Source organism: Zootermopsis nevadensis, unplaced genomic scaffold, assembly GCF_977971745.1.
Source record: "Zootermopsis nevadensis isolate Lab colony 2312 unplaced genomic scaffold, Znev_1.0 Znev_ptg000052l, whole genome shotgun sequence".
In the NCBI taxonomy this organism is placed as follows: Eukaryota; Metazoa; Arthropoda; class Insecta; order Blattodea; family Termopsidae; genus Zootermopsis; species Zootermopsis nevadensis.
The window spans coordinates 1-144,179 of record NW_028259184.1 but is presented as its reverse complement, the minus strand read 5'-3'; the positions used below and the strand labels follow the sequence as shown (position 1 = coordinate 144,179).

Here is a 144,179-nt window from a genome sequence, read left to right as displayed (position 1 = left end):
GGCCCAAATAAATCAACGCTGACTAATTCTCCAGCTTTTGTGGGGAGATGTGATCTTACTTCAGCCTCGTACCTCCGGTTCGGGTGTTTTACCTTCTGGCAAACTTCACAGTATGAGAGGGTCTTGCGTATTTTTCTGTCTGGGTTCCTCACATAGAAGGAGTCCGTTATGGCTCTTAACGTTTTATTGGCTCCGGAATGGCCCAAATACTCGTGAACGAACTTGATAAACCTGGTCTCCAGGCTGGTTGGCAAGTAGATTCTCCAGTCTGAACAGCAGTGAGGTTTCCTGCAGTACAGTACTCCTTGGTGAAGCAAGTACCTGCCTTTTATATAGGGGTCGCCGGCTTCCAGCTTTTCCCTTGTTCCTTGTATAAAGTGGTCTTGACTTTGGTGAACTGCGATGTCTCTCAAATCTTTTCTAATCTTTGGGTCCACATTTAACTTGAACAGAGCCACCAGTAATTCAGTAGGCTTTCCGATTTTCGCCACCTGTCCTGGGTCCATACCCACTGGATGCCTACTCAATTGGTCTGCAAAATAATTGCTGGTCCCATTGATGTGTTCAATTCGGTAGTCATACTCCTGGAGTTGAAGTATCCACCTAGATACTCGGTTTGAAGTCAAAATGCAACTCTTTAAGAAAGATAGCGCCTTGTTATCCGAGTACATGGTTATTGTCCTTCCCCATACATAAATCCGGAACTTCTGGAGGGCGTATACAACAGCAAGTAGTTCCTGTTCACAAGTTATATATCTTCTTTCAGTGGCGGATAGGACTCTGGATGCAGTGGAAATGATCCTCTGACTTCCATCACTGCCGGCTTGAGTAAGGATGGCCGCGATGGCATAGCTACTCGCGTCTGTATACGCCGAAAATGGATCACCCTCATTAGGATGCATTAATTGGATACTGTTTGCAAATTGCAGTCTCAATGTCTCAAATGCGACTTGTTTATGTTCATCCCACTTCCATCTGTTCCCCTTTTTCAATGAAGGCAACAAAGGAGCCACGTAGCTTGCATAATTTATGATAAACCGATGGTGATAATTACAGATTCCTAAAAATCGCCTTAGTTCCTTGTGGTTTTTGGGGGCAGGACAGTTTAGCATCGCTGTCATCCTTCCAGGGTCTGGTACGACGCCGTGTTCATTTATTATGTGACCTAGGAATTTGACTTCGGGCTGCCCGAACTTACATTTTGTCACACCTCCTTAAATTGACTTGCCAGGGTCCGCGGCTGATTCCCCGGGCGACGTCTCCTCGCGGGTGCTGGAATCCCTGAATCTCGTTGCTCACTTCGAAGTCGGCAGATTTCTGGAAAGGCGGGTCCTCGTTTGATGCTCTCGTGATACTTGCAGTGTTGTGCCTGTGTTCTTCTGTTTAATCTCGACGCCGATACAGTGCGTTGTGGCCGATCCTCGTAGCCCCACGTCGTTGGGCGCCACTTTTCTATAACTATCCTTCCTCACTACTTTTACCTTCTCTGTTCTTGCAGAAAGAGATAGTTATATCCCGAACTAGAGTCAGTGGGGAACAAGGATCACCTCAGGGTTGACGTGGTAATTTTGATGTATATCAATAAATACAGGAACAACAAATTTAAGACACCGAATAATTTTACTTTTGAAATTAAAGAAAATCTTATACACTATTTCCCTAACTGGTACAAAAGTTTGGTTTAGTGTCTGAAAGCCCGCTGTCGACTATGTCCACTCGAGTAATGCAATGTGTTTTGACCTGCATACCAGATCCCTTGCTGGCGGGGGAGGGGGGCCCTTCACCCCTGATCTTCTGGCCAGTTCAAATTTCAAGTCAAACAGTTACAGGGGTTCTGGACTGGTATACTTTCATACTTCATTTCCATCCCTGTTTTTTCAACATTTTAGTAATTCATATTACAAATACTACCTAATGAGAGCAGCACTTTAGAATAGAATATTTCGCCATCTAGTGTCATTACTGAGAACTTTTAGGTCTCTGTGAGCGCAAAACCTATCCAATTAGTTTTTGTACAGTAAAAATAATCAAAGTCACATGTAATTGATGCTACATTATCACATTGTATTTAATTTCATTTGTCCTAGTTAATGAAGAAGTGGAAGTTTTAATGTGTGTCTTGTTGCATAATCACATGCGGCCTCTCATACATCGGTATTTGTTATTACAGCCTCCAGATCCTTTCATACTAACGTGTTAATGAACATGGGGGAGACTGGAATTAATGCAGAGAATTGAAGGGTAAGTTTTTGTCTTATCTGGATTTGGAGGTTAACAGGATTTAACCGAAGGAGAGTTTACTTCGTGAAGTTATAAATAAATACTGCACTTAACAGAACTCACTGTAAACGGAGGCTGTGTGCCTTAATCCTAATTCATCTCGATCTGCCAAGCTACAAACACAGGTTTCAGATAAATCAGTTATAGGTTTAGGGAGGGTAAGAATTATTTTAACTTAAACACAAAATAAATACCTGTGGAGCAGGCAGAAACCTAAATGAAAGATAGCGGAAGCTCTCACCCTGGTTCGTATTTCGGAGGTCTCGGATTCATATTATGACACGGAGATGGGCAATTTTGACTGATGGTTTCGTGGTTTTACTCTAGAAAAATGATGGTATAATACCTAAAGTTATGCCACCATCGCTCTATACCGTGTCTTGTTAAGTGTACATTGCATTTTTAGATTCAATATCGTCGCTGAATAAACATAGTAAGCAAAACTGAAGAAATAGACCACACATAAATCTACAAGGCGTAGGTGGACATCAGAGTTATAGCTGATCATGAGGTGGGTTACGAGCATGCAGATTGGATTCATGTGGCTTACGAGCATGCAAGGTTCAGTGGCGAACTCTGTGGACACGGTAATGAAACATGTTTTCGGTGATCAGCTTGGCAACTGTCATATTCTCTCTGTCAGGCCTATGGTTCACGGAATTACTGTCTACTCCCTAAGATGAAAGTCTTACGCATTTTGTAATGTTTCCTTAATTTCTCAACTTTGAGCTGTCATTAATGTTATATTTATGATAACGTATTGTAGAGCTTGTCAACAAATTACCAGAAATTGTTTCGAGGTTGCACGCAGTCTTCGAAGCAGAGAAAGATCATCGCTTTTGTAGAATTTGTACGTCAGGCGGAAGTTTGTATGAGATATGTGACAATCTTCCATAGATCTTCTTCTGTTTGAAAGGGAGAATTTTAGCTTTGGTGCTGATGACATAATGGGGTCCTTATAGGTTATTTTGAGTTTGGATTCAATTGAGAATAAGTTCTATTTTACCCGATTCTTACAACCTACAGACCGAAAACCTACAATGATTTTATCTTATCATATGTTTCTGGGTGAACGTCTCTACAAAATATTTACATGCATTTTTTTAAAACACCTTTATTCTCGTAATACTAGGTTACTTACACAAACAAACTAGGCATTCGTACATGCACATGTACGTACACAATGCCTGATTTGCTGTGTTGCCTTTTAAATCATTGTGTTTTGTTTTCATTACTAGAAATAAATTATGTAAGTTGTTAGTCATTAATACGAACATTTTCTCCTTATGCTTCTCTAAAAGTTTGTAACACTTTTTGATTCACATGCCTGTTAAACAAGGAAGGAACATGTCGAATATATTAAATTATTTACAGAATGCGTAAAATATACGTCTTAGAAATTCTAAATCGCAGAGTAAATAGAAAGCAAGTATCTGACTTCTCCATTAAAATACGGAAGTGATAAAATTTAAAATATTATTAAACACGGGGTGCTTAAGAGGAATTCGGATAAGAACCGTATCTTCTAAAATCGCGTGTCTCAGACAAAACATGAAGGATAGAACTTTTTTGAATTGTAGCCATGTTTTGAGGAAGTGCCCGGAGATTTCAAAATTATAAGAACATAGTTGGTCAGCGGCTTAGTTATGTAGGTTAACGTGATTAGGGAGGGTGAGAAAAGGGAGGTACATTGCTCGTTCTGTGTTCCCTCTAACCTGTATGAATCGCCCGATTCCAAGCTGGGTTTGGACCCAGGTTGTCGCGGTAAGTACTGTCCGCTCTCCACAAAAATTCTACTGGGAGTGGGACTCTTTCAAAAAACATCGTTTACCCCTGGAAAACCATTCGTATACAATGTATAAAATGTATAAGCGTTTCCGCTATGGTATAAGAAATTTGCTGGTGAATCGATACATTTCACACCAATCGATACGAGAAATAATATATTGTTCTAATAATAAAAGTGTCCAGTTCAGTTTCGTCACATTGACATCTAGACCAGCGTTCACAATCGGCGTACAGAGACATTTTATAACAAATCGTATATTCACACGTTATGGTTAAAAAATATACCATATCTTTGTAATTAGAATTCGTAATACACACTCACAGACTGGTTTATTAACAGTAGTTTTATTCAACATGTATTATGTTTTGTTTTTATATGTTTATTGTTATATGGCAGAGATTTATATGTAATACATATTTGTGGTCATGAAGAGTTCTGTATCCCCCCTTTCGTGAGGCGATGTGGTGTGACGTCATGTGTCTTACAAATTAGGTTGTGTTGCGGGCGATAAAATTAAGCAGGAATACTGATCTAGATACACACTCCTGGGACCATTTTTTCACAGCCTTAACTCCAGCCAAACTTCCCGCTGAAATGCTGGGCTGTTGAACAAAGAATGATATTAAAAATGCGTGTATTGAATTCAAAATATCTGCCTCTCAGTCTGTCGATCCGTACTTAATAACTGAAGAAATTTTTAAAATTTGTTATTGGGAATCTTGGTTTAGATCGGACAATTACATTTGCGTGTGTTTGTGCGCGGAGAACTGACTGGGAGGGGAATCCCCAAGCTACTTAAGTTACCACGGGTCTTCGGGGAATCCAAAACCAGAAGCGCAGTCACGTGGAGAATTCTCCGAGATGACAATGTCATCCGTCCCGACTAGTGCCAGACACCCCGCCCACTCAAATGGGTCATTGATCTGAGACAGATCTTGACCTCACTGTTATCGTTCTCGACATTCAAATATGAAATACTGGAGGACTCCCCACGATTTTTACGATGTGCGTACATTTTCTGAGTTGTTGAATGTATATTGTCGTTCAGATATTCGTTCTTCATTAGAAGCTGTGCATTATCAACTTCCGCGAAGCTTTGATTTCTTGCTCGAAGCATATTAGGTTTAAGTCACATCGTACGAGGTAAGATGGTTGTGATTTCATCCTAAATGTCCATGAATAACATAACTCGTGACTTATTCACAATTGTAGGTCTACGTGTGTTGCTACGTCGGAAATTAAGACAAAGTGACCAAGCTGTAATCTATACTTAGATTAATTATACTTCTTTAAGGAGGATCTTGCCTGTACAGAGTTCAGTACGCAGTGAGCCAATATTATATATCGATCGGTGGTCTGTAGATTGTCTAAACCCTTAGGTTACTTTGTCTTGCAAGAAGCTGAGTGGGATGCAAAACAGAGGAGGAGGAAGAAGAAGAAGAAGAAGGAGAAGAACGGAATTGGGGCAGAATTTAGTATAAATAAATGATGAGAAACTTTAAGGGCACTAAATATGGACATGACGTAAGGTTGAACGAGGAACTTGTTTGTGAGGGAAAATTTTAGTTTCTAAGTGGTCAGGAGGGATGATGGTGTTGAGGTGGTGGTAAATCAGCAAACTGAAGGTAAGGTCAGAGATGATAAGTTTTCATGTCTGAGAGGAGCATCAGGTTTAATAGAGATTCATGGTAAATAATGCAAACCAAAACAAATATCAGGATGATTCTTGTGGTACCTATCGCTAGTTCTGCTTGTTACCTTTGTTTTCTCAGTTTCTTTGTATTTATATATCTTCCTCTTTTCCTTGTATCTTGCGCCCTTTATTGCCACAGGAATCTCAAAAATACGTACCCCTTGTTCTTAATCACTATTTTCTTCATTAACACTCTCGCGAGGAGAATGCTTACATGTGTATTTGTGTATGTAAAATTATACTTCAGAAAATCCCATCGTAAAGAGACCGAAAATTTGGTGCGGGATAATATTAAAATGAAATGTGAAATGACTGTTGATGCGTTCCAGAGGTAGAAATATTTTATTGGCAGATTTGAACGTCAGGTACTTCGTACCAACAGGAGATTGTTGAATAAAAAGGTATTTATCGATTGGTGGATTTGAAAATGTAATTTAGCCACGATTACTTATTTTATTCGCCTTTCATATACTCTCTGACCTCTCTCGTTCTGCGTTATATGATCTTTGCACCCGGCGTCTTTTTCACAACCAGAACTACTCGCGCGAGATCCCTGTAGCAGAAAACTGAACACAAAGTAGCTTCGACTTCATTATGTATGTACTGATTCGTAATAAAATAATGACACGTCTGTTTCTAAGCACCACGTCTTGAACGCATACATCGACCAGCAGCATATCGATACTCCACACATTCGATATATCGACCAGGATGAAAACGATCAGCATATAGCATAAAGCCCCTACATCGATTGAATAGAAGATTTGTTTCGCCAACGAGAATGGAATATGGCGGCAATCCCGCTGCGAAAACAAAATATAATTCCACAAAGAAACAAATACGTACTAGGGCCAGTCAATCCCACAGAAAAGCTTGACGGAATTTAAAAACTACAGCGAAAAGGGGGTGGGGGTAGAAGGAGTTGTCGAAAGAGACGAAAAGAGAGAGAGAGAGAGAGAGATCTCCGAAGTGTTCAAACTGAGAACTGCGGGTCGCAGGTGAATCGTGAGAAGGGTCTTGTTCTTGAATACTCCCATATTTACAGCCATTTTATCAAGCAAATGGTCACCAAGGATCGAACCTTGTTCTGAACGAGTTTATATTGCTATGATTCACATTAATGTTATCCTCTACCCTTTGGTCTCTCACGTAAATGACTATTTTACCTTTCATCTATTGTCGTTACACATGAATAACTGCAGATACGTAATGTGAGTGAGCAGACAGAAACCTCAGTTTTCGGTTATATGAAACAAGTCAACAAATGTTTGGGTTGTAGGCCTAGTAAGGTACATGCTCAAACCATAGATTTAAGGCATTAAAATCGCATTTAAATTAACGGTGTTTTTAAATAGACGTGTTCTCAAAATGTTATAAAGTTATTACAATATAAATTTTACTGTACGGAAGGACGTATACAATGAAATCTAAGAAATATGGTGGTAATCGACATATGAGAATCGATTACAAAAGAAATTATAGCTTTAGAGAAGAATAAAACTGTTTTGGTATATGCAAGTAATTTGGTACAGAAATCAGTTAACAGATCATATGCAGAAAATAATGGATGAAGGAGGTGACCTAACGTTGGAACAGTCTTGAGCCTAATTTATGGATAAATATATATAAGAATAAGAATACAAGGTGGAGAAACGAAGAAATATGAAACAATAACAAAACGAGGAGGAGGTGAATTAGTTTGAATTAGAACACAGTTTGAAAAGAACTACAAATTATTAGCCGGGTCACTTTAATGCAATGGCGGACCATTGGGGACCCAGAAATAATCTTACAATTCGATATTAGCACAAAATTTAATCTCATTAACAATAACGAAAAGAATATGAAAATATCATAAATTTATTCTAAAATTGTATTGGTTTAAAACTATTCTTCAAAACAGATTACGTGTTTTTTTTTACTCGTACGTATATTTTATACATTAAAACCAGAAAAATGAAGTGTGCCAAACTTACCAAAAAATAACTTTGTATTAAGTTATTTGTATGTTTACTTTCCTGATACGTGAATCGAACTGACAAACATAATCTTGAGATATTCGGAAATAGTTCGGGAAAGTTTAAGCATTTGGCACCGACGCCCGCGGCGAGTCTGTAAAATTGGGGTGGGGGACACTTGACAGATGAGCACATTGTTTGTTTGACAGTGAAGGATCCGTGCTTTGTGATTCAGTTTGGAGAACAGTTTTTCCTGATAGGACGGCAAAACGCGAAGCATTGTAAATTTGACAATAAACACTCGTCCAGCCAAGGTTTATAACCGTATATTTATATGCATACTTTATTCTGTTCTTACATGTTTGTTCGGTGTATAATATGCAACGCTGCAAGAATTGAAACAAAGGCTGGCTTGTCCTCTCGCGTTTGATATACCTTCCAAACCTAGCCCTCGTGCCAAGGTCACCCGAGTTGTCAGGCGAATGTAGTCTAGTGACGAGCAGAACACGTGTTTATTTCGACACGTAACTTCGCAAAACGAAATCCGTTGCTGTTTGTGAAGCATTCAGCGATGCTTATTCTAACAATGTAGAAGTACCGAATAAGACAACAACACACAGAATTGTAACAAAACATCAGGTCATAGGGAGTCTCTGTATGACTTAGAGAAGCTGATGGACGTAAGGTTTTCGCAATAGATTAAAACTAACAAAGAACTCGCTTGTCTTGTTATATTTATGCTACCAAAGCTTATAAATACTGTTATTGTTTGAGTTGCGTTTTAAATGGACTATTCTGTAACTTTTATTGACCATGGGGTTAAACTAACTAACTAACTAGATGGCTTACCGAACCCGAAGGTTCATCACCGAATTAACCAAAGCCCTCCACCGGACCAACAAAATCCAGTCTCCTTCAACTCCTATCTCCCATAGATCCCGCCTGAGATTATCCTCCCTTCTACGTCTAGGTCTCCCCAGCGGTCTCTTCCCTTCAGGCTTCCCAACCAATACCCGGTGCACACCTTGTCCCATCCATGCGCGCTACATGTCCCGCCCATCTCACTCTTCTCGACTTAATCACCCTCACAATACTGGGGGAGCAGTACAGATTTTTAAGCTCGTCATTGTGCAGTTTTCTCCACGCCCCATCGTCTTCCCTCTTAGGCCCAAATATCCTCCTCAACACCCGATTCTCAAACACCTGCAATCTGTGTTCCTCCCTCTGAGTGAGAGACCATGTTTCGCACCCATACAAAACAACAGGCAAGATTATTGTTTTGTATACTTTAATTTTCAGGTTCTTAGAAATCAGACGGGAAGACAAAATATTTTGGACTGAGAAGTAGCAAGCATTTCCGGAATTTAGTCTCCTCCTAACTTCCTCACGAGTATCATTTTGATTTGTTATTGTTGTTCCCAAATATTTGAACTTTGTAACCCTTTCAAAGGATTTATTAGCCACCCTAAGATAATTTTGCCCGCCTGTCTTCTGATGACGAGATACTAACATGAACTTAGTTTTTTCTGAATTTACTTCCAGCCCCACTTGTCTACCAGCCTCTAGTAAAACTTCTGCGTTCCTCTTTATTGTATTAATATCGTCCCCCAATAAATTAACATCATCAGCATATGCCAATAGCTGATGTGTCCCATATTGACCATGGGGTTAATCAGTGCAATCTTAACATGTTACATCATTCTTATAGAGGGTTGCTAGCTGCGAGTAGTTGGGACAGGAGAAAGTAGTCCATCTATCTGTCTCCTAAGCAGTCTGCTGTTATACACAGCTGACAAGGGGCTACGTCTTTGAAGCAGGAATGCAGACAGCGTGTAAGATAATTTAGTAATGGTGCAATCTGTCGATACCTGCTTGAATCGAGAAACAGGGAAAAAGTTATAATTGGCGTTGTGATAAATTACGTACACGCAATGAAGACGAATTGGGGGGAGGGGTTATAAATGTTAAAAGCCTTTGATAAAATAATGTTTGGGAACATGAACGTAAATCAATAATATGGCTTCTGTGGAATTTCTTGTGTAAATTTTGATATGCTGATGATAATTTATGAACCATTGCAATTAGGCATGAGAAATTTTGTATCGAGATAGATCATTGCCATCACGAAGCTTAACATATTAAAAATTACAAGATGGTGCAGAATTTGAGACTAAATAATAGGTCAGCGTGTTCCGTATCTACCTTTGAGGAAATTATGTACAAATCATGTCCTTTTAATTGATGAATATTGTTGTCCCTACCAAATTGAATGATTCTATCTCTCTCTCTCTCTCTCTCTCTCTCTCTATCTCTCTCTCTCTCTGCGTGGCTGTGCAGTCCGTGAAGGACCTTGGCCTACTCAAGACATGTCCCAGACCACGCGGCCACTGTGATCGGCAAATAGACATTCATTTTGAAGGAATGAAGAGTTCATAAGTTTCTTCTTAGTACGTCTATTATGTCATGTTTGTCTCAATGTAACAGGAATTCCTACAAAGTGATTAGTTAATTATTCCAGCATCCGCAAACAAAATTTAGTGGCAGTCTCTACAAGTCCAAGGTAACCTATAATAAATACGCAGAGTCAACTTTTAAAGGAAAATGTATTCAATGGTTTCATTATTAAAAATTATCGTATTTTTCAGTCGAAGTATTAGGGCAAATGAATGTAATTTCAACTATGTGGGCGGATTTGTGTGTATGTGTTGTAGAAAACTAAGCCAGAATGTTTTCTTTTTGTCTAATATTACGTCAGATGATGCATTTGGGCCCCCATTAAGAAGAATAAAGGTCCACTGGGAGACATAAGGAGTATCTGACAGTGAGCTGTATTGGTAATGGATAATGAGAGTTCCTTTACACATCGTAAATATTTTTGTGATTGAGTTAACATGTTATACTATAAGGGACGTCATTTGTGAAAAAAGGGTAAGATTTCTGTCTTCTGGGTTGTTGCGCTGTGTAGTCTGGTCGATGTTAACCAACGTTTCAGAGGTCATACTGCCTCCATCATCAGAGTATGAAGATTTCTGTCTTCTGGGTTGTTGCGCCGTGTAGTCTGGTCGATGTTAACCAACGTTTCAGAGGTCATACTGCCTCCATCATCAGGGCGATGAGTATGAAGATTTCTGTCTTCTGGGTTATTGCGCTGTGTAGTCTGGTCGATGTTAACCAACGTTTCGGAGGTCATACTGCCTCCTTCATCAGAGTATGAAGATTTCCGTCTTCTGGGTTGTTGCGCCGTGTAGTCTGGTCGATGTTAACCAACGTTTCAGAGGTCATACTGCCTCCATCATCAGGGCGATGAGTATGAAGATTTCTGTCTTCTGGGTTATTGCGCTGTGTAGTCTGGTCGATGTTAACCAACGTTTCGGAGGTCATACTGCCTCCTTCATCAGAGTATGAAGATTTCCGTCTTCTGGGTTGTTGCGCCGTGTAGTCTGGTCGATGTTAACCAACGTTTCAGAGGTCATACTGCCTCCATCATCAGGGCGATGAGTATGAAGATTTCTGTCTTCTGGGTTATTGCGCTGTGTAGTCTGGTCGATGTTAACCAACGTTTCGGAGGTCATACTGCCTCCTTCATCAGAGTATGAAGATTTCCGTCTTCTGGGTTGTTGCGCTGTGTAGTCTGGTCGATGTTAACCAACGTTTCAGAGGTCATACTGCCTCCTTCATCAGAGTATGAAGATTTCCGTCTTCTGGGTTGTTGCGCTGTGTAGTCTGGTCGATGTTAACCAACGTTTCAGAGGACATACTGCCTCCACCATCAGGGCGATGAGTATGAAGATTTCTGTCTTCTGGGTTGTTGCGCCGTGTAGTCTGGTCGATGTTTACCAACGTTTCAGAGGTCATACTGCCTCCATCATCAGAGTATGAAGATTTCTGTCTTCTGGGTTCTTGCGCTGTGTAGTCTGTTCGATGTTTACCAACGTTTCAGAGGTCATACTGCCTCCATCATCAGAGTATGAAGATTTCTGTCTTCTGTGTTCTTGTGCTGTGTAGTCTGGTCGATGTTTACCAACGTTTCAGAGGTCATACTGCCTCCATCATCAGAGTATGAAGATTTCTGTCTTCTGGGTTGTTGCGCTGTGTAGTCTGGTCGATGTTTACCAACGTTTCAGAGGTCATACTGCCTCCGTCATCAGAGTATGAAGATTTCTGTCTTCTGGGTTGTTGCGCTGTGTAGTCTGGTCGATGTTAACCAACGTTTCAGAGGTCATACTGCCTCCATCATCAGGGTGATGAGTATGAAGATTTATGTCTTCTGGGTTGTTGTGCTGTGTGGTCTGGTCGATGTTAACCAACGTTTCAGAGGTCATACTGCCTCCTTCATCAGGGCGATGAAGATTTCTGTCTTCTGGGTTGTTGCGCTGTGTAGTCTGGTCGATGTTTACTAACGTTTTAGAGGTCATACTGCCTCCATCATCAGGGTGATGAGTATGAAGATTTATGTCTTCTGGGTTGTTGTGCTGTGTGGTCTGGTCGATGTTAACCAACGTTTCAGAGGTCATACTGCCTCCTTCATCAGGGCGATGAAGATTTCTGTCTTCTGGGTTGTTGCGCTGTGTAGTCTGGTCGATGTTTACTAACGTTTTAGAGGTCATACTGCCTCCGTCATCAGGGTGATGAATATCGCCCTGATGACGGAGGCAGTATGACCTCTGAAACGTTGGCTAACATCAACCAGCCTACACAGCGCAACAACCCAGAAGACGGAAATGTTCATACTCACCGCTGTGAGAACCTCAAGTCTTACAAAAACTATCTTAACTCAAATCTAAAAGATTGTGACGATAGTGCGTTATTTGAATAAAAAGTTTTTTGGATGTTTTCCATCGTATAATAAAACTGAAAGACGTTTCGGAGATGGGAGTCTATCTCCGTCTTCAGGTAACCTACTCTATTGGGCCCAATCGATAGAGGTAATCCCTAACTCGTTCAATTTTATTATCTTATTAGACGATGAAAAGCATCCAAAAACTTTTTATTTTAAAAACTATCTTAAACTTAAGCTTAAAAGTAATAAAAGCAGGCGGTTATAATTTTCCTACCCGTTTGATGCCCCCGAAACGTCTTTTTAAGTGACTTTTAGTAGACACTGAGTTTGATATATCTGACTCGTGGTATGAAGTTGTGTATTAAGTTATTTATTTGTGAATTATATATTTTAAAATCAAGTATATTAAAACACTTCTACCAAAAATATCCAATGTTTTCACGTAAATATTCTGTGTAACGAAAAGTATAGTTTTTATTCCTTTTTATAACCAGTATTGTATGGTTATATCTGGGAGACGCTACGCGTTTGGTTTTGCTGAACTTTCATTTTTAAGTTGTAATTGCGTCGATGGCGCTCTGCAGGGTAATGACGTTTCTGTCTGCGGTTTGTGGTTTATGCGATACTGATCTATCTGCTATAGGAGAATCGTTGCTATTAGGCGACTCAATACTAGGGCGTTCTCATCAGAGGGAATACGTGAACATTCTCTTCTTCGTCTATCGTCACTGAGATCCGGGGAAGGAATTTTGGGCATGTTTGTTTATGTGGAAAATCAATAACCCCACCTCCCATCCCCGTTTTCTTGTTCAGAAAAGTCTGTTGTAGTTTACATACAACTCAAATTATCCCTCAAACATTGGATGGCTACACACGTTAGATACCACTGTCTCAAACAATGCTTTTGTTTTGCGTTGTATGATACTGGAACATAACAGCACGAATTTTATTTCCCAGTTTCAAAATTGGTGACTCAATTATACTCATTCCTTTTCATAACAATTTTACTTTTACGTAGTGCTACTTGACAGTGTACTCGTTAAATCCGGTACAGAGGAAATATAACTTCCTAATTCTACAAAAACCGTGTCGGTGAAGTAACTGTTAGGTCTACATCAGATGGAGAAATTGTCACTAATTTAATCTTTATTTATTTTATTTATTTATTTAGTGTTCTGTCTGACGACAGGTCCATATGAACAGGATCCTTCCATCCTTTTCTCGGACTGGGACCTGTTCATATACGTTCTTGGCAGATTATCCAGAAGTGGTTTGCCATTGCCTTCTTCTGTGTGTGAATGGAGTAATTGTTGGGATGCCACGGAGAAACCGGGGAAGCCCGCGGAGGAAAACTCCGTGTTGCCTAGACCACGGCCTTGCCCAACACAAGTTATAAATTCGGGCACCTCCGGGAATCGAACCCGAGACCCCAGGATTATAATTATAAGGCCAGTGTTCTAACCGCTAGACCGCCGTGGCACGGTTACTTTAATCTAAGAGAATATAATTATGGCAGATATGGAAGATGATGGAGGCAGCAAGGATCTTTAAAAGTTTGGTTAACTAACAGACTCCGCGGCCTTACGACCCATAATAGATCCGTCTTCGTATTCACCCCCGTGAGAAACTCAAATCCTACATAGTTATGTCAGTTTATAGGCTTTTCATTTTTAGTAAAAGATACGCCACTACCTAATTAGAGAAAACTGCATTAAGATTTAAGACGTACTCTTAGTAATTTATTATAAAATAAACGAGAAGTGTCTCAGCAAACATTACATTTATAAAGTAAATTAAATCAAAACTAAAATATCTTTTGTAGGGTCTCGGAGTCGATGTGTTGTGTTTTTTGAAAGATAAATAAGCTGCCTTTCCGGGAATTGATTTCGGGTCGTTCAGTTTAGTTATTACACTGACTGAAATGCTGTACTGAAAAAGAACACTTCGTGATTCCATCATTTCTGAGTTGCATATGATTTGGAAGAAATGCCAACTCTTAATAATCGAATCTACATTAAGCCAGTAACGATTACGTTTTGATTTTGATTTTTCGAGTTAATGAATTCGTTTCATCAAATGTAACCCAACAATTCGTCTGTAAATTCATTCAGTTACTTAATTGTCCATCGAGAGAATTTAAATTTATATTATGGAATTTATTTACAATAAATTGTTCTGTGCTGGGGATTTAAGTAACACATGTTTCCAGCAACTTTACTAGTCCTGAGGGAATTTATTTCGTACGCTACCTGTGCAGGGTGGATGGAGAAACCCTTGGGGTGGGGGGGGGAATCAGTAATGAGTTTGTAAGTGACTTACATGGTGATGGGGTCTAATTGCTAGGGGTCGCACAGAGAATTTCTTAATTATAAAAGTGCAACAACTTTTAACATTATTGTAATCGCATCGCTGTTTGACTTGTAACTTAATCTCTTTTAAATGGATGGAAATTTACCTACAGACCATCTGTACGCGTCCGAATTGTGATGCTTATGCAAAGACAACTTTATCTTTCACTACATATTCCGATTTATTGGCAATTCTCCTTAAACCAGTGAAAGGGGCCATTGGTTACTACGGACATCTGTAGGTTTTTGTTACTTTTGAAACTACGTAAATATTGCTTATTTTTAATCGAATCCCAAACTTCCTCTGTAGTCCGTAGGTAATGTAGGTTTCCTTCTTTACGTTGATTCTATTTTTGTTATATGCCAAATAATAAATAATTTTAATATAATTTATAATGTAATAATTTATGTGGTGGAACAGTAGTGATGTATGTTACATCCGAGAAAGGAAATGGATTAACCTTTAATATTTTGATACTATTACAGTTTCTCATAAGCCGGGAAACCTCAGTCGGTATTGTGTGTAACTAAATACGGATCAGACGGCCGGGATTCGAGGCAGTGAATTTTTATCGTAATGTTTTGAACTCTTCGGTATCTGCATTTGTGAAGGTACTCTGGTTGTACAGACAGGGGAACTTCTCACTTAACCCCTGTTTTTTTCGGGGGGGGGGGGGGGGGGGCTCGGTTCCATCTTGTACAAAGTCCGTATAGGTTACTCTACCCCTCTTTTATATCTTTCTTGGCGAAATATCTCAATATCGAAGGTAGCAACTGAATGATTGTCATTCCTACGTCATGCTCGGGACGCGCTATGTTCAGATTTAAAAACAGAGATCGGATTACTGAAGTTTTTCAAAAATCCTTTTAGATAGTACCAGACTAAAATCTTAAATTATGGCACTTCCTTCCATGTCCTTTCATATTTATTATTCATTAATCATGAAATCTTTCGACACTATATGATCTGAGCTACTGACAGCATCATTATATAAATAATAACATAATAAGTAACTTATATTTAATCCTAAAAATCGTAAGTACAAATTCAGTTTCGACCTTAAAGAACACACATAATTCCCTGTTAAAAATCAGTTCTCTAAAACTGTGGGAAAATTGTAGTTACTTGTTCTGAATATCTTACGAAACGCATAAATATATTCTGTCAAAATGGAGAGTTACTGAATGTTAAAGCAGGTGGTAAATATAGTTACTACTAAGCTTTGAAATACTTAACTCGCTAATTCTGCGTATCAGATTCCTGGTTGAGAGCTGATAATCGTTTAGTTAGGAAATTGTCCTCATATCGTGGAAGTTTCATTATCGTGTTCCTGAGTCAGCTGAGTCTAATCCACATATCTCAGACCTGCTTTTGTAAGAACACCTTTAATGGCATTCTCCGTTTTACGTCATGTCTTCCAAGTTTTGCCCCTTCCATCCACCGCTTCGTTATCCCTCACTACATTTATATACACGACACAAGTGATTTGCATACCTTCGTACTTAAAACGCTGAAGCCATTGGGCTCACGTGCTCCCATAAACTGGTACATGACCCAGCGAATTATTCCGACTCAAAGGCAACACTGTTTGCTACACCCACGACAAAAATGCAAATCAAAAGGATTATTCTGAGACGGGCAAGGACTGATTTACTTTTGATGAATTCTTTTGGTCTGTTTTCGTGTCTGAATTATCGCTTAACTCTTTACAGGGTAGCAATAACCAGTGTATCACAATATTTGATTTAATTTGTTTGTTACAGTGAAAAGCGAATCTATTTTCTAAATCACATACCAAACAACAAACATGAACAAGATCCTAAGGCTTTAAACTTTCTACTTTCAAAATTTAATTCACGATCGTCATATCATATATGCATCTGAAAATCCAGTCTTCGTCTGTTGGTTACGATATATTTGTTACAAATAAGCACTATTAAATCCCTGATTATACGACTTGAATTAGTTTTAAACGGGTAATAGTCCATGAGTCGGGGTTGGGTTGAGGAGGGGTGAGGCGGTACGCCACTCGTTTACTCTTAATCCGGGATTAAATTAAACGAAATCTAGTTAATCAGTGTATGTTCCTCTTCAGACCCCCCACCCCACCCCTCCAAATCTGAACTCGAATCTTGCAAGGGGATGGGTATGATAGTGGATAAAATGGTCCTTCTAGAACCCAGTTTTTGTAAGTTTGGTTACAGTTTAAGAACGGCAATTTTTATTTCTTCACAGAGAATGCCTAATCTTGACTTTCCTTCCAAAATGATCCACCAGGTACTGGAATCTTTGCTTTAGGGTCGAACGTTTTTCCTTGTCGTCTTATTTAAAGAAATCCTCTCCTAAATATAAGGCGATAATATTGAAGTAACGCGTACCCTATCGAATTAGAATAAAAGTATGGCCTCAAATTATTGTTTGTATGGGAGAAAAGTACGTAGTTTTTATTGTAGAACGCATGAAGTACCTGACTACATTGCACACATCACATACATAACCATTATTATCCCATCTCTTCACCACTTTATGGGGTATGTACTTCTATGTACCCGAGACAGACCTTGTCCCTAAGGAACATAGGGCAGCAGCTATTTCCGGGATACATTTTGTTTTTAATATGTATTACATGTATTATATTATTTTATTTTACGACGGCGTCTTTCGAATTATGTATGAAGTTCCCAAAATTGCAGTTTTCTGAAGTTCCCTGACGTCGTGTTCGCCCGGGATGTTGGCCAAATCCATTATTATTTCATTATTATTATTATTATTACTGGTGGTTGCTGACAATTTGCTTTTAAATAATTTTTAGCCCGCTGAGTTAATATTTACAACTATTGGTTTAACTGCATTATATTTTCCATCATTCTTGACCGGTAATTTGCCAATAACGATAATAATAATGAACCAATGTGGGTTATACTAGTGTGTAAAATGGTGTCGTGAAAATCCAAAGTCTGCAATTTTCTATATTTTCATTGAATTACATCTGACGTATTTAAAACACCAAATTTTCTTTTCCACATTTTATGTTTATTGAGAGTGAAATACTTCTTTCCTTGCCTTTGTGTACCAACTTTCATTATCTTCATGTAATTTCTTGTTAATTTGATTATTATTTGGTTGCATGTATTATATTTAAATAGTAATAGTGATGTTATGGAAAACAATTATGAGGCTTACTGGAATAGAACAGTAATTACAGAACACAACAAAACAAATCAATTTATATCTACACCTTACTGACCTGGCTTTCGATTATGCAGACACACCCAGACGGCCTAAACGTAAAATCATTAATGCATATGTGAAATTGACACAAAGAATTAAAACTTGTGTATAATGAAATAAGTGAAAAGTAAGCTAATTGTAACGTAATCCCACACGTCTTAAGGCGTAAATTTGGATAAAATGTCTCACATTCTATACTCGATACAAGCATCAACTTAATACTAATACCATGACTAATGCCAATTTATAGTCTTACATTTTCACTAATCTTGTTTAAATGCAGAATTATTGTAGGCCTGGTTAAAGCCAATGTAAAACTGAAAAATTAAAGATGATACTAACGACGTAATGATAATTCCGAAAATGAAAATTACGGCCCCTTAAATCACTGATATTTAAAAGTAAATTATGGTCAGCCACAAACTTTATTTAATGTCATCTTTTATATTTGAGTCGTCAGTAAAGTTAACTGTTTATATTTGCTTACAGAAAATAACTCCGATACTCGATGAGTCTATAAATCTATACGTTCTTGTTACATCAAGAGTTTGTGCGTTTGGTAGGAAACTCCCTCCCGTACCTTGGACGATGTTTTGTCTGATACAGCTGTCGTGATCTCTCTCTCCAGTCAGAAAACTGGCCCGCTAATATAAACTTGAAAGCCACTGTGCAGGGAATCCCCCAGTCTGTCGACGTCAGACTCTCAAGGCTTTTAAGGGTTGTCACATGTAATGAGTTCCTTTCTGGCACTTAAGTTTTGCAGAGAGCACTTTGATTTCAGCCACAATCCCTATATAAAGTAATAACTACCCCTCCCTCCCCACCTGCCACTCAGTTCTACCAAAATTTTACATGTTGGCGAATAAGTAATTAAAAAGATTCATTAGTCCAAATTTGGAACTCAAATTAGTATCATTAAAAGTTTTTGGTTTCGAATTGATGGAGTGGGAACGCCTATAGTGAAACTTCTCTTCAATTTGTATTCTTGAGGCCAGTTGTGACGTGATGGATACAGATGAATGTTTAATGAAGCACTTTCTCTTACGTATGTCGTGCTAGGTTTGTTTTAGATAATTTTTACGCAGAGAAGATGCTCTTACAAGTATTAAAAACAGCCACAAGATTTTATAACGCATCTTATGTGCTCGGAGCTGTGATAGTTTAGTACTACTGAGTGGGTTAGACGGTCGGAGCCGATTTCTAAGAGTGGCTGTCTCTCTGGCACCGTCCATTGGACATAAAGACGAAGCCTCGAGCTGAAAGGTGACCACATCCATCTAATTTCAAAAACAGGAACATGTGGAGTATTACCTCCGCTCCTCCCATACGCCTTTCTGTTGTATTTCATAAACTAACGGAGTAACTTAAACCTTAAATATTTTTTTTTATTCGAAAGACTTAAAGTTCAAATCTTGGTCCAGAGACCGGTTATTCGGACTAATGTTTGTCTTAGGTTTTCTCAGGCGCTCCAGAGAAATACCGGAACAGTACTTTAATTTAAACCGTGACTCCGCATTTCATGTATTTTCTAACGCATTCCTCAGTCATCGTGTAAGTTAATGATGATGTCGTTAAATAAACAATAAGCCAAACGCAATTATTAAAAGTTGTTAATACGAAATGTTCATTGCAGAGAAATTGGGTCACTGTAATATGTACCTCTTTTAAGATTTCTTTTTAGTTTTGAGAATTATAAAAACTTTCTTCGTACGTTCAATGTGAGTTACATTCGTTTGATTTTAAGTTTAACCCGCAGTTCTGACTATTGCCTGCTGTTACAACTGACACATAATTATTTAATTTAGATAGCGCACTAAACATTGAGCGTGTAGAGAGCTGATTTTTCGTGAATAAAAATAAAAATTAGTTAATTTATTTTTCTGTAAAATCAAGAATGCATGAATTGCAGGGATGCACATAAAATGCGTACTCAGTTGGTAATTAAGGGAAGGGTAATTCACATTTGTCTTTTTCAATGTTCGTGTCAATTTAATCTAGATTATACACATATTACGGTTAATTACAAATGTTTTAAAGTTCTTGTAGAAGCCTAAATTTGAGATGTCTGGCTGGAACGTATTGGATTAGTCCACTGTACCTGAGTTTCGGTCTGATTCGTTTTCTGTGGCGTGATCATGGCCCACCGCTGTTTAAAGCGTCTTTGAACGAGAGAAAATAGAAACTTTACTGACTGTTTCAGAAATAATCCACTTAATTTCCCTACACGCAATTCTATATCCGTATAGTCTGATTTTCGGAAATAAAGTTGTGTTTTAAATAGAAATAAATACAAAAAAAATATTTAATAGGTACGTCAGAGTCATTATTTCATTTTATTCTTTTGTAGAGCCAGATATTCTGTATCTAATCATCGCGAAGTGGTTACTGTTTTTACTCAAGATCAGAGTGTGCTTATTGTTGTCAGAATGGGTCGCGCGATATGAAAGCCGAGACAGGCGAGTTTATTAGTGGAAGGGAAAGGGGGGGAAGGTCGCACGGCCTCAGCTGCGATGACTCACCGATCTGAACACAGCCAGAACTACAAAACCAACTGTTGCTGACACCCCTCTAGCGCGTGATTCGGACGAGTCCATCTCATACGACCAAAAACAAGTCCTTTGCGCAAGCTAATCTTCGAATTTCATCTAGATACTACATGAAATAACGTGCTTGTTTTTATGAACGACAAACCTCAACTCTGCTACTGATGTCTTCCATAACACTTGGTGTCATATAAGTCTTTTTTGGCAAGAAAAGTGTCAAACTCAGATGATCGTAATGTACTTTGTTTCATCAAATTTAATGACGTCTGATGTCCATAATAATAAACGTTTTCTGTTAGTCGTGACGAATAATTGGTTGTCAGCTTACTGGCTTGTACTAATATGCTATTGTAGAAACAGAAATTTTCGCTACGTGTTTTTTGCACAAGAATCACATTTAGTTTAAAATGTGGTAAGTCAACTTTTTCTGACTTGCCTTGTTCTGCTACGCATGTATTTCAGATATGATTCAGCACACGCGGTTGGATAATTTATATGGTCACAAGAAGCTAACCTTGACAGGATATGCGTTCTTTGTTGATTTAACAGCCTTTGCACCACTTTGGAGATTTAGGCGAAGGTGGAAGGATAATACTAAAATGTAATCTCAAATAAACTTGGTGTGATTGCGTTGATTGTTTGAAATACCCAGATACTGTCCAGTGGTGGGTTTTTTGAAGTCGGTTAGGTTAGGTTAGGTTCGCACAAAAGGAAGAATCATCCTTTCAAATTGTGGTGTAATGACAATGTGGAAATTGTTGAGTATTATGGAGCCCTTCCCAAAAAGGAAATTATTGATAAGAAAAATCAAAAGAGTAAATTAGATTTTTACAAATTTTGTTTTCACTAAATTAAATAAGCTCAAAGGGAAGGGCATTGATACTTTTACGTTTACCGACAATGTAATCTATTCACTTACATAATCTAACTACTGTAATTTCTGTTAACACTAACTCAGTTGCAAGCACAGTACAGTACAACCCCTCTATAACGCGGTTCCGGATATAACGCGGGTACCTCATGTCCCCCCATAGTACAGCAAAAAGGAAAAATGTGCATCAATTATCCTTCACACAGAACTCAAAATTATATTAAAATGCAAGCCAAATTAATTATTTATTACTTTTTCCGTAAAAATCAATCGTAACATAGTCAAATAAGTATGTATTATCTTAAATGGCGATAGTCTATCAATACAGTACGTCCAGTACTTAAACCGATTTTTCTGATGCACTCCCTTAATAACGCGGTTTCTCTATAGCGCGGGTTTACCCCTGTCCCCCGCGACCCGCGTTATAGTGCGATTGTACTGTACTAGCAATACGTACTGTAGTCCAGTGAAGGGTTCAAAGTCTCACACCTTCAAACATAAGCCAATCCTCAGTTAGAAGACATTCAGTCAGAAATTCAAAACAACAAAATACTAACTGTAAACATTTCCCATAAAAGCATTGAAGCTAAGTGCATGCACGAACCTGTCCAGCTTACAACAGAAGGGGTGACCAAGTTCCAGGATATAGGGGTGTCCAGGATATAGGGTATTGTGGACATGTAAAATTGTGTGGCCTTGTAATCCTGGGCGTCTCGGGTTCGAATTTATAACTTGTGTTGGGCAAGGCCGTGGTCTAGGCAACACGGAGTTTTCCTCCGGGGGCTTCCCCGGTTTCTCCGTGGCATCCCAACAATTACTCCATTCACACACAGAAGAAGGCAATGGCAAACCACTTCTGGATCATCTACCAAGAACGTATATGAACAGGTCCCAGTCCGAGAAAAGGATGGAAGGATCCTGTTCATATGGACCTGTCGCCAGACAGAACACTAAATAAAATAAATATAGAGGAGGGGTGTCCAGGATATAGGGGTGTCCAACTAGAGGGGTTTTACTGTATTAGTGTTGGAAAGTAATGGAAAATGAAGTACACGAGATATATAGAACACAAGAAGTGCATACAAATTGTTGGTCGAAACGTCTGAAGGGAAGTGACCACTTGGGAGTCTTGGCCAGATAATGTTAAAAAGGATCTTAGAGAAGTAAAATTTGAAGGTGAGACCTGGATGTAACTTGATCGGGATAGAATCCATTTGCTCGCTTTTGTTAACACGGGAGGAAATTTAAAACCATCGGCACTAGCTGAGTGATCGTCCACACACAACGATCACTTTCCACAACGGAGAAATAATCGCCACTGGACAGGAAGACGGCGTGTTGCTCAGATTTGATTCCGATCAGAGAAATCCATCGTTCTCACTTTAATCGAACCCCTGTCATCCGGCCTCTATCCATAATATTATTAGTTGAGCCATCCGAGAATTGGTGTTGTGATTTTTAACTATTAATCGTGGTTTTCTGGGTTAACCACCAACGAGTCCACACGGCGTCACAACTTATAATGACTTGAATGGATTATCACAAATAGCCCGTAGATATGGATGTGTCAGTCAACAACATCTTTTCTCGTGTGTGTTTATGAAACGGCAGTTTCAACACCTGCAAGGTCCCCTGTAACTTTCGTGAATCTGGGGCACTTCTTTTCCGTTCTGTGAATTATTGGTCCTCTGATAGCATTCTCTTAACTTTGCTTGATTCAGATTTCAGGTTCTCACGGCGGGCGAGTATGAAGGTGACTGTTCTTCGAGGTTGCGCCCAAACGGATTTTAAATCCAGAGAAGACAAACGAACTGTAATTGACCGCGGCGGCCGGTCATGTGCTCAGATACGATCACAGGAACACTTTGCCGGGTTCGGTCATACATCTTTAAAGTTATTTTTCAGCTATGTTTCTGATTAAATTAAACATTTTTAAAACTGAAACAAGGTATTCTATCAAAATAAATGGACCTCAGAGGCTTTATAGCTTTTGCAAACCCCCCAAAAAGTAATTAGTTGAACTTAGGTTAGGAATTGTATGGAATTTGATATTTCAAAAGAAAGTTGCTTCTAACTGAAGAATCTCGGCACAGAAAGCTTCAAAGACTGAATATAAACCCTCACTTACAATTTTGTTTGTGAAATAACGCCATATTCCTTTCAAAATATTATGGTTGAAAGATGGAGGTTCAAAGCGTCTCTCCGACCGGAGTGGAGGATTTGAGACACTGCACAGTGACGTATGATATAAAAGTGATAATATGTTATTCTGCCTGAATATAATAGCACACTGATGAGTAGAGAATATAACAAGCTAGTTTGTTCTGTACAGTGCCACGGTCTTTTGTCTGGTACTCGGTCCTGCTAACTGATGAAATACAATTGAACCCAAATGAAACAAGATCATCATCACCATTTCCTTCACATTAACATTTTAATCGGTTTTCTGCTTCCAATACCATCTTTATATTCATTTCATTTTCCTTCGTCTTTATAGCTTACGTTTTCGTCCTGGTTAATAATAATAATAATAATAAAAATTAAATTATTTTATTAGAGTCACTGATGATACAAAAGAACACGTGACACTCAAATTATAATAAATATATGTAAATACATTTAAAAAATGAACTAAATGCACAGCAGTCAATACAAAGACTTGTATCGAAAAAAATAACCTCAAAGGATACAGGTTTTGTTAAAAATATCCCAAAAAATTGCAGATATAATTTGCATCTATGATTAATCTATTTTAAGAACCATGTATTAGCGCACTGGTCTCCCTTTGAATACATTATTATGTTACACTCCTCTGAGAAGGTATTTTAAAACAAACTTCTTACGAAATAAACCAGAAAACGAAATGTTAAGCAAATATCTCGTGATATCCGTTTCCTTTAAAACCGCTTCCATTTAATGAGTGATTTAGTATCGCCTTTCAAAGATTGTAGGATATATTTGTATGGAAATAAACAAATAAAAAAATTCAAATTAGTTGCGTATTGATCCGGAAACGACTCTATTTTGATCCATATATTTTTTTTAAAATTGATAAGTGTTGCAAAATTCTTGGATCGTCCAGACCGTGCATGTACATAAAAATTAACTTTACTGTAACTTTCTTCTGCACAATGGTAAGCATTTCTACCATCGTCGTCATTGTACATTATTATGAATAGAAACACTTTATTTATGTTAAATTCTGCAAGTAATTAATACTGCAGTAACGTAAATCCGTATCTGAGCCGAGTGCCAATGTAAAGTTTCTATTTTTTAGTAGGGGCCTTTGAAGTTTTAAAGATACGTATTGCACTTAATAAAAATGGAAGAAGTTTACACTTTATTTATTATATGACAAGGAAAGCAGACGAATAAACACACATGTAATAGCAGCTGATGTTAAAATAACTTCTAGGTAACAGGCAGTTGGGAAATCTATCAGCATAAATCCTTTCTACTTAAGATGAATTCTTGGCATCTTTAAGGCTTTGATCGGGATGTTCTTTTGTTAAATCTTATGTGGTACCGCCTGATTCGACTTCTAATGGTTAAGTGAAGTGTTTTCTTCGCGGTACGGTCTGGATTCGTAAATATTATGAAGACGAGCTTCGGCTTCGAAGGGTTAACCAGCTGATTTTCGTAATGGTGAGGTGAAGTGTTTTCTTCGCGGTACGGTCTGGATTCATAAATAATATTCAGACGATCTTCGGCTTCAAAGGGTTAATAAGGATAATATGCGCATTCCTTGTTTTATGTAGTTCATTTTGCAAGCAGGTAACATAGAAACACTCTCCTTTACTTTAATGTATAAACGAAGGAACTTAACACCTAGAATCATACGTACGTCATCTGAAATAACAACAAATCACAGATTAATATTTTACCACGGCAGATAAGTACCATGCTGACCAAGAAATTTCCAATCCGGAATCTTTCAGCACGTTCTACTTGTAAACATCAAGTTTGTCTAACTCATTATAGTTTTTTATGGACCAGTATGTATTTAAATTATTTACATGCTTATGATATAAAACGTAGCCTCACTCTGTACATAGACAATATAGCAAGAATTATAAAGTAACGATTTATTTATCTTAAGGATTTATTCGTTCACACAATGGCCTGTAGTGTGCGTTTTTTTTTACACTCTAAAGTTTTCGTTCCATTATAATATTGAGTTTCTATGCAAAGAAATTTTTTCAAAAATGTGTGATTGTGTTCATAATTCATATTCATGACATTTCACATAAAATAAAAGCCAATTGAATAAAAATTTTATTGGATATTATCCATCGTCTAGTAAATATAAAACATAAAACGACGTTTCGGAGATGGGACTCTTATCTCGGTCTTCAGATTCCTACACAGTTGGGCCAAAATATTAGTAGCGGAAGGAGTAATTGACACAAACATGACAGGAAACAATAACAGCCAATTACATCAGATTCAGTGACGTTGCTACACGTATGATTTTTGTGACACATTTGAGTCATGACTTCTGAGCAGAGATGCAATTGATAACAAGCGACATTCAGGTATAATAACCGGAAGAATAACCACGTAACTCACACTTGACGTCTCTAGCACACAGCTAACAAAACGAAGCACACAACTTGAAAAGGAAGCTGCTGAGACTGAACTTGATTAAGTTTCTTCAGTAGCCCAAATTCGGCAACCTTAATAAAATAATTACACTTTAACATATGTGCTCTCGCTTGACGGTATCAGAGAAACAAGATTCGGAAATCAGATACTGGCGTCACTTTAGCTGTTGAAATTATATTCACGTAATCAGCTGTTTTGTATTAAGTCCCCCTTTAACAGCAACACTGAGAAAGGAAAATTTTGCATACCGGTAGCCCCTATACCAACTCAATATTTGCTCTCCAACTTAATGGCTTCTGGAATCTGAAGCCACAATCTTGGGGGGGGGGGGGGGGAAGTTTCAAGGAAATCATCTGATCAAATTCCGGAACCGATTCTCCTGGATAATTAAATTATGCTATTCGGTTGTAGTCGTCCGAACCCACGGTCGATGAGATTTATTTATTTAAATCATCTTATTCATCTTAGTATATTAATCCAATATATATTATTTATTATTTCAGTCTATACACAAACTTAATTTTAATTTTAAATGTTGTTGTTAAAATTAAAATTTAAAATTTAGCGCTTTTCATCGTTATTTCGATGTTACATTTCAGCGCTTATTATTTTACGACATGTTTCGACGCTATTGAAAAAAAAAGCGATGAAATTTAACATCGAAATAACGATGAAAAGCGCTAAATTTTAAATTTTAATTTTAATTTTAACAACAACATTTAAAATTAAAATTAAGTTTGTGTATAGACTGAAATAATAAATAATATATACTGAATTTCAACACAAACATGACGCATCAAAACTACAAATATTAATCCAAGTTTAACGAAATATTGTCAAATAGATATAAAGTTATTTCATTGTATGTTATTCATAAGTTAGTTGATTTATTGGCGACATGTTATTGGAAACATGCCCCTGTAGCACGTCTGTTTGTGAGGAGAAAAGAAGTTACCTTAATGAAGGCCTCTTTTGTTCAATTGTCTAGAAGTGCTACCTACTTTGTGTAGCGTTTTGCTTAATAGCTAAGCCCTACTGTTAAATCTTAAGATGAAACACGTCGGATGGCACAGCCTACTACCTAAAAGTGCTCTTTTGTCAAATCTTCAGGCAGGGCAAAGTAATAATAATAATAATAACCTGTAATAACGGGGTTGACACAGATGGCCTATGAGACTCCTTGTTACAAAAGTTGGGCATTGGTCTCAAAATTAGGGGATCCAATCAAAAGCAAGGATGTGCTGTAGGTACCCCTGGTTTTGGAGAGCCGAGGGTCTTCTTCGTGTGTGCAGACTTTTCTAGGCTCTTCCCTTTTGGACATCAAGTAATTCGGTGGCAAACTGCTCAGCCACAATTCGGCCTATATATTGGAAATTATGCTAAATTCTACAACTATCGAAAATTATAACAAATTTGATAAAATATATTTTAACTGCATACATCGGCAGAGGCGAGGTGGAGAAGTGTTCTTGTGTGATTTAGTAAGTAATATATACAGTGTAAACATTTGTGTACGGTTTAATTTCAATTTATAACAATAAATCTGGGCTTGTTAATAACCTACAATTGTGTCATAAGTCCGGGCGTCCACTGAGTTATTGTGAGTCCGGCCGTTACACTAACCTGAGTGTACAGACGGCGTGTTCTTCTTCTTACAAGTTAAAAATGGCTTAAATAATAGCCACATTTCATTTCGGAGTGAAGTTTTGGCTAGTAAAACCCTAATTAATACCACACAAAAGATTGTACTACAATGTAATGTGATCTTCAGACGGAGTTTTATAATTTGTACAATCTTCATTAAAATTATTAGCATGAACTCTTTTTTAAAAAAAATATATGGGTGGTCAGATAAAGGGAGAATATTTAAGAAAATACGAGGAAAAATATTGGAGGTTGTGTGTGAGAAAAGTATACGATTATTAGCTCTGTGCATGCAGTAAATTAATGAACACGACCAAATGGTGAGATCTGAAGTTCTTACGACGACGAGTCGATGGTTGTGTTTCGAGATATTCCATCATGTAGTCTGGCAGATGGACCACCCAACCGCGCCAACGGTCATTATACGTCTGTTTGTGTTTTATCCGGTTTCTGTAGGACCCTATTATCAAAGCATCGAAACGTGCATATTGAGAGCAAAGTTGCTTACGTATGAAATCGGCCGAACGAGCTAACGCCCAGCTTCGGCAACACACGTATTCAAAATGTTCATATTTCAGTGCCAAAAGAAGTGATGGCCTGCCCGCGAACAAATAAATGTTCTCACATGTGAAAAAATACAAATTCTGGCCCCTCGGTGTGAATGGGATTCCACATCCAGTGTCTTTCACCAAAGACACGATTGGTATCTCACAGTGAACATTTACGATTTTAGAACTAGGTGTAAGGATAAGTATTTACAAGAAACATTTTACAGAAGTGATAATCGACTTTTAAACACAGGGCATAAGCGACTACGTTTGACTTCTGAAACTCATTAACTTCTCTCCATAGTACATGATAGTCTTCTTCAAAACTGTGTTAGTAATGAACTGTCTGTAACCAAGAATCATAGCGTTCATTATAGTGCTCACAAAATGTCTAAAATCAATTATAGTCTAAGCAAATTTAATTCACCGAGTTTAATATTCATTTTGATATTATCCGCACAATTATACACATATAAATGACGTTTTCTAAAAAGAGTTACATGAGACAGTTTTGCATTAATTCCATATTTCCCCAAGCGTGCTATACCGTCTTGTTAGAATTATCCTTATCGAAACTCCTGTCATAAATGGACCGAAAGATAAACGGACGATTCAATAACGAAAATCCCACATCCCTGTCAAGTAAAAATTCATGCCACTCGACGCTACAAGCAACTGCAATGTAGTGGAAGGCTGGAAACCAACTTCTTGCTATAAACTTCATTCAATGACTGCGAACAATGAACTGGAAAGGAAGTGACATATTCAGATTTCGCATGGAGATACTGAATAAAAACACGAACCCCATCGGACATGACAGCTGATAGCCCAGCCTAAATCCAAACAAGATACCTCCAAGAACACACCAGTCCCCAGGGTCTTCGTGCGAAGTTTGTGAAGACTTAAGTTCAATGCGAAGAGAGCCCACAACCCAGTGCCAGGGAATAGGCCAACGTTACAAGGAGAACAAACGCGGAACTACTTCTAATCTCATCAACTTGCTTTCATCTGACAGAACGAGCAACGGGGCTTGTCTACTCGTAATCAAATTTAGGGTCCCGCAAACAGGTCGGGAATTTCTTCGGAGGATGAGCGACAATACGACGTGAGGCTGTAGATTTAGTTGGATGGAATCCAGTGGCAGGCTAGTGTTAGCACGGTAATGAACATTGCATAACCAGCTGCGCGACTACTAGCTTCTGATCACGGGGTGGTTGAATGGGATGTAACTTCGATGTGTAAGATGTTTGTTGGGCTGAACACTCCCATTCATGACGACCGGAGCGTGCTTGTAGCAGGCCTACAAACCGTTTACTAGACAATTTCTTCGCGCCTGTCCTCGAGAGTAAGGACCATGGTCGGAGGAGAGGTCAGCCCCATACCTACTTTGCTCTTCTTGTTTAACATATCGGAGGAATATTTCTGTGGCTGTTTGTTTGTTTGTCATCAGTCTTTCGACTGGTTTAATATGGTCCTCCATTAACGCCTATCTTGCGCTAATCTCTTTATTTCCACAAATGTTTTACAGCCCACATCCTCAAAAATTCCAATCTTTGTCTCCCCTTTAACTGTTCCTTCCATTACCAAATTAACCAATATTGGGTACCTCAGAATGTGTCCCACAATCCTATTTCTTCTTCACGTAAGATTTGGAATATTTATAACACACACAAAACATTATTTTAATGAAACTTTACTGCATACACTCTAGGCTAACATGCCCCCACGACACTGTTCCCATGAATGGGTCTGCTGTACGTACACCTGTCTTTTCCGCTTATATAAAATTGTCGTAGGTTACGTAATGACACCGTTTCAATTGCACTGGTCCACTCTCGAATAAAATTGAAAAATGGTTATGAATGGTGAGTGCTGAAATTTGAAAGGAGGTGATTATGATATATCGAACGATATGCATTCGACTAGTGATACTGAGAAAAGTAAGAAAGAATCTTAGGACAGACGTGATCTACATTCGGACCTGTTCTCACGAAATATGAGTTTAGAGGGTTACAGCTCTACCAACCTTATCGGTAAATTTCAATATGAAAGAATGCTTGAACTTTTGAGAAACCAAACGGAAGTTAAATTGTAGTGAACGTTAACCTCCAGTTACGATCACCATAAAATAGACACCAGAGTACTTAAAAGATGTATTTGATACATTATTTTATTTCGACTTCTCAGAACAGCCGAAAGGCCGACGTCAGCGGGATTTAACTAAATATTTCATTATGATGCCAAGAACTACTTCAGCGCTACCTCCATTTATATTTTACCTTTTACATTCATATACACGATTCCGCTCTGTGGGAGAGAAAAAATGTACTCGTGAGAACATTTTTATGGTCACCCATGGGTCAAATTATATAAAAAGTTCTGCTGAAAAGTTGTTATAAAAAGGACTGAGAGCCTTTCAGTATTTCATTTTGAGTGAACAAGTGGGAGAAACAGAGCGTCAACAGGAGAACATAGAACACGTGATAATGCAGAGTTTAATAATGCGTACTCTTGTCCAAATATTAAGTTAGTTCGGGAAAATGCAATGAGTAGGACATTTACCACTTACAGACAATACGCATATAAAATTTTCAATGGAAAACCTCGAGGGAAGACACTTCTATTGATATGTAAGTATAAACGAGTAGAATTCAATGGCGGGCGAGTGTGTACACTGATGACAGGCCTAAAAATAATTTGTAAAGAGATCTGCACGCAAAGATGTACAATTTTGTTACACTGTTGGTTGCAACAAATTTACTATATTAATATATATAACTATGGCGGCATATATAATACATTAATGGCAAATCATTAATTCAGATTTAAGGACCTTAATTTCATACGTACATTAATAAATTAAATATGTATATTATTTGGGCGATAAAATCAAGTAACATCAGATCGGAGGGACACGGAGGATACAGAAGGAAAGATGAGGATGACGCCAACGGAATATTAGAACATTTATGAAATCCAGCAGTTAATGGGCTGATAATATTAAAAGTAATCTTAAAGACAAAGGAAACAAGGATGTGGACTCGCTCATGGCAGAACCTATGCCGGCTTTTGTGAACACGGTAATTAAATATCGAGTTCCATAAAATCCTGGGTATTTCTTCACGATCTAAAAATATGTTTACCAAAAAATATATATATATTTGCCATCGAAAAACACAATAGGAAACAATCAAAATCCTGCATTCGCTGATTATGAAAAGTTTGGGATGTTATCACCTGTAAACAAATCTAAACTAATTGTGGCAGCCCGAAACAGAACACAAAATGTTTCGACAGCCACAAACAAGGAATGAATTTATCGAAAAAATATGCCTGTCTTTGTCGTCCATACGAAAGAAATTCGAAGAAAAATAAGGTTACATAATTCTACATTCATAAACATTTACTAAATTTAGATCTTTAGTTGCCACAAATAAGGTAGGGGAGAAGATGACAGAAGAGGGTAGGTATCATCTGCTCCCTCACTGAACGACACGTAAGTGGGTACAAATTATTACTGAGCTCTGTTTATGTATTAACGCTACACCGAAGCAGGAGTACCATAGACCTACTGTCGCTGAACATTTAACAATAAAATAGTATTAATTTATAAAGTGAGACTTGCATAGCGCAACACGTTGTTACCAACTTTACGAACAAAGCATGCTTCACAAAAACATGAATGTTTAAATGTTCAGAAGTTCCAGATCCACAGTTCGACATTTCAGTTGAATGCTAATGGAATCGAATTTATTAACTTGCAGTCAGCTTTTTTGTAAAGTAAAATTTCAATTAAAACTGCGCACGAAAGCAATTCATGTTTTATGTAAAACAAGTATGTGTTATTAAAAGTATACTGAATATTATCAGTGCTCACTGAATGACAATTTGCGTATCCCGCATTGTATCAGGACTCACATTCCTAACTATTCTCAGAAAAAATATTTACTACATATGAAATCATAAGTTCTATGCGTGTTTTGTTACAGACAGCTTCCAGACACGGTCTTCCCGATTTAACCATGGCAAACACACCACAGAATTACTTTTCGAAAATCTTTTACAAAATTAATTAACCTGCTATCGATTCTTGGTAGACCTGATAGTGTACTTAAAACACTACTAAATTTAATTCAAAGACAGCTTTCAAGAAGCTGTAAATTGTAACTGGAAACCGATGTAAACAAATTACGGTAATGGGATATTGCACTGCGAAGTCTCTCGTAGTAGCCAACACAAAATTCCATATATGTTACTGCCTCTATCATCAGGGCAATGATGATTGAAGGAGTACACACCTCTGAAACGTCAGTAAACACCTACCAGACTACACAGCACAACATCATTCTCGCTGCCGTGAGAACCTGAAAGCTCATCTGTAATGCGTATTCTTTTATTTAATCTGATGGACACGCCATACACCAGCCATCTCAACCGAAATACCACAGAAAATTACAGATGAATATCCGAACAGGATTCAAATCCTCAATATTTGTTTCAAGTAGTCCAGGAACACAGACCCGGAGGTCAGGTTAACGTTTATTGAAAATGAAATAGAAGTTGTGTTTAGGCATGAGAGAAGCACCTCCACCCCCACCCCCCATATACCAATGTTTTTAAAAATTACTTTCAGAACCTACGTACATCTTTCCGTTCCAATTATGTCCACAGAAACCTCACACAATGAGTAATCCCAGTATTATCCATACTTTTTTAAGCTTGATCGCAAAGCTGCATTCCAACTTTTGTGAGGGATGTCGGGGATGGACTATCGATTTGGAGGCTTACGTTCTCACAGCCTGTAATCTACGTAAGTGAAACGTCTCTTCTTCAAATACAGAAGCAAGTAATCCGGCTAGTAACCAAAGCCCATTCAGATCCAGCTTGGCAGTGTCATTATATGAGCATTACAATCCCGTAAATACGGAATGTTTTTAAAAGAACATTCCGCTCACAACAATACAGGTACTTCCATTACAACATAGACCAAATATTTTTGAAAAAGAGGTTTACGCCTACTTGGTTCTATTTTTCGTGATAATGTTTCGGTGCCGAGTAAAAAATACATTTTTCACATAAATGCGTTAGTTTTAAAGTTACGTCCATCCAGCTCAAATAAAAACACGGTGTCATTTTATTAATGAAACAACGTGAATTATTACCTCGCAGAACGTAAAATAAGAGACCACACAGCCTACAGACGCGACTGAAACAGCCTATGTACCTTGCGGACCGCAAAATCTTTTTTTTAACGAAACTTCGAACACAGAATGACAATTTTCCTTTGTGTTTCCTTCAACACTCACTGTACAATATACTGCAGGCCATTACTAAGCTGGTCTCTTAACTAGCCTCTATCTATAAACAAGTTTAAACCAATTTAACATTACTTGAACGATACGAGCTTCACGTAAAGTGGGAAATCCACAATTCAATTACATATCAATTTAATCTACATACCTTAATTAGCTTTATACAAAACTGAATAATATAAACACATCCAGAATGCTGTGTAAGATTGATACAAACAAAATTTGAATAGTCGCTTTACAAACTTTGCGTACATCACAAATGCCAAATTTCATAATATTTCGTCGAGTGGTTCCACAGATTAAACATGCGGACAGACATAACTTCGCCGTTTCACGATCATTTTACATGCTCAGAGGAAAGCAAATTTTATCTTATGTTATATTTTGGCATTGTTTGATCGTATTTTAATGCGTCTAATAACTTAGGGAGGGAGTGAGGCATAATCCCCTCTGGAAACAGCGAACTGAATAAGTCAGAGGCGGGCAAAATTACCCTTATCAGACACTACTGACAGACATGTAGGTCCAGTGTTCAATAATTTACAAGGTGTGGGCTACACGGAAGACTGCAAACACGGGAAAACTTACTTCCTCGTAACTCAGCTCAATGCACCACTTTGAAGTTAAATAACATTTTCAGGTTAAATAAATGGCACGCGATATAAACGTACATAAACAAATCTCCTTCCCCTCACATTAGAGTGGAGTTCACGGAGGCACCTTCCAAAACCCTGAAATATTTTAACTACAAAATTTGAGATATTTAAACTTTATTTTACCTGAAAAAACATATTCGCTTTTTTTTAGTGTACCGGACAAGTAAGGGAGCGCAATTTCGTCAAACTACAGGCCAGGGTGTGGGGAAGTCAGTAAACACAGACCAACGAGCTGTGCTCTACACCGGTCAGTCGCGCGTCTAGATAACTGTGACGATTACACCACAGCACTACCGTTATAAAGAGGTCGTGGTTTCCATCACTGAAAACTGCATCCCTAAAGCAGAAAGGCTTCGTTTTAAGGGCCGATAAACTGTACCTTCTGAACCAGAAATCTTTTCGTAACTTTAAATACAATGTGAGAAGAATTTGAACCGTGTTGAAGATTCAGGATGGAAGAGTTGCCGCAGATAGCCGACAAAGGGCGGTCCTCCAACTTGGAGATTGCACCAGGGCAAAGGGGCTCTTCGACGTAACGAACTAGAACGTTTTAACATTTTGCACGTAGACCAGTTCTTTTTTTGAAGGGCCTAAAGAATTTGATGGGCGGGGCATGTAACACGCATGACAGGTGAGAAATGAATGGTGTACGAATTTGTTTTTCCTGAAAATCTGAAGGCAAGAGACGATTTTGGAGACCTTGGTAAGGACGGGAGGATAATTTAAAATGGGCCCTAAAAATAATGTGTCTCAGGGCAGACTAAGAGAGAACTCCCGTGAACAAGTTTCATGAAAATTGGAAATTTGGTTACGACCTTCTCAATGACTATTCTCCATGCAGTCAACAATTTCTTTAGTTTTTCATGCTTCTCCACAGTCCCTACTGGGAAATAATGGTACTGTGCTCTAAACAAAAATGACTGATCTTTCCCAACCTCACCAAATTAAAAATTCAGTATCACCACTTCCATCACAAACAAAGCACGAGTCCTCAACATGTTAATAGGAACATGGCATGAGCGGAAACACTCGTAATGCGATGCTGATGACATTAAACGACACCCGAGTATCACATGACTCAAAAATGGCCTTAAACAAAAGTCCTCAGAAATTAAAAAAAAATCAATAATCCAGGGTCTGAGGTTAGCAAAATCATTCCTGCTTCGTATTCGTGAAATCCTGGATCAGATTAGGACCCGCAATTAGGCCACCCGGACCGTGGTATTTAGTGATTATACTCAGTCCCTCCAGCAATATACTAGGCACTGCTTCACGCCAGATAAATGTTCTAATTAGCTCAGAGAATTGTAGCGAACATAATTTTCAAGTCAATAAAAGACAATGTCGGCTCCTGTTGGGTAATTACGAAACGTCATATTCAAAATCGTGATCTACTGAATCCCATAATCACACAGAAATATACAGACCCTTCATGTCGTACAGAGAATTAAGAAATAAACCTTTCGTTCAGTCCTATATAGGAACAGCGGCTCTTCACGAAGACAAGTCACGCAAATGTTTTCTTCAGCACAGATTCCGTGACGCCGTTCAATTGTGCAGCCCCAGTATTCTTTCTTTGGGAGAACAACCCCCGTTGAGACAGACTGACATTAAGAGACCTCTAGGAATAGCGAAGTGGTCTCTCCATCGAGTCACTTAGCTAAGACCCTCATTTTACACATCTTAACTGAAGTTTCGTTTACGGTAATTTGGTGGCGACAGGCTCATCACCGTTATATTTGGAGAACGAGAAAACATGCCTCCACCTAATCGCTGCCAGCATTATTTGCATTGGGTTAAGGTGGTCTTAGCGCGACGCTGGCCATCCTTCTAACAGAGGTTAAGCATTCATGTGACTCTCTCGTGCTTACCCTTTTTATTTCATAAAACGGGTTTTCCTGTGCTGATGTTCTGTAGCCGATGTGTGAAAAAGCACTAGAAAACATCTGAGTACTCATAAAACATTTCTATCTTGACTGTTTCACTGTAGGCCTGTTACTTAAACGAAAATTGAAAAAGGCAAGAATAACGCCAAGGCTCGATTTGCTATTTCTAAAATAGATTTCATCCGCCCGGTGCAGTTCGTAATGTTATTTAGCGTCCTCACTAAAGTTGGTAAAGGTAAAGCTGTCCAAGGTGTTTACTTACGCACTATACAACGTAGATTTACGAGTTAACGTTCGCCTGGTCTGTGCGTAAGCGTGTACTTTTAAATTTAATTAATTAATCTTGTCCGTCTAATCACAATTTAAAATTTAAAATTAAGATAATTAAAATACCATGTGATGCTCCTTATCGAAACATTCGATTTACATTTAGAACATCCCTTTCTCACTACATTGGATGTTCTAAATGTAAATCGAATGATTTGATAAGGAGCATCACATGGTATTTTAACTATCTTAATTTTAAATTTTAAATTGTGATTAGACGGACAAGATTAATTAATTAAATATATATTTTCACAATATGACGCAACTCTATCATCTTGTGTACTTTTAAAATTAAATTGTTTGGACAACTGTTGAAAATATTTATTTGGACTGTGAACGATTCTGTATCAGATTTCAATGCTATCAGACTTACAAGTAAAACGTCATTAGCGCCAAGACATCTTGAACTTTTTGTGCAGCCCTAACATGCCAGAAATATGTCATTATTTGATCATAAACATCTGCGCCCTGAGACGCACTGCCTTCAGCAATTTCTGGGGAAGGGGGAGGGTTCAGGCAGGCTTAACAACTTTCCCCAATGAAGGGAGACGAACGTCTATATAATTTATTGTTCTAGACTCTGGATACTTTAATTCATAAAGTCACTTTTATCTCTTCCGTAGAGTTTTACAACCATTACATAACAACGTACTCACTGAACACGTATTTATCACAATCCTTTCATTCCATTCTGAAACAAGTGAGACTGCACAATGCGTAAAGGCAAAGTCGTCCCTGGTGCTTAATTAAGCACCACTTCATGAAGACTTATGACGAGTGGAGGTATAACTCCACATATTCATAACCTCGGCAAATGAATAGGACGGTCAGCTTCAATCCCCGGCTAATTCACCTCCAGTCACATTCCTCGACGCCACTAGATAGGAGGTTAGGTAAACCCTACGACCAGTCTCGAATCGGTGGCGAGGAGAACGCGTGAGACATTAATTCAACACTGACCGATGACCTTAAATCAACTTAACCCAGTATCTCTCCATGTAAATGAGGTCCAAAGACCGAAATACTTTTCAAAATGTCATACTTGAATTCCAGCCCGTAAAATGCAGTGGGCCAACTTCAGATTTTTCCATTTCAAAATTGTAACACTCCAACTACCAACTTTAGAAAACAACAGACAAATTCAGTTTGAAATATCGGCTAGTTAGAAACCAAAGGAGAAGAACGCAAGGCCTAAAATCAGATTGTTGGCCTAATTTCACACAGAATATTCAGTATCTAATGTTGTGATCTGTAATCCGTTTCCAGTGTGGAACTGTGCGACATGTTTAATTATCCACACGACAGACATTCTATCGGCATTATAACAACATTAAATGGATATCTTGCCCACGGTATAACTCACGATATTACTCATTAAATTGGTATGGAGATTAACCCACAAGATAATTAGATATCGTGTTTGGGTTGGGATTTCGGGTTCACGCGGTGCTGGGTTAAGGAGAACGTGTGTCCCTCCCGGTCACCCTTTGCGTGTGAATTTTCTTGAGGAGTGTCTAATGGTATGTAAAATATTACGTAATGCCTACTAGTAGTTACAGCGGGATCTGTATATGGACAATGTCCAATACCAACACACTAGGAAACGTCTGTCTGTCGGGTTATACACGGACACTAGTCAACGACAGCGACCACTTCCACATTTATGACGACAAAGCGAAACGACATTCCGAAGACGATGGTTTTATAATCACATAAAACCTACCTTAACACTATTAACGCAGAAGCGACGTACACTGGATGGGACTAGCAGTAACAGGTCCGGTGTTCGAATCTCCGCCCGCATGTCGACTGTCATGAGAATCAGAGTAGTTTTACTCAGCTCCGAAGGACAAATGCTGGGATAGTAGCTTAAAATAAGTTCTGATGCCAAACTTCGAGACTCATCTTTTACTAAAGCTATGCTCCCTACATTTTATACCCAAGTAACTGTGAAAGCGACGTTAAGTATAAAATGACACGACCGAATTCTGGGTTTTAGCCTTTCTTACTGCCTGGTGAATGAAACTCAGGCCATTCCAGATTCATTTTAAAATTAATTAACAGTTAATCATTGCTGCATAATGAGGTAGCTCATAATTTGTAAGAAAACATGACAAATACATACATTTTGGGGCGGAAAGCTTCGACGGGAACGACTAACTGGTAGATCTAGGCGCAGATGAAATAATAATATTAAAAGGTACATTGAATAAATAACGTATGAGAGTATGAACTGGATTCATCCAAGTACAGGGACCACTGACTCTTCGGGTTCCATAAAAGATGAGGAATTTGTCGACAATCTGAGCAACTACTAGCTGTACGAGAGATGACTAGACTCTGATGTTTATTCAAAATGCTGAAACTGATTAGTTATCCAGGGCTTCAGCATTTCTCATTCTGTGTGGGCGCTCTTAACCGCGTGCCAAGTACACTTGTACCCCTCACGTCATTTCAAGTGTTAAGTTGAACAGCGACATATGTGCACAGCCGGCGCTAGAACTGACTAACACGTTAGTCCCGATTAACGAACTCCGCTGTGCAGATATTGTTGCTAACACGCTTAAATATGTTATTTTGTACTGATATTATGTCAAAAAGTATACAAGACACACAGCACGGGTGGGGGAATGAGTAATGGTTGTCAAATTTTTACAGGATAACCTAAAGGAAAAATACCTGAAATAAAACTTTCGAGGGCCATAAGATAGAATCTTTTCTTTTTGATCAGCTAAATTGGGCTTAATCATAAACTTTTCAAGAAGGTATCTGTGTCATAGGTCCAGTTAAAATGCTGGATTAATTTCCTTACAGCTACAGAGTTCAAAATCCGGAGCGAGAAATTATTAATGTATTATACAATTTGTGCTTGTGATACGACACACTCTTGTAGCATGAAAATTTTGCACGGGTGTTTCAGTGTTCTTTGTAAAAAGCACTGCCTGCACAATGCCCTTTATATGGCTCTATCCATACGTATACCCACAACTTTGATGCAACACACAGAAAAGTCAGAGGGCTATTCCTGAAACATTCTCGTTTAACATCAAAGTATAACACGGAATATTAGTCCACAGTTTTTCACGTATCACGTATCAAATGTGCAAATTTAATGGCATAATTATAAACTTAAATACGTGTAAGTGGATATATTAACAATTCCTACACACCCCCCATCTCCGAGAAAGTTAAGAAACTGTAAGTGAAGACCTTACCGTGATCTGTCAGAGAAGAACTCAAATTTGGATGGGAGAAACATTTGGCTCGCTGGATCCTGATGCAGGTGGGGAAGAGGACCCAGTGTGACCTCTGACCTCGCCGGCAGCAGAAATCAGCTGTTCCTGTTCGGATGGTCCACTAATTCTGGCGGCGTTGTCTTTCGGACCAAGATCTTGCCCGGCCACATGATTTCAGATAGGTTAGGACCGTCTGCTCCCAAGCATCGAAACATTTCCCCTGTGCATGTACTGCCCAACGTCAGTGCGTCTCTCAGAACATCCAGGTTGATCATGTCTGCTGGAACACAACAGCGCGTTACGTCGGCATCGTAATTCTCGATTGTTTCGGGATCGATACCGAAACCTCGAAATTCATTCCCGTTTCCCCCGGCTCCAGCGGCGCCACCATGACCCCCGCGGCCCCCGCCATGACCCCCGTGATGGTTTCGTCGCGATGCCATATCAACTGATTCTTCTTCAAAAGTAATACATCAAAAATCATAACTACCACTTCAATTTCTTAACATCACTAAGAAAATATTTTGCAATGAAAAACAGTGTATTGTCACAAAGGGGATTTTCAGTTTTTCAACGCTTATAACGACTGAGAAACTGTTTTCACCAAAAAAGTTCCTTCTGTATCTATCTTGAGTCCGTTTCTTATTGCTTGAAATATTCAACAGAAAACCAATGAAACGTTATGCACTCGTTTACCTCTGGAATGGTTCATTTATATAAATGAAATAGCATTAATACATAATATTTACCGTAAAGAGACTTTGAAAGTCTTCAACACTTGTCGTCACATATGGTATACTTCACAGGCGGCATGCAAAGTCAAACTCTCACCAACAAAATAACCTAGACTTTCATCCACAGATAGTTCACAATCATACAATAGCGGTAATATAAATTACCATCAAATGTTTATTACCACATAGTTACGTAACAAAATATCGACGTAGATAACTGTGACACTTTCCAACTCACGGACAAAAAAGGTTTTTTGTCTTTCACAACGTAAAAAAATCTGTCATTGCGTTGCTCCTAGTTTCAGCCATTTTCCATTAGCTAAAAAACGAAAGGAACGTAAATGCCTTTCTTTCAGTTCGTATTAACAATCTAACTGTTCCGTAATTCTAAAGTAATCATCCACCACAACGAAACTTGTAAATAACAGTGACTCCTTTCACGATATTTTGCTTTTAAACTCATCTGTCAGCTGGCTTCTGACATACAAGCAACTAGCTCGCCAGCATCCCGGCATAACACTTCCACAAGCTGCGCGCGCATCAGAGAGACCTGCCCGAACTTCTTATTCTTCTCCTTCTTTTGCAATCAATACTAGAATTGATTGGCAGCTGCTGATACTTGGGAAATCCTGAGGATCTTTAATGAGGTGGATTCCCCTTGCCTTCCGCGTCGTAAGCCGTTGACTCATCCGCCTTTAGGGGTGATTTCTCACCCCAAGGGCATGAGGGTGCCCTGACCTCCACCCTCCGAAGATGCTGTTGGCACTTGGTAGAGGGGGGACCACTTACACAGGTGGTCCTGTTTGAAGGTGGGGAAATACATGACAATAACAAATGCATCACGTGCTTAACCTAGAAAAATTCCCTTTCAATTTCAATAGCACCAACAACTGCAGTAAGAGTCGTCGAAGGGTAATCTATATTTAGACGTGATTCAATGAAGTGAGTGAAAATGTGTTTTCTCGGAATCCCACATTTCTTTAATTATATTGCCGTTAATTCAAATCTGAATAATGAACTAGCGATTTGTATTACCCTAAAAGGGTTCTACGTTCTTGTTCTCTCCCTGCAATCAAGTCCAGTCCTTGAAGCAGGTTACGAATGAGCCATAAGGAAGGCTGTGGAGGTACCTGTCTGGTGTGGTGGCCTTCTACCGGGCTTCTTTCCTGTTCCTCGGGGGTTAAGTAGGCGAAACATGAAGCTGGCCACTTATCTCCATATAGTTCCGAGGTTGTTTGGGATTTTATCTACACTCCCCGTGTTCGTCTGCATTGCACTGAGCTTAGTTCGTTTTCAAGGATTTGACAATTTTTGTATAGGCCCTATGTCCAGTATGTGAGATTTCGAATCAATTATTTTTATTTGCAAATATTCGGTATGGATGACTATAATACTACATAAGTACGTATATTCTATGACGAAGGTAAAGGTGTTTAGATGTGCCTGCAACTATTCCTATAACTTTATGAATTTAGTAACTCTCTTCAAGGTTGCAGGAGGCCTGATGATTCGGCAACAACTCCGGCAGGCTGTTCAGGCGGGTGAGCCTATGTAATTCACGCAGGCGTTTTCTGTGTTTTTGAATGGCATTTAAAAACAGAAAGCAGGAAATGCAGAATACTTTAAACCATGTGTCTATGTTCAAGAGTAGGACTGATGCATTATTCTCATAATTGTAAACGTCAGGCACACACTCTAAAGATAGAAGCGATTCTTCTATATTACGCCGTCACCTTTACAGGAGGTTGCCGACATTATGAACAGGATCCTTCCATCCTTTTCTCGGACTGGGACCTGTTCATATACGTTCTTGGCAGATGATCCAGAAGTGGTTTGCCATTGCCTTCTTCTGTGTGTGAATGGAGTAATTGTTGGGATGCCACGGAGAAACCGGGGAAGCCCCCGGAGGAAAACTCCGTGTTGCCTAGACCACGGCCTTGCCCAACCGCCGGGAATCGAACCCGAGACCCCAGGATTACAAGGCCAGCGTTCTAACCGCTAGACCACCGTGGTCTATGGAAGCGATACATTCCTGTAAAAAGCTGATAGCCACCGACAAGGCTGCCTGGTGTCGCAACCCAGTGTTGAAGAGTGCAAAATATGGAGTTCCCCTTCTCGTCTCTCTTATCATCTTTGTAGGTTTTAGCTACATGATAGGGACAATCCGATGACTTTCGTGTTTTGGAATTAAAGATTTCCAAGTGAAAAAATCTTGCAACTTCTATCTTCCCACTTTTAACAAGACACTCACTTCAGCTGCATTTCAAAAACGCCTACGTCTTCGTCACTTTAGTCGGTCTGTTCGCAAGTAACAGCATCCACATTACATGAATGATTTTGACAAAACTCGGTATGGTATTCAATTTTGTCATTGACTTTACTGGTTCTTGTTAAAGATTGCTTAACCTAACCTAACCTAACCGCGTTTCAAATCCACCGCCACAAGAACCTGAACGTTCAGTGAAGACGTGACAAAACACGAACCTGAAGACAGGGATGCCCATTCCGCAGGCGGACGATTTATTTTTTGAGGCCCACGTAATTTTTCTCTAATAAGTACTGTATAATAAACGGCGTACCCGAAAGAAAGCTTGGATACTGTAGTCAATAACTGGTGGTTGTAAATCTTATCTTCTTCTTATACAGTAAAACCTCTCTAACTTGGACACTTGCGGTTCCACGATAATGTGTCCAACTTACAGAGGTGTCCAAGATAGAGGGAAATGGGAAACTCATCCTTTCAAATTGTGGTGTAATGACAATGTGGTAATTGTAGAGTATTATGGAGCCCTTCCCAAAAAGGAAATTATTGATAAGAAAAATTAAAAAGTTAAATTATTTTTTTACAAATTTTGTTTTGAGTAAATTAAACTTGCATGGATAAGCTCAAAGGGAAGGACACCAATACTTTACGTTTACCGACAATGTAATCTATTTACTTACATAATCTAACCACTGTAGGCTTGCTTGGATTAAGAATTAATGACAATAATAATAATGTTTTGAAACCCACTCTCATGGTTGCACATTACATCCCAGACTCAATGAAATTTTAAATGTTCAGAATGTATTTTTTTAAGCTCAACATAAGATGTCACTTATTTGTTGTAAAAAAACCCGTTACAAGACACTACTTTTTTGCTTTTATCTTGGAATTTGCCATCCTCTTACTAATTTTTGCCGTAATTAATTGGAATAAAGTTTCAACCATTCCTTGTTGGTTATGAGCGAAAGCATACCGTTCCAATTTATGTTAACACTGTTTAATTCAGTTGCAAGCATTGTACTGACAAAGTTAAACTCCAGTGAGGGGTTTAACAAAGGAATAACTATACACTTCCACTGCATTCCGATGATGTGTTCAATGTCTCACACCCTCAACCATAAGCTAATCCTCAGGTAGAATGCATTCATCAGTCAGAAATTCAAAAGAACAAAATACTAACTGTAAACGTTTCCCATAAAGGCATTGAAGCTAAGTGCATGCTTGCACCTGTCCAACTTAAAACAAAAGCGGTGACCAAGTTCCAGGATAATGGAGTGTCCAAGATATAGGGTGTTGTGGACATGTAAAATTATGGGATATTCGCCGGTTCCAATTAAAAGTGTCCAATATAGAGGGGTGTCCAGGATATAGGGGTGTCCAACTAGAGGGGTTTTACTGTATTACTATAAAAATTTCTGATTCCTCGTTGTCGTCAAGAAATGACGTCATCAAAACAGCGTTATCCATAGCCGAGTCACCTTCAAATGTTCATTCCTCAAGAATGGTAAGAGTAAGAGTAACGTAACCTACATGTAAAATGATCAGTAAATAAAGACCTTTAAGAATCTGTAATGTATTTTGTTGTAATTATAATTGTTTATACATTTATTGTAATTTTAATAAACCAATGTGACAATTTTCAATGCATCTGGCGGCGTTAAGCGCCCGCCTCTCGAAAACCGTAAGAGATGGATCTGGACATATTGCGTACGAAATACGTATTACCTCTTGAGCTTTCCATATCTGTTTTCAGATTTTACATATCACAAATGGTTTAGGTTCTACAAACATTTCTTTAGCGCAATCCACTCGCGTCATTTCTTTACTTGGCAACTTGATCACGATATAGTTTAAATTGTACTACGTTTTTTAGTATAAAATATCGAAACGTCGTATTATTTTCCCCACACTGTTTATGTTCTCTGACACAATTTAAGACTGCGTTTTAATAACAGTTAAATATGCGGGAAAATATTTTTTATATTCACATTTCAACTAAAAGAGACCATCAAGGATTTCTGGTGGCACACGTGTACTGAATAGTGTGCTATGAAAATGGTTATTGTGAGAACTCTGGCGTTTGGTACCAATTGTAGTTGCACGTGGCATCCTAGCAGTGGCCATCTGTGGTCGGTTTTCGTCTGTGCAGCAGCATGAGACATGATAGGGCTAAGAAAAGTATTCCTGGTAACTTAGCGCATTCTATTAATGCAAGGCGTTACAAAAAAAATGTGTAAATATATAATTTATTTACAAGATGAACCGGTCTTGATAAATTAAAAATGTTGACCTGAACTACATACAAGAGTTTTAGTGTCAGAAATTTCAAATACGAAACACAGCGACGTGCTGGCATGACTCCACACTGAGCATTAATTTCATGAACCTCGAGTAACCATCCCACCCCAAAGCACTACACCTTTAACATTACAAGTCGTATAAATGACAAATATCTCACGAGCTGATTCTATGCACTCAAGTATGGGCGCCCCCGAACACAACTTGTTTCGGATCCCAAATGAATGAAGAAATTCAATTAGAGGAGTAAAATTTGCTTGAATAAATACCGTCTAGCCATTCCACCTGACTGCCAACAATTTGCTTTCGTGGCAGCAGGATCCCCACATGTGGGTGAAGGGTGATACGCTCTATTTACCTTTTTCCAGGATTCTTGACCTTTGTTAATCAATTGAAAGCGACGCTGGATGCTGAATTAGGGCACCACGGGGACGCACTCGTACAGTTCATTTGTGAGTAGCCAAGTACCAAGATAAATAGGGAATAGAATTTTGATAAACGACAAGACACGTGTCTTGCGAAAATATTTACTAACCTGAAACAAGTCAACGTGGGACTGTGAGCAAATTCAGTGGTTTCCAGTAACTGCAACATTTCTCACACTACTACTAGCCAGGAAAAGAACATTTAGGGGCACGGCAGACAGTCTCATGAACAACGAGAGAATCTAAATTGAATAAAATATTAATATTATTTTTCGTGTTCTTGGAATATTCTTATTTGTTCGTCTTACTCTTTTTAATTGTTTTGGTGTTTTTCTACTACATTTTCCTATCCTCAAATTTATGTTACAGAACATGTATTTGTTATGAAATACAGAAAAAAAAGCATTGTAAATATGTAGATGGATTAACTTTTCTCTCAAAGGAAAACAATTGATCCAATGAACTTCACCATTTTTAACGTGGTGACTGATTCTTAGGTTATTTAACTGTAATGTTTCAACTGCAAATTTTATAAAGCATTAACTATGAATATGAGCATGAATGATGAGTATGTTAAAAGCATGACAGAATGCTACTGCGTCTAGTTTGCAGGTAATAAGTCATTCCTTTGGAGAGACTTAAGAAAACCGCGAATCCTCGTGGCAGCGTGATAAGTGGCCGACACTGAAACAGAGCATACGAGGTGCGATCGGATAGGTTCCAGACTGTGTCAATAGAGGGCGAACCGGATGTAGTACGAGCTTCTGCCGCTAGGAGGTGCGCCCTACACAGCGCAGTGAATTCCTTGAAAACTAGAATCTTGTTTTGTTCCATTATACCTTTCTTATTTGTGTTATTTTGTATCTCAGGTTACGTTATTTATATCAAGAAAATATTCCTGTCAAGCGAATGAATACAAAAGCTAAAGATCCAAGTTTGCAGTATTCATGGTCCCAAGTTCGTTAAATAAAACAAAAACGTTGCCATAGTAATATTGTGTACACGTGACTACAATGCAACATCGATACAAGATCATACATGCTGCTTTGTTACACTTTTCAATAAAAACGTGTTTAGTAGTACTTCAGATTTTGCGGTTATTCTTGACGGTCAATTTTCTAGTATAAATACAGTCTAGAAATTAAGTGCTTGAACCAGATTGTAAGAGTATGGAACTTATGACTACAAAACGACGCATAGGAAGTCCTTCTTGAAAGCCTGTAGTTTCTCAAGGGAAGGAGAAAGATTGATTTATTAACATACACTTTCCATCTTGGTGCGGGGAGATATACAAATTTTCAATCCTAGCAAACAAACTGAGAGAAACAAGAAAAATACAGGTCTGCATGAATCCGCATACAATTGATGTGTTGTTGAGTGGTAAACACGCTTGGCGAAACTCGGAAACTTAATTGAACGGGGAAACTTTTAGGTTCGCGGGAACACAAACATAGTTCATGACTATGCAAAACCGAATATAGCATGCAGCGCTTGAGAGTCAATTTGTTTCGGTGCGTACTGTAGAGTACACACTGCGTAATGTTTAGATAATTAATACTCCTCCCTGCATCGTAACAAATTCAGCTTATAATTTTCGCCATTCTTAAATTTCACTTTATAACTTCATATTTTCACGTTGAATATTGGAAAATCCAGGATTTCCTTACCATGTAACTGTGTAAACTCCGATTTCATTGTAGCTATCTGAAATGTTTCCATTAGTGAGTCGGCCTATAAATTATAGAAAATATCAATCAATCACGCGTAGACCAAATTACATGGAGGGACAGATCTCGCCCACGGCGTTCAATTGAAATCTTTGGATTGCGTATCAAAAGGTAATAATTTAATATTAATAATTAATATTAATAACGTTTCATAGAAAATTTGTATGTTTCTGTTCCTGAACATTTGAGACTATCCAAATTGTTTTATTTACGTATGTGTTTTAGGCCAACACAAGATGTGTTAATCTGTTTTGAAAAATCTCTACTGCACAGGCTTCTCCATTTCCACCTTAATTACAACACACATAATGACAATTGAAATTATTTAATTACATTTTACTTTTTTTACCTGTAAGCGAATGGCATTCTGGTGTTCTAGAGCCTTTTGTCTCTTCCTCTCACTTTCTAGTAATACTTCTGTTTCTAGCGGTCCATTTTGGCCTCATATGAATGTTCTGCTAATAATAATGATCAAATATCAGAAAATACATATTTTTTAACAAGGAGGTAAGTTAAATATATGCATAGCATAAAACTTCCAGCATGTTTGTGAACCATTCTATGGTTCAAGTGTCTGTTAGCGACCTCTGTGGGCCAGCGTTTGAACTGTGTTTGCTCGGCCACGTGATGAATTTTTTTTTCATCACGTGGCCGAGCAAACACAGTTCAAACGCTGGCCCACAGAGGTCGCTAACAGACACTTGAACCATAGAACGGTTCATTTGTCATAATTTGACCTTTAATATTTGTGTTACAATGATGAAATATTATTACAAACCATTAGAATACAATCTCACCTATTACACGTGCTTTGTGATGGAGTACTGATAGTATCACAACTATCAGCAAGCTCTCTGCTAAGAAGACTATGTGTTGGACTGCAATGGTTCATCACTAACACTCGAGTGGACGAATCAATTGAAGACACACAGTTCGTGATTAAACTGAGGCCCTACCACTACCTTGCACCTAAAATAGGGAATTCTTCTTGAGAAGGTTACTTTTGATGTTCACAAAAGCCAACCACTGGTTCTTATCATGAGCTAGATGCTGAAGTCATCTTACTCGTAGGTCAATATCTACCAGACTACACGGTGCTATATGATAGAATACAGCCGCCTTCAAGTCATGTGACGTCCTCTAAATTTGAAATTCCCACAAAAATCGTATGGAGAACGGAAAAATACAGTAACTTCTTTAAATATCCAATAGATGTCAGCCAACTTCAGGTTTTAAATTTATTTTTAGCAAGCGAAAGCGGCTAATCGATATCACAAACGTCCACATCTACTTATAGTACGAGTTTAAGCACTAGATGTCACACTATTTCAGATTTGTGAGAACTTCTATAGCAAAATCATTGCATTTTGCACGAGCTCTAATTTGATATATTGTTTTTTTTGTATGGAAAAATTCATGCACATTGCTAAAAATATAGAAGAAGTGTCTGAATTGCTAATTACTTCTAGCTTAGAAGTTTGAATTTATTCTGAATCCGATTTCCGGTTCCATACAGTTCATACAGACAAGAGAATGTTTCAGAGAGGGTTAGTGTAATGTTCATGTTCGGTACTGGTTTTCAGTTTGTAATCGCATAGATTAGTTGTTTATACATACTGGGCAAGAGTTTTAAATCCCAGCAGACAAACTGGTGTAGAACTTCTGTGATTAAAAAAGACATTTTGTTTAGTTCTATTATTATATTATAATTTGCGTCATAATATATGTTCTGTTATGAGAAACGTTACCTGGAAATGTACTCACAAGTAGAGTTTAGAAAAAATCCTAAGTTAACAGAATATGAGAGTGTAGTTGGATCTGTGACAGCCTCAGGTCTAAATATTCGAAGCGACATACAGAAATAGATTTCCCTCAAAAACATGTAAATCTTCAGTTGTGTTCGTGCTGCAAGATGTATTAAGACGTCCCAGTTTCAACAAATTTACGAAGTTAGTGGGCGTAATAAGAGAATTTAGAGCATTGAATTTGCATTTAATAAACCATAACACTTTAAATTTCAGGGGTTTCATGTTTAATTAATCCACATTCAGAGTCCTTGTATTTTAATCTAATGTGTCATTTTAGGGTGTGTGTCTTGATCGCTTGGATATGGTGTTCGTGGTTTCAAATTCCACTCCAGACTTAAATGTTCTTCCTAGTCCCTATATTGTGCTGTTGTGTTGGTATTAAAAAATAAAACATGTCGCTCGCGCGTAGAAGTAAATGACAAATAGATTCGTTGGTGAATGAATGTTGCTCATTATCTGTTTTTGAGAATTGTAGGAGTTAAAACTGTAAGCAGAAAAATGTGCTAATAATGTAAAATCGTTAAAAAGTGCGGTGATGTAATATACAGCTCAGTATAATAACATCGTGTTTGATTTTTTGACTAGCAATATTATTGGTTATGTTGGCCATGTTTCGCGTTAAATTACATAATATAAATGATAAGCTGATTTTGACGGTAATTAAATCTAGTTATATTCAGCATTTTACGCATAATTTAATAGAGCACAAATAAGTGTGGTGACGAGCTAACAGTATCGTGATCGTGTGTGGCATGCCACACGTGCCATGCGCATGATAGTACTCAAATTACAATATAACAGTTAACTGTGCTGGTGAAGCTAACGTTTCATCAGATGGATCACTGTCTTTTGGGGAAATTCAACAGACAGTAATAAAGTTTTTTACATGCAAAAGAAAATAATTAGAATAATGGCTGGTGTCAAAAGCAGGGTATCTTGTAGAAAATTATTTCGTAAATTTAATATACTTCCACTTGCAAGTGAATTTATACTCTGCTTGCTATCATTTGTGGTTGAAAACATGGATAAATTTAAAAGAAATACAGATGTACATAATTTAAATACAAGACGTAAACATGATCTATATGTGCCAAATGCTAACTTTACTAAATATCAGAAAGGAGTGTACTATACAGGTATCAAGTTGTTTAATAATCTTCCACCAACAATTAAAAGTCTAAATTATGATATACAGGTATTCAAGCCTGCATTGAAATATTACCTCTTTACTCACTCCTTCTATTCTGTAGATGATTTCATCTCTGCTGAAAATGTTTAAGCTTTATATCCATAATCTACATATATGTAAAGCAAGTTTTGTATTTATATTTAAAATTCTGAGGTTTATGTATATTAATTTGTAAAATTATTTTTCATTCTTGTATTGCAGAATCTGAAATTTATGTACATTGATATGTGAAATACGTTCTTGTACTTGTGTTGAAAGTTGTGAAGTGTATGTATATTGTATGAAATGACAAGTCCTACATCCTTTGGTTGAGTCCTAAGAAGGATCTATGGAATGTAAATAAACTCTAAACTCTCTATGGAAACTACGCCAGATAGAAGCGGACTATGGGTATTATGTGGTAAGTCTTAATAGGAATAATAACATTGGATTACCATAGGAATAGTCTGTCCCTTATAGTACTTGACTACCCATTTAATGGCACTTCTCACACTGCATTCTGACCACCAGCCCACTCTGTAGTTTCACCAATAGTTCCTTGCATTGTGATACTGTAGTTGCCTTTGTACATAAGTGTTTGAGTATGAAAGCACCAGGCCAGACCAACAAAACTTTCACTGCAGTTTCTATCCTGTTCGCCTTGTACACATCCCAGATTAAGTTCTTTGAATGTTTCTGAAAGTTATATTTAATTTTCTCAACAGAATTTGGTTATTATCTTGTACAAACTCTTTGTACTACTGAGAAGCATAATTAATTATGTAAGATTTGAGGTTTTCACAGAGGTGAATATGAAGATTTCTGTCTTCTGGGTTGTTGCGCTGTGTAGTCTGGTTGATGTTAACCATGGACCAAGCCAGATGGATATCAGTAAGACACAAATTACTTCAGGTATGTTCTTTAACATTTGATAGTTTTTGGTTCTGTAATTGGGTGTTCTGGAACTTGGTCTGATTCTAATGAAGTTTGATGTTGGTAATGCATTTTTCTAGCATTATACACTGGTATGCAATATTGACACTTTTTTTCATAAAACAATAAATGTACCTTCCAAAACTTTCCCAAATGTGATTAATTTTTATAATACTGGTTTTTGTTATTATATTTACATTTTTAAAAGTATATCATTTAACAAAGCTTTAAAAGTATTTTTGTATTTTGTTATAGAGATTTGGACTGGAATTGATGCCATTTCTGTAAATATCATTACACTGAGGAATTCTTTGAAGTTTAGATAAGGTTGAACAAGTTTTTTCTGAGTCACATACAGATATTGTTTCCGTACATGAAATTTTTATTTTTAAGTGCTATATATATATATATTCTGTGCCTTGCTTCTGTCAAATGGCACTGCTTCACAAGACAAAACTTAAGGAAACCATAACTAACTACCTAACTAGATGGCTTACCGAACCCGAAGGTTCATCACTGAATTAACCAAAGCCCTCCACCAGACCCTGTCCTGGGCCAACAAAATCCGGTCTCCTTCGACTCCTATCTCCCATAGATCCCGCCTGATATTATCCTCCCATCTACGTCTAGGTCTCCCCAGCGGTCTCGTCCCCTCAGGTTTCCCAACTAATACCCGGTGCACACCTCTTGTCCCATCCATGCGCGCTACATGCCCCACCCATCTCATTCTTCTCGACTTAATCACCCTGACAATACTGGGGGAGGAGTACAGATTTTTAAGTTCGTCATTATGTAGTTTCCTCCAGAACCCATCGTCTTCTCTCCTAGGCCCAAATATCCTCCTCAACACCCTATTCTCAAACACCTGCAATCTACGTTCCTCCCTTTGAGTGAAAGACCATGTTTCGCACCCATACAAAACAACTGGCAAAATTATTGTTTTGTATACTTTAATTTTCAGGTTCTTAGAAATCAGACGGGAAGACAAAATATTTTGAACTGAGAAGTAGCAAGCATTTCCGGAATTTAATCTCCTCCTAACTTCCTCATGAGTGTCATTTTGATTTGTTATTGTTGTTTCCAGATATTTGAACTTTGTAACCCTTTCAAAGGACTTATTAAAGACCCTAAAATAATTTTGCCAGCCTGTCTGCTGACGACGAGATACCAACATGTACTAAGGAAACCATTCTTTTATAAACTTACAAAGCCTTTGTGGAGAGTGGTACTAACACTGTGGGAATGTGATGTCCTATTTTATGTATAGCCTTCTTTGTATATGTAATTTTACTGTACACATACAATTCTGTTTTATTTTGCTCAGTTATTCCATGCTAACTTTGATTTTATAAAAGAATATATTAGTTAGGAAATAATGGTTATCCTCCTATGTGTATTGTATCTTTCTGTTTGTATGTGATTTCATGTATTAGATATTTTTCTATGCCTACATGCCCAATATCCTTATAACTACCAATTTAATTTTAAACCCCATGCCTGTCATTGCTGTAACCTGTATCTTTGTTCCTTACAGAAATTAATTATGAAACTAATGTCCTCTATTTTCAGGACTAAATGATGCTATTATCATATGAACTCTAAGTAAATATTTTGTATCTAATTTTATATTTGTAAATATATGTGTAAATGTGATTTTAACCAGACTTGCTTGTCATGTGTTTTGTAATATTTTGCATGTGTGGTGAATAAGGTGATAAATTGAGTAAAAGTCATTTAATTGCTATTGCTTTGTGTGTGAAAAATTATAGAACACAAATCCATTAAGGAACCACTGTTTTATTCAAATTTCAGATCTGATGATATTTTGAAATTGTCAGGTTATTTTTATTTTAACCTGTTGTTCAGTTATGTTACGAAAACAGATGTTTCTCTTTATTTGCCCATTTTCATTGTTGATAAGCCATGAATTATTGGGCTGGACTGTCAGCAGATGACAGAAGAGCTTATGCACACTTACATAATCACATATAGAAGCTGTATGATATTTTAGGTTGTAACAACAGTATGGTCTTCTAGGTTGTAATGCTATATGGACTTCTAGGTAGATTCTAGTGTTCTTTGGGCTGAAGATGGAGGAAGTATGTTTCTGTGAAATATTGGTATCCACCTGTAAGTCCATATGGCATTATAACAGAAGATCAACACTGAGAGATGCAGAAGCTTTTCAGACAGAAGAAACCAGGATTTCTTAACAAGATATTGTGTTCTTAGCTCAGGAAGAAATTATAGATAGAAGAAAGTACTCAGATATTGATATTCTGTCTTATAAAGCATGAACGAGATGTTTTGGAGGCAAAATTCAGCGCTCATTTCTCACCTAAGTCTCTGTCGGTTCACTGCTAAATGGTTCTAGCAGTCAAATCAGGATTGAATAGAAATTGTGCAGATTTAGTGGACTTGTCACTCACTACTAATAAATGCACAATTCAGAGACAAAGAAACCTCCCACATCGGAGGAGGCCAAGGCTTGACTTTGGGCTGTTGTGCTATAAGAAGAAGAAGAAGAATTAAGCTTGCAGCAGTGTAATAAGTACATACCAGAGTCATCAATTAACATGTCAACAAGTGAAATTTGCAAAAATATTCCTGCTAGCTTGTATGTTTGTTTGTGTTAGTTGGCTGTCTGTCCATCCACATTGAAGAACCCGGGATTGGATTTTCATCATATTTGTTAACAATGCTCACACATTTGCTGAGGTCATCAACGTCAAATATAAATATAGTATGATTTTGTAATATTAAATGAAAAGTTAAGTTAAGAGAGTGACTAATGAATAAAAATTTTCAAGGAAAACCATAGAAAAGTCAGCATAGTTTGTCTGGTTACAATACCTGTCATCTTGATTTATGAAGAAAGGAACTGTTTGTTCTTAGAAATGTTTAATTTAAAATCGAATGCAAAAATAAAGAACTCTGTTTGTTCGTATCCTAAATTTTTCTGTTTCTGGTGGCTGTTGTGAGTGTCTGTGAGGAAGGTGTGAAGAAATGAAAGTGACTGATTGCAGCTGTTGTTCTAATTTGGATTGTTTCAGACAGCTGATTGGTGGAGCCTTGCTGTTTTGATGCTTGAGATGTTGAGAGCTACTCCTTTTGAAGCAGAAGGAGAAAACAACCAGCAGATGATATTTGAGTGAGTCTCAGCGTTTGGAGAGAGATTGGAAATTTATGTTTCATAAAAGTGACAAAAATGAGAAACCTTCTTTGAAATCTAATTTGAGATGTATCTTTCTAATGGGGAAGAGAGAAATTAAATCTTCTTTTGCAGTTAAATTCTGAAAACAAATGTGATTTTGCTCGAACACCTCTTACCAGGAGTGGCGAATCTCGTAATGAGTGACACCAAAATACGTTCAGGTGATGTAAGAATGAGTTCCAAGGAAAATGAGGCATCCATTTTACACTGTTTTGTTTTCTTCTGCCCACAACTGTTACCATAAAATATAAATGTTTAAGTTCTAAACTACTTTGTTTATGGTCCCGATTATCGAATCTAAACAGGATGTAAGGAAGATCAGATAATTAAAAATGTCTGATAATTCAGAGAACTGAAGAAAGAGATGAGGGTAGCACTCATATTCTTTCTAAAACCAATAATGTTGGCATTCTGAAGAAACTGATTTCACAAATGGAGAAGGGCTCGGTCAGGAAGTGTAATTCATTCTGCTGCATACTGAGTTGACAGCTGATAAAATGAAGCATTCTGAGATATCACGCTTATGAAATGGATTGTCAGATAACCGAAAGTCAGATAATTGGGACCCTACTGTATTAATAAGAAAACTCAGTGCACAGTTTTAAGGCTTTCAGTAAAGTTTCTAGATATTATTCTTTAACATAAGTAAATAAATGAATAGAGTGTGGTTTACGTTCCTAGCAGAGGACTATCTGTAGGGTGGGGTGAGTGTTCAGAAGCCCACATTTTGACATTATGAAGCATGATATATATCATGCTGAACAAATTAAGCATCCTATAGATAGAAAATAAATGCATAGCATATTAGTTTAATTGTAATCGTGGGATAGAGACAAGAAAACATGCGTAGTGTAATGTGACCAATCTTACAGAATGGACCCACATAGACTGCTTTACTCAGGCCCTGTGCCCCTCTGGGAATGGCTTCTCCTAATGAAACATCTCATGTGCAATAAATCTGGAAGCACTGGCAGTAGTTACATAGTAGAAATTCACTTACAGTGTTAGGAAGACACTGGAAAACTTGCTGGGAGGTCAGAATTTCAGAAGACCATGACCGGACAACTTGAAATGTCCCGTCCACTAAATGTGACATAGCAAAACACTTACAGAGAGCTCTACAGTTATATTTACACAGAAGACTTTATTTCATGATCCTTGTACATATTCTCTTGAAAATTGAAGGGTCTTTTGAACCCAGGGGTTTTTGTGTCAAGCTTCATTCTGCACTAAGCTCTCTGTTCCATACCATTAATGCTTCTAATTTATACTACAGGACACCGGGGTACTTCTGCCATACTTCCTGCTTCTCGATGACAGCATTGTCGATGATGATGAAGACCATTTTGGTGTGGATGCTCGCCCTCAGTTACCAGGCACTCAGCCTCACAAGACTGGTGGCACTTTCAAGGTCAGTACAAAAATTTGCAATATTATGTGTTGGATGAGAATAAGGTCTATCTCTGGACGTTCTATTACTTTTAGAAACGGTGCTGAACCTGAGGGCCATGTTGTTTAAAAGTTACATAATAAGGTAAATGTTGGTGTTCTGATTGGCTGATATTTGTGCACTGTAACTCTGGTATGGTGCACAAGGTAAGATTCAACATTCACATTTGGTTCATGCATATAATAATTTTCGTGACTGTGAATTGCAGACAGTGATATCAATAACATAATGGGTTGTTAACACCTTGTAAGTACAGTCTTTTGTAGAAACTGAGAATTTGCTCAGCTGCTAAAGAAATTAGACATGTCTAACATTTTTTAACATATTAGAACTTTTCCAGTGAGGTGCTTGTAGCACCCCACCTGCCGTCCAATATATCTGTAGCTATTCTATATCTGGACGTCCTCTCATTCCGCAGGATATTGGCCGTGACATGGGATCCACTTAACATGTTGAAAATGTTTAAACATACCTTTTAAGAAGGTAGCTGTCCTGTGGGTTGTAATGCCATCATGTGGTAGAACATTACAGACGTTTCAGAGGTGTTTGCTACCTCCGTCATGAGGGAGATGATGATGGATGAAATGTGTGTAAACTTCTACTAGACTACATGGCACAGCAAACCACAAGAAACACATTTTCATACTCATTGCTGTGTGGACCTGGAATTATATGTTGACACATCTATGTTCATATTGTGAATTACACGGGTGAGTGAGGTTGGATGATGAACTCTGAGATAGACTGTATTGAACATTCAGAGTTAAACACAACACAGAGAGTTGTTTAATTTTCATGAGCTTAGTCTTTGTTTTACAGTGAAGATAAAATTTTATCGTCATGTTTTCAGAGACATGACATTTTTCTTGTCTTATAAACACTTGAGTAAGGACATTTCAGTACGTATTAATGTGACTTGTATTATATGTATTGCAGATTTTCTCATTTTGTCACCTTCTCTGGATAAAATCCACTAGCAGCACCCATGCACAATCCTACATTAGTTTTTAAGCTTGGATCTGATATATGCATTGCAAATTATAATGTTGGGGAATGGTGCTTATTATTTTTCCCCACACAGTCAGTTATATATTTTATTACTTATGTTTGATAAAATACAAGAAAGTAACAAGTTACTTATTATATAAATGGCTGCAGGCTTCGACCATATTTAACCATTCTCAGGCTTTACCAAGAAGTATTAAGGAAAGGATTATGTGTTAGCTAGTGTAATTTTGCTTGTCTGCCACGGTAATATACATCAGTGATCAAAATAATGTGATATGTGATAACTACTGTCCACAGACCAGGAGAAAAGCCCTGCGGGGGGGATGTCGTTTCTGGTGCGGTGCGGGGGGAATGTTTACTGCCTGCTGGACTAGAGGGCTGCTATTGGTGGGAAGTGCGATACATCAGAGTTTAAGGCTACTACACACAGACTGAAAACATCAAGCAGTTAAGAGTAGAGTGTAGTGAGCGCACCTCTAATATGTTCTGCGGTGTTGCGATAATATTCTAGATTAAATCACTGTGCCACTGTGAGGTAATCTTAAAGCTGTACCCATTAGAACACATGAAAGCCTGTCGTCTGTTGTTCGTTCAGTGGTTGTGGAACGAATGCTTTTAGGATGGGTTGTCACTCGCCACGAAATCTTGCGCATGTGCGTTTAACGAATTCCTAGCAGGGATTTTCTCCTGGTTTGCGGACTGTATATTACACAGAACAGATTAAGATTGAAGATACATTTAGTTTATATTTGCAACCTTGAGGGTCCCTGGAATATACTGTTTTCCCTGTAAATGCGGCAGAGTGTGTGTTGGACAAACTGACAAAAAATTGGGGCTTAACACCAATGGAGAGCAGGACCAAAAAGCACAAACTTCTGACTCTGCCCACCAGCTGTGATTGGCCAGGGTCCAACCATGAGCACTGGCCGGGCAGGTGTATATATGAGAGACAACCACAAACCAGATAATCTGGTTACATCAGAATACTCATGATGGGAACAGAGATGGTCCCTGAGACATCAGTTTCGTTTAACCACCTGATGTGGCAGATCATCTGAATTTTTTTTTATTGAATTCTCAATTTATTCCCAAAAGCATAATTCCATCATGGCAGGCTGTATTCATCAACTGACCTAAGACAAAGTTCACAGCTGCTTGGTTCATGCCAGAGCTCGTGGTTAGTAATTGAATTCTCAATGTGGGAGCCTGGGTTGAAACCCAAGGCAGTCCATGTGGGATTTATGGTGGACAAAATGACACTGGGACACACTTATCTCAGAGATATTTGGTTCACTCAGACACTAGATTAATATTGTGTGTTGCTTCGCATTATTTGTGGGCTGTAATATCAGGTTTCTATCAGATGCATTTCCAGACAGGCAGTTTCTTCCCTCACAATAATAGTAATGCAGAATGTTGCAATATTAAAATCAAAACATTACGCAATTAAAATCAATAATTTAAAATATAGAATGGCCTGTGTGTTGTATAAAATCTATTATTGCCATGTGTAATGTAGCTCTGATGTTTCTACTTTATCAATCCTAAAGAAAACTTGGGACCAGCTTTACATGGAGAGTTAAACATGGATTCTTATCAGATGACCATTTATTATTATCATAAATTATTTTTCGTGTCTGTTTGTATACAGTTGTTCCGTTGGCCCAGTGTGTTATTATCAGCAGTGTACCGATGTTCTAGTTCTGTGTTAGCTGCAGTGATATACTGCGATAATGGGCTATTTCCTGGTGTCCTGACTCGTTTTCTACCTTAATCATTTTAATTATTGCAATAATAATTTGACAGTGCCCATAACAGATATACTAACCAGCCATGTGGACGGTCACACTCATTGTCATTCTGCAAACCCTATCTCACTAGGAGAGCATGCAGTTCAAATGCAGCCGGGAAGAAGTCAAGCAGTTTACCCAAAGTCTTACTAAGTATTGTCTCAAACTACAGTGAACAACTAATTGAGTAAATAAAGGACCAGGGAAGAGCTAAATTGCCATGTATATTTTGCTTTATTCTTGTGCTCCATTTTCTTACTTGAAAGTCACTTGTGTTTGGTGTTTAGTATTTAGGGATGCAATTGAAACGCAACCAAAACAGGTCACACCGGACTTGAAATTTCCTGGTAGTCTTACTGAACCAACTCTGGTTGCTGTGTTCATCATTAAATTATATTCCAGATAGACTATTCCTACTGAAGCAGGTGAAATGTCCACAGGTAAACAAGCAACTGTCAACTGAGGTCAAGGTGTGACTAGCAGTGAGTTGAAAAAGATTAGTTACAGGACTTAACAGCAGGTGGCATCTAAGTCAACCGGAATGGACTGGATATTTCTGTTGAATGTGAAATGCAGATTGCAAGAACAGTTGCTTGAAACTTGAGTTGTCATTATAGTGTGAACACTCCATAAGAAGTGTGAAGTGTTTTTTGAGCAAACAACTGCAAGGAACTGACTGCTGTTTTTTTCTTTTTGTGAACAGAATCAAGTGACCCACTTAATGTGAACCTCTTGCTGCACCATTCAAAGACCAGGTGAGATATCTTATTTAATTTTAGAAGCAATCTACAGTGTAAGACTAATGTTGAGACTAGTGGGGTGAAGGAGGAAGGAGAAAAGATAGCGTCTGCCTTTAATGCTTCAGACTTCCTGCATTCCTTGCAAGTCTCAAGATTACAGTTGCATACTATACTTACATCATCCGTTAACCAACATTTCTACAATTTCATATGTGACCAGTCAGTGGAACTCGGTATTGATATTCTAGATTGTCACATCATGTAAATGTGCAAGTAAATGCTTACATTTGAGAGTTACATACTGCCTATATCATAAGCTGTGTTGATGGAGTAAATGCTTCTTAGAAGCTTGTATCTCCCTACAAGTTTGCACAGCATTTTCTCCAAAAAGATTGGCTTCGTCCTCAAAATGCTGAGACCCCCTCAAATTTATCATAGTGAAAGTCCCTCTATTTTCTGTACATCATTTGAAACTAATGCACCTTCAAGGTGTTGCATAAAAGTGTACTGCAGTCTGGAATCTCACATTTACAAATATGAAATGTCATTCCAGTCTCTTCCTGTGTCAGATGTCCTTCCAAGGACATCTTGGCTGTTTCAGTTCCAGTAGTTATCTTAAAAATTTCTTTGGCTTTTTATTAGTTTTGTTAAAACCATCAGTTCTTAATATTTTTCATTCTCCGTTAATTTCAACTGCCTGTATCACTACTTACAGTTACCTCAACAAACACAGTTGCAATATTTATGGTTACAGCAGTCTCAAATCATATTTATCTTCTCTTAGTTTCAGTTTGTGAATATAGTGACTGAAATCACAACGTTCATATAGTTGTGTGTCATGCGCCGGAATGACAGAGAAGAGTGGGCTATTTATTTCAGAGTGCCCTGAGTTTTTACCCAGTAATGTTATTTTGTGTTACATTGCTTAATCTGTTGGTTTGCCCCATTCAGCGTTATGGTTTATTTACAACAATATCAGTAACTCGGGATTATGTGGCTTCTTGTGATAAGACGATCAGTGAATGATGCACTGTAAATGGTGTACAAGGAAGAAGATTTTACATCACTTAGGACAATATCCAATATTTTCATTGACTGAGGAAAACCAGGAACGATCCGTACGAGTATAGCTGTTGTCTGGACTGAGATTTCTTCAGTGTAGTATTCAGACACATTTAGTATAAATGAGATTTTAATATTGACGTTCCTTGCATTGTTATGATGCAGCTATGAGTTGGGCTGTGAACTATATAAGAAAATTGGCATGAAGGACACATATCTAATGTGAGTACCTGCACTAATAAATGTATTAACTTCCCAGAAAGGTGCTTACTGAGCAGGTTTACTTTAATATTTTGGCACTCAATGTTTTCTCACTATCTCTCAGCCTTTGCCCTTAAGATTTTACTTATAGAATTGGTTTATCTGTTCACAGAATTTATTGTTTCAGGTTACTTAATTAAGTAGGATTTGAGGTTTACACAGCAATCAAGGTTTTGTGAATTAAGGTACAATTTGACATAAATGTAGTTTATTTATTCATAAATAATGAGAAATGTATTTCTTTTCACTGTAAAGATTTGCGTTCAGATATTTTGTCCACACTGAATTTCTTAATGCAAGTTTGAGTATTCTCATTTATAAAACTGTGCATGAAATATCTGGTGCTGTCTTCCATCACTAGTGCCATAACTTGTCCAGGTGTTTAAGAAACGCCACATACACTTCTAGCTTATTGTATACAAAATTCTTATGTGTTGAAATTCATTTCATTTATTTAAGTGCTTGACAACAGCCAAAAAGGCCATTAACAGTCAAGCACTAACAACAATACAAAAACAAACAAACAGTGAACTAAAATGTACAATATTAATAATGATAATAATTCATTAATTTATTGCAAAATAATTAACAAGTAAATTAGCTAAATAATGTGCCTAAGTAAAATAATAATTAAATTAAAATCACGTCAGTTTTAAACAAAACATAGACAACATACATAATAATAATAATAATAATATATTTATATTCCATGGATCCATACCACAGTCAGAAGACAATTAGGATGTGGAAAAAGTCATAATAATAAGATATACTAATTAAACAATAAAAAAGAACAATGATTATTGTTTAAAACGATAACTGACATCAATAAGCTTAATATGATCTTCGTTAATGATGTTGATGCTCCTACAGACTGCATTGGCAGCAGAAACACATCTGGCTTTAAAATTACGTTGTGCCTTAAAGGTAGAGTAGTCTCTGATAGACCTAGTGGGTATGCAGAGACTAACTGTATCAAAAACTGACGAGCAACTAATTTTGCCTTTAAGGACATTAACAAGGAAAAGTGCATCCAGAAGCCTCCTTCTTAAATGCAACGATATGTATTCTAATCTGACTAAAATATCGTCATAATTATATGCACAAATGCCAATAAAAATCTACTATAACATAAAGCTACAAATTTTCTTTGTATCCTTTCCAACTGAAAGGAGTTAGTATTAGTAATAGAGTTCCAAGCAACAGACGCATACTCAATTTTAGAACGAACTAAAGTACTGTACAAAACCAAAAGGCTATCAAGGGTGGAGAAGGAAGCAATGTACCGAATTAAACAAAGCATTTTGAAGCTTTGTGAGAATATATAGTTGATAAGCTGTTAAAATGTTTACAGTCCAGTAGAATGCCAAGATCTTTAACATACTGGAAGTGTGCCACCAGGTTGTTACACAATTTGTAATTAAAGTAAATACTGTTTGTCTTTCGGGTGCATGATATAACAGTCGTTTTACTTAAATTTAAGTTGCATACATTAACAAGACACCAGTTTTGTATGGACCAGATGTCTTGCTGTAACAGTTTGCAGTCATCAACATCACTTATACTACGAAATATCTTTAATAAGTCATCAGCAAGTAAAAAGCAGTGAGAATTATGTATGGAGTCGCAAATATCATTGATAAATATATTAACAGGAAAGGGGCCTAGGGTGGAACCATGAGGCACTCCACACTTAACACGATATGGAAACGAAAGAGTTCCAGAAATACGAACAAGGGATTGTCTGTCAGAAAGATAACTATGGAACCAATCAACATAGCTAGGGGATAGTCCCAAGTTACTAAGTTTCCGAAGAAGAATATTGTGAGGAACCAAGTACTGTACCACAGGTCCACAAAGCGAAATCTGCCAGTTGGCAGCACTGATCACCGCCTTCTGAATACCGACTCAGTCTCCGCCTATTCACTAAAGTCCGCTACATAACCTCACTTAAACGCTATGTATTCACTCAAATTTCTTATAATATTACTCCAAATAACTCGTCACGAACAGCTCACCTTAGAACCTGTAATATATCACACACTGAAACATGGATCAGCCCTAAAAAACAGAATTCAACATCCGTAGATACGATTGGTGTCGTAATCCGGTCATGAAAAAACAGCCTAGAGACTAGCTGCTCTAACTGATGTTTTCTGTGCATTTCTGTATTCTCCTGAGAAAAGTAATGGGGCAGAAACTTAAGAAGGGTGATGGCCGTTTCTATCCAGATTCTTACCTATTAATTGATGAACCATCTACCATTTGGTATAGGTGCATAATATTTTTTTTAACTCCAACATTTTGTGTGCAGCAAGATCCGCCAATGTGGACTACCGGTCAGAACGCTAGCCTTGTAAACCTAGGGTCCCGGTTTCAATTCCCGGTGGTGCTCAGATTTATAACTTATGTTGGTCTAGGCATCACGGAGTTTTCCTCCGGGGGCTCCCCCGGTTTCTCCGTGGCATCCCAACAATTACTCCATTCACACACACAGAAGAAGGCAATGGCAAAACACTTCTGGGTCATCTGCCAAGAACGTATATGAACAGGGCCCAGTCCGAGAAAAGGATGGAAGGATCCTGTTCATATGGACCTGTCGTCAGACAGAACACTAATAATAAATAAAAATCTTTTTAATATTTGTCACCCTGTTTCACATGTATCACAAGTAATGTTTTAGGTGTGATATTCTGTTAATGTGACTTGTTTAGGGAACTGGATGGAATGCGGTACCGTGGGGTGCATAAGGTTGACATGTGTTTGAACAAGATATCACAATGTTATCCTGGAATGCAGAGATAGTACACATGTGATAATCTTGTAATGTTTAAGCAATTGATGTATCAGTAAAACTATTTCTCTGTGATGTGATATATTATTATAGGTCAAATGCTTTTAGATGGAAAATAAGGGCTAGGATTGGTCAAATTAAAATACAGTATTGGTATTTTTGGTTGCAGTCTCATTTTTATTCTTCTCATGTGTGTGCCTAAATTGTATTGAAATTGGTTTTTATTAACCTTCTTGCCAGTCACTTATATTAGTACACACAGAGGGACACTGAGTTCATAAATCTGTGATCCTGATTCATTACTGTAAGGTTTTGATCTCATTCTTTTAATTATTTTTCTCCTTACTGATGAAAAGGACTCATAGAACTATGGTTCACAGGTTTATAAGAAGATAAGATAACATGTAATATACCAGCCAAAATTATTACCACTTTATGTAAAATGATTTGTAATGTAATAAAGCCAATGCTTTTATTATAACACCATATAAGAACAGCAGCTGACATTAGGTGGCTTAAATTAAGGATTGTAGAATGATTGGGTGGCAGGGTAGCTCAGTCAGAATAGTGAGTAGCTACAGACTGGATGATCAGGGTTTGATCTCTGACTGGGGCACAGGGTTTTTTTCTAGTCTCTATGTCCAGACTGGCTCTGGGGCCCACTCAGCCTTTTATTCAGTGGGTATCATGGTCGTTTCCTAGGGGTAAAGCTCGGCTGGGCTGTGATGCTGACCATTCACCACATCTAGTGCTGATGTTGAGAAAGAATGAGTATGAGGTTTATTTACTCTCCCCTCAAGCACGTGTATGGTGTGTAGTGGGATAGTTTTACTTTATTTACTTTTTATTGTAGAATGATTATTAATTGTGTTTAATGAGGGAGGGTAAGAAAAACAATTATGACCAATTATAACAAATTTTCTGCCAAACACAAGTTTATAGTTTTGTTTATTGCATTTACCAACTATTCTAGATTTTGTTTGTAAATATTTACCATTTTTATTTTCTCTGCTAGAAAACTATGTAATGGAATTACATATCAAACGAAGGTAAAAGAAATGTTAAACTATTAATTTTTGCATTAATCTTTGTTGAAATAAAAGTTTTTGCAGTTCTGATTTTAGTCCAAAACAGAAGTGTATGCACAGAAGATAATCTGAGGTTATTAGTTGGATTTTTTAGTGAATTATCATTTGTTTTTGGTCATTGATGAGCTTTGAAGTAAATTAATTATGTATATGTTTAGTATCTTCCTTTTTATATTTAAAGGATTATAACTTTGTTTTTAAGGCATAACATACCCTCCCATTTAACAGAGGCACTTGAGATGAGGAGTTCTCAATTAATATTGTATGGCAGGAAATCTGAGTTTTCACAGTTATGTACATAGCCACATGATCCAACATGTACAAACTCATTAGTATTGCCAATTTCTTAAAAAAATGTATATGTGTGTTTGCATGCATGTCCATGAAAGTATGATTCAACAGTCATATGCCAAACAGTTCTTGGGATTCTAACAGGGACAATAAATTGTTAACATGTGGCAGAACTATTTGATTGTTCTGTCATAATACTAAAATGTCTAAGTTTTTGGTTTTATAGGCACTATGAATTTTCCTTTAAAAGGAAATTTTGACAATTTTAAGTGTAATAAGTGTCTAGTGGAATCTCTTCATAATATTACAAGTTGTACTCATTAATTCCATTGTGCAGATTCAGTTGTTCAAAGTATAAGCACTGAGGTAAATGCCTGATTGACATAAACACTTTAGTTGATGTTTTATAGTATATCAGAACATCTTAAAAGACTGAGATTTGTTGAGCTCACAATATTCTGGAAATTAGGGAATGTATCTTTGTATTCACTAAATGCTCGCATCTGCTGTCATGTCTGTATGCTCATCTGTACTTATACTCTGCATTTTCATTATTGTCTTCAGCTTCATGTAATTTCATTTCTAATAAATAGTTAATTTTGATACTAGAAAAATCAGTTTTGAATTCTGTGTTGCCTCTTATTAGAATTTTATATTTGAGCGTAATTTAGTAAGTTTCTAAGAGTCACGTCTAATATTTGTGGGGTTCATGTCACCACCTCCTTTGTGCTGTTAGGCTATGCCTCTAATGATTGTTCGAATAGCATCAGTTCTAAAATTTTGTCGAACTTGAAATAAATATGTTTCAATTTTACAAAGTGTTAACAGCAAATTTATTAAAAGCAGTTGTGAGAATACTGGCTTTTGTGTGGGTTGAATTATTTCAAGGCAAAAGGGATGATGTTGCAGATGATGAAAGGTGTGGTGGCCTTAAAAAAACTTTCTTAAATTTGGAAGAAAGTAACAAATACTGAGAAATGTTTGTCACTATACTTTTGATGAGGCATGATCTTTCTGTATGGCTTGAAATAAAATGCCAAAGTTTTCAGTGGAGAAATACACAGTCTGGAATAGGGCTGTGGAGTCGGTACTAAAACCTCTGAATCCTTCATAAAACCTCCATATGTATTAATAATGATAAACCTACTTAAATGGTAAATTTGTACCATAAGAGATTTCATCACCACCACGTGAATCATCAGGCTACTTTTTAGACTTATAACCTATATTTAAATATAAGTCGAATGGTTATTGCAGAAATCGGTTGATTTGTAGACAGTTTATATTATTAAGGTACCAGAGCCAATGTTACAAAGAATTATTCCCACACCATGTGACTCAACACGTCATTGAATCTCCATAAGTGAGGCCACCAGCGGCTCACACGGTAGCAAAAGCGTTAAAATAATATTTTCTTAAGATTTTATATCGAAGTTGGAGTCAGTACATTTTTACCGACTCCAACTCCACCTAAAATTGTTTCCGACTCTGACTCCACAGCCCTGGTCTGGAAGACCAGAAGAAGGGCTCAGTGCTCAAAATCAGAGGTTGAAGTCATATTTGCTTTTTTAATATCAAAGTAGTTTTTCGTTTTGGATTAGTTCCTTCAGAACAGTCTGCCAGTATACCTACAAGTTTTGAAAAGTTTATGGCAATATATTCATTGAAAAAAACTAAACCTATAGCTGGAGAGGGGGATTTTGAGTTAATAAGAGTGTATTCAGATAGAGCACTTGAGAAAACTGATTTTTGGTGAGTCATCTGATTTGACCCTGGTGACCTTTTAATGTTCATATTTCTAAAATTAAACATATTGAAAGGGTATCATTTGAAATTATTATAAGATGTAAAGACATTTAGGAATTGATTTCTAGCAGTGCTTTTGGGCATGTCAGAGGCTGAATGTGTGTGTGAAGGTAGAGGCAAATATTTTGAAAGTGACCACACTCACTAATCCACCAATCCTGTCATTTAGTTTTCATGTCTTGTCTTGTCTTTTGGAATATGAGATCTTATTTTTGAGATAAGATTTCTGTTGTGATCAACAAGGAGATAAACTTGTCATTACTTAGCCTTTATATTTTAAGTTGTTAATAACAAATTATGTAAGTGAAAGCAGAGCAGCAGGCTATTTAAATGTCAACAAGAAGTGTTAAAGTACTATTCCAGCATTCAATGTCTACCATACTACCTTATGCTGCATTTTATGAGATGACTACCATCATATTTATCACCATGTGAATCTCAAGTAGTATAGCTGTTACTCCAGCCGTGATTTAAATTAGATCCCTCCTGAATACACATCAGACAGTTAATACATTGCTATCCTGTTCATATGGTCTCAGGAAGTTGGAATGTAGTCTTGTGTTTATTTTACGAAGGAGCATATTAAGGACATGATACAATATTTATCAGTGGTTGTAATTTGTTTTCAGGGACCAACAGAAGCTGAATGAAAAATCGAGGAGTTCACTCGTCATCTGGTAAGCTTATGCCATTAAATTTTGTTTACTATAAAAGTTAATGTTTTATAGCACAGTATTTTGGTTCACATGTATTAGCTGAGTATTCACAAATGTTTCTTTCTGCAATTGTGAGTTAGCTTAAAAAGTGTGAAATGGTAGCATACATGTATTTTCCACTGTTCCCTACTATGTTATATGCCTACTTGTATTGATTTTACTTTATTGCAGATAGAGATGTATTTTTGCAAAGCTAATTGCACTACACACATCACGCTGCACCCATTGAGAAATAATGTGTCTGTATTTTGTAAAATATTCACCATATTAACATACTTCTTGTGTAGAAAATGTAGATCTTAATGAGATCTATATTTTGCATCATGTACTAATTTTTTGCACGTACTGATTGAATAAGAGGCTGCGCTGGCCTTGTAGTTAATCAGGATGTGGTGATGTAGAAATATAGCCCTGCCTTTCCTGGGAATCGAACACAAGTGATCCTGCTGACTTATGCCATCTCAAATAGGCTAATGTGCAAATCAGTGCAATGTGTAACATACCCTGATTATTTTCAGTAACATTCTTTGCTGTACTTGCTTATGTAGCACACTTATTTGCATCCCAGTATTTGTTACTGACATTGCTCATGCACAAGTAGCATCATGAATAATTGAGAGTGGCTTGGTATGAGTGTGAAAGTATTTATCTTCTCTAGTCTAACACAAACATGCCTAGCAGGTGTTAAAGAGGTGGTGTGATGTAGCTGAGTAGAATGAGTGAAGCAGTTGCTAATGCGGATCATGGGTTTACGTTACATAGCACAAAGTAAGTTTGAGTTTATAGTATTTGCAGATTAGTAGTGTTAAAAATTGCTAGGTGCTTGGGTTTTTCCGAAGAAAGAGTACGCTTTTAAAATAATTTTGTGAACAAATTACTGTAAATGCTCTTCAAAAAGTCTGCTGGGAAGCAGGAGTGGTAGAATGGGTGATCTTACTTGCATGTGCTCTCTGCATATTTCTGCTTTCGTGCAGTATATTGTGTTTCATGTGTGGACACATATTTTATTAAAGAGTATAGCATAACCACTTATGTCCACCTCACTCCCAGCAGACTTCTCATGGTGCACTAGCAGTATTGTCTTCTTGAATTTAAATTAGCTCCAGATTTGATACATTTCAGAACGTTTTATTTCCTGAGTTGGAAAATGCATTAGTTCAAGAAGGTTGATAAGTGGTTTCTGAAAGATTGATTGACCATAAAGCTCAGAACCATTGCTCCCTAGATCTTTGAATCTCACTTCTGGTGTATTTTTGTATATGACTGCAATGTCAGTCAGAACCACTGCATCAGTAGAACACACAAGAAAACTTTCAAAAAGTTTGGGACACAATCTTTGGATACTGTTGGAATTATCTACCAAGGTCATATTGAGCATCTGAGAAGGGGCTAATTCATACTGATACTAATTTAACTTCTGTGGGTGTATTTCTTTAAGATTTGAGGTTCTCTTGGCAGTGAAGATGTTGACTGTATTGGTTTTGATGCTGTGTGGTCTTCTAGGTGGTTGTGACACCTTGTGGTCTTGCTGACCACAGTTGATGTGTATTATTTTGTTCATAATTTGGTTTTAAATTTGTATATTTTGCTTGTAAGAGAACTCTGTATGGTCACTGGATTGTCATTGGTAAGTAACCAAAACGTGGTCACTAAATTTACATTTATTTAAACTGACCATCTGGAAATAATGGAGTAATGTTAAGGTGAAACGCCAAGTGTCCAAAGTTAACTTGTGTAATATGTAGAAAACTTCTTTTTCAAAACAGGTAGCACATACAGTAAAATAGCATTTGCATTTCTCAACACTTACATTTCTACTTCTATAGAAGAATTATAGATTAATGTTGTTGACAGTAAGGTATTGTTAAACACATCAGGTGTTGCAGTAATCCTTGACGCTACATTTCTGAAATGTCAGAAGGTATCAACTTCCTTTACAGGAAACTCAAAATACTCAGCTGACAAAAACTTAAACTTGTTGCTTCCTTGACAAGTTGAAATGCCTTGATTTTATGGAACCTGAAAGTTAATTGCAGTGTTGATTTAAAATTTTCTGTTGAATGCTGTTGTCTTCCGGTGAGTGGAATGTGGTCAACACCTTCACACACTTTTTTCAAATCCATTTTAATATTATCCTCCCATATAGGTCTTTTCAGTAGCAAGCATTTGGCATAAACCCACACTGAAACCAGTTATTTTCATTGAGGCTTTTATTGAAGAATGAATGGAAGAATGGTGTGTAGAAGTGAACGTTTTTTTTAACAGAGTGTTGAAGCAGATTAATTGAAAGTTTAATGGTGTAATACATTGTCATTTGGTTTTAAGCCTTGCAGTTGATGTGGATGCATTCCGGCTCTGGGACTGGTATAACATGTGTTCAGTCTAATAGTTAGTATTGAACCAACGTTTGTGGGTAAGCTCACTTTCCTGTTTCCTGATGGTCATTTTCATTTATATCTCAACTATTTTCGGTTAGCGTGCTTGCAATGAAAGTTAAAAAAATGATCCTGTTAACTTCGCCATGTTTGTCCGACCATTCGTTTGTCAGCGTGTAACAACTAGAGAAACACTGTACGGATTTTAATGGTCATTTGATTTTGGTCTCTGGAGCAATAAGGGTTAGCATTGAATTGTTTTGAAGGAAAATTACTTAAAATATTTATGGTGTAAATATTGAATTCTCAGCAGACTCAAAGTATTGACTGACATGCAGCTTTTGGTATCAGATAGTGTTTTTTTTATTCACATTATCAAACATCTAGGTCTAGTGGTACCTTGAATGAGGTTTCTTGCCGCCTTTGCATGCGAATGCTACGGCTGGCCCATTCCAACAGTCGTCTGTATTCATGCCATCTGTCTCATTCGGTTCTGTAGAACCTGTGAATTTGAAACTGCATCGTTACGTAACCAGACAACAATTAAGAGCAGCTTGAGTATTTATGTGGCGTCAGAGGATGATAATTTATGAGTGGGAAGGGGTTTCAAAGTAGTTCATCGCTCATCCCTGGCCTACTACGTACATGTACTAATATACAACGTAGGAAAATAGACGTTTCGCTACATTAGTCGTACTATATTCTTTAATTAAGCGGATAGATAATGATTTTAATTTTTATATGCTGCTTTGTTAGACTATTAAATAAAAATCCGTTTTAAGAACTACTTATATTTTCTCGTTATTTTTGACGCTCATATTCAATTAACACCACGAACATCGAATTAAAGGTTTATTTGCACATTATCTATTTCGCATTTGGCTTGTTCTGCGCAGACAGAAGCTTCTAGCTCCTCGGAGACTAAATTCTCAGCGCCTGGCCCCACGCTCTTCGTTGCATTGTACCCGTGAATACCATGCCACTACTAGGCCGCACTGCCGTCGGACGCATGCGCGAATTGTAAATAAAAAAAATAAATTTTGAGCAATTTTTTCGCACCCTTGCACAGCGTATCAGCAGCTGGAATTTTGTGCACAATCATTACTAGATGGGCTCTGTTGATGAGCAAAATTTCAGGTGAGGTTTCGACATGACCAACCGGACTACGCCCTTGTCAGATACACAGTACACACTCTTACCACCTTCGATACTAACCTGGCACATTTGTCGCAAGAGTTATTCAGTAATGTCCGGTGTGAGAAATGTGGTCCAACTCAGCCCTAAAACTAGGTGTGACATATATTAGTTTTATTAGTAGAATTTGTGCTTCGCACGGTCTTCTGGGTTGTAACGCCTTGCAGTCCTAACGCTACACCCCAGAACTGTAATAGTCTTACGTTGGTAACGCCATCAGATGGAATGGCGGCGTTTGCTTAGTGGGAAGAGGCGGGAAGCAGCAGTTTCTCAAGAAGAATTGTAATGGTGGGAAGGCTAAAGTCATTACACTCAAGAGTCTGTTGTAAGGATAATTTTATATTCTACTGTCTTAATCACAGTAAGCAAATTTTTATGTAAATTACAGCAGTGGTAGTGTAGTAATCTGTGTGTTTTGTGGAGTATTGGTTTTTGTTATTCGATAACTTTACACTGTTCACTTTCTATACACGTGATCGACATCAGGTTGAGTTGCTTTTGTCTTTACTGTATTGTATTTTCTCCTTTCGATGTTAAGAAATGAAGACAACTGTATATGTTAAAACTTTTCGAACTGGTTAAAAAGTTTATGCTAAAGGTTTAATTGAAAATGGTTTTGCAGAGATTGGTCGTTGCTGGTGTGTTTTTCATCTGTAAACAGAAAATTTTTACATTTATATGTGTATATGGTGTGTATTAGTAAGAGTGTTGCATTATCTGAGTTGTTTGTGTTGTGGTCCTTTGTTCCAGAATGATGTGAGGTATGACGCATCTGTCTATTTTATTAGCAAAATTTCTGAACAGTGTGGAAAAATGCTGCACACACAACATAGTAAACCGCCTTCACTCCTAATAAGATAAATGCATCATTGTACAATGACTTACCACAACTCAGGTAAGGTAATACTTGACTACTCCACATCATATGCACATATGTACATATCACATTTACTAATTTAAACATTTTTGTTTACAGATCAAAAACACAATGGACTTGAAGATTGCTGTCTTCTGGGCTGTAGAGGCGTATAGTCTGGTAGAAGATTACCAATGTTTCAGAGGTCCTTGCTCCCTGCATGATCAGTATTCATCATCACTGTACTAAGTAAGTGGAAACGTTTTAAACTTATTATTCTATCATTAGTTTTTGACATCAGAAGGAGACAATATGATCACCAGTGCAATGACATATTTATTTATAGTTTATTCAGTGACGCAGGTTCTGTAGCTCATACCATGTAATGTTGAATGAGAGGATGACAATGAATAATGAATTGTAAATGAAGGAAACATTGACCTGGAATTAAGATAGATTTTTTGAAGTTATATGTTTGGAGCATAGTGCTATAAGAAAGCAAAACATGGTCAGTGGGAAAGCCAGAAAGAAGAAGGATAGAAGCTTTTGAAATGTGGTGCTATAGAAGGGTGTTGAAAATTAAGTGGACTGTTAAAGTACGAAATGAGCAGGTTTTAAATAGGATAGGCGAAGGAAATGTTACTAGAAGAAGAGGTAGGATGGTGGGACACATTTTGAGACACCTAGGATTGGTTAATTTGGTAATGGAAGGAACAGTTGAAGGGGAGACAAAGATTGGAATATGTGACGCAGATTTTTGAGGATGTGGGCTGTAAAAAAATATGTGGAAATGAAGAGGCTGGCACAAGATAGATGAAAATGGAGGACCTCATCAAAGCACTCGGAAGACTGATGACAAAGAGAGAGAAATGAAGGAAGCGGTCATGCATAATTTAAGGTAGTATCTCAGCATTTACCTTGAAGGACTGAGAAAAACTGCAAACACTTCAGTCAGGATAGGCAATCTCCAGGCTGTGATTTCAACCCAGGGCTTCCCACATACGAAGCAGGAGTCTAACCACTCAAAAATGACTTTTGGTAGCAATGACATAAAAGCAGGAATTTGAATGTAATGGTGGCCACAGACTGAAACATGTTGCTCTAGTGAATGGACAATGAGCTGAGTGTGCAAGTGACAAGCAAGAAAAACCAAGAATTAGCGTAGAGGGTTATGTAAGTTCCAACATTTTTACCACGGAGCTTATGTTACCTGAAAACAAATACTGAATAAGATGTTGCACCCCTTTGTTTTATGGAATAAATATAGGACAATTTTGCTAACAAACTGTGAAATGAGTTTGTATGCTGAGTAGCAATCCAGTATCATGCACTTCTGTTCTAAGCAGCGGTTAGATGGTTTGATAGTTCATATTCATTGTGTTCAAAACGGTTTGCAGTTACACACAGTGTTATTCTCTACCCACGTGAGAATGAAAGGCGGTAAAATCAGTGACAGTGACCCAGACTATGAGCACAGGCGTGTTTCTGACTTTTCTGATTCGGGTGGTGTTGTTGGTTTAAAAGAATTACAAGTACAGTAAAACCTCTCTAACTTGGACACTTGCGGTTCCACGATAATGTGTCCTACTTACAGAGGTGTCCAGGATAGAGGGAAAGGGGAAAATCAGCCTTTCAAATTGTGGTGTACTGACAATGTGGTAATTGTAGAGTATTATGGAGCCCTTTCCAAAAGGGAAATTATTTATAAGAAAAATCAAAAGGGTAAATTAAATTTTTACAAATTTTGTTTTCAGTAAACTAAAATTGCATGGATAAACTCAACGGGAAGGGCACCAATACTTTAAGTTTACCGACAATGCAATCTATTTACTTACATAATCTAACTACTGTAGGCTTGCTTGAATTAAGAATTAATGACAATAATAATAATCTTTTGAAACCCATTCTCATGGTTGCACATTATACCCCAGCCTCAGTGAAATTTTAAATATTCAGAATGTATTTTGTTTAATTGTACTTATGGCAGTAGCTCAACATATGATGTCACTTATTCCTTGTAAAAAGGTCCGTCACAAGACACTGCTCTTTTGCTTTTATCTTGGAATTTGCCATCCTCTTTCTAATTTTTGCCGCAATCCGAATAAGGTTTCAACCATTCCTGGTTGATTATGAGCGAAAGCATACCTTTCCAATTTCTGTTAACACTGTTTAACTCAGTTGAAAGCACAGTACTGACAAAGTTAAAACTCAAGTGAGGGGTTTAACAAAAGAATAACTATTCACTTTCACTGCATTCCAATGATGTGTTCAATGTCTCACACCCTCAGGTAGAAGGCATTCATCAGTCAGAAATTCAAAACAACAAAATATTAACTGTAAACAGTTCCCATAAAAGCATTGAAACTAAGTGCATGCATGCACCTGTCCAACTTACAACAAAAGGGGTGACAAGTTCCAGGATAAAGGGGTGTCCAAGATATAGGATGTGGACACGTAAAATTATAGGATATTCGCTGGTTCCAATTAAAAGTGTCCAATATAGAGGGGTGTCCAACCAGAGGGGTTTTACTGTATCTTCCACTGCTGATAACAGTTTGGTAGGAATTATGATACTCCTCTTGCTACTGTAAGCAAGCATACACTCTGTTCACACAGATGACAATTTTCAAGCCAGAAAATCTAATCCATTATTCATGCAAACATTTAAATCAGTGCTTATCAGAATTAGAGACATTCCTCAGAGTGTTTCCCAGTAGTTTATGCTCATATCACAGTGCACTATTGAAAGGTTGGACATCATGAAGGAGTCTACTGGAAAGAAGAAATTATTTTGGCAGATTTTAAAATGACCAGCGTGCTTGACACATTTCCTTATCCAGCTGTTAGAATCTGCATGAGAACAAGGAAACATGTTGCAGAGTTTCCAGAAATCTATAAAAGAGAACACTTTATGTTCTTGGTAAATGAATCAGGTACAGTGGCCATGAAATGGTAAGGTACTAAGGAAGTAATTGTTATAAGTAACTGCCACACAAGTGATTTAGAAATAGCAAAGTGCAAGTTGAGGGATGGCAGCAAAATACCTTGTCCAAAGGCAGTTTTGTTTAATAGTGATTATATGGGAGGTTTGGATGTAGGTGATCACATGACAGAAAATTTGCTAAATGGTGGAAGAAAGTATTTTACAGATTTCTCATGCCATCCGTTGTAAATGCATGAATGAGTTCTGTCTGGAGAGATAAGATGAGAAGGGAGACTACTCCTTTAGTTTCATGTTGTTGTGACTTAATTATTTGTAGATCCTGGAAGAAATGGAATGCCACTAAAAATGCATAAATCCAGTGGTTAGCCTTCAGAGGGCTGTGCAAAAATATGCAATGTTGGTGATCATCTCCCTTTATAAGGTAACGCCAGGAGATGCTTTGACTCCTCTCAGTTTAAGAAGCACGCACATTAATCTAGGCAAAGTTGAAAAGGTGATAACTACACATTTTAAATTAGTTACTGGCGTCTGTTTTTGTATAAAATTTAATTTAAATGAATAGTTAATTCTTGCAGTTAATATAGTTTAATTTGCACGATTTAATATTGTTCTGCTGTTGTTTGTATTAATGAGTCAACAGAATAATTAATACTCTACCTTAAAGTAAGGTGTCACAATTAAAATTTAGGCCTTTTTATTACTTGTTATAAAACCATTAGAATGAGATTTATTGGTAGTTCATTCATTGAAATCACCATTTTAAGATGCAATAAAGTAGTCTCAAATATCTTTGGAATAACAGAATGGAATGACTGATACATGTTCCTGTGTGGGTCTGGTCTGAACATATGAAGGAATGAAGTAGACCAGTAGAAGCTGCAGTGTTTCAAGTTTTAGTGCGAAAGTTAATTTGATTTTACTGCGACGGATTACAAGTCAATAAAAAAAATTCTTTTGGCCTGCACTTAACAAGTGTGTACATGGGATTTTGGGAATGCAAACATTTAAATGCTGCAATAATGTACAGGGGACTCAGGTGTGCAAAGTCAAGTAACTAAATTATAAATTAATATATATATACTGCTTTGACATTTGTTTATGAATAAACTTTGTAATATAATAAAAAATCTCACCAGAAATTTAAGTATTAAATTAAAATTTCAATGGAAATTTGGACTTTGTAAATGAAATACTTTAATGGCAGTTATTAAAACAGAATATTAACACAAATTTAGGCATTGAACTCTGTCATGTCAGATACAGCATGAGCAGGAATTATCAATTTAACTTTCTAAACAGAAGTGGAATTTTTTGTGCTACTACAGGATATCTGGCAGACTGTATATAATAATTTTTTTTAGATTATGCAGATTATTATTTTACTTTATTTTCACACATATAATTGAATCTGTATTGGAGGAAAGCTTGCTGTACAGGCACTTGCATATCATACTAAATAGATATTGGTGTACAGCATTTGTTTTGTGTTATATGACATAGTTTGTGTCACAAAAATTCATATTGGAGTTCTTAAAATAAATCCATAAAAGTCTTGTATTAAGAGAGATTACCTGTCTTGCAGAAGTCATCAGTAACATTTCTTGAAATGTTTGTTTTACTGTACAAGCACCTGGCAATTCATTGTGAATCAGATCGTTCAGTCAGAATAGTGACTGGCTACAGGCCAGACAATCGAAGTTCAATCCCCAACAGGGGCAGAGGATTTTCTCCTAGCCTCTGTGTACAGACTGGTTCCTGTTTAATGAGTAATGGGGTTCTTTTCTGTGGATTAAATGCTGCTGTGGAATGGTGCAGACCACTCACCCCTTCCAGTGTCAAGGTTGAGAATGAGTAGGAGCTATACCTCCTCTCCCCTAAGTGCCAACATTGGCTTGTAACCTGATTACTTTACATTTACCCACCATTTCATCATCATCCAATTCTAAAGGGTTCTGAGGGCAGTAGTTTACACTTAAAATTATTTGTAATCAGGACTTTTTCCATCATCTGTTTTTTAAAATTCGCGACGTTTCACATCTTCAGGTGAGAGGTACTTACTCTGTTGAGTCCCTTAGAAAGAGCTAGTCTCTGTCACTGGACAATTTAATTTGTGCAGTTATATGAACTTATCCGCCCAAGTATGGGTTCTGTCAGTGAAATATAATACTTAAAAGATAAAATAAAAATTATAAGAGCAGTTCTGAAACCACATAAAAATTGACATCAAAACAATGCAAAAAAGGTGTTGGCATCCAAGTCATCAAAGGACATTGAAACCCAAACACCATAAAACACCTGAGAATACACTACTGTCGTCCTCTGTACGGGAGGATATGAACCTACTACCGGCGTCCTATAAGCAGGAAAGAACCTGTCACTAGTGTCCTCCTTGAGAGATAAGAGACTACCGGGTAACTTAGGACAAGTGTTGCACACAGTTATCGGTATCTATTAAACCATATTACTGCTGATTTCCTTGTTGATCAACGGAATCCATATGGGCGAAATTTATAAGTACCGTTTCTTTTGATTTGAAGAATGCTGCCGTTCCAACTTATCCGATGGTCCTCCTCGTAAGCGTGCTCATCATCATGCTTTCCTTCATGACAAATTAATGAAAAATTCCTTCCAAACAGTTTCATCACTTTATTTTCCTCCCATTGTCTCATACTTTATCAAACATGTTTTAATGCCAAAAGAGTAATGGTAAGGTGTTTACAACAGTTTGGTTGTTACTATATCTGGGATCAAACTGAATTTATTGTCTGCATCACTGTCTTGCATGTATAAGGAAAACAAATTCATATAGTACATAATCCAAACACTTACTGACCCAGGAGGTGAGTCAGCGAGCTACAAAGTACTGTTGCCAGGAAATAATTTTTATAGTATGGGCAGTATATGCTTTCTTAGCTGCCACCCTTTCCCACTCATCTGGTTCCCTTGCCTTTTACTTTTAATAGATATGGAATGCAGAGATTCACCCCGGCTACTGTACTAGGTTCAAATCTTGGCCCAGGGATTGACTTTCCTGGTTGAAGTTTCTTATGGTTTTCCACAGTGCTTGTGAACAAATACCAAGATAGTACCTTTCCAATTAATTATTTGCTAATCATCCTAATATTCAATGCTGTGTAATCTGACTTGTTAGAAGCATAATTTAATAAACCCTAAATAAATAATTTATTCTCTAATTGTTATTAATGAATGATGTTTTTATTACTCTGATCCTGAAATATGTTAAGTGGGGTTGCTTGTGCAGATGCGCCACACACAGTGGGGAACATAAAGCTGGTGGTGTCCGCAGTTGGAGGGGCTGTTCCAACAGCCATCACAGAGACCGTTGAATGTGAAATGGTCTTACATAGTATCAGGCATCGCAGCACACAAGCTGACTCAGCTGTACCATTTGACATGAGTAGAGGATGTGTACCCAACATTTCTGGAGTTCAAACTGGTAAGTACACATTACAAATTACACCAATCTCTGGTCCATCTGGGAACATAACGTAACATTCTTGCATGGTAGTTTATAACTAATGAACTACTGCAGAAAGTAATCCTTGAGCTTTATAACGTACCATTTGTATTATGATGAAATTAGTTCTATGTCTATATTAGCAACTGACACTTTGGTACCAAAATGAAAGGACTCATTATTACAAATTCCAAAGGCTACCATTGGACATGATTTTGAACGAATTCAAACAACCTCAAATTTTTAGTACTGCTTACCTGATATCCAGTTTAACATCCTACCTTCCAGTTCTTCATCAAACAAGTTATCGTTTTTCATCACATATCCCATCCTAACTTATTCTTTCTCCTATGATGTGTCTGCTTGCTTTATGGGTCATTATACAAAACCTCCTCCCGAGGCTTTGCTTTGTGTTGAAACCAGTTTCAATCCACTACTGGTTTGCTGGACCTATCGCAGCTTCGCGAGAACACCATTTGCCATCCTTCTGGGCTTTCATATCTACATTAGATGTGTCAGGGACTAATTCCCCACTTTGCATCACCCCAGTTGGCACTTCCCTACTTGTTGAAAATAAAACTGTAATGGGTCAACAGTAAACAGACAATTTTGTTGTAACCATTTTATAAACATAATTTATGTTGGGATTCAACATATTCAAAAGTAATTGATATAAAATTTGTAGGAGAAAGTAGTTAATTTGGTGATGTACCTTAAGGTCTCCTAAGCCATGCACTTGGAAGTAATTTAGACAGCCAAATAGACTGTATTTTAAGTTCACAACAGTTGATTTTATAACCAACTGTTTTTGAGAAAATTATTAATATGATAATTCTGGTTATGTACAGAAAATTATATGGTGATTGATCCAAAAAAATATTTAGTTTGACGTCAGCTTCATGCACATTGGGGTACTAATTCTGACGAAAATTAAAATCGCTCAGAAGTTTTAGAAAAACCTCAAATACGAAATCATTGAAATTTTGCAAAGTATAGTCAGCTTTTGGAGAACAAACGTGAACAGGTGGATGGTCACAAACTGAGCATTTTATACATTGTGCAAGGAATGCATATAAAAGTGATGTGCAACCTTTACAGATTTGACAGAATTTAGTTATTGTAAGGATTGTATGAATGTCAGATATGTGGTAATTGTGACAATGTGGCAAGTTGCATCTCCACAAAATTTTGTACCTGTGAAGGAGTATAATATTTGTTGATTTTTTATCATTCTGAAGAAACGAGTTTGAAGCCCTTTTTTCAAGTGGCATGTATCAATCTTCTACAAGTTTCAATTACAGGCATCTTCAGTAAATCTGGTGATTCAGAAAGACACTGTCATCATGTGGTGATTCTTTGGTCATGACTGTAACATATGTCTTATGGTGACAACCCATGAACATAACACCCTTTCCTTTATTGCGTACTTATTACATTATAATTTATGCATTGATGAATGTATTGAATGGAAGAGTATGAGTTCTTCCAGGATCATGTTTCTTTCTGTTTGTTACTCATTTTTCTGCGATATTATTGGATATTTTTATATAGGATTATAAAGTGTAAACATTGCACAGAGTTGGGAAATAAGGACACAGTTGCGAACTCATTGCATGCAAGTTGGACCTGCCATTTGATTCAACTGTGACAGACTGGCTAAACTATACTTAAAGGAAAATGGATTAAGGCAAAAGTGCAGGGCTTTCCTTGATTTCAACAGTCAAAAGTGTACATTGTGAGAAGCCAGCCTATCAGAGATGTTCTCTGAGGGGTGAAGCCTCATAAGTAGAAGGGACTGACTGAAATCTTCCAGTGAGTTGTGAGGAATTTTAAATCAAATCAGAAACTGAGAAGGGTGTTTTAGAAGCTGTGGTCATCCAAGATTTTTAAACATACACATGTTTGGATACCAGTTATTAAACAGAACAGGTGTCTCTTCATAAATCAATCAAATTTATGACTATAAAAGAATTTTGGAACCAACTTTAAGAAATTATATTATATGAATAGTTCATAAATAAACTGAGGCGAGCAGTTTAAAATTTGGGTTAATTTGAGGTGTTTGAGGTTGCAGTACATTAAGCATTGTGAACATTTATTTGTATTTGACAAATTATGACTGAGTGTGTTGTATGAATTATAGTTCTGATAGTTAACAGGCAAGTGTATCCAGTTTTAAGAGGCATTCTGTTTATAATAGAAAAGGGACAAGTCATGAAGATATCTTACTCCTCATCAAAACCACATTCAACCCTGATTTAGCACATACATCATTGACATTAACTAACCTATTCCTGTAATATTAAAGGTAGGAAGACTGTATACAAGGTTGCATATCATTTATATGAGGTTGAAATTGGCATCAACAACCAAGGAAATATGAGTCCAATTGTTTTTTATTCGTAAGAAAATAGTAAAGAAAAGTACTTCTGTATATTGAACAACTAAAATACTCCATAGGGCACAATCATTGAGAAGCTGGTAATAGGCTCGGCTAGTCAAGGTATTATCTTCTATTTATGGAAATGATTGTCAAGTTTGCTTTAGCTCACAGCCAGTCCCTACCCTGCACCAGATCAGTCCAATGCAGGTTTTAATTCCCTAAAATATGTTTTAATATTGGCCTATACTACCACTGTGCCAAGATCGAAAAGGCCTCAAAAGCTTTATAACCAATTTTTTGTGAGCACTTATTATGTCCCCCATGCATTCTATGTGACCCACCAACCTTAACCTGGATTACATCATCCTGATAATACTGGAAGGGAACGAACTGTGGAGATTTTCATTAAAAAAACCCTGAATCTGACAGACCACATTTCACTCCCATACCAAGCAGCAGTTAAGATTGTGTTGTTTCATATTTTAATCTTTGTATCTTTAGATGGAAAAATGAGTTTATGGGGTAGGACTGTCTGAAAAGATACACGAGCACGTACGTCATATCAACATCTTCAGTTTGTGATATACAGCCAGGTTCACCAACTTCCAGTTTGTTGCACCTCTTTTGTTAGCTGAGCGTCACTCGTTTGTGAAGGCTTACAATGCATGAAATTAGTAGATTGAAGATCGTTTTTAAGAATTATTTCACGATTCGTTTACAATGTACACTTCTGAAAAAATAAGAAGTAATCTATTGAGTACAGAAAGTAAATTAATTTAAGGCAGATATTTTAAATATGTACATTTGGCTCTCTTTGGTTGGCACGATGCTCTTTGTTCCTAGTAGCTGCAAAGTTACTTCCGTAAATACTGTGACTTTGGTAGCGTGGCGTTGGAGAATAGTTATGTCGTAATAAAATATGGATTTTGTTTGGTGTCGATGATTTTCAGGGTAATAGATTGTGGCAGCTGTTATACAGATTACTGTGGCTATGTGTAATTATTGTCTTGGCTTCTATTTTATGAACGCTTAACAATGTCGGTTGAGAATTGGGTAAATATGAATTGTGTGTGTGCAATCACGTGCTGCATAAAATTAATTCTCCATGTCTTGTGGAGTAGAAGATTCCAGAGTGTTGCAGTGTGCATTATGTTAAACAATATGAAACGTGTTATTATGAAGGGTTATTTCTGCTGTTAAACATTGAGTCATGGATTAAAATATAAAGATGCACACAATATTCTTGAATAGAAGATACAGTGAAGACATGGAGACGAATAATACAGTTCTGCACTGGTGTCGACATGATGGAATTTAGTTACATTGGCATGCCTGAATCTCGTCATATTAATACAATATTGCTCATATGCATTATTCAGAGAACAACTATCTTCCTCGATTTTTGAGATAGTTAACACAATTTTATAATTAATTTTTTATTTTACAGCAGAACATGGGTATAATCAAAATGGAGAATGATGTTGATGTTGAAAGTGAAAGAGATCCCATTGGCATGGTATCTGATGAGGTTCATGTACAATCAGCACTTTCAATAAAAAAAGATGAAACTGAGGTAAGCCTTCCTTTCAGATGAGATTTTTTTCTGTCCATTTATACACATGCCTGAGTGTTTTTTTTAGTGTATGAGTTGTTGTTATCTGTGAAACAGGTATAAACAAAGAACATTACTGTACGTTTATAACCTAACTCTGATTTGCTCCTGTAGTGCTCCAGGCCTGTAAGAATAATAGCAAATTGCACTCTGAATTGGGTAGTGTGAATATATTCATTATCTTAATTTATAATACAAAGTAACAAAGACACTCTTTCAGGCTTGTTTCAGTGGTTGAACCATTTTAAAGATGGAAACAAAAGGGTGGTTGGCAACACTCGAAGCGGGAAAGTTCAATCCTTGCGGCAAAGGAAACAGTCTATCATCATCATCCTAAAGTACATCCTATGGGTAGGATATCAAATAGTTTATATGACAGATGACAGCACATATAGTTCATATGGCAACTGGTAGATGGCAGTGTGATCTTTTAATCTGAAAGATGTGATGGACAGCCCTTGGCCACAAAGTGTTCTTTGCGCCATTTCTCTATCAAATTAACGTATTATTCCGATATTATTGAATTTATGTGATAAATGTTTTGCGTTCTGTCCAGTTTTTCAGATAATGAATTTTGATGTAACTTGCTTTCATAAATATCATTATTTAAAAAATATAATAAGTTGTAAGGAACAATAATTTAAAAAATAAACGGCTTCAAGGATATTTAATAATATTCTTTTTGTGAACAATGATTATGTGGCATTGGAATTGAATTAATTATAATCTGACTTTTTTTCTGTGTTCTTAACATGCTCACACAGCTAAGCCATTTTTAACAAAATTCTAACATTTTGAAGTATTACATTTGAGAAGTGATTGGCAGTCGATCAGTGATTCAAGGACTTTCGAAAGGTACCTGCATACACTATCTAGTTACAGGATGTGAAACTGTGTTCTCAGTTTTCTGAGAAAGGTGCTTTTTGTCTTATCAGGGCATATTTCTATCATCGCTGTATGATCCTGGTCAAAGAGCAGCATGCCTTTAGAAGTCAAAACATAACGCTTTCAGAACACACTTTGAGCATGTAGTTTTATTCTGTCACTGCATGCAGTTACCTTAATGGAATTCATTGAAATTTGTAGGTCATTTGTCATTCATGTCTGTAGAACATGAAGTACTACTGAAAATTGACTTGAGAGGTAAACCAGCAGCCAAGTACCTGGGAGTGAATGTGTTAAACATCTGACATAAAAATTATAGAATTTTGTGATGAGAATGCTGTATGTAGTCTGAGCCTGTCTCATAATTGACTCATACCATAACATTGAATGTTGCCAATCCTTTGTTTAAATGTCTGTTGGTATGCTTCCACAGCAATAAGACAAGCATTTCTTGCCACGACAGAGGCACAGCTACGTGAGAAGCTGCCAGTGCTATCCTGTGAACACTGTCCAAAGGTGTGGTACCACAAGCTCTGTGCCGAAGCAGAAGGTGAGTGTGTAATGAGATAATGTTCGTAATATATATCGTAAAATCTTTTACTTGAAACAAAAATGTCGACTGCCTCATGTGAGGGTTATTTTTATGAGTCCAGTGTCTGTTCCTTTATCGATCAATGACGTACTGTCAGCAATGTTTGTACTGAACAGATTGTTTTCAAACTAGGTATGAACATCATTACATTGAATGTCGCTCCAGACATATTTCTTATATTCCTGTCTCTTCAGTGGTTCCAGACTTGCAGACATAGCAGTTGTTTCCTAGAAGGACCAGTTACTAGTACAGTTCTATCTTTTTCTATTTTAATTTAGGCAAGGACACGAAACCTCTTTGAGACTGAGTGCCATAAATTCTAAAAATGTACAATAAAAGCTTGTCATGTGATCACACCATGTGCCCCCCCCCAGTAACATTTTTTAATAACATATATTATTATTTTGTACACATAGTACATTATAAGTAGCAATAAAAATTAGAAACTGTAACAATAGTACAAACAACTTTATTTATAAATTTAAAAATTTCCAGAATAACATATTTCTCACTGTCAGTGAGGTTTTTGTTGCTGGATTTTAAATAATTTTAATTCAAGTCATGCTGTTGTGTGGTGACTTAATCAGTGACACTAAAATCTGTTGCTACACGTGGTATCACACTCTCTAAGTCTACTAATGATATTATATAACATTTGTCTCCTTTTTAATTTGCAAAATATATTTTTTTTGTCTTCAGACAGTGCAGAACTTCTTCCATGAGCCCAGGCATTTAATATAAGCCTGCATTTAAATTCCCAATAGTGAATGTGATAAGACAGCATACATTTTCTCTTTCTTGATTAGCTTTGTGTATCTTAAGGTGCACCAATTGACATCAATAGTAAAACGTAAAGGTAAAGTTTGTCCCACTATACGCCATGTAGGCGTTTGGGGTGAGTGGAGGTATAGCTCCTCTCTTCCTTGACCTCGGCACTAGATGGGGGTGAGTGGTCAGCATCACGCCCCGGCCGGCTTTACCCCCGGGAAAGGACCCCGGTACCCATTGTAGAGGAGGCTGGGTGGGCCCCAGAGGCTAGAGGAAAAATCCACTGCCCCCGTCGGAGATCGAACCCCGGTCGTAGCTAGTCACTATACTGACTGAGCTATCCCGGCTCATTGACATCAATAGTACTGCCTTTAATATTATCTTGGAGTAGAAAAGAGAATTGTCCTCTCTACATCTTATTTAGTGTCCTGTAAAATACAGAGTATCCCAAAAATATGTATGCACATTATAATATGGATTATTAGCCTTGTTATTGATCTTTGTGTGTTATGTTTATGAGGGGAGTCTAGTGTGGTCTACACTTAACAGATGATACCATGATTCATATACACAAATGGTGGAGGGTTGATTGAGTTTCAAGCAATGAAAATTCATTGATTGTCTGTATATATCTTTTTGGGACAGCCTGTATCATGAACTGATGTAAGCAATACTCCTGAAGTATCTGCAGTTTTCTTTGCTGGATCAAAGATATTTTGAATTCTTCCTAGATCATCAGACCTAAAGTAGTCATAAAAATTCTTTACAGTTGATTTACTTTGTCTTCGCCATATTACGCTTGTATCTAACACATGCACACTTTATTTTAGTGAGCGCACAACTTCTGAGAAACAATTTGTTGATTCTCTTTCAGGTTTGAATGACAAGCGCACACAAGCCGCCATCTTCCGTCGCCTGGATTTGTTACCAGAAGAAGAGCAGTCTGTGATATTAACTAAATTCCGAGGAGTAGAGACCTCAAGTCTCCGTGAGCAGAATGAGTTTCTCATGATGCTGCTAAGAGCACACTATGAAGGAAAGCAAGCTTGCCACACTCAGCGAGTTCCTTAATCAGTACCTGGGAGGGAGTACCATCTTCATGAAGGCCAAACGTTCCTTCAGCTGCTGAAGCGCAAGGGCTCACGAGATGATTTTGGACCAGTTGTGAAGGAATTGAGTCTGCCAATGAATGCTGCACTGTGTAAGGTAAAATAGCATGTTACTGGATCAGTACCTGAAACTTAAAATTCTGCCGTATTGCTTCTTTCAAGTACTTCAAAATAATTTTGCTCATGTTTCGTCATGCTGCCACTATCGTAGTCTCTTCTTATGATGGGGTGAGACTTTGTCTCTGTGGAACTGTGGCTGCTAATGGGCCCATTCTCCATCCCCCAGATGATACAAGGAGTGAATATGGAACTTGATTAAAGTGAAGGACTTAGACGGAAACTTGTCTCAGTGCCACTTTGTGCATCACAAATTCCACACGGACTGCCCTGACATAACCCAAGACATCCAAGGTGAGATGCTGTTGCAATAAAAAACTACAGTGAGAAATGAGAGCTGCACTCTGTGTTGAGAACAAACTTAACGTCCCATTTTACAAATGTTAATGAATGAAATTCTATTTTTACGCAATTAAAAATCAGTATCACTTTTTCAGTTTGTGTAATGATTTTTTATTACACAGAAGCACATGACAAGAAGTAACATACAACATAATTTCCACCCCTGATCACCATTACTCCCACCTTGCATGTAGCCAAGTTCCTCCTTTGTGCTTAGTCATTTTTGAGAGTCTCATCTCACATGATCTTATTATTTGCATCTCCATTAATTTATAATTAATTGCTGTTCGTTATTATAAACATTTGTGAACTGTATACTTATCTTCCTTGACTCTCGTGTGTGAGTGCGCACATGAGACAGAGAGAGATATATATAACTTTCTTTGAATGTAAGTTAATACTAATAAGTTTATTTTTGTGTTCACTTTAAAGGGACTTCCAATGAATATTTCTCTTCTATAAATTGAGTAGTTGGTGTACATTGTATATTGACTTTATTTGTTGTTGTTATTATGTGAACAGCCACGGTGGTCTAGCGGTTAGAACGCTGGCCTTGTAATCCTGGGGTCTCGGGTTCGATTCCCGGCGGTGCTCGAATTTATAACTTGTGTTGGGCAAGGCCGTGGTATAGCCAACACGGAGTTTTCCTCCGTGGCATCCCAACAATTACTCCATTCACACACAGAAGCAGGCAATGGCAAACCACTTGTGGATCATCTGCCAAGAACGTATATGAACAGGTCCCAGTCCGAGAAAAGGAGGGAAGGATCCTGTTCATATGGACCTGTCGTCACACAGAACACTTAATAAATAAAATAAAATAATTATGTGAACAGGAAAAGTGGTTTTTCATTTTGAAAGAATAAAAAATCTTTAAGGGTGTTCAGCAGCAAAGAATTGAAGAGAATATTTGTGACTAAGAGAAATTAATGCAGAATTGAAGAGAATTACATTGAACTCCATAAGATGTACATTTAATGTAGTAGTATGATTAATGAAGGATTATAATATGGTCATCATGATTTAAACAGTAAAACAGATGACTTCGTTTCAAACACTTCATGGTAGAATCAGACATGAATAGTATTTTCGAAATGGATCTTAAGAAACTAGCATGTGAGCATATAAATTGTACTGAACTAATTATGGATTGTGTCCAGTGGTGGTTTTTTTTGATGAACCTACAAGTTCTGCGCACGTGGGATTGGCTGAATAACTGTCAACTCCTGCACCACGGAATTAGCAAATCACTGAATTGTAATTCTGTATTGCAGCCTTTAATGGGTTAGTCTAGTGTTACTCAGACTGTACTTTACAGAACACTGGCAATATATCGAGTAATCTCAAGGGTTCTAAGAGAGAATTTTGTCAAATGGTGGACTGACTCAGTTGTCAAATACCTTTGCTGTTATGGCAATATAGTTAACTTGATACACTGCGTCATTACACTTTTAAGTCACACTGTAACAATTTAGGGAAACAAGGTTATCAGTCATTGTTGTGTGCATTTTTAATGCCCTCAGCATGCATATTTAGGATGTGTGCAGCAGTACTTTATTGAAAACGGTGCAAATTAGAGATGAACTTCACATCTCCCAATACATTTTACTAGTTTTTATAAAGTTAGGACTGGCAGAAGAGTGGTGATGACTGTCATTCATAGTGACATGAAATCTGAGTGTCAGTATATGTGTAACATTATTTGGATGACCAACAACAAACAGTCTGTGTGATGCTGTGTGACTCCAGAGGGTAGCGTACCTAGCGGACGTTCTTACGAAGATACGTGAACAAAATTTTAAGGTGTGACTATCACAGTTATCTTGGCATGTGAACAAATTTATATATAAATAAAATAGAATTTTGGAGGACGTGTACTGGTTGAAAAAAAATGTTTCTGGCTGTTTTCAACCATTGGATGACTTTTCCAATGAACTTGAGAGCTGGATAAGTGATGATTTTTTTTCAGATACAATTGAACGTGTATGAGACCTACAAGTTGCAGTGAACGTTTTCAGTGGTTATGAAACCTTTGTACGTTCTCTGTCACAGAGAAAGGTTTGTTATTAGAAACAGATATAAGAAATATGACACTTCAGCAGGCCGTGGTTTTGAAAGATACATTAATAAACATTCCTCTTGGTAACTTTTGTGTCAGTTTGAAGGAAGATTGTCCACAAATTCCAAGTGTAGCTGTGAAGAAGCTACTTCCATTTCTATGTACATATATATGTGAAACAACATTCCCAAGATAAGATCATGAACAAACTCCACCCTGCAAGGATTATTTTCAAAAGTTTATAATCAGCTATCCAGTACATTTCCTGCTTTTACGTAGTGCAAAGGATCTCTGTTACGTTCATAAATCCAACCACTGGAGCCTAACCTGAGTCATTGAATCCATTACATGCCCTTCATGTTTTCTGAGCACAATTCTAATGTGAATTTCTCATATCCTTTGTGCACATTACGTGTCTGACCCATTTTATCCTCCTTGATTTAATCACCCAAACAGTACTAAGTTTTGAAGCTCTTTATTATGCATTTCTTTAGAACACTCTTACATAATCTTCCCAAGGTTCAGATATCTTGTCTGAAAGATAGTGCATTTTACTCATATACAGAAAACATATTGTTTTCCCAGGATCCCCCATCCTCTTCAGGGCACGCTAGCCCAACTACCCGTTCATCACCAGCTCCAACACTGGAAGTACCTGAGAACAACATAACAGACAGTGGTACCAGTGGTCTGCGACCACGTTCTTCTACAGTGGGCGCTGCAGAAGGCGAGACAATGAAACGGGAACTACAAAAAAAGCAGTCAAATGGCAGCCTTTCTGCCAGCAACTCCCAGCAACAGTTGAATTCCGTCACTCCTCCCAATGGACAGCAGAAGACCAGTCCCATGATGAATATGTGAGTTCCTTTTGTGGTGTTGTCAGTTGGTTGATAGAATTTCTTTTTTAAGTCTGTTCTCAAGTGTTATGTTTATATGGAACTCTTAGCTTATAAACAGTCAAACCTAATGCCTGATGAATTTAAACTACATAAATCTACATTTTGTTAATAAAATTTCTTCCACGTTATCATTAATGTGTATACCGTCATGTTAGTATTCTTCTAGAATTAGAGATGGACATTTACTTTGTTACAAATGTAATGATTGTACTCTCATGACCTGTTTGCAAGAGCCTCTTCTGTGAAAATTGGATAAAACCTTTTCTTTGAAGGATTGTTTCATCGCCACTTCCTCCCTAATCTTAAATGTTTACTGATGTCACTATGCAGGAAATACAGTTATTTATATGTAATATTTGTACAGATGGAGCATCAGCAAAGATACAGTCCGTACTATAACATCTTTCTGAACCCTCATATACAAGACAGATTTTTGTATTCTGAGATCTCTCCATTTCAGTGACAAATATTAACCTTATAATACACAAGATGAAAACTGTAACACAGTTTGGAAAATGAGAGTAATTATGTCGGTGATTCTCATGCTAAATATTAAAGTCTCATTTTCAGATAATAAATATGAAAGGATCAGTAAACAATTTGGGATACAGATCTACAAAGTGTGTGACTGAAATGGATATTTGTGTGATATGACAATTACAAATGCAGTGATGGACATGATTTGTGTAGTACAGGGGTCGTCAACCTTTTTATACCTACAGCCCACTTTTGTATCTTTGTTGATGGTAAAATTTCCTTACTGCCCACCGGTGCCGCACATACTGCCCACCACCATGAAAGAGGTACAGCTCGAAGACTGAATGATGGCCGTTATGCGCACTAAACTCATGCCTTTGATACGGAGCTCATTTGTTGCTCCTTCATCCACGAGTTTACTTCGAGAAGTGCCCGGTGAATTATTATCTATATTCAAAATTTTAGAGATGGAATTCAAAAGTAAATTGCAAAAGCATATTTTAAAAAGTCAAACTCGCGAAGTTGTTAGCAGTGTATTCGTTATATGAAGGAAGAACCAAATTTGTAACAACGGACAAAAACCCACACCGCCCACCATGAAAGCTTGAATCGCCCGCTAGTGGGCGGTACGGACCAGGTTGACGACCCCTGGTGTAGTATAATGTCTTCCTCTGATTTATGAGACAATTTGCATATTATGAGAATACATTGCTCTTGTCCTGTGAGGACGAGAATGCTGCAGGAACTGACTAAAACAGAGTTACATTTTGACGGGGTGAGGGGTGATCTGATTGAAGTGTATGTATGTATGTATGAGAATAAGATTGCAAGGGGTTGTAACACATGTCTGGAAAGAGAAATTAACTGTTGCATGGTCTATAGGTTTGCGTTATGATAAAACATTTGCAAATTCTGAAAGGGGTTAGATTCTTTCTCAGTAAAAAATACAACAGTTTCATAAGTTAGTGGATATTTTAAGCAAAGCTGGAAATTAAAATTTGTTCCTTTGATTATCTATCACCAGAAACTTCATGTTTTTTTAAGCATATTTAGATATTTTTATCTAGTTTTGGCATTCTGTGGTAGAATAAGAGAAGAACAGCTTCTTTCAGAGGACTGTTTGAAATATTCCAAAATTTTTGCAGAATTAACTGTGGGAAAATCTCAAGCATACTGAACAGACAGCACATTGATAGTAGTAACTTACGTGATTTTTATATTCTAAGAATCCAGAAACTGTCAACTAAATCGACATAGAAACAAACGTGCACTAACCCCAATCATTCAATGCTGGAGTTCACTCAAACATCAGTATATCAGATGCTTCGAGAGACATAAATTTAACCTCAAATGTTCTTCAGGACCAAACTATCTTAAGCAAAAACTGTAATAAAGAGTTTCAGGTTGGGGATGGAACAGTACTTAATGATGAAAACAGAACTAAACTATAATATGTGAATAAAAATTATGAGTATAAAGCCATGAAAAACAGTCTGGCTAGTATAAAGTTTTAAGAATTCGTATATTCTATATTTTTATGACACTTTTAAAGAAGGAAATTGTAACATATTTTGTAATTAATGTGTACATAATGAGAAGTAATAACAGATGAAGAAGTTACAGTTGTATGTTTACTAACTCTGTACCATTACTTAAGTAAAATACATAACTGTAGGTCACCTGAAGATCTTATAAATACAGCAAAATGTGGAGTATCATCTTCATCATGGACGCTACAAACCAGGGTGGGGGTGTTAGCCCCATGCCCAACCCCCCCAACCTGGAAGACCAGGCCTCCGTATTTACATCACCTGGAAGCAAGGTGGTCCAGCTATACCCCCAGAATATCATACAAAAACAAAATAGATCACGTCTGTTGAAATATTTTTGTTAATAGTATTGAAAAATTAAATAATAAATGAATCTAAAAGAATGTGAAATATCTAGGTAATAACATTGTGGGTGTACACTGTCTGAAAATAAGCTTGTCAGTGTCGTTTGATTTGTTGATTCAGGAATTGCATAACTGTTATTTCGTAGAGCAATCGCCCACATAAATGTAGGGCAGTAGTTTAACATTTTAGAGACAGACACATGTTTAGGGTTTTAAATTCTGTTATACCTTCAAAAATTTTGCAGTATTTAACAAGCTGAAACATGGGAGATAGGAGAGAATTTTCACAGTGTATTCAACTGAAAACTGTAATTTCTCCAGATTACTTTTACACCAAGCATTGAAACAAAACATTGATTTTGTGAACAGATTCCTGAAAGTTGGTCACACCTCAAAGACATCACCAACACAGGAGCTGAATCAGGATGTGGCAAGGCAATCTGGATCATGGCGCCAAGCCATCTTCAATCGGATGCTGACGCCTAACAAGAACCTGTCTGGTAAACTTTAGTTTACTTTTGTTTGGAACCATCACTGACAAATTTTTATGGCTTAAAGTATAATTTGCTTCATAACTTTTAATGAAGATTAACTGCTGGATTTTGTCAGGACCAGACAGATTTGTTATCAGTTTCAACAAGTGATTTTGTCCTCTTATTTCTTGAGTAGTTGTTGCTAGTAGTGGAGTACTGTATGAGGCTCAGAATGATTCAGTCTCCTGAAATTAGACATTTCCTTCACTAAAGATGCAGTGGTTATATGGAATAAATATAAATATAATACAGTAAAGTAAAGCCATCCCACTGCACGCCATATAGCTCCTCTCTCTCTTGTCAGCATCACGCCCAGGAAATGTATTAGACTAAGAGGCTCTGTGATTATCTGTTGTGATTCTCTCATCCGTTTGTTGTGTTCAAGCAGAGAGGGGCCTGGGGTTAATCAGTATAAAGCAGCACCCACTGAAGCGAGACAGAGAAGAACTGCGTGCTCTGTGGAAAAAAGCTATCAACCAGCAACTGCTGCTCTTATACGGATGGAGAAGGAGAATGCGAGGCTGCGAGGTATCTGTCAGAAATATTATAATGCTTGTTTTAGAACAGAACTGTATAATAAACAGTCACAAAGGAAACAGGAAATGTGGTCAGCTGTCAATACAGTGAAACCTCTATCTATCGTTCCCGGAACTATCGTTTCCCGGATGCATCGTCCGTTTTGTTCGGTCCCGAATACATCCCATATAAAATAATGTTACATTTTCCCGCTTCTATCGTTCCTCGAACTATCGTTTTATCGCATCGATCGTTCAAAAATCTTAGTCCCGGCCAACAATTTTCCCGCAATGATCGTTTCTGAGAAATTAAAATGCTGGGTTTTGAGATAAATTAATACCGAAAGACGCACAATGTTTTTGGAATACACAGTAGCGGTAACCTGTTATGTCGCCCAACCAGCACAGATCCTTTTGGAATGAGGGGTCAGCGGTGCAGGGGTGATAGTTGGAGTGAATGGCGGTGCTCATTGTCAGAAATTTTACGATTTTAATTAGGGTGCACTCATATTTCGTTCCAGCGATGCCAAATGGCATGTGCAGTGTGAATTTCTTTACAAATGCTTTTATTACAAGTACAAAGGAAAGGCTGGCAGCACTTTTCATTCTTCTGGTTCATCTCGTTTCCAGTGGTTCAGTGTCTTCTACGGCTACGTTTCGTCGTGTTCGGCAGTAACAGTACTTCCATTCTTCCTGTTATAGTTCCAGTCTATACTTTTGTTGTTGTTCCCGTAAATATTTTGTTATTCCTCTTACTCCTGTTAATTATTTTGTTATTATTCCTGTACCATGTCTCGCCCACTAAAGCAAGTCAGAACTCTTCAAGAAAGATTAAAAATCGTAGAAGAAGTGGAGAAGAATCCATTTGAAAAAAGAATCGACATTGCTAAACGCCTTGGATTAGCACCATCTACTTTAAATTCAATAGTTGCAAAGAAGAAAGAAATCCGAAAACAAACTGACAAGTGCGGTAATTCATGCAAAAAAAGGAAATCCGGAAGAAAATCAACTTTCAGTGAGCTAGAAAGTGTCCTCTTCACTTGGTACCAGCAATCGCGGGCCTCAGGAATTCCTGTTGATGGCAACATCTTGCGGGAAAAAGCCAAGACGATAGCCGCAAGACTGAATATTGAAAATTTTGCAGCGTCGAATGGCTGGATTAGTAGGTTTAAAGAACGACATGGTATGGTCTACAAGAAGTTAGCCGGCGAAAGTGCTGCTGTGGATGTGGAAATAACGGAGCTGTGGCTCGAGAGACTGCCAACACTGCTGGAGGGATATGAGCCGCGGGACATTTATAATGCGGATGAGACCGGACTTTTCTACAACGCCCTCCCGGATAGGACTCTGGCATTGAAAGGTGAATCTTGCCACGGGGGAATACGTGCAAAACACCGAATTACTGTTCTTCTGTGTGTTAACAGTGACGGTAGTGACAAACGGGTTCCGATTGTAGTTGGAAAATCACGAAAACCGCGTTGTTTCAAAAACATGAAAAAACTTCCGGTGAAATATCACGCCAACAAAAAGGCTTGGATGACAACAGACATCTTTACGGCGTTTTTAAGTTCTCTGGATGCCTCCATGGGCGCACAAGGCAGAAAGATTTTGCTGTTTGTTGATAATTGTGCCGCTCATCCGAAGGACACGACATTTCTACGAAATGTGAAAGTCGTGCAGTATCCAGCAAATTGCACGAGCGTCTTGCAACCGCTTGATTTGGGCATCATAAAATCTTTCAAGCAGTTGTATAGAAAGCGCCTTGTGCAAACAGCTGTATGTGCAATGGATGCTGGGAAGGATGTCAACATGAAAATTGACGTGCTACAAGCAATTCATTTCACAGTGGCAGCTTGGCGGCATGTCTCCCAACCAACTGTTCTGAATTGTTTTCACAAAGGTGGCTACGGGTGTGAACTTCGCACAGAAGCAGACTCTAACGTCAGTGTGGATGAGCATGATGGCTTTCACGAAGACTGGAATAGATTTGGCGCCGTGAAAGACGTGGTTAAATTTGGTGACTACGCGGCAGTAGACAGCGAGCTTGCTACATGCGGAGTCGACACGATTGATAAGTTGTGTGACGATCGCGAAGGGGGTGGGAGCAGTGAGGAAGACGACGAATGCGAGCCCGAAGCTGTGCCGAGTTTTGCCGAAGCACACGCTGTATTGGCAAAAGTGAAGTCGTTCTTTTATGCCCATAATATAAGCGAACGTGACGAGGAAAACATTTTGAACGTGGAAAGTACTCTGTTTGGTCTAAAACGTAAAGTTTCGACAAACCAGTTGTCCATTAAAGACTTTTTTGGTAAAAAGAAGTAACTTTGAAAGAGAAACATTGTTTTTTTTTTAAAATTTTTAATGCTTTCCCGCATCTATCGTTTTTATTTCCCACCCCCGCCGAAAACGATGCATCGAGGTTTCACTGTATTCACAAATTTGTTCTTCTGCCTGTTTGTAATTGAGCTTCATGCAGTATACACCGTGTTTCAAAAGTAGCTTTACAACTTCGCAGGAGAATATAAATTTATTTAAAGGACGTGCGCAATATTTTTAAATGCACAAATTTAGCCAAACACATCGAGTTTCACGCACGTAAACTGTAGTACGGAAATGTTGCGGCGGGTTTGAAGACGACGAAGGATTTCTGGACTCGGTAATTTTCAGTGACGAAAGCACGTTCCATGTCACTGGTAAGGTCAACGCCCACAACTGCAGGATTTGGGGTAGTGAAAATCCACGTACCTTCCTGGAACATGTTCATGACAGTCCAAAAGTTAATGTTTTGGGCCCTCAGCAAAGATAAAGTGTACAGCCCCTTCTTTTTCATGGAGAAGACTATTACCGGCATTGTGTATCTGGACATGCTCCAATAGTTCCTCATTCCTCAACTTGACGAAGATGACCAGGAAGGACGCATTCACTTCCAGCAAGATGGTGCACCCCCTCATTACCTCGGAGAAGTGCGCGAGTACCTCAACAACCGTTTCCCAGGTCAGTGGATTGGTCAGGCCGCACCAATAGCATGGCCACCTCGTTCCCCGGATCTAACACCTTTAGATTTTTTTTTGTGGGGATTTGTTAAAGATCGAGTGTACGTGCCACCCTTACCTGCAGATGTGGCCGAACTCCGAACTCGAATTACCACCGCAGTTGCTGAAGTGACACCAGAGATGCTACACCGCGTGTGGCAAGAAATTGACTACATAACAAATGGAAGTCACATTGAACCATAAAAATCTGATGGACATAAAACTTGAAGTGTTTGACTACATTTCTATGTTCTGAAATTATATGTTTCTCCTATCAGTTCACCAATATCTCACCCTCAAGTTGTAAAGCTACTTTTGAAACACGCTGTATTATCATCAACATTACTTGAAAAATTTATTGTGATGCTTTATTTATTTTTTTTAAAATCTTGGTTAAAACAAATTTTTTATGAACTGACAAATTATATTTATAATAATTAAATTTAATGATGGTGTAAGGCAATATAAACATATTAATAACTTCGGATTAATTGTTTCTACAGACATCAATGCATTTTGCCAAATAATTGGCACTAGGAGGCCAAGGCCCAATATGGGCTCTAGAGCCATTGGATGGATGGAGGAAGTGGCACATTGTGTGTTTGTAATTATATTCTCAATCATTCATTCTGCAATCCAAACATAAACAAGAGTGATCTAGCATTTACATGATTATGTATATTATCTTTTATCATCTGTGCACCAAGTTTTATGCTTGGTCTAGCTGATCATGTGTTGCAGTAGCATAGTGGTAAACTATTTCACGCTAAAGTTAAAATCCAGCTTACAGCCCCACATGATGGGAGTTTAAATCCCCTGTGATAAAGGTTATTATGCTTTCTTTGCACACATGCGTATACACAAAATATTTTGGTGATGTTTTGAACATCATGCCATTTGGGGAGATGAATCAGATATTTTCATTTGCTGTTCCATATCACATCTTGCCGTGACAACTGATTCTGCTTGCTCATCACTTTTTTTCTCTGTCTGATGAGTCACTTTTGTGATCAAATTCATGATTATCACCAATTTCATTTTGAGTATAACCAGATTCTACTTCTGAAATATTGTCACATGCACAATCCAGAATTGGCACAATATCATCACTTGCATCATCATTTTGCACCATATTGTGCATTTGCTACAAGGGAAATTAAAAAAAAATATATTTTCATCATCATCATCTAACTATCAAGGAGTTTGGGCCTAATGACCCATTCTGGCCTCAATTGTCCAGGAATTCTTTAAAGGGCGTCCTTTATTTCTTCTTCCTATTGGTTTGTGTTTCAAAATTAGATGTGGAAATCTGTTTTGCAATGTGTAAAAATTGTCATCAGACTATTTTAATCTTGTATTGATGTCCAGATTATGGTATGTACAGAGATTTGTATGCTTGTGACATCTGGTGAATATTTTACATGCTATTTAAAATAAACAGCAGTGTTTCTAATCCTGTAATGCCATTTGTCGTTGCTGCTACTTGGACATTTTAACACATTTTCAAACAGCAATGGGGTTTGGCTGCATTACACTGATATTTTATTATATCATTATTCATTATTATAAAATATTTTTCAATTCTTTTGCAGGAGATGAACATTATTTTTGTTATTCTGAAATTTTGGTTTGCAGGCATTTGTTTCCATAATTTTTTTTCGTATCTTCCACACACTCGTGCTTTTATAAAGAAAGATAAGTAATGTTAGTAGTTTAAGTGTAAAAGTTGTGAAAAGTGGAAAGTAATACATAGTTTTTGTTTATCAGAGTTTATAACCTTATTTGCAATGATCTAATCACCTTGTGAATATGAAGGTATACCAGCATACACAAAGAAACAGCTATTGATTAATCTAATTTCTTCTTCTGAACACCAAACTCTCTGGTATTAGAATCGAAAGGTAACACTAAAATATGATTTTAGAATCTGTCCTCAATCCAATCCACCTCTAACAACAAATTTAAACTCTGATAATAGGACCTAGTGATTAGGAAGTGCTCCCACTACGTCCGGAATCCAATGAAGTCCGTATTTAATGCGTTCACTCTCAGGTAGCAGAACCTAGAGGTTTAATACTGCTAACAAAAATTCCACCATTTTATCCTGTTATGTTCCAGTACGAGGCCAGGAAATAACATTTTTTCTTTGCACAGTATATTTTTAAGTTGGAATAAATGTGCAATTATTATGTTGATATTGAAATTAGAGTAGAGCACTGATTGTTCATGGTAGTTGTGGGAGGCAAGGGCCCAGATAATCTAAAACACAGTTAATGCAGATTATATTTAATTAGCATTATCATCATCATCCGTGTAAGCAAAATAGGAACTTTCACAAATTTGTACATATTAACATACATATTCCTATTGCAAAACATACTAAACATTCTTTTTTGAAGTCATTTTGTAAGCAAGTCCATAGATTTTGTTTTGATATTTCTGTTGGCCTTTTTTTTATATACTCACAAATTTGTAAAAAGGTCATCGTAATCAAAGTCATTTTCATTTCCCATGAAGTAAAGTGAAGATAAGGAAAATGTAATTACGCAGTCTGAGACCTTGGATAAATTGGGCCCCAGATAATCAGAGCTGTGCTGTAGTTTACTAATTTTGTATTTTATTGAATTACGAATAATAATTAACAACCACAGGATTGGTTACATCATCAGACACTGTAAAGTAACCCATTGTTTTGGCAGCCCGACAGGAGGAAGCGACAGTGAAGCGCATCAAGTTGGAATATGATGAGATAGGTTCATGTGTGCGAGAAGTAATGGAGGTGTGGGATCTCTTGGTGAGCAAGGAGAGTCGCGTCTCAACTCAGTGTGACTCCAAAATGCTGCTCCAAGCCATCAGGCAAGGTGAAGACATGAGATAATAGCAGATAATGGAGAAATAGTTCAGTGACAGGATTAAAATAATTTAATCTCAGAAATAATAAAGTTAAATCTGGGGTTATACTCATTTGAAGAGGGTTGGGAAGGATTGTTATCCTACCCCTTACATAACTATGAACAGAGAGGGAACTTCACTGACAAATATGTGGCATTTGGTAAAGTACACTAATAAAGCCAAATTTCATCATTTTATACTTAAGCATCTGTAGACTTAACATTATATTGTGTTGTATTTCTTAATACTGCTGCTTTGTATTTGAGGAGTTACTGGTTTCAATACCAGCCTGTTATTTTTAATGTTTTTTTCCTTGTACTGTTGAAGGAGACATCACATTGGTGTTTTAAAATAAGCCATGACCAATTCGTTCATGTAACATACCATTCGTAATCACCTTATTTCACAATACAAGATGATTATAAATATTCTTTTCACTTTGAAAAATGTTTTTAAAAAGGTAAGCTATGCACAATAATGAAATTTGTAGGGCATGAATAAAAACTCGTTTTGAAGTCAGTTACCTAATTTCAATGTGAGCCCAGCTGGTGATTCTACATGTGTCAAAATGATTGTCATTCTCATTCCAAAGATTGCACATTTGCACATACATCATCATCTCAGATGTGAATTTTGATGTCATTTTGGTTTTGAATTATTGGTGCAGGGGTAGACAGTCTGTCAAACAACCCCCCTTCCGACACAAAAAGAAATTGCAGGGACCTAGGGGCAAACAGCTGTTCAGAAATTGTCACACTGCAATGAAAATGAAATGTGTTACCATGGGCAATATATGAATGCATTTCACATTCTGTTCACAGTTATTTTAGAAACAGGCTTGTATGAAGCATAAGTGGATGGTTTGGCAGGTGAGGTTAGCCCAGACTCTCTTCAAAACCATCTCTGCATTGCCTTCATTGATGGGATTTCATGAAACCACAACATACAGTTATCTCTCTGCATACAGTTCATACTTAAGGTATACATCCTGAAAATGTTATTATTGAGCGTAGATTTTTTTTAGAATAAAATGTCTAGAAGTGCAAAGATAATTCATAATCACTCTTTGTATCACCTCTGCATAATAAATTTGTTAGGAGCTTTCTTACTAAAGTGTTTAATTTCACAAGATTGTTGGATGTTTTTGCAGGAGTTCCACGCAGCAAGCGTGGGGATGTTTGGCACTTCCTGGCAGAGCAGTACTGTCTGAAAGTTGCTCCAATAGATACAAGCAAGTTCCCTAACTATCACGTCCCGTACGAGAACCTGCTACGACAACTCACCTCCCATCAGCATGCCATCCTTATAGACTTAGGTGAGACAGTTTGTACTTCATCCATGCTTGACATCCATTAATTTATGTGCCTCATTTGCAGCCATTGCCCTTTCATTACTCACCTCAAGTCTCTGACTGAGCAGTGATAATGTTTCATTAATGGATTCATAGTCAACTGAACTGTGTTGGTAATTTTCAGCTATTGAAATCCAAAATTTAAAACTAAACTTTAACTGGACCTAAAGTATGGTAGTTGAGTTTCCTGTGCACTAGATATAATACACTTATTCCACTAGTGACATCAATTATTACCTGTGCTTTTTTAATAAAATGTATACTATATAAAATAGTTCTAATAAGAGGTGTAGAACTTAGTGGAAAGTACGTATTACATCGTGCATAAACTTCTTATATGATAAGCTACTAGGAAAATTTAATTTTTGTTTTGTGTAAAGTAGAAATAATATTAAAATGATTGATAACCAGAATTACATTCTGAAGACAACTTTTGCTGGAAACTCCAAACATTGGAATTCAGCCATCAGAATCTTCCAAGCAGTTTTTGACATAAAGCATTTGAATGGACATATTGACAGATAACATAATCTCCACATGACATATTTATTTTATGAATCAAAAAAGATACATGACAAAGAACACGTGATAGTGTAAGCAACTTCTATAGACATTTTCAAGTTACGCGTCTTATGTTTTTATGTATTTGATAATTTACCAGAAAATTAAATTTACATAAAAATGTGTATCCAATTATTTCTTACAAGTCTTTTCCAGAATGTTTTTTGTTCAGAGGAATAATTAGTGAGATTCTTGTCAATTATGTTTCATAATGTATATTGGTGTTTATATGAAATGGTTGTTATTATTGTCAGCTGGTAATGAAAATTAGAATTAGTAGATGGATCTAATGAAACTTCAAATATAATAGTTTGTCAAAATACATCCACTTTTTATAGACTTCAAATATACAAATAAGTGGCTAGGACAGACATACACACCTCCCTTTTGTAAATTAACTTTATTTTCTCTGTGCAAAGAGTACATACTATTAAACTATTTGCTGATGTCACAAGCGTCATAATTTCAAATAAAAATTTTGATGATTTCTGTTCAACATTAAACAGTTCTGTCTCATAATGAGTAGATGGTTTACTGCTAACAAACTGGCCCTAAATCTAATAAAATTTATAACAAATAACTCTCCACAATTTGCTTTAAGTATTGGTTATAGTGGGAAGTATATACAAGAGTCAATAAACACAAAATTCTTTGGTTTGCAAATTGATAATCACCTAAATTGGACTAATCATATTGATAAACTGATACCTAAGTTAGATCTCTGTTGCATGTCAGCAACACTGACACACTCAGATCAGTATATTTTGCATATTTCCACGCTTTAATGAAATATGGAATAATTTTGGGGGGAAATTCATCAAACATCAAAAAGATATTCACTTTACAAAAGAAAATTGTTAGGTTATTGGCTGGTGTAAGACCTAGGAATTCATGTAGAAGTCTATTTAAGAGATTAGAGATCTTAGCTCTTCCATGTGAATACATATTCTTGTTAATGAACTTTATTGTAAATAACCAAGAACTCTTTCAAACTATACACCACGTCAACACAAGGAATAAAAATCTGCTTCATAGACCAATTTTCAACAGTCTATCATCAAATCTCACAAGTCTTGTAAATAAAAAGGCACAATTTAAATCAGCATTGAAAAGATACTTAATTACACAATCCTTTTACTCTGTCGATGAATCCCTAATGTCTAAAAGTAAGTCGTAATTTATCCTTTGTTTGTATTTTTGTGACATTTATATGACTTGTATTTGTATAACATGTATTGTATTATTATTACGACTTATTCCACATCCTATTGTCATCTGACTAAGTTATGGATCCATGGAATGTAATAAAGATGTATGTATGTATGCAAGAGTCTTTCTGCCTGTTGTTTTTTGGGGTGTGAAACTTGGTCTCTCATAAAAGAGAAGAGAGTTTGAGAGTACAGGTCTTGGAATATGTTTGAGATTTTAGAAGAGATCCGGTAACAGAATACTGGGAACAATTACATAATAAGAAGCTTCTTAATTTATTTTGTAATTAAAACTTTTAGTGCAGTTGAATTAAGAAGGATGTGATAGGCGATCATGGAACATATATGCGGCATATGAGAAATACAAAGTTCTGATCCAGAAATGTAAAGGAAGGAGACAGTTTGGGAAACCTATTAAGAAACTACTGGCATACATATATTACAGTACGTGAGGTATTGCAGGCAGCATTTCACACAGCAGGTCAACGGAGTGTGCTTCGACGTAGATCTACTTCAGATCCGTGGTCGGTAGATGGCAGCAGAGTCTGTTACAGTGCGCAAAGAATGATAATCGAATATCCCTCATTCTCCCGCGATGGCGGGATGTGTCCGCTGCTTTTCAGATGTTGCCATCCCTGTGTACGAGAAAATGGCGTAACTATTCTGTATCGTTTCTGTCCACTGCATTTCTTCTGTCATATATTGCGAGGTCGTGCAAGTTAATGTGACGTTATTTGAGCATTTGTTGAATTTATGTGTGTTATCTTTCCCTTGTGTGGAGGACTTAAAGTAAGAACTATTTCGAACATTTCATGCAATATACATGCACTTCAAAACTTTCGACACAAGTACAAGAACATGTGGTGGCATAAAGGAGTAATTATATTGATATTTATTTCTTTAAATGACTTCTGTTTTGAAGTGACTCAGAATATATAACAGGATTTTGTGATCACAGTGATGAGTCTTCAACTCTCATAAGAATAATCAAATTTACGATCAGCTGAACAAGTTTCTGTTACTGAAGGAAGAGGCTGTATTACAGAGAGAAGAATGTTGGTGATTTCTATCCTACACCCTTATAAATTAATTATTGTAGCTGTGAATTTTATAACAGAATAGTAAGACAAAAACAGAAAATACAGTGGAGTCTGTATAAATTTTATACAGGCTCTCCAAGATGATATTGAAACACTGCAGCCAAATGATAACAACACAGAAACTGCTGAACAATGCTGACCGAAACTTTGCAGCAGAGCTACAATTACAAGTTGAGATACTGGTTGGGAAGTGGAAGAAGTTGGTAGAAGGAGCAAAACATTTGTTTGAAAGATGCTTTTAGAGGGAAGTAAGATGGTAAGTTGGATATTCCCACACCTGGTTTAAAACCTGGCCGTAATGTTGGAATAAAACCTGTAATTGTCTCATTCTTGCCATTTTAAAGCGAACAGCTAAAGAAAATGACCTGTCTGTGGTGAACGCATCTTTTCACGTGTCTCACTGGTCTGTGCAACCGTATGGAACTGGTATCAGCAGGATGAAGTATGTAGGTATGTATACAGCACTTCAGCTCACTAGAGAGTAATTATAATCAGGCATACTATAAAGTATAGATAGAAGATGATGGTGTTGTTCTTCCAAGTTGTGGTGCTCTGTGGACTCAGGTAGATAACAGTGATTTGGAGAAACATACTGTGTTTGAAATTTGGTGTCTTCCTATGAGTCTTCTTGATGTCACAACCCAAAAAAACAACAACATTGTCACTTTAAAATCTATAGTTGCAACAAATGCTTCGTTTTACTGCCAGTTTTAAATTTTATACTTCAAATTGATCGCTTCATTTAAGTTGGTAAATGTGATTTCAATGACAATATAGAAGTTGTTACCTCAGTAGATCAATGCCAAAAATAACTTTGAAGTCTGATTCTTAACTTGAAGAGATTCTGCTTTATGATATTATGAACCTCCATTAAAATATAGTTGTATTATATTGTGGACATGACAACTGTTATATATGTATGTGTGTGTGTGTGTGGGGGGGGGGGGATGCATGCATGTAGTTACACAAAACTGACTGCTCAGCATATACATTTAGATGATATTATTATAGGTTGTATTTGTTAACGGAAACTGAATGGTTTAGTGCTATCTGAAGCAAGATGCGTAACTGAAACAATGCACATTTATATTTCAGGTTATGTCTTTGGTGGTGATGTGTTAAGGTTCTTCCATGGGGGGTGATGAATGCCTCACCATTCCATCTACTTGGACCGATCAACCTGGACAAAAGTAAGATTTGTGTTATTGGAAGGGATGAAATACAGTTATGAGGTGTGGTCCTTTATATGTTTAGAAAGGGATTGTTTTTAAAGAAGATGGCTATCTGCTGGGATGTGGCGTCGTGTAGTCTTGCAGATATAGACGTGCATTTCGGAGGAGCTTACCATCTCCGTCATCAGAGTGATGATGCAGGCAATAAGCTCCTCTGAAATGTTGGTTGATATATACCATATTACATGGTGCTATATCCAAGAAACAACCATCTTCATACTCATCTTGAAATTATCAGATCTCACTGGAATATTTTTAATTTTTATAATTAAATTTTTTCATTCTAATTGTGTTAGCTCGATGTCAAGGAAGAAGGAAGGAAGAAGTATGTGCCTGCTTCATCGACTGGAAGAAGGCTTTCGATCGAGTAAAATGGAAGAAATTAATGAGGATCCTACAGAGAATTGGAATTGATTGGAGAGATAGAAGACTAATCGAAAACCTGTACACGCAGCAACAGGTAGAGAGTATGGAATGGAAATCAACATTGAAAAATCAAAGGTAATGAGGATAGCACCGAGAGCAGAACCATTGAACGTTGTAATTGGAAACCAACAGATGGAGAATGTGGAGCATTTCAAGTACTTGGGAAGCATAGTCACGACGGACGCCGTATGCACCAAGGAAGTAAAAGGAAGGATAGCCATGGCCAAGGCAGCTTTCGCCAAGAAGAGGATACTTCTCACTAGCAAGTTGGGCTCGGAGATGAAGAAGAAACTAGTGAAGTGTTACGTATGGAGCAGAGACTTGGACACTCAGGAAGAAGGAACAGAAATACCTGGAGAGTTTTGAAATGTGATGTTGGAGAAGAATAGAGAAGATCAGGTGGACGGATCGAGTGACCAACGAAGAAGTATTGAGGAGAGTCAACGAGCAAAGAAGCATTCTGCAGGCGATTACACGAAGGAAAGCTAACTGGCTGGGACATATTATGAGAAGGAATGGATTACTGAGTGATATCATCGAAGGCCAGGTTGAAGGAAAGCGAGGACTGGGAAGAAGACTGATACAGCTAACCGACGATCTGAAACAAGGAAAGAAGATGACGTTCCAGGAATTAAAACGAGAAGCCGAGAATAGGGACAACTGGAGAGCTCTTTTTGAGCAGAGCAATGGACCTGTCGTAAGACAGAACACTTAATAATAAATAATTGTGTTAGAAATTGATTATTTAGGAAAACGGGATTTACCCTTCATGTCCAAAGTGTTAGGTTTGTGATGGTCAATTTAAATTTTTAAACAGCTGGTATGGTAATTCTGTGTAGCCAGTACAAGTCTGTAACAGAAATCTGGGGTATGAAGACAAAGAGTGGCCACGTGATAGTCACTCCGTTGGCAGACACACGTGGAAATGAACACAGAAATTGTTTTTTTTTGTGTGTTATGTACTTAGAAACATGCTTCAACCTGAATTGAAACCTGTGATTCCAGTCTGAATGGTCCAAAACCACACATATCATAGAACGCACAGCCATGGCGATCTGTTGTATGCAATTAATTGTTAATTTTTTTCAGCATTGTTGTTCATGGGGGCGGCAGTGTAATGAGTCAAGCTAGATCGCTGTGGCGACTGGAATTGGCAAGAACCAAATGGGCAGGCGGCTTCATCAACTGGTATCATCCGATGAGGATCCGCCACCTCACTACTGTTCGATACTTGGGAGTTAATGAGAACAATGAGCTCTACCTAGTAAGAAAGTATGTTAACTATGGAAGATAAATAGCATAACCATAGAATAAGAGAAGTATGGATTTTACAGAAATACGTTGTGAAGTTGGAACTGGCTCAGGGTTGTATCCAGTGGTTGACATTTGCATTAGCAGTGTTGAACCATTGGATTCTACTGCCAGTAGAGATGGCTGGCAACTGAGAAGTCACATAACCCATATTAAAATATTTGCTGATGGTTGCAGTTCAATACAATTTAACTGGATTAATAAAAACACAATACTGCTGTGGGTGTACAAGGCCCACACATGGCACGTCATGTTTTAACCTCCTCGCACTAGTCCGTCAGTTGCCTTACAGCATAAGATATTGTAGATGCGTCATTGTGATTTATATAGTATTAAAAATATATTAAAATTAGCCGTCAATCACAAATATAATATTATTAAAAGATTAAAATATCATTTTAAGTTCCCTATCGAGTACTCGATTTACATGTGGAACTTACACGACATGTTTCGGCTATATATAGCCATCATCATGTGTTATGTATATAAACTTTTCACTGAATTACTGATTTTTAATGATTTTTCTTATGATGTTCTTGTCCTTTATATTGTTTCTTCATTCGTTGTAGTATCACAGGTCACTAATATGTTTGTATTTCGTATTTCGTAGTGATGTCAATGTTTTGTATATGGACCAAGAAGTAATATCGTATCAGTATTATGAGAGATCGGAGATGTACTGTACTGTATTGGATCATGGCTGGTTACCGAAATACGAAAAACTACAAACATATTAGTGACCTGTGATACTACAACGAATGAAGAAACAATATAAAGGACAAGAACATCATAAGAAAATAAAGACTAAAAATCATTAAAATCAGTAAAAAAATCAGTAATTCAGTGATAAGTTTAAATACATAACACCTGATGATGGCTATATATGGCCGAAACATGTCGTGTAAGTTCCACATGTAAATCGAGTACTCGATAGGGAACTTAAAATGATATTTTAATCTTTTAATAATATTATATTTGTGATTGATGGCTAATTTTAATATATTTTTAATGCCTTACAGCAGTTGAAGTGCAAGGATAATTTCTTCAGAAGTGCAGAAAGTGTTCGACCATTTCGTTCTTACTTAACATGGCCAGCATGAGTTTATGATTAGATTTCCAGATTCTCCTGTGCCGAAGAAATTGACAATTTCTTGTTTTTGGTGAACTGTTTTTTCTGTAACAGGAACTCTACACTGTAGTTCATTAAATTTGAGCGAAAGCCTGAGTGCGTGCATCACCGAACACAATGGACATTAGCAACATATAATATAAAATATATTTTTCTTTGTTTTCTGATTTCAGCTTAAATTTTTTTTTTTTAGAATAGAATGTGTGTCAGGAATGGGTTGCATGACTTTACAGTCGTTCTGTGCATATGCTCATATAAACAGAACTTGGGCAGAGGTGGTAATGATGTTTTAGTTTTTGTTCCTCAGAATCTGAAGCAGTTTCATTTCTACATTACATGAGATTGAGGCCTACATGCATTATATACAACGCCTGACCCATCAGTAATTATAAACCTTATAACATTTAACTAGAAGGACCCCAAGAGTAAACAGTCTTGCAAAGATTTACTACAACTCAAGTATAAAATATCCTTACTATTATAGGTTTATGACTTACAGTTTTTTCTCCAATTTCTCTCAATTAGAAAACAAATGATTTTAATGAGTTTACACGTATTGTAATATCGTACACTCTTGAACAGAACAGCTGGGCAACTGGTGTTAAATAGCTTTTGCTTTGAAAGTTAGGATGAGAGTATATTCATCTCTGTTTTGGAAAAATGCATGTAACATTTTTGCACGCAGAGATGATGCTACACTTGCCACGTCCACTTTCTGCTTGCGACAAGAGAAGGATGACCTAAAAGTGGTCCTGGAAGAAAAGGATCTAGAAGTGATCGGAGCTCCCATCATCAAATATGGTGACAGTACTGTCATTGTGCAGCACTCAGATTCAGGGCTGTGGCTCTTGTACAAGGTCAGTATACGTATCGTCCGTCAACTAAATTGGGTCATAAGGTGTTTACTTTTCAAGTTACCAGATTTGTAACATAAGAATTTGAAATTATTATATTATATTAAATAAGTGTTGACAAAGAGAGTTGTAGTTTTACCTGACAGTCATTGCACAATGAATAATAATGTGGCATTGTAACATGCAGTTATGGAGAAACCAAATACTATCTTACTGAAACTGTTCAGAAGCAAAATTTAAAATGTTTCTTCAAAGAAAAAATCTTGTTAAGGACACCATAGAATCATTGCACTAATATGAAGTTTAATAAAATAAGCTGTAAAATATTTATAGCAGATTCTGTCACAGCCTAGCATTCACACTAAGATAAATTAATTTTTATAAAATATTTATTCCAATACTGCACTTTCTTTCTTTCAGTCATACGAGACAAAAAAAGAAAGGAGTTGGTAAAGTTGAGGAAAAGCAAGCTGTACTCCATGAGGAAGGAAAGATGGATGATGGTTTAGACTTCAGCCGTAGTCAAGAAGAAGAGTCTAGAATGGCCCGTGTGATTCGGAAGTGCGGTTCTCTCTTCACCGACTTCATCACGTATGTGTCTTCTGATGTACTGCAACAAGGAAAATGAATGAGTGAGGGAGAGTCTTAACCTTTATTGTCCTTGCATCATGGCTTACGCACAATTCATTTGGCCGTGCATTGCAGTAGTACGATCATTGCTGAATCATCAAGCCAGTAATCTGATAATGCAACATTTAAATTCTGTATTCGTGTATGATAAAAGTTAATTGTAGCTTTGAGATAGCTTTAAAATTATATTTAATCGTATAATCTATATGTTGTTACCTTCTTGTATTTATTATTGTGCTGTATCTGTAATAGGCCTTTTGGATGTTGAAGCAGCACACTAATAATAAAGAACTTAATTAAAATGAGACCAAAGGGCCGTATTTCATATTTAATTTTTATAGGATAGTCTGAACTTATATTGTACGTAAATGTCTGAATTAATGTCATCTTTATTCGATCAATAATTATTTATAAAAATTTGAAAGGAAATTTAAAAATGTACAAGCATTAATTTGCTGTGGTAAACTTCTGATTATCCAGGCTAATGAAGATAAGATGCATGAATAATTAAAATACATGGATACTCAAAAATATTTCTTACTGCATTCACAACTCCGCCACGGTGGTCTAGCGGTTAGAAAGCTGGCCTTGTAATCCTGGGGTCTCGGGTTCGAATTTATAACTTGTGTTGGGCAAGGCCGTGGTCTAGGCAACACGGAGTTTTCCTCCGTGGCATCCCAACAATTACTCCATTCACACACAGAAGAAGGCAATGGCAAACCACTTCTGGATCATCTGCCAAGAACGTATATGAACAGGTCCCAGTCCGAGAAAAGGATTGAAGGATCCTGTTCATATGGACCTGTCGTCAGACAGAACACTAAATAAAAAAATAACAACATCCCATGGATCAAAAAGTTAGACTTATGATTCCACATAAAATGTAATTCCTTATAAAATGTTTAATAATTGATAATTTTATGTTAAGGTTATGATACATAATTGAAACCTTTTGTACCTCCAGTGTGAGGAGACCAAACATCTTTGTGGGAAGAGTGAAAGGATCTTCAATGTACCAGAAGTGGTATTTTGAAGTAACAGTGGACCATGTTGAACAGACAACCCATATGATGCCACGTCTTAGGATTGGCTGGGCAAACTCTGCCGGGTAAGAGTGAATATTACTGTACGTGTTCTGTGCATTCTTAATACACATTGAAAATATAGATATCGTGTATTAGTCCATGAATTGACGTTCATCTGTGTGATGTTTGTGCCTTAATGTACGTTTCCTTCTGCGTATTTATATGTGTGTGGGAGATGGTCAGAACATTCATATACTGTTTCCCATGTGAGCTTCCTAGTTATCATGGTCACACATTCAAAATAGTGAGTGACTGTGTCACTGCTGGAAGAATTCCTGTGACCTGATGTGCCACCTCCTGTGCTTGATAGAACTTACATGTCTTCAAGAGGGTTTCATTCTTGAAAACAGTAACTTGCAGGGACTAGATCTGGAGAATAATGATGTTATGGAAAAAGAAAAAAGAAAATGTTCAGAAACTCCATATGAAGGCAGACTGATGAATTGGTCCGATGTTATTGTGAGGCAGTAGTTCCCAGATTCCAACGTGGGGGTGTTCGTGGTGGATGGTTGCTACAGACAGTAGAGAATATGTCCGCATATGGTATTGATGAAAAACCATCGTAGATACGTAGACGCGCGCAGCATCGCCTTCATCTCTAGCAAGCTGCTCCCTGGGTGATAAGAGTTTCTTGCAGTTTCGGACTTGACATTTGGGTTGCGGACCACATTACATTACATTTATTGTTCATTATCATAACTCTGTTCAGAACACTTGGAGCAGTACCAGGTCTGTTAGAAGTCACATTTCCTGTAATGAGGCTCATTATTTTTGCTGATAATATATTATAAGTTCAAATGATACGTAGAAATATAAATATAAAGTTATTACTTACTTATTTTCACTACACTTGCTTTGTATTTGAACTTATTATGTGACAGCGGTTATGCGTTTTGTACATGTTAATAAATAATTGAAACTAAATTCCATTGTATCTACAACAATTTGAAGGTCTCAGATGCATTTTGGTTCTTTAAATATTTAATTACGACTGTGGATTTTTTTTATATACAGGTATATACCCTACCCAGGTGGCGGTGAGAAATGGGGTGGCAATGGTACTGGTGATGACTTGTATTCCTATGGATTTGATGGAGGAAGCCTTTGGATGGGTAAGAACACATAAATCATATTCCAGATTTCATACATCATGTTACATGAGGTCCACATACGTAAAGTAATGTGCATGTAGGTGAGATGGATTAATGGCTTGGTTTTGATAAAAATTAATATGAAAAGGCCAAAATGTAAGTTCTCGAAAGGATTTCTCGCATGTAGTTAAAGGGAAATTGAAAACAGCATTGAAACATTTTCTTTGTTCAGAGAATCCTGAGAGGAGGTAGACTCATTCAGGGACTTCAGTTTATCATGAGACCAAGAGCTTTGATAGGCTATCTGTTTCTTCCCAGAAAAATTACCACAAATTGAGAACGATGTACTACCGTTTTTTGAAATATGGATTCGTCTGTGCATATGATAAGAATGTAGTGTGATGAAATACAATGTTGAACAAACTGTATTCATATAGAGTACCTTTTTTAAAGCATGAGCCAGAATGTTAAAGAAGGTTTCATAGAAATTTCTTTGGAGGTACAGTGCCTTCCACACCTATAATTTGCATGATAATGGCAAAGTTTCATGTAATAGGATCAGTGTTGGACAAAACAAAAACCTCAAAAAGACATGTAACAACCAAAGAAACTCTTGATAATATTGTGCTGAATTATGAGCAAGCCCAGAAATGTCTTATCTCTTGGCTTTTAAATGTGAAATGTCAAGAAGTACGCTCCGTGTGGCAACAGATCTGTTAAACTTTGGACCCCACAGAACAACAACTACACACATTCTGCTTCCAGACTACGAAGCAAAAATTTGATACTGCAGGTTGTTTCAGGAATCGTCTTCATGACCTAGAACTTGCATTTTATTTTAATGAAGCAGTTATTCTGACTGTTACGTTACATTAATACTGACACCATTTTTTGATCAATTGACTGAAAACAAAATAAAATGTATAGGTATGTTATGTAGGACAGCACTATGGCCTACATAGCTGCATAGAAGCAGCTCTTCAGGACTCTAATCTGAAATATACGCGGAAGATTGATGGTAAATAATCAGCTTCTCGTGCTCCAATATATGGAGAACTTGCCATAACATTATGAACTTGAACTCATGATAGACTAGGATGCTGTATTAACCATCTCACATAAAAGAATGTGCATATTTTGTTAGTCATGAAACTCCTAATATGATAGTAAATTCTGACAGCAGAAACATGTTATTTTGAAATTTAGAAACACTCAAAATGAATGTTGTGTGTGTGTGCGCATGCATGCGTGCATGTGCCCCCCCCCCCAAAGATTTCAATTTCCTTTCTGTAATCAAATTTCAAATTCTTGCAACTGAACTATATCCTTCTATAAACCTGAAATGTACAGTACTGGTTGACAGTTAATTTTTACATCATATTTCAAACCTATGTTAACAGCTGTCTGGCATATGGCCAGAATGTGCAATTAACGTTCTCTGGGATTGCATACGCACCTTTACTCTCTTACAGACAAAGACCATTTATTATTGTCACTATAAAATATTCATAATTGTATACCAACAATTCTAACAAATATTTGTTCTGTACAGGTGGCCGAAATACTGTTGTGATACCAGAAGCAACAGAACCTTACATCAGGAAAGGTGATGATGTGATTGGCTGTGCACTGGATTTGACAGTTCCAGTCATAACATTCACATTCAATGGACGCGTTGTGAAAGGGTCATTCGGGAATTTTAACTTGGATGATGGCATGTTCTTTCCAGTAATTAGCTGCTCTATCCAAACTTAGGTATATTTAATCTCAAAGTGTTGGACATTACTCTGTCACTGGTGTATTTCAAACATTCACAGTCTCCTTGGTACTTACTTAACTCCACTCTTTTCTTGCCTTCAGCACTAGATGGAGGGGAGCGGTCAGCTTCGCGCTCTGGTGACTTTACCCCTAGGGAAAGGGCTGCAGGTACCAGAGTCTTGTCTGGAAATGGAGACTAAGAGAAAATATCTTTTTCCCCTGCTGGAAATTGAACCCTGTTCATTCAGCTCGTAGTCAGTCACTACACTGACTAAGCTACCCCAGTTCTTTTAGAAGTGCAATGTTTTTGTAGTGCAGTCCAGGAGAAGGTTGAGAGCCTAGTTGACGTGTGTCTTCGTTTACGGAAAAAGTGCAAAGTAATGCGTAGATAATCTGCACGTGGATATTTGGGATTTTACTGTATTCTCATTTCTGTAATAGGAAATCTTTCTGCTCTTTATACAGAGAAAAGTATTTGCCCATATCTTCACATTAGTCTTAATGATCTTTCATTTGTGACTTGTCTATTTAATACCATGTCTGTGCTGTACAGTATTCAGTATTTATAAATATGTTTATAGAAATTATTTACATATTAATCATTGTAGTTTTTATGTTACTGTGAATTTTCCATGCAATTTACCTTTCCATATTTTTAATGTCTAATTTAACTTCAATGGAATTTTAATCTGTGTTTCTGTTACATACTAAATTTTAAATTTGTGTTTTACAGAAAGAGATACGCACATTTATTACTATTAATGTGATAGACTCTATCAGAACTGTAAATTCATCTTTTAAATTGGGTTTATTCTTGAAATAAAAGTAATCCATTATGTGAAGAACAAAGATTAACACAAGCCCCAAGTCCCATACGCCAGAAAATAGGAAAATGTACATACTGTATTGTAAGTATTGTTGTGTTTTTAGGGCATACCACACAATAAATATAGGAATTATATCATTTTCCTTCCATTTGTAAGATGGATTCATACCTTTTATGTAACAATAATGCAGAACAGCGTATCTTTATTACCCATTGTTAAAGATATTTGTCTTCAAGAACAGATCTTGGTAGTTGCACCATTTTTTCTCAATTTTTAGCTGCCGATTTCTTCTCGGTGGTGACCACGGCCGCTCGAAGTACTTTCCTCCTGAGGAATTCTCGCCACTGGTTGAAAGTTTACTGCCCCAGCAAGTGTTGTCAATTGATCCATGCTTTTACTTTGGAAACCTTAATAAGGTTGTTCTTTCTGGACCTTGGCCTGTGGAAGATGATACTGCCTTTGTACCAACACCCGTTGACACTACAGCTGTAAGTGAACTGCTAGTTAATTACTAGATATTCAAATATTTCTGTGGTACATTTTCTGATTTCAGGTGTATTTTATTTTGAACTATTAGTACTTTAACATATATGATTTACAATATACACATTTTGGTACATGAGCTATCAACAGTGCTTAATTATTTGTGTATTAGAAGAGGTTGTTGTTAGTACATTTCTCAATCTGTTACTTCACATGTCTTGTATGTAATAATTATTAATAATGTAAGATTGCAGTTAAAAGTAGTAAAATATTCTATTGGCCATTCTCATAATTATATTTTTAAGACGCAGACAAACATCGATGCCTTGAGTGGGACTTGAACTCATGGTTGCAGCGGCCAGGCGCACGAGGTCCATGCCTCAGACCGCGTGGCCACTGCGCCGGCATGTGTTTTACCTTCTGATAAGAAGAAAAGGATATATTTTGTCTGGTTTTTCAAATGCTGTGAAGGAAGCTTTATTTTCTTTGTACAGAGAAATATTACAGGAACATTTAAAAACGTTACAATAGGCTGCATTTTAGAAGAATATTTAAATACCCATAAGAGTAGATTCTTCTGCGGGACATAGCATCATCCGTTATGTCCTGCTTTTCTGTCATATAAGACGACACACACTGTGCTGGGAATTTTTATTCTGTAGATAAATTTAGTATTCTAAAACATTACATTATATAGCTAAGGTGTGGACGCAGGCTAGAACAGATTGTAAGTGAACTCTGTGTTGCAGTATACACAAGAAACTACTTCCCCTATTCATCCGTCAAATAAAATAAAGCTCTTTGTACTGTGCAGAAAGCTTGAAGTGTTTATACAGCTACATGTGATGGTAATTTGCATGACGATTTGTTATAGCGATTAAATTTTATTAGATACAATTTTATGCATCTTTTTCTGGTTGTCTTTTTGTAAAACAATTTCCTTTCTGTTTTAGGTAACACTTCCAACTTACGTGGAGAGTATAAGAGACCGTCTAGCAGAAAACATTCATGAAATGTGGGCTACGAACAACATTGAAGCTGGCTGGCAATATGGCGAAAGACGAGATGGCGTGAGAAAGATCCATCCGTGTCTCATTCAGTTTGAGAGGTTGCCACCAGCTGAGAAACGTTATGACTCCCAACTTGCTGTACAGACACTGAAGTAAGTTATCAAAAACTTATATTGATTTTACATTATACAGTACAATTTAGCTAGTTTAAAATTTAGGAGTTAAATTTTCCATTCAGGCCTGTAATTTAAAACTAAGCAAGTTTGTAAAATAAGTCAATCCTGTTTATTATGATTTGCTCTCATAATGAATACATTCAGCAACCTAATAAGGGATACTGGAATATGTGCGTAACAAAACATTCATGAGATTATTGAGTTTTGTGGTCATATACCAGGAGAACATGCTGCTGCCTCCATCTTTAGGGTTAAAATATAAGGAAGTCATTGTGTTATATTGAGGTAAGTGCAGGATTAGGCCAGAGAGAAAAGTACTTTTTGGGCAGTCAGAGTTGTTTGATCGATGGAGAGGTGGAGGAGGTTCCAGAACTTTAGGAGTGGCGAACAAGAAGAGGGAATGGCCAGGTCAAAATGTTGCATGTTTCTTATCCATAGATAGAACCTTGAAGATGCCTGTCTTCTGGGTTGTAGCATTGTGTAGTCTGGTAGAAGATTACCGACGTTTCAGAAGTCCTTGCCACCTCCATCATCAGGGTGATCACCCCGACATGTGGCAGATCAGGGTGATTGCCCCGATGATGGACGGCAATCTTCATCCACAAACATATAACTCCTTTTTCTGATTCTCACACATTTAATTTTTGAGAATCTGACAATACAAGGGTTTCTGTGAACATAAATATGATAATTTATGGCAATGTACTTAATGAAAGTTGAAGTGTATTTGCAACAAATACATATGAATGTGTAAACACTATTATTATTTTAGAACTGTAATGGCTTTGGGCTACTACTTAACGATGGATAAGCCTCCATCTCGCATCAAGTCTGTTCGTCTTCCAAATGAACCATTTCTACAGTCAAATGGCTACAAGCCAGCTCCATTGGATCTTAGTGCTATAGCTCTCACTCCTAAGATGGAGGAATTGGTGGATCAACTGGCAGAAAATACCCGTAATCTGTGGGCAAAGGAACGAATTCTGCAGGGGTGGACGTATGGCTTGAATGAGGTAATTATGCATCTTAACCTTTAAAATACAGCTATTTAAATCCCCCCCCCCACATTTAGGTGTTTTAAATATTTGTATTTTTTGCGATGTCACTGAAAGAAACCCATGCCTCAAAGTTGATTATTCAATTACAAATAAATCTCTGACAGTCTTAGAAGCTCATAAAAGCATTTCAGACAAAAGAGTATCTTATTTTATATGTATATAAAGCATTTAATAATGTCATGAAATGGGGCAGCAGTGTCCCATTTTCCCATTTGGATATTCCTACTGGGCCACATGTCCCATTCGGACTTCAGAGGTTAAGTTTGCCTACTTATTGCAGTGGGTTTATGAATTTTTATTTTGTTGTGTTTTCTGAAAACATGATTCTCTCATTAAATCTAATTTTGAATTCAGAGCGACACACTTATGTAAGATGCTGCACTGACGTACGTACATATTTTATTACATTCCATGGATCCATAAGATAGTCAGATGACAATAGGATGTGGAAAAGGTCATAATAATAATACAATACATATTATAAAGTACAATTCATACTATTATATAAATGTCACATAATACACAACAAAGTATTCACCTAAAGAAATGATAAGTTACAAATAGATCTACCCATCACACACAGAATAAAATTTATCACTTATTTGTAAACATTAGAAATTCATCGACAGAGTAAAAGGAGTGTGTAATTAAGTATCTTTTTAATGTTACCTTAAATTGCTCCTTCGTATTTATAAGACTGACTGGACTGAGACATAAAGAGTAATTTTAGTTTGAAGGTATTGAATTTTTATAAGTGTAATTTCAGTCGGGGTCACTAAATTCTTGGACTATGTCCATCACCTGTGTTTTTAAAAAGAACACCTACTCAGTTGGGTCTCACTGAAAGAGCTAACCTCAACAACTGTTTCTATTGGATCCAACTGAGTAAGTGTCCCTCCCCACTTTTTAACCTGAGGACAGAAGATTCAGCTTCTGAAATGTAGTGAGTTTTTTTTTTAAAAAAAAAAAAACATGATGGACATAGTCCGAGAATTCATTGTTCTCGATTGTAAAACACCATCGTCAGTACCCTTTAAAATTGACTTGTAATTTCAGTGTAGATCAATATTTAGCATACAGTGTGATCCAAAGTATTTTCTTTGTACAGTTTAAATAAAACAAAGTTTATCTGCTTTGAAGATATCCGTCTTCTGGGTTATTGCGCTGTGTAGTCTGGTCGATGTTAACCAACATCTGAAACGTTGGTTAAAATCGACCAGACTACACAGCGCAATAACCCAGAAGACAGAAATCTTCATCGCCCTGATGACGGAAGCAGTATGACCTCTGAAACGTTGGTTAACATCGACCAGACTACACAGCGCAATAACCCAGAAGACAGAAATCTTCATACTCTGATGACGGAGGCAGTATGACCTCTGAAACGTTGGTTAACATCGACCAGACTACACAGCGCAATAACCCAGAAGACAGAAATCTTCATACTCTGATGACGGAGGCAGTATGACCTCTGAAACGTTGGTTAACATCGACCAGACTACACAGCGCAACAACCCAGAAGACGGATATCTTCATACTCACCGCTGTGAGAACCTCAAGTCTTATCTGCTTTGTTCATTAAAATATATAAATGTGAAAATTATACCAATACATAAAGTATAATCATTCTGCCTACATTACATGACTGATACAGTGTAAATGGCAGCTAGTTTTTTGCGTATGTGACCATAAATTTTTTTTAAAAAAAATGTAATACCTTTCAGGATTCTGATATGAAGAGGAGTCCACATTTGGTTCCTTACAGTAAAGTGGATGATGCTATCAAGAAAGCAAATCGGTATGTATTAAATTGTAGCTGTGGCATTTGTGTTTTCTGTGTATGTAGTATGGCTGTAGCCCATTGTATTCTAATACTAAGCCTTACATCTCATATGAAGAGGCCAGAAAGGAACCACCATTACAGTGAATCATTGAATTTTGATTGTAATCTTAGCCACTTAACCTTAATGCCGCAGCATTCGACTATAGTTGATGTCTGTGAATTACCATAATCTGTGAAAGACAACAAATAATAATTTTCTCTCAGTACCGTGATATTTTACTTTGCTCCTTGAGTTATAAAAATGCATTTTTGTTGGTGTGCATAGACATGCCATCTAATTTGAGAAATTTCAAATTGTGCATGTCACATGGCTGTAACCTAAACCACCTAAAGATTTTCAGATTTTATCTTAAAATTACATTGTTTTAGGAAAGCATTGAAACAATAATTTTTTAGCAAAAGGATGTTTGGAAACTTTCAAATCTATTGGCATTCTTGACCACGGTTTTTACATTTATTATTGGGTTTTTTTCATTCTCTCTGTTCGTCCTTTGGAAACATTTGCCTTGCATAATACTTTCTAAATTTCTGTCTATGTTGTCATAATATGAGGTTACAGTGTGTCTTAATTTGGTTGGTAGAAGTTTCGATATGGCGGCAAAAGATTGAACTGATATTTATATTCCCACCAGTGAACGTGTTAGAAGGTAAGCTATGAAGCTCAGAAAATTTCCTGAATGTTGTGGGTGTACATAACTTCGCTATTTTGTATTATCAGGGACACAGCAAGTGAGACTGTTCGAACATTGCTGGCCTACGGATACAACCTTGATCCTCCAACTGGAGAGCAACTTGAAGGTATGTTTTAAGGAATTGGTCGTTCAGAGGTGTGTTGGAAACAAAAATTTTAATTCTGTGTTGATTTCCAACATGTGCACTGTTCAACAGACTTTATATTTGGTTTATTCTCTGTTCTTAATTATGCAAGATTTTTTTTCATATAGCTTTGGAACAACGGCTAAGTGGCACTGAATTTAACGCCTTAAAGCCTTGACATTAAAATGTTCTAATTATGCTTTGTAACAGTCAAATGTTCAAAGATTATCCTGCACCATGGAGTGTGTGATGTTTCGAATTAGAAATATAGGCAGAGGAAGGAGGTTTAGAAAAGTTTAATTTGCGAGTTAGGAGAACAGAAAATGTAACAGCATCATTCTGTATCAGCCTTACTTGCTGAAGCAGCAAAAAGTAAGCATATGGCATTCAGAACATACAGAGTACAGAAGAATTATGCAGTCAGTACAGGAAAATGGTAAGTTACTGTATAGCAACTGAAAAGCATGAGTGAATCAAAATATAACATGTTATATTTTTGAGGATATCAAAATAACATGTATAGACAATTTTGACTCATGTCAATTTTATACAATATATTCATGATGACAGTAAAAGTAGATGATTCTAAAATGGTTATCAACACACAGAAGTTTTCTTTTTTTGATAATATTGTTTAGTTGCAAAAAAAACTGCTGCTGTTGATGGAATGAAAAAAAAGTGGTAACTTTTTAAATGGCATTTCTTGTTCCCTATAGAAATTTTTTTTGATTTATAAGAATTGGTACTAAATATTATTACCCTTTCTACACAATTTTTACATGTAGTTTTGTCCTGTAAAATTCACAGTATGTTTCATTCACATTGGTGTATTCAGTACATTTTTATATGATTTGGCAATAAAATATCCAATACAAATTATACGTATGCTAGTTCTATCAGTGGGCACACTGTGCTCTGTTATCATATGTGTTTATCCCGATTTTATAAATTATTACAAAATCTAATATCTGCTGCACAGCTGTTATAGTTTTATTCCAAATAGTTCTTGCTTTTTTGGGATGTTCTACTATAAATTATAAATTATTCATGGCCAAATTTTGTGTAGGGTGGTGGCCTCAAATGGCTCGTCATAATCTGAATTACTCTACCCCTGTTTCCCCTTTTGTGTTGTGTCATGCTTTGTGTCACAACAGTATCATCACTTTGTTCTGAGGTTGCTTGCATTCTATATCAGAGACATTGTTTTTCAGAATCAGAATTAAATACCAACTCTTCAGTGCTGTTCAACATTTTAGCTTTCCCAATATGGAAATTCATTCTCAGTTCCACTGTGTTCCTGTAGTTGTATTTTACACATAATCCATTACTTTTGTGTGGTCGTTAATCCGGCAGGTACTTTGAATTTGAGATTATGACTGCAGGCCCAATGCGCGTTGGTTGGGCACATGCTGATTGCAGCCCTGGATGTCAGCTTGGCAGTGATGAATACACTTGGGCATTTGATGGCTATAATGTAAGTACCTCGTTGTCCAATTTTTCTCAAGTTACATTAATAATTATTTTGAGACCCCAAGATTCTCACAGCTTTGAAACATTGGTATTTATCTAAGATCCGACATAATGTGACAACCCAGAAGAACTACACTATCAATAATCATTGTGTTGCTAGATCTGTTACTGATACCACAGTAATCAGTGACATCTGATCTATAAATCTGGACTCATTTTAGTGAAGCTGCATTCAGTGTAATAGAAAAATAACGTGTCACATACAATATTGCATAAAAGTCACTGATCTAAAAAATATCAGTAATATAACAGTTGTACCTGTTAAGTGTACAATGTCAAAAGCATTGTCCAACTTTCTGCTATCACTCTGCCATGTAGCTTATATGTGCTCAGTTTATGATGCATTGCACATAATTATCCAGCAGACAGATGTCTTGCAAAAATAAAATACTCGTAGCGGCAACACAAAGGTGCACTTTGCGCACTAAATTCTGGCATAATACTGTTGTTCTAATTAGTTTGACTATTCTTTTGGATAAACAGTTGGAATTATTAGTGTCCTTATCATATGTCTATGTAAATCAATTTTTAGGATACTCATTCTTTTATTCATATAAAAATATGGTGGTATCAATTACTTAACATTTAATTGGTAAAATTATCTTCAGCATTCTAAATATTGTCTGTGATAGGCTTCTTAAAAAGATGCCTTTAAATTGGAGATAATCTGTTTCATGGATAGAATGCTTAATAAAGTCTGGTTGTATGTACAATAAGCTCCCACTTATCCAGGCTAATAAAAGGGAGAAACACAAATAATTGAGAAAGACAGGTAATGCAAAATATTTTGTTTGTTGCGTTCACTAAGCTTCACTATTTACTTTCATATATATATATATATATATATATATATTACACAAGTGATATTAATTTTGAGAAATGGTTTGTAATGGCTGCCTGTTACTGTGAACGGTTAGACTCCTCCTCACAGCCAGCAGTTTGGATTTTCCTGGCAGCTGTAGTATCACCGTATGTGAACGCTCTCTGACCCACGTAGTCTAGCAAAGTGTCCACGCACTGTAGCACCATGTTACGACTGTCACATTCATTACTTTCTCCCTCTTCACTCTTATTTTCCTTCTCATCTTCTCCCTTTTGTTTCATGGCAGTGTTGACAGATGCCCATTTCTGACATGTGCTTGAAGGTCAGTTCACATGCTTGACTTCATAGCCGTTCTTTGTTGTATTGTAAACATTTTCAAAACTCCTTATAGCACACACCATGTCAAGAATTTCAGACTTGCTAATGTCATTATTAGGAAAGCCTTGAATATTATCTTCTTCTAGACCTGAAAGAAGTTTCCTCTGTGATCAAACCAATTCACAGAAGACCATACCTGAGATGTGGCATCATTGACACTATATCTCTCTCCCTGTACTGCAGTTTTATGAACAAAGTATTGTTGCTTGTATCTGGTCAGCCAACTGGTGGATGCATTGAACTCGTCCAATCCCGAAGCTTCATAAAAAAAAAACTTGGTGTTCTATGCGCTGATGTGGCCAAAATCTGATGTTCCTTCTGCTCATTACTGGTTTAACCACTGAAGGAATGCAACATTCACCTACTGATATGATAGAAACACCACTATCAAAGTTCCTTACAAATTCCATTAAGTTAATTTTATTGTTCGTTATGTCACGTATGGTTTGTATCGCTATCCCAAAATCTATGGCTAATTTTATCGCTGATTTTCTAGTCTAAAATTTGTCAGGTAACTCAAGCTTTGTTTTACTGTCAGTACAATTTACTTCAGCCATTATACGTAGGATTCACAAGTGTTAACTCTCATTTTGACGGAACTGTCAATGATATTTGATGAGAAACAGTCAATCAGTTGTGGCCATTGGAACAAACCTCCTCTTCCCGCCGCTGATACCAACTATAAGTAACCATAAGCAAGATTGTTCGTTCATATCTTCTGTAGACCCTCCTAAAACCAACCTCCACCCTGAATTGAATAGTGTGACGCAGAAAGATGTCGAAAGCCTAATTTACATGTGTCCATATTTATGCAAAAAGAAATTCTTGTATGAAGTCATGAACAAGTAATCAACACATGGATATTTGGGAGTTTAGTGTTTATTAAACCTAATTTAAGCCTTGAAGCAGGATTTAAGTATTAAGTACCAGTGCACTTATATTGATAAAAAGGCTGAAGTTGTATGCCTGTACTTAAGTACCATGAGGATAAAGAGTTATGCATTCATTACAACTGTTAAATGTGATCAGATTAAGTTTGCATGGCAGTGGATTTTATGAAGATGACTGTCTTCTGGGATGTTATAACGTGCAGAACTTGACTGATGTTTCAAAGGTACTGACTGCAAACTGTTATCATCACCATCCATTGCATTACCTGGTGATGCAATATCTTAGTAGACAATCATCTTCACTATTATACTTTTCAATTCACGTTTTCTATAAAGTACCAAAATGTTTCATTCACTGGGCAACAAAATGACTATATACAAAAATTTTCAAGTGTTCAAGCACGGAGGATCAGTTATTCATATTCAGATTTATAAATCTGCGCTGAAAAATCAATATTATATTCCAATGTTACGATGTATGATGAAAGTATTGAATGACAGTGAAACTTTAATTTGACATCACTTAAACTGTGGTGACAATTTTTCACATGCAGTGTCTATGTTTTTTTTGTTTTTTTTGTTTCTTGGCGTCACTTGGTGATTATGTAGGCCATCAAGATACACTTTGGTGCTAGTGATCCATTTGGCAGGCAATATCAAGTAGGAGATGTAGTGGGCTGTTTCCTAGACTTGTTCGATAGAACTATCAGTAAGTAAATAAATGTCTTGTGTTAGGGACCCGATGTGGTGTGTGGGTTGCACGCAGCCCATATGAATCATTTAACATTATTAACTAGGTAACTGCATTTCTAATAGAATGTGACTTTCATGGATAATTCAAGGTATATTAGAGGTGATCCGTATGGATATAAATATGTATGCTTGCAATGTGAATTTTTTGTTATTATAATAACAAACGTAAGTATCTGCGTAATTGAGCTAAACGGTGCCTGAGTTTTGAATATGCCTTGTTTCATGTTTTAGTTTATATTATAATTTCTATTTTAGTATGCATTGCTGTTCGCCACGGTGGTCTAGCGGATAGAACGCTGGCCTTGTAATCCTGGGGTCCCGGGTTCGATTCCCGACGGTGCCCGAATTTATAATTTGTGTTGGGCAAGGCCGTGGTCTAGGCAACACGGAGTTTTCCTCCGGGGGCTTCCCCGGTTTCTCTGTGGCATCCCAACAATTACTCCATACTCCATACACACAGAAGAAGGCAATGGCAAACCACTTCTGGATCATCTGCCAAGAACGTATATGAACAGGTCCCAGTCCGAGAAAAGGATGGAAGGATTCTGTTCATATGGACCTGTCGTCAGACAGAACACTAAATAAATAATAAAATGCATTGCTGCCACCTTGAACCTAAGTAAATGAGCCTTTCAACTTGTGTGTAGTTCATTTATTTTGACATTATTTCTTTATTTTTACAGTTGTCTATCTTTGATTTATTTAGAAGTAAATCTTAGATTGCAGACAAAAAATTATGATTTCTGAGAAACTGTAGAGTTTCACAAGTAATGTCACAAAATTATGAACCTCATTCTTAAACATCTTTCTTAATGATTTTATTTTGTGGTTATTCAGTTTTAAAGTGTAGGTCAGTGGCATTCAGTTCAGGCACACGAGCGCATGACCTAATTTATGTTTATACATCCACTGTTTGAGTGATGTGTTTAACACCACAACAGTTATCTTATTGTGAAACAATGTAAACAGTCGTGAAGTCCCTGTAAGAGAAAGCTCGTGCAGCCCACCACCCATAGCAGTTTTGAGTAGCCCCAGTACATGTAATCAACTATGCACCTCAAGGATTACCTGCATATGTGTCACAGTTTTTCTTCCGCCATTTGTTATAGAATTTGTTTGCCTATATGGATGCATATTTTAAGACGTTTATCCCTCCATGTCCTTGCGAATTTGTTGTAATCAAATCTGTTTGTTGTGGCCTTTCTAAAGGGATATTTTATTTTAATATCACCGCAGTTAAATATTAAGTAGTTGAATGATTAAGAACAATTATAAATAAAATAGCAAACATTTAAGCACAGTTATTTAACATTTAAGTCTAGAAACATACAAAAGATTGATTTTGAAACATGGCAGATGATTGCTGATATTCTGCAAATGATTTATTTAAACATGCTGTCATTGGCTCTGACTACGTAGCATTGAGTGATTGGATGATTAATGAATAATGAATTGGAAATGATATGGAAGTGATCCTGGTCTAATTTAAGTTACTATCCTCGCAATTCCTGGAAGGACCTCGCTCGTGATTGTTTGGTCACCGGGCTGAGATTTAAACCTGGAACCTCCAAAATACAAATCAGGATTGTTATCCACTTGGCTGTAACATTCAGCAAATATTTCGTACAGGCAAAAGTATTTATTTTTATTATGAAATTCCTTTCTTACTGAGAAGGTATGCGAAAAAGGATTATAAGTTTAACCCAGAACATGTAACAACTTTTTTCATTTACATAAAAGCGAAATTGAATGAAATGAAAACATTTTAAAATTGATATTTCTGACAGTTTTCTCATTGTTTAACTTTCTAAAATGAGTATATCAAACAGAATATTGACATATTGTAATTGAATGCCAGGTTGGTTCTTTAGTACGATTCATATATTTCCAATTCTTGTTCACTATTATCAGTTCTGTCATCCCTTAAGTGCCAGATCATATAAAAAACTTAAAAGGCCCCAAAATCTTAGAAAAATGACATGAAACATCATCATCAGTATCATGCAATGCCTTCAACGATTGATCATTTTACACACAAATTACAAATGGTCATGGGGTTTGGGGGGGGGGGGGGTGCAGTGGGAGTACAAAGTTTGTTAACTGAGGATGCAGGTTTTCTTAAGGCTGGTCCTGATTACACTACTGTGCATTCTGAATGTCGGAGCATTGCGGCGTAAGAGTAATGCTGTGTTAATTGTTCAGGTCACTATAAAATTATCTGTGGCCATTAGTGAATATAATAGCAACTTATAAGAATGGCTTCCTTTACTGCACATAAAGGCAAATTTCAGTATGATAATTAGAAGATGTTAGTTTAGACGTGATTTGATATTCTCTTTGATTTAAAGGAAGAAAAGATTTGTTGTGGGGCAGCTGAGTCATTTGGCAAACAATGGCAAGTGGGAGATGTGGTCGGAGTATTCCTCGACTTAATTGATCGTACGATAAGTAAGTCAGGAAAATAAAATAATTTGCCACGTGTGCCGTCGTCAAGTAGTAATTCAGTTCATTTGAGTACAAATTATTTGAGTTTATTAGGGTTTTAATATCTGAAAACTTATAATTTGCACTCACAGGAATGCTATCTTTGGTTGACCATGCATTTGCTCATGAAGGTGGACGCAGTTTGTAAATTGTGGGCTGATGAATGCAGTAGTGCAGGTCACACTTGCTCCTGGTGCAGCCCACCAATGGATGTACGGTCAACTGGATAGAGGTGTTGGATTGAGATCAATTGAAGTGTCAGAAATATTTATTGAAAGTTGTCAACACAGTTGCGAAGGTCATGCTACACATGAGAATAACATGGTATTACAAGTTACTGCCATGGTCAGCATCAAAGTGCAAGTGTAGATTGGGAATAAAATGCTGAAAACAGTTAAAGCAAATCCTTTAAGAGCATTTAATAAAAGCAACAGTGAGACATGGCTCCAACCCAAAGTTGAATTTTACTTTGTATTTACAAATGCGTCGCATGTTTTGTGGATAGCATAACCAGGTTTCTTCCATGCAGAGAAACATACAAGCAGACTCTTACATGATATCCAGCCTGCCTTATGTAATTTTTATACTGCTGAAGGAAGATGATGTCCCGCGTCGTAGCCGCGCAGTCCGAGGCATCATGCTTCGGACTGGTGATACAGAACGCGTGCTGGTTCGAGTCTCGGGGGAGAAGAAATTTTCTCGTGAGCTTTCGGCCAGCGTATGGGACCGGTGCCAACCCAGCATCCTGAGGAAATTGGGGAGCTACAATGAGTAGCGTACTCCAGTCAGGAAAGCTAGCAATGGCTGGGGGTTCGTCGTGCTGACCACACGTCACCCTATATCTGGTCGGATGATCGTTCACCTCTGCTTAGGCATGTGGACGTGAGACCAGCAGTCAAGTTAGTCGGCTTTGGCTCTCTGGAGCTGTTACTCCACGGATTATTATTATTATTATGAAGGAAGAAGATGAACATATTTTGTTGTTCTGTCAGCAATGATTAACACAGCAAAATATTTACTTGGCAGAGCGAGTTTCACTGTCTTTGGATCTCTGTGACCAGTCCAGGAAACAAGTGTAATCAAGGCTCTTTCATCAATATTTTCTCCGCAGATGCGTTCATAAAATTGTTGCAAATGACTTTTTGTCATTTAATAGCTTGCGCTGGCTTTGATAAAAATATTTTTAAGCTGGATTCATGGGTCATATGATCAGTGTTTTTCTCTGGATGATCTCTTCTAAACTTTCATGTTCTTGGAAGTAAATATATACTTTCTGGTGCAGTTTTTCTGCTATAGATGTAGCCATGTCAATGGCATATGGATGCATTAAACTGGTGGACGTGTGGGCAGTCCTCGATTTACTTGCATAGTTAAAGTTCCCTATTTTTGAATCAGCTTTGGCACCTTCTCATGATACACATATATTACTTCCATCGCATGGTCTGTAGAAGGCGTGACTGTGCCCTGGCAGGGAAAAGGCTGTCACCACTGCACTCAGCAACCCACAATTTGTCAAATGCACACGCTTTTGTGTGAAAGTACATGGTTGACTGAAGATACTGCCCTCGTCAGTAAAGGAGTAAAAAAAGCATATAGTGCTATACTAGAGATTATGTGATCTGCTCATTTTTGTAGAGTTGAATTAATTAGCTATTCTAGACACATTAATTTCTATCTGTTTTGAAGGTAGTTAACTGTAGAAAGTACGCAGCTGAATAACACCATTACGTAGAGCATCTGCAAAATATTAATTTCTGGATCACAATCCCATTTAAGAAGTAGTGATATGAAGGCACTGGTTTGATGTTAAAATTTGAGCTATTATACTATTGTGTTATAATATGAGACCCTCCTAAATATAAAACATAAAAATGTATCTGTTTTACAAAACTTTACACTTGACTTCCATTTTTTAGAATTTTTATTTAAAAGAAAAACCAAAGTGTCTGCTTTGTTAGTATTTACTTGGATTTAGCGACACTTGTTTATAGCACACACTTAAAATTAAAAATTTATTTGCCTATATCACCACCTCTTTAACTGGTTCTCATGCATGAATTATGCAGCTATTGACCACTAAATCCAGACTGGTTTAGGGAGAATCTGAGTTATTATTATTATTAAGTGTTCTGTCTTACGACAGGTCCATTGCTCTGCCCAAAAAGAGCTCTCCAGTTTTCCCTATTCTCAGCTTCTCGTTTTAACTCCTGGAACGTCATCTTCTTTCCTTGTTTAAGGTCGTCGGTTAGCTGTATCAATCTTCTTCCCAGTCCTCGCTTTCCTTCAACCTGGCCTTCGATGATATCACTCAGTAACCCATTCCTTCTCATAATATGTCCCAGCCAGTTAGCTTTCCTTCGTGTAATCGCCTGCAGAATGTTTCTTTGCTCGTTGACTCTCCTCAATACTTCTTCGTTGGTCACTCGATCCGTCCACCTGATCTTCTCTATTCTTCTCCAACACCACATTTCGAAACTCTCCAGGTATTTCTGTTCCTTCTTCCTGAGTGTCCAAGTCTCTGCTCCATACGTAACACTTCACTAGTTTCTTCTTCATCTCCAAGCCCAACTTGCTAGTGAGAAGTATCCTCTTCTTGACGAAAGCTGCCTTGGCCATGGCTATCCTTGCTTTTACTTCCTTGGTGCATAGGGCGTCCGTCGTGACTATGCTTCCCAAGTACTTGAAATGCTCCACATTCTCCAGCGGTTGGTTTCCAATTACAACGTTCAATGGTTCTGCTCTCGGTACAACTTGTTAATTGCATTTTTTCTGAGAAGAGGTAAAAATTGTCTTATAATTACTTGTATATTCTTGAAGCAAGTATCCATGCAGCCTGCAGTCTACTGTTCTGAAGTATATTCAAATGAAGGTGTCTCTGAAAATGTAGAATTTCCTTACCCACTGTTTCATCGCAAATAAAGTGGATGGTATATGTAATGCATGTGCACATATATGCAGTACATATACACAAAATAATGTGTATGAATAACATGGACAGTCCATGACAATTCCAGGCTGAAGCTTATTTAGCAGTTGTAGTTCTCGTGTGAGTTTTTATTTAGTGCGGATACTCGTTGTAAGTAGTCTCATGGATGGGACATGGACTAGGACAGCTTGGTCGTAGGACAAAAATACTGATCAGAAATATAAATTGATGTAAAATATATAATAAAATTCAGGTCAATACACAAAACTTGATTTAGATGTTAAAATTTAAAATTTAAATTTGCGCCATTCATCACTAAGGATGTTACATTAGAGCGCTTTCATTCAACATCCTTATAGTGATGAATGGCGCAAATTTAAATTTTAAATTTTAACATTTAAATTTTAAATTTTAACATCTAAATCAAGTTTTGTGTATTGACCTGAATTTTATTATATATTTTAATCAAAAAACACAAACATGACGCATGTAAACCTTAAACTTGATGTATTTACTCTGATTTGTGACTGTAAGGAAAGTTAATGAAAAGTATCTTGTGGCATCTGTCAATCGTGAAACATCTTGTCAAGTAAAAAATAATTGGTTTGAGTACTTTTTATATATCTTGTATAAATTGTCGTATTATGTAATTTAGTCACAACAGACAAAATGTATATTTACATGATTTTGATAGGTTCTGTTTATGTGGTTTATCGGTACAGAATGGGATGCAGCATGCCAAGGGAAGTGTTTATTACTACATTAAATTTTCAGTATAATGAACTCCACTGTAACAAAATATCAGTATAATGAAAATATTGGTCATTCCCTACGCAAGATGAACAATTATTTTTCCATTTGCGGATATTGTTACAAATACATGATGTGCCACTCATTTGAACAAAACTCATTGACCTTTGTGTATTAAAATGTGATGTTATTAATTTATTTATTGCATTTCACTACAACAGAACTTTATTATTATGAATATAGTAAATTAATCCAACAAGATTATAGTAGGGTTTTCCTCACCAATCACTCAGATTTTAGAATGCGAAGGATACTAACATCTGTTACTTACAATTCAGTATTATAATACAAAACATTAAGTACATATCTGTGTAAGCGTATTCAACGCTACTGCTGTTTGTTTTTGTGTGTGTCAAATCTTTTGAAAGTACTGTGTTTTCAGTAGAAGTTTTCCTTTTTATGATTTTTATAAAAAGTAAAAAATACATTTGAAAATTAATCAATATCTATTCAACGTTTATCTCGTCTACAGTCTCCGTTGTAGGTAAAATGCATCGGTCCACAAGTGATGCAGACTTAAATCGATATAATGGTGTACAGGGAATGGTTAATAACCAGGATTCACTAAAAGACGACGAGTCTTAAAAATTTTGTGTTCATGTGTTTGACCTAATTTGATTGTATATTCATAAGTTACTGTAGTATATGTTAATTAAATTTTGAGTTTTAGGTAATCATCTGAAGTAATGATTTTGTCTTTCAGGGAGGTTGAATATATCGTTCCGTTGGGTCCAGAGTTAAAGGAATTATATGAAGATCCTGCGCTGCCTAAAAACAGAATCAGTAAGACCACAGATGAATATGACAGACGTACATTTTTAAATTATTGTAAGAAGAATAGAAAATATTATTAGAATTCTGTTTTGCTAATAAAATGTTGTTAAACTTGTTGTACTCTGTGAAAAAGGAGAAAATATGTACACACACGTGCACGTAAAAACTTTATAATGCTGAATCAGGATTACATTTTTTTTGATATTGGGAACCTGTAGGCTACCTTCCTGATTCAAATTTATTGAAGTCTGTGATGTGATTGGTTCTTATTCTTGCAGTTACAGTTCAATCCTGTTTGGATTAAAGCAACAAATTGGATTAAATATTTCTTAAACTGCATGTTTGAATACAAGTACAGTGATCCCTTGGTTCCACAGGGTCCCATTTTTATATTAATGATAAAAAATTTAATAAATGATATGTTTGTATCATATGGCCAGTCAGATTGCTTCTAAGTCGAATATTTACGTATTCAATAAATTCAATTAAAGATAAAGATTTCCGTCTTCTGGGTTGTTGCGCCGTGTAGTCTGGTCGATGTTAACCAACGTTTCGGAGGTCAGACTGCCTCCGTCATCAGGGCGATGAGTATGAAGATTGCCATCTTCTGGGTTGTTGCACTACATAGTCTGGTCGATGTTAACCAACGTTTCGGAGGTCATACTGCCTCCGTCATCAGGGCGATTAAAGATAGTTTTTGTGGGTCCAGTTACAAGAGACTACTGCGTATAAATTGTATAAACTTGGGCATTTGTGGAATGGTTTGGTTTGATTTATTCTTTATAAAGAGCTGTGCGTGTACTGATGAAAATGTTCGATGTTTTTTCAGGCCCTCGCTGAAATTGGTGGACCGTTCGTTCCTGGTTGAAGATGTTGTTAAGTCGCTGATCATGATTGATCCAGGGACTTGGGATGAATCATTTCAGAAAGGTAATTTTTGTACGTGTATAATAATTTGAGATAAAAGCTGGGAAGAGAGAGCATTTAAATATTAACCTTTCTTGGCCTTGCATTATGGCTTATGTGCATTCAAGCTGGCCACTAGCATACAACTAAACCATTAATGTTTTAGGTACGACATCTAAATTCCCGTGGTCTACGCACATGTATATAAAGTGGTCCTTGTTACAAAATACAGTGTATTTATTGCATTTTTAAGCTTAGAATGTCAAATGAAAGCTCTGTTCTTGAGAATGAACCCATTTACCTGAACGTAAAGTTTTTGTAAAAATCTGTCTTTATATACGTAACTACTTTACATTTATTTTCAGTTATTTCAGGTTTCTTTAGGCCCGAACCCTCAGTTTTGTAGTCGTGTCGTACGACCCGACTGTTCTTGCCTCGACACAGGGTCTGTGAAGTTATTTCTAGACTGAGTTAGCTGTATGAATAACTTTTAATCTTTTCCTGTCAATTCACGATACAAAATTGCCCACATTTTCCATGATGATTTGATATCTGAAATGAACTCTTATCACATTGGAGGGAGTGAAATTAAATTTATTACTTCTTCTTACATTCAGAGTTTGTTGTCCTGCTGCTGACCATATGACTGCACCTTGACAATTTATTGGTAAAAATTGTCTACATGATAAGTAAGTCACTGCGAAGCATAACAGTAAACAGAATTACTGTGTCACAACTGTTTAATATGGTCTTAAATAAATAAAAGAAAACCTACTTTAGCGGTACACTAGGCCAGAATTTATCTGGATGGATTGCTTGTAAGAATTTTGACAAAATTTAATTGTCTGTATTTACCTGCCTGTCCCAAATTTCAGTAAAAAATATGCTCATATATAAACTGTGCCTTGCAGATGGTAAGGATGAGCATAAGAAGGGCTTGTTACAAATGAAGATGGCTGAAGGAGCTAAACTTCAGATGTGTTACTTGCTTCATCACCTTTGTGATATTCAGCTTCGGCACAGAGTGGAATCCACCATCGCCTTCAGTCACGATTTTATTAGTGATCTTCAGACTGTAAGTTCTACTTCTAGACAGTAATAGCCAGAAAACTATAATTTATTCTAATTACATGCCATAGTTTGCAGGTTCAAATTTCTATTTAAAGCAAGAAATTTGCAAGATTTGTCAAGTCTTTTATGAACCTAGGGTATAAATTACAAACTACTACATTTTCTAAATAATTGTCTAAACTTTGTACACAAAATATTGTTATTAGTACTTGGAATTTAGAGTGAAAGAATGTTTCAAGTTTATATTGAAATTAAGTTTTAAAATTATCATAGAAACACTGACTTACATTACACACTAACTAAACTGAAGTAATTTATCTTTCCGACTGATTAAGTAACTGCTTACAAGTTATCAAGATTACTGAAACCGTGTAGTTTTTAAGGGGGCCTTTCGTGAAAATGTCACAGAACGTTAAATATATTTTTCAGTGGGAAGAAAAATACTGAAATAATTATTTCTTCATTACTAGTTTGTTCATTGTATAGTTTTTAATATTATCCTGTTGTCGTTAAGCTTTAGAATGATATTGAAGTTTCGTAGTTAAACAGAATAAGATGCAACTTGTTTGACGTAAGTGAGTGAGCCTTCAAGAAATTCTTTAAGAGAATCAAATATTAGAATTATAATAAGAAACCTAACTGTCTATTTCATCATATAGCTCACTCTAAGAAGGGATGTTACTGTGGTTCTTACATAAGATTGGTCATAGCAAATCTTATGAGTAATGTGCTAGTTTCATGTTATTGTTTCCTATAATGTTTTTTATTATAGGATCAACTGAGAAGGAACGTTGAAATCAAGCAGTCTGACATGCCATCAGCTGTTGCAGCTAAGAAGACCAGAGAATTCAGATGCCCACCTCGAGAGCAAGTAAGTGCTTTCGTACTTTCAGTTTTTGCTGGATTTCTTTCTCTCTAACAATTCAGCATGAATTGTATAAAACAAGCTAGAACTGTTGGTCACTATGGATGCTGTTCGGAAGTTAAACAAATCTCGTCTTGCAGTATACTTTTTTTTTCAGGACTCTGACATTATTCTGAAGGTTTGTTTTAATTCATGCCTTGTTTTAATTTTACATCCATTACTGATGGAAAGGTATGAACTTCAGTTGAATATACATAGCTGAAGTCTGTGAATTATAATTGCTACGTAAAACATTTATACGTGACGCTAAACAGCGTATAGGACATGTTTCAACATCTGAGCTCATATTAATAAATAAAATATATGATTACAATATAGTGCCATTCATCCACTCACACATATCCCTTTCAACCTTTGAAGGTTAATCATAAAACTGGAGAACATAACTTGTACAAAAATCATTGTTAAAAAGATTCTTCATTTGACAGAATTCTAAATTTGTGGAAAAATTGCAGAATAATTGTTTTATATTGATATTTTGCAGATGAATGCAATTCTTGGCTTTAAGAACTTGGAGGGAGAAGAGAGGGAGAATTGCCCCTGTGGAGAAGAGCAAGGCCGAGCGTCTGGCTAAGTTCCACGACAGGCTTATGTCCTACGTTTCACTAAGTGCTCTGCAGGAGCCTGAAGAAACTGAGGTGAGGTGAAGATGGTGTATTGTTTTGCTGTAAGGGAAGTCCATATTGCTGTGATAAGCTGTCAAGAGTGGTCAACAGTTAAGAATTTTCATGTTTTCTTCAGGAACCCGCAGCAGATGTGGCGAAGTCTCACCCATTCAAGCGTTTATTTAATTTTATCAACGCTGTGAAAGAACTGGAAATAGAAGTAGAAGAATAGAAGTAGAAGAACCTTTAAAGAAATCACCAGAAGGTAAGCTGTTAGTCCTAAGTCTTATTACATAATCCCAGCAATGTGTTAGGGACAGTTTTACTGCTTATCATGAGCTGTGATTGTTTTGGTATTTATCATTATTTATTATCGTGTTTAGGTGTGTTTGCAACTTTGAGGAACACCTTCTAAAATCATTTCAGTCCATTTGCCCATATTCATGAAACAACTCAAGAACGGAATAAGTGAATTTTGATTAAATTTGATAATTTCCACATTATGTAGCATCTTGAGATTAAATTTTTCCATATCAAATATGGTTATTACGAAGGATGGGAAGGTTCAAGAATACTGATATGTGAAAGGGATTGGAAATGAATACAAGTAAAAGAAGGAAAGAAGGTATGAAATGGATTAAAGAAAGTAAGAAAGAGAGATGGGAGAAAGGTTTGAAGAAGATACAAAAGGATAAAGGAGAAGAAGAGAGAGTGAGGGATTTGGATATGAAAGATTCCCCATTGAATTTAAATGGGCTTTTTACTAGTTTTATTATATCTTGTTTAACCATCTTATGTAACTGTTACAGAGGTTTTCAGAAAAATATTAATTAGTACAATTGTAAGGTGGGCTGAAGAGTCTCAGATTGAAACATCTAAGCTTGTACGAGAAATGTTCAGGTAAGTTGACAGTGATTGTTTCTTCAGACACTTTTCCTGTTGCCGGTTGCCTCGGTGACACAAACCCTCTTCCGCGCGTCCCTCTTGTTCATGAATATTTCATTTTCATTTCATTTGTTTCCTCTGTTTTATTGTCTTTCTTTATTCCAAGAATTGTTGGCTTATAATGCAATTATGCTTAGTAACTTGAAGTTCTGTGAAAAAATTTTAACCTACAAGTATAACTAGGCAATTTATGCTCTTGGTTCTGCAAATGTGTTCCATTGGAAAGTGTTTAAATTGAAGTCAAAAAATTCTATAAATATTTTTATTCCTTAGACCAGTCCTTTGGTTCCGTGAATCAAGTTATTGTCACGCGAAATAATGAGACTTATAATACTCTAGGTGAATATTCTACTTACTGACGCTGTCTTAATAGTCCATGGTTGATAACACTTAGTGTCAATTCATAATTCATAAACTGAGTGGATGTCCAAGCAAACTTCAAAAAATGATTTTAACCTATTCACGGTATTGCAGTATAGCAATGACATTGGCATAATGGCATCTGAATTGTACATAAGCTGAGACATACAGACAGTAGAGATTAATGTTGACGACAATGACTAAAGGTTTCTGATCCCCCCCCCCCCCCAGAATCAGTTATGGTAACTGTCATATGTGGTGTTACATAACACTCATTCTCACTAAAGTTCTTATTATTTGCAAGATACGTAACATTGTACTTTCATGTACACATAGACATTTTTTGGAAAAAGTCTAAGCTATGAATTACTACTACTACTACTACTATGGCGTAACAGCCCAAAATCGAGCCCTAGCCTCCTCTAGAGGCTTCTCAACATATATAATTTTTTACAGATGTAAAAAATTATATATGTTAAGCATTGTTTAATATTTCAGCTTGTTGGTGCGACAGTATGACAGCATTGGTGAGCTCATTAGATCATTACAGAAGACATACATAATTAACAGTAAGACAAAGGATGATGTCGCTCAAATGTGGGTTGGTTTGAGTCAGATAAGATCTCTGTTGCCTGTGCAGATGTCGCAAGAGGAGGAGGGCCTGATGAGAGAACGACTATGGTAAGTTGGTTTCACCAGTAATTATGGTGAGTGTGTGTGTACATGCTTGAAATATCACTCCCCTTGAGTGAATCAATATGTTTACATTGAGAATGTTTATGAAAGAGAAGTATCAGATTTGTTTTATATTTTGTTGGTATTGTGGTTCTTTTGGTAATCGGCGAGTTTCTGTCATTCCAGATGTCAGAGCGCATTGCTGATAGGAGGAAGCTGATGGATGAAGCAGAAGGAACGATGTCCATATTACAGTTTGAACATCCACTGCCTGAGAGCGATGAAGATGAAGACTACATTGACACTGGATCTGCCATTCTGAACTTCTACTGTACTTTGGTGGATTTGCTGGGGCGCTGTGCTCCAGATGTTTCTGTTATTGCACAGGTTATTTAACAAAATTTATGCTCTTTTTATAAAATACATTAAATGCTCATTTCATGGTGTCCTGTTACAGAAAATCCAGTGTTTCTGCCTTTGTTGTAAGCATCCGTGAAACTCCTGTGCTTTCAGCTACACAATTTTTCTCTTAACAGAGTAATGTTAAACCTGTGACTTACCAGGTGGCTGATAGCACGTAACACATTATTTTTAAATTATGCATCTTATATTTTTAAAAATGGAAAACGATTCAACAGATTGTATTATGCCTTCATTAAGGAGAAATTTTTACAGACTAGTAGTGTCACCTTACAGCCAATCTGGAAATTTTTTTAATCACACGTTATAAACTGTAAGACCAGACACTCTTGTTTTGAATGTTTTAGGTTGATACCTATGAGGACAGGAGATTAAAATGTCTGTCTGATGAAAGTTATATTTTCTGACAAAGCAGTATTCCATGCCTGGGACTGCAAATAGGCATAACTGTTACATTTTTTGTCTAGTCCATTTAACATACACATACAACACGTAAAAATTATTTGTGAGATATATATATATATATATGTAGTGAGCACTCACACGCACCAAAATGCTAATTTTTCTTCACATGTAACATGAAACTGCATTTTGTATTAGAACACACTAGAAAGCTTTGCATGAGTGTAACAAATACAGTGACATCTCTGTAAAAAACATGCCGTGACTTATTTACATTGTCGCAGTTGGTACCACGTGTCATGCGCATTTTGCGGTATGAGAAGTGACGGATGCAAAGAAATAGAAACACCAATTACTTCGGTCTTAGAGTTAAAATGTGAAACCTTTGAAACAAACAAAATAAAGCTATAAGACAATTTTTTATATCTTATATATAATTTTGCTCAGAAACTGATAGTAATTGCTGAGTGATTACAGGATGTTGAAAGTTTTGTTTTGTTTCAGAGATATTGCTGTTTTTGATTAATAATGAAAATCAAAATACAATAGGACATACGCTGTTTTCTTCATTTATGACGCATCTCTTCAGTCTTGGTCATGTTAGCCTTCCTTATCCCTTCCTGTCTGTCAGGTTGAAGAAATCTTATTTCTGGAGTATCAGGATCAATGAGCGAAATTCCACTGCTTGCAGTGATAAGATGACAGTGAAAATTATGCCTAGCAGACACGACTTAGAATTTAATATAGACAGTAGATGTTTTGGTGTGATAAAAAAGTGTGTATGTCGCTTAATCAGGTCTTTGCTTGTTAATTCCCAGGGCAAAAATGAGTCTCTTCGAGCAAGAGCCATTCTGCGGTCGCTGGTGCCTCTGGAAGACCTACAGGGGGTGCTGAGTCTGAGGTTCACCCTTACAAATCCTGCAGCAGGAGAGGAACGGCCTAAGAGTGATATGCCATCTGATCTCATTCCTGGCAATAAACAAAGCATAGTACTCTTCCTCGAGAGAGTTTATGGTATTGAGACCCAAGAACTGTTCTACAAACTCCTGGAAGATGCGTTCCTTCCTGATCTCCGTGCGGCGACTATGTTGGACAGAGTAAGCTGTTTGCCGTACAGTTAATTAATACATTTTATTTTTGAAATCGCAAATGATAGCATTTTTATTTGTTAATGAAGTTGTAAGTATTATAATTTTAGAAATGATTATGGAAAATTTTGTTCCCATAGCTCTTTCAATACTAAAATCTTAAAACCATTATTTGTAATTAATAAGTTTGTCATATATATTCCTGTTCTCTGTACTAAAAAGCGCCAATTCTCATATCGTCTAACATCAACACTGATCCTTGTCCTTGAAGAACAGAAACATATAATTGGAATTATGGGTGCGGAAACAGTAGCATTTCTTATGAAGTGTATTATGATAATTCTGTAATGAAAAGAATATTTGTAATTATGGCTGAGTTGCTGTTACATTATACACCTTAACTGATTTCAAAGATTTTCAGCTGTTAAACCATATTCATTAAGTCCTGCTTGATTTCAGAATGATGGCTATGAATCTGACATGGCACTGGCAATGAATCGTTACATTGGTAATTCCATCTTGCCACTCCTCATCAAACACTCCTCGTTCTACAATGAAGCTGATGATTATGCCAATTTGCTGGATGCCACTCTGCATACAGTGTACAGACTGTCCAAAAACAGAATGCTTACCAAGGGCCAGAGAGAAGCCGTGTCAGACTTCCTTGTGGCTCTTACCAGGTAAGTATCATAATTAAGTACGCTTATGACAGTCAGATTTAATTAAAATTGGGTGAAGAATTTGTAAGAATGATGCACGGCATGTTTCTGTTGCCTCGCTTTGTTGGTTGAGCCTCTCTTATGCAACCTACTTGTAACACAGCAAGAGCATACAGAGAAAGACGCTGTCAATGCTGGAGAGAATTTAATTTTGTATAAGGGCAACCTGTTCACAGGCAAATATGTTTTAGAGGTGTTCTAGTAGTTAGCACTGGCATAGTATTTAAATAGTCCTGGGTTCATTCCCAACCACTGTCACTAAGAATTAAAAAAGTTATTGAAGATCTGTCTGCATAATCAGCTGAAGGTGGGAGTAGAGCCCAACTACTGAAAAAATCACGTGTATTGAGTGTACCTCAGGCATGACCAATGTCTAACACAGTATTCCTTTAGTATTTTAGCGGTATTAAACGTTCATTTCAAAGATATTTGGTGTACCATTTCCAAAGTTTTAGGAAGATTTTAATTTTAATGTTATTGTACAAAATATGAAATGAACAAACTTGTGATTTTGGATTTTGCTTAGTGGCTGATACAGTGTTGATGTTGATAGCAAGGCAAATAACTCGTGCAGTCATACATATGAATGAACAGATTTTTTGAAATGGGAAGCACAATGTTACAAAGATGGTGCGGCGATGACAATTTGTCTTGATGCTGGCCAACAGCAAATACATTCTCAGTGTCACTGATAAAGAGGATTCTAGCTGCAAGTATGCTCTTGGGTTACCAGGTTCAAAGGTCGATAGGTATGGAACCTGAATTTTATACTGCTGTAGAAATGTCAGTCGTGGATTAACATTTGTTGCTGGAAGTATGCTGAAATTTTTAAACACTGTTTTCTTTATCAGACAGTGAACACTCCATTTCGTGTTTAAAACACCTATTTCTTATGATATAATTTCTGTTACAGCCAAATGCAACCAAGCATGTTACTAAAGTTACTGAGGAAGCTTACCATTGACGTTTCCAAGCTGTCAGAGTACACCACTGTAGCCCTCAGAGTATGTATACATAGTGTGAAATGTTTTTTCTTCATCATCATATTTTGGGGAAGAACTTGTTAGTTATATGCAGATTCTTGACCATTTATATTACTACTACATAAAAATTCCAGAGTGTAAATTCACGAAAAATTTATTTTTGAAGAGAAATATTTTTTTATGTAAACTGAAGTAAAGTCAAGTATAATGAAATAAAATAAAATAGAATATACATTATTTTAATACAACCACCAAAACTAATCTTTGTTGTCTTTCGTTGTTATAATAAAATAATTTATAATGAATATACAGTGGAAATGGATTTGGATATCAAAGTAATAAGTAATTTCTGCAACATATTTAAACAATTTTCTTCAAAATTTTATAAATTATATTTATCACAGTATTAAACAAAATTTAGACTCTTAGTTATTTCTTATCATTTTCAACTAACTTGTGTTTTCCAGTTGCTGATGCTGCATTATGACCGATGTGCCAAGTATTACGGTTCTACTTCAGGGCAAGGGATGTACGGCGCATCCAGTGATGAAGAGAAGAGGTTGACCATGATGCTGTTCAGCAACATCTTTGATTCTCTGTCCAAAATGGTAATTTATAGTTTCAAAATTTATCATCTGTCCATCATACTGTTCAGTGGATTCCAGTAGGATGTGTGTGTCACCCTACAGAGGCCTTTACTTGGAGCCACTTTATAAAAGTTATTTTATTCACAGTCTTGTGCGTTATTCCTTCATGTTTTATGGCTGTTTTTTGTTTTGTAGTTATCAACCCTATACACTGAGAAGTTGTATCAGGCATTCAAAATCTTGTCAGTGGTATGTGAATGTAAGCCACAAAGAATATTAAAAGATGCCAGAACAAATAATAATCCACTCATGTGTTTGTAGTTTACCATTGGTTGGTGAGTTTGAGGTGGGTTAAACCAGAACATTATAATTCTTTAATGTAGAGTCTGACCTATATTATGCATTTGTAGTTTGCTGCATGTAAAGTTTACGTGAGGAGATGAGGCAGTGGGTGAATTTGAGGGGTGGGAGTGAGAATGCTATTGGAAATTTTGAATACAGGAACTGACCTATGTGATATGTTTGTAGTTTACCATATCTAGTGTCTGTAATCCGCTTGGTGGTGAGGGAATGAGGTGATCAGTATATTTTGAGGGTAGTAGACCCATAATCTGATATACGAGGCGCGTCCACAACGTAAGTTTCCCACTCGTCCCACAGCTAGCAAACCTTATATTGCGCGAAGCGACTGTGCGTACGTGATAGAGCAATGACGTAGCATGGCGCATGCACTAACGGCACTTCCCGCGTTCTCACAGTAGCATCGTTGCAGCTGTTGAAGATGGAGGTTCTTATTCCAGCTCCCGCCGACTGTGAAGTGCGGTCAGTGATAACGCTAGGCCGCACACGGCTCGACGGACAGCAAGTCTCCTGCAGGAGTTCAGGTGGGAGGTGTTTAATCATCCACCCTACAGCCCGGACCTCGCTCCCAGTGATTTCCATCTTTTCCTACACCTCAAGAAATTCCTGTCCGGTCAGCGTCAGCGTTTTGAGAATGACAGAGAGGCGGAGATGGTTGTCACACAGTGGTTCCAATCCCAGGCGGCAGACTTCTACGACACAGGTATTCAAAAGTTGGTCCCACGGTATGACAAATGTCTCAATTCCAGTGGCGAATATGTTGAAAAATAGCTGGACACTTGCTGTATCTGTTGCAATAAATATTTCCATGAAATTGTGTTTTGTTTCTGTAAACGGCCCCAGGGAAACTTACTTTGTGGACGCGCCTCGTATGTGTTCCAGTTATGCTAGTGGGAAGTAGCATAACACTGCATTTCTCTCAACAAAACACAGTTTTCTTCTTCCCATATTCGAGCAAATTTTGAGGAATAGAATAGCTACTGGTTGGGAGCTAATTCAGAAGGCCAACTGTGATGGGTTCAGCTCATCTGACATTAAAAGGGAGCTTGTAGTCTAGACTGCATCCACTAGTATTTATTAGTATTTGTTTGACAGTACTTACATGCTGTGAAGATGTTACTCAGCTGTATCAATAGAAAATAGACAAAGTGTTTGTTTATCTTAGGATTATGATCCAGAGCTGTTTGGAAAAGCGCTTCCATGCTTGACTGCCATTGGTTGTGCCTTACCACCAGACTATTCTCTTTCCAAAAATTATGATGATGAATGGTACAGCTCAAAGACAGGGACAGATCCTGATGGTCCGTACAACCCACAGCCTGTAAATACCAGCAGGTATCTATTGTTTTTGCAAGTTTCTGTTCCACAGTAACAACTGCAAAAGTTACATGTTTGGACACCATTGTAAATTATTAGACATAATTTTTTAACCTTAATTTTATACATTTCTACGACCCATTACATTCTTTCAACACATGCAAGGGCAATGTGACAAATAGTTCTGTATCTTGGGGATTTCGGAAGACGAGCTAACGAATGCCATAAATAAGTGAAAAATCTTATAAAACATTACTATAGAGAGAGTAAATAAAAAAAGAATGTGATTGGTAAGGCATGTAGCTTGCATTATGTCAATACCATATGCTTACAACATTTTTGTTGAAAATCTAAAATTCATAGACCACTTAGGAGACCTAGGGAAAGGTAGGAAGATTTTTTTGAAAATGAATCTTAAAGAAACAGGGTTTCAGGACATGGACTGGATCCATCTGGCTAAGGAGAGGGTTCAGTGGCAGACTGTTGACTGGTATGAACATGGTAATGAACCTTAAGGCTCCATAGAAGGTGTGGAAGTGGAACAAAGTAAGTTATGTTTCCAACATCTTTGTTTCCTCAAGTGGTCAATGTATAAAAAAATAACTTTTTTTTATTAAAGTTGCATACTTGGCCAAAAAATAAATATAAACAAAACTATGGTCAGAAAATCTCAGAGACCAAGTAACATATGAGACAACAATATTAAAACTGATCTTAAGGTAATCGGCTGTGATGTTGCAAAATATTGTGACGAGAATTTTCCACGTAATACGAGTGCCGCAAGGTCTCCTTCTCTCTCTGTCCACAACACATCTTGAGTGACATTCTGCCAGCTGGCAGAGAAATGCGTTTGCTTAGGTCTAGGCTTCTGTACCCCCTTCTGCTTTCTCGAAATTTGTAGTAAGGCCATTTGCAGAGTAGGGAGAAGTAAGTAGACCGTGCGAGTAACACCGTCTAATTCTGAGAAACATTTCGAGTTGATGAAAAGTTATCTTGCGGTGGCATGAGCAGAGTAATATTTGTTAAGTTAGTGCCAAATAAGATCATGAACATTTAGTGTAATGTCTTGAATCAGTGGTTCTTAGCCAGTACAGACGACAGCCATACAAGCTGCAGTGTAACTAGTAGTGGCACAGTGCCATGTTTCACCCGTTAATAGCCATGTGCGACGCAGAGGTAGACTGGATGACAAGAAGGGAAAATGAACAGAAGGACAAATATTTCCAGTGGTTCTGTTTTAGTATTTTCTGGTGCAGAAAACAAGAATAATTGATTGTGATTATAATCAGTGGTTTCATCACAGTGTGTTCATGATCAGATGGCTTGGGCAGGAACCACAGATTTAGATACTGTTATTAGTTTAAATAGTATTAAAAATATATTAAAATTGGCCGTCAATCACAATATAAGATAATTAAAAGATTAAAATATCATTTTACGTTCCGTATCGAGTACTCGATTTACATGTGGAACATTTACGACATGTTTCGGCTATATATAGCCATCATCAGGTGTTATGTTATAAACTTTTTAACTGAATTACTGATTTTTACTGATTTTTAGTTTTCATTTTTCTTATGATGTTCACGTCCTTCATATTGTATCTTCATCCGTTGTTGTGTCACATGTCACTAATATGATTGTATTTCGTAGTGATGCCAATGTTGTGTATACTGGACCAAGAAGTAATATCGTAGCAGTATTAGGAGAGATTGGAGTTATACTGTATCGGATCGTGGCTGGTTACCGACTCTGATGATGGCTATATATAGCCGAAACATGTCGTAAATGTTCCACATGTAAATCGAGTACTCGATACGGAACGTAAAAATGATATTTTAATCTTTTAATTATCTTATATTGTGATTGATGGCCAATTTTAATATATTTTTAATACTATTTAAATAAATCACAATATGACGCACATGCAATACCTTATATGTTATTAGTTTATATGACTTTTTCTTATAATCAGTTTGATTCTCTCTTATAATACATTACAGAAAACTGAGAATATGATTATTTTATATGCATTCTCACAATTTGATGGCATAGATTGAATTCTCTCATGTTATAACTTTGTTTCAGTGTGGTTTTGAACAACGATCTCAACAATATTGTCCAACAGTTCTCAGAACATTATCATGATTCATGGGGCAGTAAGAAATTGGATAATGGTTGGGTATAATGGAGAACAGTGGTCTGATGCTTATAAAGCTCACCCTCGCTTGGAACCATACAGCATGCTGAATGACTATGTAAGTAAAACTGTAATGGACGCTTCGCTATGACATGCAAGATTATATTTCAGCTTCTAACAACAAAGAACTCCTACACTGGGAGCTCAGCCCAATCGGTCGGTTCCGTTACCTTCCATTCCGTCAACTTATCAGTTCTCCTAAAGGCCATTTTCGAAGAGATGTCCGTACAAATGTTCCGCATCCATTCTTTGCCCCGCCAGCTGCCCAGAATTCACTTTTATAATGCGAGGTGACGAGTATAAATCATTGTATTAATTCTAAACTACTTGTACATTTGATGTCATGGAAACTTCTGAACACACATGAATCTGTGTATGACGTGGAAAATATTTTCTAAAATAAAGCTGTCGTCTTATATTCAGGAGAAAGAGCGTTATAAGGAGCCAGTGAGAGAGTCCTTGAAAGCCCTGCTTGCTATTGGTTGGACTGTGGAACACTCAGATGTTGAAGTACCGTCAAACAATAGAAATTCCACAAGAATATCTTCCAAAACGAGCCCAGTAAGTATTAATTCATTTATGATACAGTATGCGCTCTTATTTCACCTCTTCCAGTGCCCACAGAATTCAGCACTTGTTTTAACCCTTCATGCTAATATTTATATATCCACTAAGCTAACACTGTGACAGTATTTAAATGGCCTGTCAGTAACAGATTCGTGACATACAAAGTGTCAAGTTTTTCCCTCTTCCAATCGCCCTGCAGTTGTTTCAATAGAAAATTGCTCACTAACTTGTCTTTTGCGTCCCTCACAATATCTGCTTCGCTGTCTGATGGTTTTTCAACCACAACACTCTTCTCATCTTCAGCGCTGTCGAATTCGCTCCCACTACCACAAATTCCAATGTTTCTGTTAACGGGTTCCTATAACACTTCCGTCATTTCCAAATTGAGGCGGGGCGAAAGGCCAAGTTGCTTCCTGGTTTAAACAGCAGGAGTGTCGAGAAAGCAAAGAAAATACCTCGTGTAAAGTCATTTCTATGAACAAAGCGATG

At 37.0% G+C, this 144,179-nt stretch overlaps 6 protein-coding genes and 2 long non-coding RNA genes across 33 annotated transcripts; 7 read left to right on the top strand and 1 right to left on the bottom strand.

Annotated features, from left to right (window-relative positions):
• The first annotated feature begins 8,939 nt into the window (after positions 1-8,939).
• On the top strand, positions 8,940-23,441 carry LOC147871492 (uncharacterized). The gene is made up of 2 exons (XR_015538761.1): positions 8,940-10,280; positions 23,216-23,441. It is a non-coding gene; the product is annotated as an uncharacterized LOC147871492 (long non-coding RNA).
• Positions 23,442-47,872: 24,431 nt separating this feature from the next.
• On the top strand, positions 47,873-67,528 carry LOC147871491 (uncharacterized). 13 transcript variants are annotated; one of them, XR_015538758.1, is made up of 8 exons: positions 47,878-49,622; positions 50,357-50,555; positions 50,939-51,046; positions 54,125-54,218; positions 55,558-55,692; positions 59,233-59,284; positions 67,201-67,248; positions 67,459-67,528. XR_015538758.1 is itself a non-coding variant. In XM_087361131.1 (7 exons), exons 2-6 carry the CDS (start codon positions 50,513-50,515, stop codon positions 59,240-59,242), a joined length of 390 nt encoding a protein of 129 aa, XP_087217257.1. In that variant the 5' UTR covers positions 47,878-49,622; positions 50,357-50,512; the 3' UTR covers positions 59,243-59,284; positions 63,013-67,042. The 13 variants fall into 13 exon arrangements, 11 of the variants coding, with proteins under 11 accessions (XP_087217258.1, XP_087217252.1, XP_087217251.1 ...); XM_087361131.1 differs by lacking the exons at positions 67,201-67,248; positions 67,459-67,528 and adding an exon at positions 63,013-67,042; XM_087361129.1 differs by lacking the exons at positions 67,201-67,248; positions 67,459-67,528 and adding an exon at positions 60,054-61,728.
• A 3,543-nt stretch (positions 67,529-71,071) lies between these two features.
• Positions 71,072-82,481, top strand: LOC147871490 (NADPH:adrenodoxin oxidoreductase, mitochondrial-like). Of its 4 annotated transcripts, none has more exons than XM_087361138.1 (6): positions 71,072-71,217; positions 71,607-71,751; positions 71,833-71,961; positions 77,902-78,113; positions 81,968-82,090; positions 82,350-82,481. In XM_087361138.1, exons 3-5 carry the CDS (start codon positions 71,933-71,935, stop codon positions 81,994-81,996), a joined length of 270 nt encoding a protein of 89 aa, XP_087217264.1. In that variant the 5' UTR covers positions 71,072-71,217; positions 71,607-71,751; positions 71,833-71,932; the 3' UTR covers positions 81,997-82,090; positions 82,350-82,481. The 4 variants fall into 4 exon arrangements, with proteins under 4 accessions (XP_087217264.1, XP_087217261.1, XP_087217263.1 ...); XM_087361135.1 differs by having other exon boundaries at positions 81,965-82,090; XM_087361137.1 differs by lacking the exon at positions 71,607-71,751 and having other exon boundaries at positions 71,072-71,181; positions 81,965-82,090.
• Positions 82,482-85,440: 2,959 nt separating this feature from the next.
• LOC147871489 (uncharacterized) lies at positions 85,441-99,531 on the top strand. The gene is made up of 7 exons (XM_087361119.1): positions 85,441-85,580; positions 88,587-88,858; positions 91,641-91,771; positions 92,193-92,332; positions 98,051-98,212; positions 99,065-99,222; positions 99,394-99,531. Exons 1-5 carry the CDS (start codon positions 85,560-85,562, stop codon positions 98,072-98,074), a joined length of 588 nt encoding a protein of 195 aa, XP_087217245.1. The 5' UTR covers positions 85,441-85,559; the 3' UTR covers positions 98,075-98,212; positions 99,065-99,222; positions 99,394-99,531.
• Positions 99,532-102,254: 2,723 nt separating this feature from the next.
• Positions 102,255-113,216, top strand: LOC147871488 (ryanodine receptor-like). Of its 3 annotated transcripts, none has more exons than XM_087361117.1 (8): positions 102,255-102,719; positions 105,211-105,393; positions 107,247-107,418; positions 107,836-108,006; positions 109,010-109,153; positions 110,145-110,242; positions 111,774-111,976; positions 112,082-112,212. In XM_087361117.1, the coding sequence occupies exons 3-7, from the start codon at positions 107,360-107,362 to the stop codon at positions 111,974-111,976; spliced, it is 675 nt and encodes a 224-aa protein (XP_087217243.1). In that variant the 5' UTR covers positions 102,255-102,719; positions 105,211-105,393; positions 107,247-107,359; the 3' UTR covers positions 112,082-112,212. The 3 variants fall into 3 exon arrangements, with proteins under 3 accessions (XP_087217243.1, XP_087217242.1, XP_087217244.1); XM_087361116.1 differs by lacking the exon at positions 112,082-112,212 and adding an exon at positions 113,084-113,216 and having other exon boundaries at positions 102,256-102,719; XM_087361118.1 differs by lacking the exons at positions 109,010-109,153; positions 110,145-110,242; positions 111,774-111,976; positions 112,082-112,212 and adding exons at positions 102,808-102,913; positions 103,587-103,653 and having other exon boundaries at positions 102,258-102,719; positions 107,836-107,974.
• On the top strand, positions 113,163-130,490 carry LOC147871487 (ryanodine receptor-like). Of its 4 annotated transcripts, XM_087361123.1 has the most exons (8): positions 113,163-113,294; positions 114,243-114,451; positions 115,248-115,488; positions 117,258-117,331; positions 118,095-118,174; positions 119,546-119,666; positions 129,490-129,569; positions 130,390-130,423. In XM_087361123.1, the coding sequence occupies exons 2-6, from the start codon at positions 114,303-114,305 to the stop codon at positions 119,566-119,568; spliced, it is 567 nt and encodes a 188-aa protein (XP_087217249.1). In that variant the 5' UTR covers positions 113,163-113,294; positions 114,243-114,302; the 3' UTR covers positions 119,569-119,666; positions 129,490-129,569; positions 130,390-130,423. The 4 variants fall into 4 exon arrangements, with proteins under 4 accessions (XP_087217249.1, XP_087217246.1, XP_087217248.1 ...); XM_087361120.1 differs by lacking the exon at positions 129,490-129,569 and having other exon boundaries at positions 130,390-130,490; XM_087361122.1 differs by lacking the exons at positions 129,490-129,569; positions 130,390-130,423 and adding an exon at positions 124,915-124,992.
• Positions 130,491-133,813: 3,323 nt separating this feature from the next.
• On the bottom strand, positions 133,814-136,688 carry LOC110840607 (uncharacterized). The gene is made up of 2 exons (XR_015538760.1): positions 136,426-136,688; positions 133,814-134,161 (listed from the first exon to the last, which is right to left on the bottom strand). It is a non-coding gene; the product is annotated as an uncharacterized LOC110840607 (long non-coding RNA).
• LOC110838950 (ryanodine receptor-like) lies at positions 133,877-143,151 on the top strand. Of its 6 annotated transcripts, none has more exons than XM_087361109.1 (9): positions 133,877-133,967; positions 134,871-135,053; positions 135,234-135,434; positions 136,688-136,966; positions 137,417-137,637; positions 138,590-138,680; positions 139,127-139,267; positions 140,772-140,941; positions 143,012-143,150. In XM_087361109.1, exons 2-9 carry the CDS (start codon positions 135,051-135,053, stop codon positions 143,109-143,111), a joined length of 1,206 nt encoding a protein of 401 aa, XP_087217235.1. In that variant the 5' UTR covers positions 133,877-133,967; positions 134,871-135,050; the 3' UTR covers positions 143,112-143,150. The 6 variants fall into 6 exon arrangements, with proteins under 6 accessions (XP_087217235.1, XP_087217236.1, XP_087217237.1 ...); XM_087361110.1 differs by lacking the exon at positions 143,012-143,150 and adding an exon at positions 141,358-141,469; XM_087361111.1 differs by lacking the exon at positions 143,012-143,150 and adding an exon at positions 141,350-141,469.
• The last annotated feature ends 1,028 nt before the right edge of the window (positions 143,152-144,179 follow it).

What these genes read in the sequence shown, in the direction of transcription:
- LOC147871491 (XM_087361126.1), top strand. Translation starts at nt 50,513, where the DNA reads ATGGAAACTACGCCAGATAGAAGCGGACTATGGGTATTATGTG. An exon ending in CGGACTATGGGTATTATGTG is followed by an intron (nt 50,556 to 50,938) that starts GTAAGTCTTAAT and finishes AGGTTTTCACAG; the next exon opens with AGGTGAATATGAAGATTTCT. An exon ending in AACCAGCAGATGATATTTGA is followed by an intron (nt 54,219 to 55,557) that starts GTGAGTCTCAGC and finishes TTTATACTACAG; the next exon opens with GACACCGGGGTACTTCTGCC.
- LOC147871490 (XM_087361137.1), top strand. Translation starts at nt 71,933, where the DNA reads ATGATCAGTATTCATCATCACTGTACTAA. An exon ending in ATTCATCATCACTGTACTAA is followed by an intron (nt 71,962 to 77,901) that starts GTAAGTGGAAAC and finishes AAATATGTTAAG; the next exon opens with TGGGGTTGCTTGTGCAGATG. An exon ending in CATTTCTGGAGTTCAAACTG is followed by an intron (nt 78,114 to 81,964) that starts GTAAGTACACAT and finishes TTTATTTTACAG; the next exon opens with CAGAACATGGGTATAATCAA.
- LOC147871489 (XM_087361119.1), top strand. Translation starts at nt 85,560, where the DNA reads ATGAATGCTGCACTGTGTAAG. An exon ending in TGAATGCTGCACTGTGTAAG is followed by an intron (nt 85,581 to 88,586) that starts GTAAAATAGCAT and finishes TTGTTTTCCCAG; the next exon opens with GATCCCCCATCCTCTTCAGG. An exon ending in ACCAGTCCCATGATGAATAT is followed by an intron (nt 88,859 to 91,640) that starts GTGAGTTCCTTT and finishes TTTTGTGAACAG; the next exon opens with ATTCCTGAAAGTTGGTCACA.
- LOC147871488 (XM_087361116.1), top strand. Translation starts at nt 107,360, where the DNA reads ATGGTGACAGTACTGTCATTGTGCAGCACTCAGATTCAGGGCTGTGGC. An exon ending in GGCTGGGCAAACTCTGCCGG is followed by an intron (nt 109,154 to 110,144) that starts GTAAGAGTGAAT and finishes TTTTATATACAG; the next exon opens with GTATATACCCTACCCAGGTG. An exon ending in TGGAGGAAGCCTTTGGATGG is followed by an intron (nt 110,243 to 111,773) that starts GTAAGAACACAT and finishes TGTTCTGTACAG; the next exon opens with GTGGCCGAAATACTGTTGTG.
- LOC147871487 (XM_087361120.1), top strand. Translation starts at nt 114,303, where the DNA reads ATGTGGGCTACGAACAACATTGAAGCTGGCTGGCAATATGGCGAAAGA. An exon ending in CTTGCTGTACAGACACTGAA is followed by an intron (nt 114,452 to 115,247) that starts GTAAGTTATCAA and finishes TTATTATTTTAG; the next exon opens with AACTGTAATGGCTTTGGGCT. An exon ending in GCTATCAAGAAAGCAAATCG is followed by an intron (nt 117,332 to 118,094) that starts GTATGTATTAAA and finishes TTGTATTATCAG; the next exon opens with GGACACAGCAAGTGAGACTG.
- LOC110838950 (XM_087361109.1), top strand. An exon ending in TTCCTTGTGGCTCTTACCAG is followed by an intron (nt 137,638 to 138,589) that starts GTAAGTATCATA and finishes TTTCTGTTACAG; the next exon opens with CCAAATGCAACCAAGCATGT. An exon ending in TTGATTCTCTGTCCAAAATG is followed by an intron (nt 139,268 to 140,771) that starts GTAATTTATAGT and finishes TGTTTATCTTAG; the next exon opens with GATTATGATCCAGAGCTGTT.